Genomic DNA, 106,829 nt, shown 5'->3' on the forward strand with positions numbered 1-106,829 from the left:
GGGAAACCGGTGCAGCGGCGATGTCGCCCGCGCGCCGCTGCCGGTGATGCCGCGCGGCTCGCGGTTGCGGCGGGAAGCGCGAGGCCACCTGCGCCCGGGCGGAGGGCAGCGGCTGGGCGGGAGCGGCACCGCGCGCGAGGGCGGCTCCTCAAGCCGCGCGCACGCCTCGCGCTGTAACGGTCGCTCGGGGCCGTTTTGGCGCCTGACCGCCTCACGCGGGACCCGGCGGGATCGCGCCCCGCAAGCCGAGGGGGAGGCCCGGGGCAGAGCCCTCAGGCTGGCCGGGGTTCCTCGCCTCCTTTCCCCTCCTGCCCCGCGGAAGGCGCCCGTGAGCGCGGTGCGTGGGACCCGCAGCGCGGCATCGCCCTTTCTCCCGCGGGCGGCAGACGGGGCTGAGGGAGCAGCTCGGGGCAGCTCCGCTTTCTCTCCCGCCCCGGCGCACTGCATTTCAAGAGGATGCACTGGAAGTGACACACACCCAGAAGAGAAAAATGAGAATGTTTAGAAGTGCCTGGAAAACACGATCTCCAAGAAAATACTGAATACACTGGAAAATGGAAGACAGGATGAAACATTAATCTTCAATTATATAAGGGGGTTTCTGTGCAAATGAAGGGAATAACTTACTGGTCCCGGAGGACAGGATGGCAAGTAACAGGCTTAAATTACCGGTTACTTGTGAAGCGTAAACTTGTGGAGACTAAAACGTGTGTTGGGGTGGTTGTGCACTTTCAGCTACTGTTGAGGCTTCTGACAAATGCTTGCCAGGGATAATACAGGTATCGCTTATCATACCGTGGGCTGGGGAAAGAGCAAGTGACCTAGTGAACATATTGTTCTATGCAGACCTGAGCATGACTGCGAAGTCTGAAAAAACACCATTGGGCACTGTTAGTGCTAGCTCTTTGCATTTTGTTTAGTGTTCTGACCATTGTGATTTCTAAACCTAATGTGAGGAACGCTCTTACTTTGTTAGGGATGACACCTTGATGATGATGTTTTCCTGTTCTGAAACAACAAGATATATTTAAAATAGGATTTAATAAACTGCCATAGTAAATGTTTTATAAAATACTGTGCATTTGCAAAACTATAAAAAATAAAGACTTCAGATAAGAGTTACTCCAGGTATTTTGTCTTAAAATCTGGTTGTTTGTTGTAGGGCAGGAAGGATGGAGCATTCGCATCAATGCTGAGACCAAAAAAAATCCATGGCTAAGTAATCAAAAGCAAGTAGAAAAACAGAATAAAATAAAGAATGCTTCAACAGAGGAGGAGATTTTATATGGCTTTCAAACCAAAGATCATTCTGTTCAGCCAAGTACCGTAGATACAAGCAGCAAAAGTAAGGATTGTGTCAATAATGTAGAAAAGTTGAGCGAGTACAATGCAAAAAGAACTACGAAGAACTGGCTAATGCATTGCTAGTAAATTTCTTTGCATAACTGTGTGAATATTTTGCATGTATATCACATATTACTATTATGCTACCTTAGAGAAAGATGCCAAAAGTATGCAATCTTTTCATTTTGTGTGACATAAAGATAAGTTAATAATAGTTTTACTTTTAGCCTTTGTTCTTTGCAATTGTTTCACTGTGTACTCTTCATATGATAATAATATATAACTTCCTTATTTCCAATGAACTCTAAGTGGTTCTTAACCCATGCTGTTTCTTTTCTGTTGCAGAAGAAAGTATAAAAACTTGAGAGACATATTAGTACTGTGACAGCATTTCGTAAGAAATCATTCTCAAAAATGGTTGTTCATCAGGTATGATGCAGATGCATGTGCTAATATAGGCATTAATGCCTGCTTGTAAACTAATATGTGACTGTTTAGTCACATATTTCAGTTTACACTGAAACCTGGTGACTTTGTCAGCTATGCTGCTGTCGCTTGCTTTAAGAACAGAAAAAATATCTATGTAGGACTCTTAAATTGGTTATCTTTTGAGAATTTCTTTTCAGTTTTAGACTACAACATAGTTCTTTTCAGTCCTCGTGATTAAACAAACTCAAAACAGGGCTTAGACACTACATGTGTTGGCAACGTTTACTTTGATGCTGTCCTGTTGGAGAGCTGTTGGAATTTTTCTAGTGAAGGGTCAGAGCTCTTTATTAGAAAGTTAAAGCTTCTTACAGCATACTCGCCTCTTTGAGCCATTGACAAACAGAATTCAAAGCCACTATGCCTTAATTAAGGGTTCCTAAAGCTGAGAGAAGAAACATCAAATGACGTACTCTTTTAATTCAACTTGTGTACAATATTAATTTTTAAATTGTGGATTTGCATTTTGCAGGATGGTGTAGAACTTGATGGAAAGTTAGACTTTTTAAAGACCTTTTCAAATGGGAAAGGAACAGTGTTTAAACAGCTGGGATTTGAAGGAGTAGGCTTCTCCTTCGCCACGAGGCGGCTCTATTGTCACAGTGTTGGAACAGTAAAACATTCTTCTATAGAAGTAAGCAAATAAGTAATGCCAGGAGATACCATCGTTAAAAATAAACACACAAAAAACCATAACCCCAAAACCTGTTCCTATCATCCTTTCTCCTTTATCTTCTTTTTCCTCTACTTTGTCTTTTCCCTTCCTTTCCCTCCCTCCCCTGGCAAATTTGTCATATCTGCAAATGTGTGAAAATATTATTTGCTAACAGGATTTAAACTTTTACCCTACGAGCTTTTAGGCTCTAAAACAGTTTTAATTCTTCAATACAGATACTTTAAGCATAAGTACGATTTTTCTGCTGAAAATAATTTACTAAAAAGTAAATAAAAACATCTACAGTAATATTAAAAAACCCTCTCAAGAAAAAGAGAATATGGCACCTTTTTTACTTCAAGTCTATGAAGCAGTGCACACGTGTTATGTTCCCACCCTCTCCTTTGTATCAGTGTCTGCATATTTGGTTTAAACAGTTTTCTGAACTTTAGCATTTATGACAGCAACACAACTGTCTTTTTTTAGAAATACAGTTTCACTTTTTTTTGTTTGGTTGGGTTTTTTTAAGAGAAATAGAACATGAGCTTTCTTCTCCAAGAAGCAGCAGTAAAATAGACCAAAATCTGCACCATGTGATACAGTTCGGGTATCAAGAAGATTGTTTCATATCTGTTGAAAGTTATCATAGTAGTTGAATTTAATAAAGGCACCTGCAGTTTTACTCATCTGTGCAATGTACACTGGTTTTAAAACTAAGTAACTAAGTACATGCATAGGTTTGTGGCTTTTTGCCTAAATTTAGTAAGGGGAAAAAAAAAAAAAGAACACAAAAAGACCCCACATCTAGAAATTTAGTTGGTGCAGTATTTATCCAAAGTAAACAAATATCCCTCTAGATGTAGTGGGTAACCTCTTCAGCACTCCTGTTGATAGCACACAAGTTGTTCTTCCAAGTTGTTATTACTAGTGTGTAAGGAGTATTTTGTCCTTTGGGGAAAATCTTACTGGACAGATAGAAGCCATTCATACATGATCATCAGGTAATGTGACACTTCTGTTAGTTTCGAAACTATACAGACAGTAACAATTCAGAAGTTTGTATATTTACATGAAGCTAAGTTAGTATTAATAAAAAGTAGTGTAACTAGTTTATTTGTTATTGTTGCTTAAGTAACAACTGCTCTTGTCTTGGTGCCCAGACTTTCACGCAATTTCCACATCTGCTTTCACTGCCAAGGATCCTCTTTGTCCTGAGCTCGCTGAAGAGTTCAAAGACCCTCCTCACAATCCTGAAACTAAAAGTGGCTTATGTGCAAAATCTGTCAGAGACAGAAATTGACCCAAAGTGTGCTTCTCTACATATTTATCACTTCAATCTGTTCCATGAAAACTCTAGTAACAATTCTGCATCACATTGGGAGAAAATGGGCAGAATAAGAGCTTTGCCACTTTCAGTGGCTTGCTCTTTATCACAGGTTATCAGCCCAAAGAAGTACTACTTTGTCATTCAATGAAAAGATCTACGTGGATGTTACAGACCGTTTTGTGATATACAATCTCTAACTCCTTAAACAACTCTTTACAAGAGTGGAACTCTGTTCCACTATTAAGTACTATATTGTTACTTTCAGTGAGTTCCGAGTCAAAGCGTTATTCGTACTGCAGACATTATTAACTTCCTTATGTTTCCTAATTGTTATAGTCCGTTATTAACTTTACTCTGTTAATTTTGTAAGGTTGTTTCTGCAGCTTTGCAAATGAAGTCTTGTTTTTAAAACTAACTCACTTCCACATTTCACTTTCTTTCCTCTTTCTACTTCAGAGGGGATTATTTCACACATGGAAGAAACTAAAATATAATAAAATTTTCAACTTCATTATTTTCTTTATTTCAGTGACACTGATGAACCATGATTTTAGGGATCTTATCTCTCTTTAGTATTTGGAAAGGTGGTGGTTCATCTCACTCCTATTTTTAGAAATTATAGGAAGGATTCTTTTGTTTTGTCTGTTTAGGTAAATGGCACAAGCTTCCACAGTGCTCAAGGTAAGACAAGACTGCTGTAGTCCTTCCAGTATTTTGAAGCTATTAAGAACCATGTAAAATGATTTGTTGAGGTAGCTGGGGTAATCAAATAGTTAATGCCTAAGCAGCACAGTTCTATCACCTACAATGTGGGAGTTTTATAAAGACAGCTCATAGCAAAGTAATGGAGAACTTCATTTTCTCTTGTCCTGGATGGAATACATTAAAAAAAAACCAAAAAATCTCAAACTTCTTTTTTTTTTTAAAGTATATTGACATAAATATTCTAGATTTGTTTTCCAAGATTGTTTCCTATACTTCCTTTCAGATGCTTACTTGCCAGGTAAGAAAAAAAGTCCAGGTAGTTTCACAGACACTAGTGAATATTTTAATATTTTGGACTTTTCCATTTGTTCACTATGATTAGAAGGCAGAAGTTTTATGGGGTTTGGGAAATTGTTTCTGGGGAATTGAGGTGGGGTCATTTTGGATCAACCTGCGCAAACCCATCACGATTTATATCATCTCAGTAAAAACCTGAAGCTTGGACCAGAGCAGATACAGAAGTCACTGGCCTGTTTCTAACATCGTTTTCTCACATGGTCAAGGCATTCAACTTAACCTTAAATACACAGCTGCTTCTGCAAATGATGAAAAAAAAATCTTAGAAGTAAATTACTTATTAGAGCATCTGTGGATCTTGAATTACTCTGTACCTATTCTTTAAACATAATACACTCAAATGTTCAATACACTCATATTTTCTCTGCTTACCCTGGAAAGTCTTCAACAAAGGACAAAAATAACCAGCTTGTGGTTCTGGTAGAGGCAGGAAAAATTTAATTTTACCTGTTCACACAAATACCCAGCTATTTCTCACCCAACATTGTGTAAATATATCCCAAGCTTAAAGACAAGGTCAGATTGCTAAGTGTATTGAGCTTGCTATTACATTACAAGAATTTGTTTTAACTTTATTTTCATGTACAGTTTCAGAATATATAGAGCATAGAAAATGGTATATTTTAAAGGCATATCAGGTAAAAAGAATATCCTAAAATTTGTCCTATTAAAATTCTAGTTCAAACTGTTTTGGCATTTGTTTTCTTCGTATGCAGAACATTCCCATCTGTTCTATGTGGCATCATGTATATGCTGCTGTTTGTACACCATGGTGTGCCTGTTTTTCACTTTTAATTAAGGGGACAGAACTTTTACTGTGGAATTAAGCTGTATGCTCATGTATTTATTTTAAATATCTGCTCTATAAATGAATCAAAGCAAGAAACTGAAGAAGCCTGTCTTCAAGTCAGTAGCATAACAGCTTAACTTAGAATTTTACAGGACTGTCTTCTAGATGTAAGATAGTTTTAATGCATATTTGCATAAGAATTTCCCTTACTATTTCATGTTTGAATAACACTAGCAAAACGCCTAGCTAATAGTCTATCTACTTTCAGCCTTAAACTTGCATTTGCTTATTTAGGACAAATTCTGCTTGCTAGCAAAATTCAGGTTTTGAATCTGAAATGTATTCAACAAACTGTAGAAACACTTTTTTAAAAAGTAGGGTAATAATTCTTGAAATTCAGAGCATTCCCACTAAGAGAAAAAAAAACCTGACAAAATAGTAACATCATGCTAGACTTGTGAGAATGCATTTTGTTCAGACTCTTTTGGCTTTTTTACTATTATTATTACTTTTGATGTGTTGTCCTGCTTATTGGTCTAATTTCTTAAGTCTTACTGGGTTTTCTTTGCTCCCAAAAGACAAGTAGTACATGCCAAAGCATCTGAGGATGTTCAAGGAATAGAGATGGAACTATACAACCTATTACTCATGTTAGAGACGGTTCCTATACAGTTAGGCACCTAAACTTTTGCTTTGTGTGAAATCAAGGATGAATTATCTGAAGGAATGAGTCAGACCATCATCTGATGTGTAATGCAGTAAGTGTCAACTTCAGTAGAGCTTGACTACTTTGTAATAACAAATTTGTTCTACATTAAGTGTATAACCTCATTCAAAACCTATTTACTTTTTTATTGCCTGTGTATTGGGCCAGCTGTAGTGAATATAATGAAATAAATACTTAGTGCTTTTACAAAGTCAAATCTATATTCAAGCATCAAAGCTACGACTAACCAGAAAAAGCGACTTCATTCATTCTCCACACCGATCTCCCAACTCCAAAATCACCATCAGCCAAAGCCAGTATTATACTGCTGAGCAATTAAGCTTGGTATTACAGTACTGATTTATCTCACAAAATTAATGAAAAATCATCAAATCATTTTATATTGAAAAACTATCCTGCAATTCATAAGCACAGTGATTTATTTAGTGGGAGCGTTTAGTTCAGGCCAAATCACAAAGGACTTTAGAATGCATTTTTTTAAAGGCCAATTTCCTAGTAGACAGACTTAGGGAATGCTTTTGTAAATGACATATTAGCCATGAAATCACTATATTATAAGAGCCTGGTGCAATAAACATGCTGAGTTTGGCTGTAAAAACCTGTATCTGGCATGGCTTCATCACTAATTTGCTTAGAAATTTGCAGACGTAGGCAAGGTAATGCTTTTTGGGTTTTTCTCCTCCTCTTCCTTCCAGAAAGACTACGCACAATGCAAAAATAAAGGGATATAGGACTTGAGTAGGGTATTTCTTAGTGCTCAAACTATTCCAGTCCCCAGTTGTGCAGTGAATTTGCTGGTAAATTCTCCCACCAAAGGCTCTGTATGCTTAAATTAAATGTGAAAGAGAATCGAGAATCATTTGCTGAAGTACAAAAAGGAGTTGTTTACTTTTGCAAAGCAAGTGCAGTCTATGATTCTATGATTCTAAGTGGTTTTAATAAAAGCTTGATGACACTTACTGCCCATTATAGATAATAGAACAGTAATCCTCTGCCAGAACAGACGCACTGAATGCAGCTTTGGGCTTTTATAATTGTTTGCTTTTTCACTGTGATCTAGGCCTCATTTTAACTCCCCCTATATTTAACCCATTCCAAAGGGATACATCTGGTCCAGGAATATAGTTAGTATATTGCTTACAAATTAATTTGCATGGGCTTTATTTGTAATCTACTAAAGGCCAGGAAGAAATTGTTACTGTCTAGTAAAGGGAAAACTATTTACAATGATGAAATATGTAAAAGAAACAACTTGGCTCTGCACTGCTGAGACCCCTGACCTGTACGTGCCAGGTATTCCCTTAAACCTGCCTTTTTTTTTAATTCTCTTTTGTATCAAGAACACAGTACATTTTTAGAGAAACAATACCTTTACTACAAAACCATGTAAATGACTATATACAAAATGGTTACTGGAATTTGGTTTTGTACTGTAGTGACAGAAATAACTAGTTGTTGACCTTTATTTACGCTTCCTTAGTACTAGGTACATAACACCACTGATCAGAGTAAAGGCAAATGCAATCCAGGCTAAGACGAAGGAATAGCCATAATGGCCTTCAGAAACTTCAAAGCTATATTCATGGCTCTTGTGTAGTTCTTCATGCCTATCTGTATAAATGGAAGCTGCAATCATAACACACAGACCTGGAGAAGGAAGAAAATAGTAAAGTTTAGCATCTCAAAATATTATCAATATGCATAAGAACCATTTACTGTCTCTCTTCTGTCAGCTGCTTCCACCAATGTCCTTTTTTTGTAGACAGTCATTTTCCATCCTCAAACTAAAGTCAGAGCATTTCAGGACACGTTTTCAGTTTCTTTGGCATGGATTAAATTTGAAGTCCTGTTGTGTACTTACATGATTTGCAAGGAACACAAAATGACTCTAAATACCTGGATGGTTTTAAAGACAAACAAAAAATTGAGGAAGTACCTGCCTGTAACTACTACAGTTATTTGATTTGTTCAAGCAGTTCAGAATCTCAGATTCTTTCCCTTCAAAGTTCAAATTACTTTATTCTGAGCAGTGATATCATCCATGTTTTAACTACCTAAATAGTACAGAATGGAGCAGTTCACTGTTTAAACAAATATGAAGGATAAGCTATGACCTCAAGAGCCCTACAAATTTCTCGTGAACCCTTTTTCCCCTTCCCTTTCCTACTTTCATGTAAACATCATTAAAGTTCACAAGTGTTGAAAAATCACTCACATGACAAGAGCTGGATAATAGAGGTTAACACAAATCTTTCTCCTTGCTTTAGGCGGAAGAGTTGAAGAATGAAAACCAGAAATGCCACACAACAGAAAATAGTAGATAGGATCATGGTGGCCTGAACAGCCTGAATTGATTGATATTCTGCAAAAACAAAAGCAGACTTGATTAAAAATACAGTTTCTCTCTTTGCGGACTCCTGCAATGAGTAGAGAAGCAGAGGAATAGAGCAGATACAGCAAACCAGTTGTGCATCCATTGCCTAGGGTGGCTCTTCTCTGTCTCCTTGGTATTAATACAGCCAGTGGTTTAAGGACTTTTAAAAGCTTTTCATAAAACTTAATACTGAGGAGACTATTTCTCCCACACTACATCCTCTGCTACCACCTACGTACTAAAAGCACAGTGAAACTGCCAGGTGTCCCAAACAGCTCACAAATGCAGATCTGAGCCTCTCACCAGACCTGGAGACAGCTCTGACAAGATGTAACCAGACAGGATATCCGCGCTTGGCACAGAAGATTCCTTTGATTCTGGTTTTTCATCCTGTCAATTACTTCCCTGTAACTGGGAGCTAAAGTAAAGACAAAATTTGTAACTACACGTGGCTGCATTGTGGAACTTCGCTGCAATGATACGGTCAAGCTAAGCTACGTAGGTAAGCTCCTTATGGCACCTCTCCTCTCGCAGAGCTACTGCAGTTAGTAGGTCTGTGAACAGCAGGCATACCTGAGCTACTCATAATCCATCTAATTTCAATGAATGCATAGCAACACAGACATCAAATGCAAATTCATTAAATTCATGTGAGCTTAGATATGCCTCTGCATAATAATCTTCTCACTGCAGCACAGATATGCTTTAAACCAACCTGATGCTTGGAAAGCAGTTACTTCACAGGTACGTAGCTCTTCATATCATCTACCTCTTTAATACACACAAAGATTGAAAATACAGAAATAAAGCAAATGTAACATTTGAGATTTTTTTTTTTTTTTGTAAAGCAGGATGTTAGGTTGTGCTGTATATTAAGTCCTCTTTGTTAAAAGTTCAGCTTGTGTTCTGACTGTCTGCCACTTTTTTCCCCCATCCCTGTACACAGCTAGTATTTGTAGGTTCTTCTTTGGAAGTTAAAGTTCAATTCCGAGGCAAATTCTATCACTTCAGCCACACTTTCAGATTACTTCACTGTTTTTACCTGATGTAATTTTTAAAGAACTTTTTAGCATTTGTCGTTATTTGTTTGTGTTTACTCTCTTGCACTGAGCTTTCCAGTGCACCTGAGAGTTCCCTCTGTTTTCCTCTTACAGAAACTGTTGGGACAGTTTACTCCTCCAAAATGGAAAGCTAGTATTAACGTTTTTAGAAGACCTGAGTAGTCAGAGCACGTTATAACAAAGATATTATTTGTCCCTGCAAATTTTGTAGCTATTTCACCACATCTCCCGCTAAAGGAACTGAGACACGAGCGTGGAGACACACTCACCTCTGAATTGGTCAGTAATAGCCATACAGGTGCTAGTATTCATGGAACACATTCTCCAGACATCTGTATAAAAATTATCTCCTACCCACCAGGCCTGCAAAAGAAAAGCAAAGGGCTCTTACAGGAAAAAAAAAAAACAACAAACAAACAAAAAACAAAACAACAAAACTCCTTAGTTGCCCAAATGATGGGGCAGTGGCAGTGATCACGTGCCATTTTCATTTTAGACCACTGTGAAGTAGAAAAGGGAATAGATGACAGTCTTAAACATCTTAAACATCCCAAAGCACAAGGGATTTTCCACTGTTCAGGCAGAAATTTTGGATAGTCAGTGATTGCTCGCTCCTTAAGATACCCAGACAAGATCTGCTCTGTTCATCCAGACCCTGTTGAGGATGTGTGGCTCTTTAAAGGCATAGCATTTTTTAATTCGCATGAAATAGCAGGATATCCATCTATGAAACAGAAGCCATTTTAAAGTTTTCTGGTTCCTGACACTGAACTGAATTAATCTCAACCTGATGAAGCTGTGCTGTCAATGTGCAAATGCAGTACGTAACTATGGCCTCTGACTGGAAGTGGCTATCAACAAATTAAGATCCTCCTGTGGTATTCTTATTTTGATGTTTTAATATTTAACGCAGAATAGTACTACAATGACTGAACAGATTTTTACAGTAGCCTGGGAAATGCTGCAATCACTCCACACAAGTGGCATTTCCTCAGGAAAGCCATTCCTGTCTCGATAGCTCCCAGGCCTTTGTTCTGACTAGAGTTGGAAAAATACGACTTTTAAATATGACTCCTGGTAGCATCTGCTGCTTAAACAGACATTCCAGAAACCTCATAGCATACTGTGCAGCTTTACAAACAATACTGCAATAAAAACTGGAATATATTATGATAATGGCCTTATGTGTAATAGTAATGCTGCATTTAAAGAAAAAACATTACTTTCTCAGGATGCTGTTCATTTGGATTTTGCAGTCCAAGTTCAATATATTATTTTTCAGCTCTGAGCACTCTATAATCCTTTCAGAGTTATTTTCATGACTGTAAAAAGCCTCTGAAGATCATAAAATCTAATAGAAGTCGGTTACACAGTTTAAGTTCATAATTGTTTAACAGTAGCTAATGACACAAAGCAGAGTGCACGGGTTTTTATTTCTATAATAATTTGATTTGTACATAGCAGATATGAACTAAGAATAAGTTGCTTTGTCCACTGTCCTAGCTTTCTAACTATTCAAAGGAGCAGGGTAAGACAACCTGCTTTTAGTACTAAATTAAGGACCTAGTTCAATGGAACAAATCAAGCAGCTGACTGAAAGATAACATCTGAGATCATACAATTTTGCAATAAAAAGTTGTGGGTAACACGTCATTTCACTGGGAGCATAATCTTGGAAAAGGCTATGGGATTAAACCAACTTCACTGAGTACAGTAAAGTATTTTCAGTGGACAATTTTTTTAATCCTAAAAGTCTATACATACACTGAACTTCTTAGAGAAAGAAAGACTCCAGTGCACAGTTAAGAGTACCAGTTGGGACAGTGGGCTGTTTTGAAGAGAGGAAAATTCAAATTTAGAGCTACATGTAAATATTAGGAGGCAAATTCTTACTGATCACAAAAATGAAAAGGAAATTTGAAAAGAATGCAACATAAATTATTCTAAAACTTTTTGCTGAAACTGCTTAACTGAATGGTCTCTCTTTATTAAATTGGGTTTCTTGGACAATCAATTCTGATGCAAAGCACACCTTGACTGAAATTATCCCCACACATTAAACATGAGCTATTTGACTTCATGTACTTGACACAAAATGATGGCAGATTTCCACCACCTCTTTCCCTCATATCTATTTGAACCAAGTCCCACAGCTCCACCCTGCAAGCATGGTAGTATTTCTAAATGTACTCCCTGGCCAAGTATCTCACAGGAAAGAAGATCAGCGCAAACACGGCCTTCCCACGTGAGGCCATGCAAATGCACGGCAGGTACTTGTAGTCTTATCCGTGCATACCAGCAACATGCGTACTCAAGGCATTTTTGTTACAAAAAGGTATAAGCAGTCTAGTGTGCCTGACAAAGTCACATGCTTTCAATAAGCAAGTTGAAGACAACTAGAGAAGAATAACTTCATTTTTATGAAGCACAGAAATACCTGTCTGTTTGAGAGAACAAGAGAAGAAATGACACTTACATTGTCAATAGTTGAGATGAACAGCAGTGCCGCTGATATTATGTGAAACACAATAATGAAAGCCAGAAGAATCAACATCCTTGATCTGTGGAAGCTTTAGTCTGAGATAAATCTGTTAAAAATAAGAGCATATATGAACAGTCTTTAAAAGTTGTCAACTGACCAACCTGTCATTATACCATTTCACTGTGGCTGTGAGCAGTCTGGGTCAGTGGGAGTGCTCTTCAGAGTGAGGGGCTTTTAGAGTCAGGAACATGGTGCGCAGTTTGAGTCCACAGCACGTGTTCTTTCTCCAGAGAGAAAAGATTTCACTTAATCAGACTTTGCATCAGCATAACAGCTTTCTGTTTCTTATACGTGATACGTAACTAGCACCACTGGCGTTAAAATGAATCACAACCTGAAATGAAGCCAAGAGGTGCATTTTGCAACCTGCCAGTGGGATGGCTGTGGTGAGTAAACACACAGAGAGGTTTCTTGCTGTGTGCCTCTCCAGCAAGGATATAAAACACTCCTTCATGTTGACTTTTAGAGGAGTACCTTGCAAATTACAGCCTCATTTGCATGTGATGCTAGAATTTCTACTGGCTATGATAAGGGCTTGTTTCAACCATGCTTTCAAAGTAGGAAGAAACGCAGATTTCAAAAGCATGCTTGTAGAACAAAATTAAGTGCATCAAGAACTACCTCCTAGATTTAGTAACAGGTATGTTGTACCCTAGGTCTTATATAGGTTGTCCTTTGTTCATATAGTTACAAGTTTTATCCATTGATGAATGACCTAAGGCTACCATTTCCTCCAATATATTACTCTGACTGGTCAGTTTGAATAAACCCATTAGTCACGTAATAATCCCATTATGTTATGTTCAGTCACTCAGTACTCTCTCTAGTCTACTTATTATCTTCATACCTTATCTAACCCATTTATTACCATTTCATATATCAAATGAAAAAAAAATTCTTATGTACAAAGGAACCACAAACTTTATTTGAACAGGAATCCCCAGGAAATCTACGGGCATATAACAAAAAGGGTAGGGAAAACTACTGTTAGCAATACATAGAAATGTACAATTACTTCGTATATCTATTATCTTTTTCTTCTTGTGTAAAAATGCTTGCCAATTAACATGTACTATGTTCTATGGGAAATCTGCAGTCTTGCCTATCTTGTCTTTGCATTTGATGTGCACCATTCTGTAGCGTTAGCTACATGCTATCACCCATCAGTACATTAATGCCTATTTTCCCACTTCCTTTGCTTTGGACACATTCTCTTGTGTCAAATTATCCTGTTCACGTAACACAGCAAACATCTAGAAGAAAAGGCAGTTGTGATTTTTTTTAAGACTCCCATGATTTTTTTCACATATAACCCTCTCTCCCCTACTGCCATTTCCTAGAATCAGGAACCACATGGAGAATTTAACCTAATAAAAGGACTACTTTGACAGCATTTTTAAAGCAGTTCCACCGGCATTCTCATCAGGCCAAAATACAACTACTCTGCAAAACTTGTACAAAAAGATACAGACAGCATATGAACATGCTGAATAGAGACTAGAAGTTCCAGACTAATCATTTACATCTACACTTGCAGTATAGCGTTTCACTGCACTACAGCGTTCCAACAAGCACAAAGCTTTTGAGAAAATGAAAATTGATTGGATAACCTTATATCCGTATCTAATTGGAATGATTGTATGGGAAAGCTAAGTCAAATCTGAAAATAAGGAAAGCAGCTACTCAAGGTTTTATTCCTTCCCATTTTCTCACTGTTAAACTTTTCCTTCTCAGCCACAGCAAAGAACAGAAGTGGTAATTTCCTCCAAAGAGCTGATTCTGCTATATGACTCATGATGCTCTGAATCTAGTCCTGCTTCTAGAAATGTCATTCATGCCTCTCTATCGAGCCTTTCTTGAATGAAAGGAAAGAAGAAGGAAAAGAAGATATTTTGTGGTTTTGTATAATGCCACATCAAAATATTTTCATTGTAAAATGTACCAGTCTTCATACAGCACTCTCTTGTCTTGTGGTTGGGTTTTTTTCTGAGTTTCATTTGTTGCACAGATGGTATCTAAGCAGCCAATAATGCAACAGTCATCTGCCATAGAAGGAGACAGAATCAAATTATACTCAGTATTATTTTAAGACTAACAATACAATTTCATCTCATTACATGAAGCACCATAAAGTAAGAGAGACAGAAAAATGTAACCTAATTAAAACAACTCTTGCAAAATCAAGACTTGCCAGCACAGAAAAATCCACTTCATCTTCAATCAAGTGAATGTTTTTTGTTTCAGCCATAAACAGAAGTGTTTCAAACAGGATGGATAAACACGTATGGGTGATGAGGAGACAACATTTTAGATCTTACCCAAATAAAGCCAAGATTTAATGAAAGAGCTTTTTCTTCCATCTTTATGAAAAAATAAAAGACAGTAAGAATAGTCTGATATTTCTGTACTGAAGAACCTTCATTACAGCCATTGTTGGATACTTTCTCCTGACTTGCTGGCAATGGCTTCTTTCCTGAGCTGCTACAACTTCTGTGCACGTAGAGCTACAACAACTATACACAGATATGGGAATTAAATACGCTGGGGGAAAGGAAGGAGACAGACCAAGTCCAAGTAGTTAATACCAGGAAAAGACAACTTGTCATCCAATCTGGCATGCCTGAACAGGGATTCCAGAAGTGCACAGAAAGATCTGTGGACTTCAATCACTCATAGCAACTTTCTCTTTCTCCCATGGAGACCAAGAAGGAGTGTCTCTGGTTTATCACGGCCTGTGCAAGGAGTAATGGGGGCGGAGGGTCTTCCAGCTAAGAATTATGTAATAATCTGTGTACAGGAAGCAAAGAGCAGCTCCCTTCTTCTAAGATGCCACAAGCAACGACACAGTATCAGCATCCCTCTCAAGGCAGAAATTCTGGACTTCATCTCTCAGGGGCGATTATTGGCAACCAGTCCTCCTCCACTCCAGTCAATAGTGGAATTTGAAAGTTTGTTTTGGAGACTCAAGACCCTTTCACTCCCTCAGCAAGAAGTTCTTCCTCCCCTGATCCTCTGAGGACAGCCTGCCTGGGTACCTCTCTGAGCAGCAGGCAGCTCCTTTCTTCTCTCTGTGAGCAAGGGAAGGATACAGTTGTGTTTTCACATGGAGAATTTCTGAGAACACTGTTTGCATTAATATTCAGAATTCTTACTTCAGTATTTTTTCACTATCCAAACACTTCGGTAACATCCTATTCTGCATACTAGCTGTGGTACTCTTTGTTTCTTATTCACCATTCACTGTTTCTCAGGGGCTCTCTCCAGGTTCACATTTGTTCCTGTTTTTTTTATCAGAGCTGAAGCCCCTGACAAAGCTTGCCAAAGCAACAGCGTGCCACCCAGCAGCGGCTTTTGCCTTGCTCTTTCAGAATGGAGGGTACCTGCAAGAACAAATAAGCTAGCACTACTGTTTAACCTGGCTAATTCTGCTCAACAGAACAAGAAGCAATTTGGCTTAGATCAAAACCCTATAATCTCTTAGATTTAATTTATGCAGCCACAAGAAAATATTGCTTAAAAAGGGTTGTTAATAAGAACAGAAATTTTTGGGGACTTCAGTCCTTCATACTACTGTGCTGAACAAGAACCTGCAAACTATATTAAGAAGGTGCATAGATATTATCAGACTCTTCAAGTGAAACTTTGGCATCAATACGTGATGTGATAGGGCATTCCGTTGTATTTGTTCTGTTGCTGTTTTGCAGCTGTGGAAGCACTGCCCTGTTATCAGTGCTAACACATGCTGCTATGGGAAGGTTTCTTGCTCTTAAATGAACCATTGCTCAACTCTTCTGGTTTAGTCTCTTGACTATAGGTAAGAATATTTGCATTGATCAAAAAAATGCTTCCTGGTTAGAGTAAGTTTTTACTTTCTATCATTTGAAGTAATGTGCACCATACTCTCAAGTCAAGGTGCTTACGATTTTTAAGTACACTGCCTTTAGGCATGGATGAAGACTGGGATGATATAACAGATATTGTTCATCATTCCCCAAAGTGGTTTGAATTCTTTTAATAGTTTTTACACACACACACAAAAAGAGCTTTTTGGACACACTATAGTTATCTTTTAACAGAGACGATGGAGTCACTCTTCTCAGAAGTACATGATGAAAAGACTAGAGGCAACAGTCACAAGTTACAACAAGGAACATTCCAACTGTGAGAAATGTATTAATTATATTCAATGAGCATGATTAAGCACTGGAACAGGGCCCAAGAGGCTGTGGGATCTCCATTCTTGCACCTTTTTGTAACTGGAATGAAGCAAGGCCCAGAGCATCCTGAACTAACTCCCTGCTTGGAGCAGGAGTCTGGACTGGAGACCTCCAGAGGCCCCTTCCAGCTCTGCTCTCCTGTCAATCTGTAGCTATTGCAGGAACCTTCCTGTACTAATGCCCAGCTAAGCTCCAACAAAAGGAGACATAAAATTTGACTTAGCTCATCAAATGTGACATTAAAAACAGATATGGGCGTTATAGTAAGAATGACACTGGATGTCAACATGAGTTCTTCAATTGCAAGCCTCACCACTTAATAACACTTTGCAAAGTATGTTGTAAGGCAGAAATGTACAGGTACAGCTCAGCCAGAAGTCCAGACTGCCACTGAATACAGAAAGAGTAAGTCCAGAGAGTCCTCCTGAACACATCCAGATCTGTTGTGGTAATAAGGTTTACCATAAACGCTGTTAAGTTGCAGGGCACTTACACAAAACATTGAAAACAGAAGGCCAGTTATATTAACAAGAAAGATTTTTTCAGTTAGTGCAGAAGAACTGTTTCTGGGTAATACTCCAGTGCTACCTTAGTTTGTACAGGGAGGATAAATACAGTAGTCTCACTTTTCTTTAATCTTTTCAATAATACAGACTATTGGAAGCAGTAATTTGCACGTTCGTTATGTGCTTTACAAGCAGTGGCGAAGAAGGGCCTCTGCTATAATCTTCTAAACATGCAGAGGCAAGTACCTTTTACAAGATAAAACAGTACAACAATCACAGAACTGCACAGTAAAAAAAAGTACTCAGTCCAGGGTTCCCTACATTTCTGTATCAGAGTAAGAAAAAACATTACAAAACTGGATTGCCTCCCTATGTCAAACTCCTCATCTTCCTCAGCTAAAAAAGCCTCAGTTTCTCTTTACCATAACATTTACCTTTAATGTCCAGCAGTACGAACACACACGCCTATATGATTTTTTTCTCCTGTTTAGTACAGCAGGCAAGCAGAAAGGGAAACTCTTTGACAATTGTTAGCAGGTTTATCACTGCTTTCCAGTCCAGATGTCATCTCCACAACCCATGCTCTCATTTCTTCCTGTGCAGTTAAATTCTGCTGCCAAGCGATTTCTCATGTTTGTGCATGCTTGATTTTTGCAACCTGAGAAACGCATACATAGTACAGTATGTTCATCCCCTGCTTATTTGCATTGAGAAGGCTAAAGCTTATCACACAACACTGTCTGCTGCCCTCACTTCTAAGATCAAGTCAGTTTTTTGTACCATCTTCATCTGAGTCCACATATGAAGAAAATCTTAGCACAGACAATCCTGGTTTATACTCCTAGAAACACAGTGAAAACACCACAGAACAGCTCCTGCTCTGCACAAACCAAGGCTGGAGATGTGCAGACTGCTCGTCACCCACGTGTAGTGTGCACAAAAGACACACCCAAAAGAAGGGGCAGAGGATCCTGCTAAACAAGCTACCATACCTGTAGCTTTCTGCACCGAGATTTTTCATTGCAACCAGAACAGCAGGTCTTTGGGCCATCAATAAACATTCAATTCAGCTGAACTTTCTCGAGGTCACTGGTATAAAACTGAATCAAAGCAAGCCTTCTTAATTATCAATTCTTCTGCTCCTCGGTGCTATAATTAAGTCTGCATATGTGAAGTCAGAAGAAAAAGTTTGTATACTGGTGGCATGAGAAGTCTGTCGTCTTGTGATGCATCATAAGATGTTTGGATTTACATGATAATCACTTCGTTCTGCTCAGTGTTCTTGTGCCACGTCTCATGGTCTCTCATGACACAGAACTCGGGAGTTGGCTCATGTTTTGCCTGTACCATTGTCTCTAAACTTGCATAAAATTTCCTAGTTTGTAAGGAACAGAGTGATACTGTTAATATATCTACATCTTTTTTTTTTTTTACCAGATATGAAGGGTTCTGTTTTTCTTGTGCGATTCTCAGAACTGGAACTAAAGGTGAAGTAAGTTCAGACAGCAAAAGCTTTGAGGATTTCAACAATCCTCTAATGCCTAAATATCAAACAACATAAAGGACAAGAAAATCAGGAAATTTAACACCAAGGGAATAATTATACCAGTTGAAACAACTCACTCCAATTTCATTATTCCCTCTGCCTGAGTTAATGTAACAATTGGGACACCAACATTACGAGCTATAATTTACTGAGTGATATCCCTTAAAACAAGGCAGATAATACCCAAACTCTTGTACTTTCTTTCTACACTTTGTTCTCTCAGTGTTCTCCAGGCTGACTACTGCTCTGAGCCTATTCAGTCTGTGGTATCGTACATTAATCCATCCTTTGAGTCATTTCCATTGGATCACCTGTCTGTCACTTCTTGTTGCTGCAGGGTTCACCTGGCCGCATGCCTGAGCTGCAAGGCTGGCCTGACACAGGTGCCCAGCGCAGCAGCCCGTCCTCACTGTCCTCAGTGTTTCTGTGCACCCATGTGTGCTGCTATGCACATACCCCAGCTATGACACACTTGGATCCTTTCCATGTCAGCTACAGAAGAATCCTTCTATCATGCAAGGAGAAGACTGGAAAGGCAACATGCTTGCACCTTTTTTTCTTATTTTTTCCTGTGTCATCAATGCATATTGAAAAATAAAAGAAAATACAATTAAAGCAATCTAGTTCTATTTTAGATTACGACTTGGGAGACTTTAAGGAACCAGCCTTTAAACGTTCCATAGGACAGGAGTGCTAATCTTGAAGCTAAAGTTGCATGCAGATTTACAAACAGCATGCAAAGGTTTTGTTGCCTGAAAAACGTATTGATAGTTCTGTGGTGCATGAAGCAAGCTGCTACTGTTAGAGCTCACAGGTGTACAAACTACATAGAAAACGAGTTTTCTCTTTTATTAAAGTCTTATTTATAAGTGTAATTCAGTAATTAAAAATATAGGTCTACCAACAGATGTGGAAGTCTCTGTATTTGTGCTCACATATTCTCTGTTTTCAAGGAAAAGAATATATTGTAGAACTGGACTCTAGCCGACCTATTTTTTTAACTCAATGGCAGAAAATGAAAGTAGGGTCATTCTGCCAGATCTAGATTTGTTGGTGACCTTACAAGCAGGCTGTGTTAAGACCCAGCAATGAACAGCACAATTAAAGCAGTCGGCTTGTTGTATTTTGATAGTGAAATACATGGGCGTGGAGACAAACTGGCAAGATATGCCTAGTTTGTATCCAGCCTCTTTCAGAAAATCTTACCTTGCAACCAAAGCTCTGAGTTCTGCTTTTTGTGTGCACCAAGATTAATATAAATGTGCACCTACAGCTTAATAAAGCCTTTTGTTGTTACGGCGGTTGCATGTTTGTCCATCCTATTGGTACTGTGTGGGACTGCCTGAACAATAGCAAACTTCAAGTGAATAAGCTCATGTTCTTGGCCTACCTATCACCTGTGTGTGAGGGAATACTGAAGCACCCTTCCAGGTCTTTCTGAATCTATTTCATAAACACTAAATCTTAGCTCCTCAGAAACCCTACCTAGCTACCAGAAAACAGACCGTGCTGACAGTGAGGCCTGGTAGATCTTCCCTGGACTTCTTCCATTCCTTCTCACCCTGTCCTCCTCATTAGATCTATGCTGTTAAGCCAGAACTCCAAAGTTTGGGAAATTATAAACCTGCTATCCCATACCTTTCCAAACAAAAACAGTTTTAAAATTGCAGCAAAAAAACCCCCACAAAGTGCTAGCTTTGAGTACTGAGACCCAAAGAAGCTGATGTTTCTCATTTCTTAGGAATGCTTTTAATAAAGTTTTGACCTAGGGATGCCAGCATTGCTGCCACTTCTGTAACTCTGTTGGTCATTTATTCGCAAACAAGTCTGGACGAGGTTTAGACTTGCCCTATCATTCCTTTCACCATGGTGCTACTGTGTGCGCTGCAGAGGGAAGTCACTCTGCCGTGAAGCCTTTGTGCGCACACAGAGCAGAAGGAAACAGGCAGGACTGCCGGGAAAACATGAACACAATGCCCTGTGCAAGGTGGGGAAGTGACGCTAACAGGTAAAATGACCCTTGTGATGTCTTGCTTGAAAACCCTAAAAAATAGCTTCAAGCTTAAAAGATTCAAGATAGATGTATTCAAACACTCCAGCAAAACCTGGAAGAGAAATCTAACAGCCACCATATGCTGAGAAGACAACTTAGCAGGTACAGAAGCCAGCTACCTCCACCGACAGACGCTCGACTACAGGCATACTGAACACTAGTCTTTAAGCCTTCAGCTTTTCAAAACTGCTCTTCAGAGGCTTTTGTGTGTTCAGCAGAAACACAACGTTTGTTCTCCTCTAGCAGCACAAAAAAGTATCTTCCTCAGAAGTAGATCTTTTTTTATATTCTTATTTTTCCCTAAAGCACTTTCATGTAACTGCACTTTTACACTAGACAATCCCAATCTCAGATTTAAGCTGTTCTAACCCAACACAACCCACAGTGGTGTAAGGTAGGCTGTCTTATCACTGAGTAGCACCTGACATGGTTACAATTCATCTCCAGTTCCCATCATGGCCATTGCTGCGTCCTCCACCGCCTGCCCGGCCACCTTCAGTGTATGCCGAGAGTCACATGCCTTTGGAAAAATGCTAACAAAAACTGCTCTTCAATGAAAGATACCCCATGAAAGCAATCTGTTCAAGAGATCAGTTCTCCAAGGGCACATACTGTTTGAGAAAACCCAGCAGTTTGAGAAAACTACAGTATACAAGAAGGAACTGCTTGTATACTGTAGTTCCTGGTTTGTTACAAAACATAAATGTAGTCTTCCATCTTTCACAGAGGCATCTTACATGCCATGTTACAAAATGTCTGCAACTTGAGGTATGTGTGGGTAGAGCTTAATTGTACACTTAAAAATTGGAAAAAAGGCCACACATCACTTCGGGTGTTCAATGCATCCTCTCTGCTTTAAGTTGTGCACCAGATACCACTTGAGTATAAACAAAGCTGTGGTATACATGAAAACCTTCTTGACAATCAAGCCAGTCGAACTTCTAATTCTGACTTGTTCATTTTCAAAGATGAAGACAGAATGGGGATATACCTGCTTGCAGGTCAAGGCAAACAGATGGAGGAAAATGAACTGTTTAACCTAAAGATGAAAATAAATGGCTATAAACCAGGTGTGAGCACATTTAGGATTGAAATTGTAACTCTTAGAGCTGTCAGGTTCTGGAACAACCTTACAATCACTACAGCACAGGAAGAAAAGACCCACCTCCACACAAAGGGATTATGTGATCCATGATTGTGCAAGCAGGGCAGCAGGCCTGGTGACCCAAGAGGTCCCTCCAGCCCTGCACTCCTGGTGAAGGCTATCCCAACAGTTTCTTTGAGGTCTCCGTATGTTTTGCAACATGCTTTTGCATGATACCCATGCCCTTGGCACTCTGCTGAATTCTCTCCTGTCTTTCAAAGATTTCAGGTAATGCTGGGAGCAATGACGACTGTTGAGCTGTGCAGTGGAGCAACACAAGCGGTGACCAGGGGACTCACGATACACAATCAGCTCTAAGGGAGGATTCATTTCTCAGGTGGGTGGTAAAGCTACAAAGAGTGAGGGAGGCCTGACCCCTTTTCTGAGGGTGACCCAAGGGCCACCATTGCCTCCCAATGCTCAAGTGCAGAGCTCTTTGTAGCCTGCTGGCACAGCCCGGCCTTGGGCTTGGGGAATCGACAGCCATTTCATGGAGCTGGGACAATGACACAGGGGTGTACCAGTAAGCTATTCAAGCTATGAGAAGCCTCCTGGGAGCCTGCTTCTGAAGCAAATAACTGAACCGAGGTGTGGCCTCGCCTCACCCCTGCTCAGGCACTGTGTCACCACATTTTGGTGTTGAGGTTGTCCCCGGTCAATATTTCAGCAGGGCAGGGAGGACAGACCAAATACAATAGCAGACCTTTTCATCAGGTTGACAGATCAAATGTGCCCATTCCTGATTCAATGCAAAGCAAAAGAAAAGCACACCTGCAGCATTAACTCTAGACATGAATATAGTTCTGAGAGCAAATCTCAGACCCTGACTCTACTGACTACAGACTGCTGCTTATCCAGAGATTATTCTAGATACAACAGAACAGCTCCAGTGATTTATGTTGTTCCACCTAATTAACCAACAAACAAAGGCAGAAAAGGTCTGTCTTTTCAGACTGAAAGCAATGCGTTTAATTCAGTAGAAATGAAAGCTGATATTGTTTTAACTTTGGCAGATGCTCTATGGAAATTGCTAGCAATTAAATGCGTTACATTCACAATTTTCAAACTACTTGTTTTGATTTGACTTTGACTAGCTCTGTATTGAGAAATTTTGGTTTTAGTTATTTCTGAGTTTACACATCATCTGTCAAGAGTGTGAAAATACATCTTTATTCACAGTACAATAGCTGACTATAAAACAGAAAGAGCAAACCCTTCCACAACTACTACTATTTCACAGCAATACTGTAGCATGTGATTGGGTTTAATACTCAGCCTACCTTCAGAATGTCATTTTTACATTCTGATCTGTAATTGGTGCAAATAAAGTAAAGCTTAAAGGTTGCCCTGTGAACTTTACCAGTACAGGTAGGATTTCTAATACTTGTTTCATTGCACAGTTGAGCACAGTAGTTACACTGCTCTTCTACTCTCTGGCTGCTCTGTGGAAATAGAGCCCAGCCACCTCCCGCTACTACCTGCGCCAACTTTGCTCGACCCTACGGCTCCACCTCAACCAGGCTGGCTGCCCATACAGTGTTTGGGTCACTGCAGAGCCACATCTCTTTCTAGTAGCCACAGTGCCAGGTAAAGGCCCCAGCAAGCATGCTGGCACGTGACAAATGGGCAGGCTCAGCCAGCTCTCTTCAGCTCTACATTAGACTCTTCTTGCAGCCTCTAGATCTCAGTGTGTTTCTGCGTTTGAATTAAGTGGCTGGTTTATTGCTTCCATGGATTGAGAACTGTCAGCCTTAGAGACTAGATGGGTCTGCAGACTGACTGCAGAGACCACCATCAGCACATGCACCTCAACACGGGTATCTGGGGACTTCGGAAGGTCACCTTCTGCCTGGAAGAAGGCCATAATTTTTATGTATTTCAGGACACTTAACATCTGTGGGAGTGTTCATACTGCCCACCTTGGCTGTTTGTGGCCCGTGCAATTCCAAACACAGCATAACGTTTAACAATCAGTGAGGTAAACCATAAATATATATCCCATAGCCATCTCTAAGGGTTGTTTGAGTCAATCCACTTTCTGCCCCACCTACAGACTCCTGTGAACACCTCTACACAGCCAGAGGGATGTATTTTAAGGTCACACCCAAATTATGAGGCTTCACCTGGCATGCACACACCATCATTAAACCTGCCCATGAAACTTCATAGGCAAAATAAAAAGGCGTAATTACATTTTCCCCATTCAGTGAAGAAATAATAATCCCTTTGATGGATGAATTCAGGCCATCAGGCTTTCTCTTGAATCCCACTCAGCAAGATCTATTTTCTAAAAATCAAGATGCTTATCTTCCTAATGAAGTCATGAGCATCACCTGACATATTGATACGTATTTTACAAAATTATCTTCTCTTTAAAACAGTAAAGCTTTCAACAAAAATAGTGAAGACTGAGACCCCACTGGAAAGACCACTGGTTTGCTTTTAGCATCCAAAAAACAAACAAACCCTAACAAACACTGAACAGCTCCATGAATGGAACTCCTTAGTGCTGTGCTTTTGTTTCCCCTGCTTTCCCTCTGAGACCAATCTGATTTCAATAAAAGCTGTGTGCATTCCTTTCTACTTTCGAATTTGGCTGTGCTGAAACATCGCACAGGTTTTATATAGAGTGTTTGGTACATTTCAGAGTACATTTCTTTCTGACTAGTTTCTGTATAACACAGTGCCTCATTCTGCTGGGTCTTCTTCCAACAGGAACATGGCAGTGGGACCTGGAAAGTACATCTTCTGCCAGCTAGCAATATAAAAGATCTTGTCCCCAGACACCTACTTATCTATTTAATTAAACACATCCTTGTTCTGATTTATGTGGTGGTGTCATGTCTTACATGATGTTCAAGACAGAAATAGAATATGAAGTGTAAGTGGAAAACCAAAATATACACAAACCCCTGAGGTAAAAAGTGAAGAGTCATCTTGTGCTGCCATTCATCTCATTTTTAAATGGACACGGAAACAGCATTGTGAAAGGAGACAGATTATGACTAACATACTTAGCAAAAGTCAAGGAAGGTCTTGCTCCTCTAAATATCCACTTGGGACTCATCAGTACAACATTCTTCTAATCATTGTAGGAAAGTCAAACTCAAGATGGGAAACAACCTTGAGAGAAACAAGACAGCAAAAGAAAAGCCATGACAATGGAAGTAAGAGAAAGGTACCAGGCACCTGTGAAGCGAGAGATGCTAGTAAATCAAGGGGTGAAGAGTGCATTAACTGAAAGTGGGTATAAGATGAACATAGAGATCTTCATTTCTTTTAAGCAATATTGGCCAGAAACAACAACTACAGCATCTAAGAATTGAGACAGAACCCTTGTCTAAGAGAATGATGTTGCAGCAGCCTTCAGTCTTGACCTGCTTAGTCTGCTGAACAACCCTTTATTAACAAGGTTTTAAATCTATGTAAGCAAATAGAATACAGTTTTTCCTCACTGGTAGATCCACAGCATAATCAACACTGTTTGGGTGCTTATGATAGAAGTCTTTCCAGAGACCACAAATAAGGAATACACCACTGCACAGGTAGCGTCTTGTCTACTGATAGTATGTGGTTTTTATCTTAAATGATACTAACAGACCGTGTTCCTTCCCGAATGAGCATACTAACAAGAAATTGATCACCCCCTAAGAGTTTTCATGGTATTACTGTGTTTCACCTTGAGTTAATGTTGATGGCTATCAGCAGAATAATTCCTGGTTTCCTGGCTGGGCAGACAGCTGACCTGGTAACATCCATGTCAGCTGACATGATAAAATCTGTACACATCTTTATTCAGCATAGAGGATGAATCTTCCCCCAGGTATCCCAACAGTCTATTCTCCAACTTTATTCTACAAGTTCACAAAGGGATGCAGAGAATAGCAAGAGTTCTTTCTTTCAGTGTCTTTGAAGGCAAGGTCAAGTCCCTACATCTTACACTGAATAAACCCACATCAGCTTCTGGTGCACATATTTTCCATATACCTTTGTTTCCACTCCCACTTTGATTTTACCAGCTGTAGCAAGTACCTATACCTCAGCTGCACTCCTTAGCATGGCATTTAATTTGTCACACACTCCCTTACAAAAAAAAGTAGCCGGACTCTCTCTCCAGTAAACTGCAATTCACGGTTCGCCCCTCACTGAAACTCACGCCCAGCACTCCCCCACCATTTGCGTGCCTATCCATCCCTGCAGCCACCTGCCATCTCAGGCCTGGCAGTCCAGCCTCACAGCCATTTTCCTGAACTACCCTACCCTGCCTGGACAGTAAAGCCTTCAAAATCAACACCAGAGAGCAGGTCTGGATGGAAGAATCACTACAGACTACTTTATTTGACAGAAAAAACATCTGCTCAGGTAGGCAAGAAGGCTTATTTTACATAGTTAACATACCAGCACTGTACATACAGAGTCTGAAAGTAAGTGAAAAGAAAGTGCTACTTTTTCTTTTTTCATGGAGATTAGCCAACTATAGCTGTTTACTTCCAAAGTTCCTAAAGAAAACTCTAAGAAAATCTAGTGTGTATTTTACAGCTATTAGGGGGTTTCTTCACAGCCCTGTATAAAGTCAGAAGATACTTCTAAGATTCTCTGCTGCAATAATTACTGATCATTTACATCTTATTCCCAAGTGTCAGGAAAAAACAGACCTTCCTGCACCATGTGAGCAAAGTATTTCTGCCAAGAAATTAACAGAGAAGTTGAACTGCAGGTTTCTCGGTGGCAGCATTCTGTGCGTAGGAGCAAGCCCTGGGTACGTCTGCTGAGGAAAGGACAGCGGTGCAATATTCTTCCTAGAGATGTCCAAATAAGGAGCTGACCTCTGAAATCCAATACTCAATACTACAGGCAACCCATGGTACTGAAAGCTGTCTGATAGCTGGCACATAACCTCCCGGGTATAAGCTGAACCGTACAGAGAGAAAAAAAACCACCCGTGAGAAGGACAGCCTGGCTTATTAAAACTCTAGTTTGACTCAAGCGGAAAAACGTTTAACGCTGGCGAAAACTTCACAAACCAAAATCTGCACTGCATTATATGTAAGTGTATTTTCCTTCCACTGGGGGGGGTCAGCTGCCAAAACCAATCAAACGTTACTATAGTATACGCAAACTCCCCTTAGAGTACATTAAAAAAAACAAAACAGTTCTCTGTGGAGACAGCGAACTTTCTGCTGGGTTGGCCCAGCCTCCCAGTCCCTCAGGCCGAGCCCCGTTCTCCCGCCCCGTCCCGCTCCCCCGCTGCCAGGCGCAGTGCCCGGGCCCCGCGGCCGGAGCGTCCCGGGCCGGCGGGGGCGAGGGAGCGGGGCCGGGCCCGCGGCTGCCCGGGGAGAGCGGCAGCCGGCGAGGGAGCCAGCCCGCCAGCCCCGAGAGCTTGTTTAGTAGTAAACAAACCCCTCGATTTTCATTTTTTCCCCTCTTTTTCCGCGGTTTGTCCCTCCCCTGACTGGCGCGGCCACCCCCTTCCCCCGCGGCAGCCCCGGCCCCCGCCCCGCTCCCCCCCGCGCCCCGGGCCCGGCCGGGGCTACTCACGGGCGCGGGGCCGGCGGGCAGCGCTCCGCGCGGGCTGCGACCTTCTGGCGGCGGCGGCTGCCTCTCGCCCTCCTGCAGAAATGATGTCAGAAGCGAACGGGGTGTGGAAAGACAGTAATTTTTCAAAAGTGCCCCTCCACCGCCTGCGAAGGCAGAGAGGTGTGTGTGTGTGTGTGAGTGTGTGCGCGGGGAGGGAGGGACGTGGCGAGCACGGGAGCAGCTTTTCCCCGCCCGTTCCCACTTGGCGGCGGGCGGGCATCCAGGCGCGCCGCCGCCCGGCCCTCCCCGGGGGCGCTCGGCCCGCCGCCCCCCTGCCGCCGGGGCCGCTGCCGCCAGCGCTGGGCCCGGCGGCGGCTCCGGGCTGCGGCGCCTGGGCGGGGCGGGCTGAGCCCCGGCCGCACGGGATGCCCGCGGGCGGGCGCCGGTCCCACTCCCCGGGCGGCCCCCGCCCTCCGTCCCGCCGGCGGGAACGGGCCGGGAGCGAGCCCTGCCAGAGAGTGACCGCTCCCTGCTCCGCAGGAGCCGCGAGGGGCGAGGTGCCCCGCCAGCCTCCTGTCACCCCGGGCGCGGGAAGGGGCTGGAGCGACCGTGCCCACCCGGCGACAGGGCGAGGGCTTTACCCGCGGGTGGGATTTCAGGGCGGAGCCCCAACGGGAGCCGTCTGTGGGGAAGGGAGCCCTGGTCCCTAGCGCGGCCGGCGGCCGAGCCCCGCGGGGACCCTGTCCCGGCATCGCAGGCCCGGAAAGGCCGGGCGGGATGACGGCGGCGCGTTGTGCCGTGCGGGCGGGGGGCGGCGGAGGAACTGCGCCATTTCGGGCCGGCGGTCCGGCTCCCGCCGCCGGAGATTGAGCAACCCCGCCCGCCGCGGGCGACAACGCGCCTCTCCGCGCCGCCTCCCGCGCCTCAGCGCCGGTGGTCGGCGGGGCAGCGGCGGGTTCCTACCGCCTCGGCGGGACGGTGCGGGCTGCTCCCGCCCCGGCGGCGACGCTGAGGGACGAGCCCGGGGGTGCCATGTTGAGGCAGAGCCTCCTTGGCGGGGAGCGTGGCGCCGCTGGGGCTGGGCTCACAAGGCTCTTGTCTTTCTCGTCAGGGGGAGAAACCTGCGTGTGGAGAGCTGAGGAAATCCGTGTTTATAGAGCCAGCTCCGGGCGGCTGAGGTGAGCCTCGGGGTACTTGCTCGCACCTCACGGACCCCTTCTCCTGGGGAGGTTCGCCAGCCACCATCACTGCTACCAGGCATCAGTAATAAGCTGTGTCCATTTTTCGCATAGTTTTCACAAAATACATGACAAAATAGTTGAAATAATGACCATCACCAACGGGGCGATGCTCTTTACTCCTACTCACAAGCAGAATGAAGACTGTAATTCAGCTTTTTGGCTGCCTTGCAGGTTTTGTGTTGGTGTAGCCTCTTTGCTTGCTCAGAGGGCCAAAAGGTCTCACCTGCTGTGCAGGATTTGCTCTTCCCACTGTGTGAAGTTGGCAAGGAACTCTGGCTATTCTGGTGTGACTGTCAAGCTGTCTGTTTTATGTTTTTTGTTTTCTTTTGTGTCTTACCTTCTGTTACAGTTCTGCACAAGATGCTGTTAACATTTGTTTTGGATGTTACTGAGAAATCAACCAGATTGGATTTGGACCATGCATGCAAGTTTATGGCAGTGTTTCCCAATCCCAGAGATTACCTTCATTCTAAGACCTGTAGTGAATTCCAGCAACACCCTATTCATAAAGTCTTTACACAAATAGCAACTATTATGTTGAGCAAAACACTGTATTGGTTACTGCTCAAAAACTAGTTGCATGACCTCCCTTAATTGCACCTTCACCCCTTTGGAAATGCAGCATTAGTGGCCATGTACAGCTGTTGGGAATCTCAAGCATTGCTAAAAAGCAAAATTATAGAAACACTGAAAGAGTTGCTTTGGAAGTCTAAGCATCACCAAACACTACAAACAATTCAACTGGAGTAACTGGCATTTGGTGGCAGGGTAGGATTACCATGACACTCTTACAGTGTCATGTTCACTCTGCTTGATATTAGCTTTAGCTCTGCTACAACTGCCAAATGTAAAAAAAATCCTATGTTCATAAATCACTTTGGAATCATACACAAGACTATCCAGTGGCATTAACAGTACCCACTGCTCACTAAAACTTTAGGTTTCTATATATTCATATATCCCAGGTTTCTGGGTAGGAGGGACTGGCAAAGACCTTGAGTGGCTGCTTCCTTTGTACATCAGCTATTTTCTGGTAATTGCCTTGTGGTTAGGCTGGAATAGGAATTCAAAGTGGCTTTCAGGGGAGATGCTTATAGCTTTGGGGCTGAAGGAGCAGAAGCGAGAAGCTTGGGAGTATCGGTGGAGGAGGCAGCCGTGCTTGGCAATTCCCAGGGATTTCAGGAAAGAAAGTGGTACCTCAAGCTGAGGCAGCCTCTTTAAGGGTAAGCAGCCTGACTTCTACTCGGCTGAAGCATTAGAGCTGAAGTCACTTAAAACATTCCCCTCAGAAGGAGCCACGTTTGCCAGTGGAATTGTGGTATGAAACAGAACACTTGATTTTTAAACAAAAGATGTTGCTGCTTACAACTTAAGTGACTAGAAAGAGGAAAATTGACTGTTCTGCTTTATCATTTACAGCATTAAAGGCACTGCTTGCTAATAAGTGTATAATATTGTCCCTGTAAGAAAACATTTACTGGTAAAAATAGTCTCCTTTCTTCTCCCTCAATTTCTCTTACTTGTGTTTTTACTTGTTGTATAGTTGTCATCCTTATTTTTTCTTAGCTAGAAGCTAAGAATAAATATTTTTAAAGCAATATCAACATGCTGCCAGATGACTTCAGGCTTTTCCTGGAAACAAATTATCCAGGTTCTCCTTTTCAGACTTGAGTTGCATTGATGTGCTTTGAGTGAGTTGTTTGGTTTTTTTTTTTTTTTTTTTAATGCCGTGCTAAGTGTCTGGTGTTGACTTTTTTTCCTGCCTCCATGTTCACTCATTTGCATGAAGGATGACAGTGTGGAGGAAAAGGTGGCATATCCAAGTAACTCCTTCTACCCTGACAAGCTTATCTTGAGAGATAAGCAAAGTTACCAAGTTACTGTCAACAGAATTCGTAGTGGGCAAACACAAGATAACCGTTCCATGCCAGTTCCTCCTTCTCGTTTTGCCGTATCCTAGACTGAAACCAGACAGAATTCATGAATGAACAGATGTTATACAGTGGACACTATTTGCCTGTAAATTAAAGCCTTTGTCCAGCAGTTATAATTCCCTTTTATAGATGAGGAGCTTTCAGAGCAAGGTCTGAAAGTGCAGGCCAAGTAGCCATCATGATCAAGAGTGACTGTAGTGTGGAAATACAGGCTCAAATGTTGATCTTAACTTACACATGTGTGTGCATTGAGTGCTGAAGGTTCCATGTGAAACAGCCTACAGACAATCTGCAGATACATAAAATGAGACAGTGGTATAAGTGTTGGTCTCATTAATTTGTAATATAAGGAGTGGAATAATAAGTTATTTCTGTTACATTTAGTGATTACATAGCTACATTTTATGCCTTATCATGTCTATCAACATTAGCAAGTTCAGTATTTACACAGCTAGAAGGGGTCAGGGCATGCTTTCTGCTGTGCAACAAGAGGTTGAAGTTAAAAACACAGGCTAACAAGATCTTTGGATTTATCTGAACAGGAATAGGAGGGAACCTGCAAGAAAGGAACCTCAGGATTGCTGGTGACTCCAAGAAGGCTATTGCTTAACGGTAAGAGGTTTCATCAATGAGTTCAAATGTATAGCAGTGCTGCCATTTTTATTCTTTAATAAATTGTATGTATGCTGTAAGCAAGACTGAAAGTTGGAGCCTTGATTTTGCTCTTTGCCACTGATCAGGAAATTAGGCTTGCAAGCTGAAAGCCCCAAAACTATGTACTTATGAAAAAAAACCAGGACTACTTGTAGACACAACTGATTTCAGTCTAGGGATCTGAACAAGGGTACAGAAGCCTTAATTTAATGTTCAGATAGGAAGTTGAAGACTTAACTTCCAAAAGGCCTTTCAGATACAATATATCATTAGGAAAATAAGTGTGACTAGAAGTGTAAATTGCTCAGTTTTCCATTGTAATGCAATACCAGTGTTATTTTTGCTTTAAAAATAGCTTATCTTTTTCATTGGTTTATGGAGAAGTTTCCTTAATGATTTAAGTGCAGTATGAAAGACAAATAATATACTTTCCATCATACGTATGAACAGTATTATTTTTTTCATTTTCACCCGTTAGGGTTTTTTTAAGTGTTTGCTCATACAGAATGATAGAAAAGTCTACGTTGGAAGATACCTCTGGAGATTACCTGGGCCAACCTTCTATTGAAAGCAGGGCCTTAGATTAGGTTATCCAAGAGCCTTGAGTAAGGTAGACTCCACCACTTCTTTCGGTAACCCCACAGTTGTTTGTCATAGTGAAGATTTTTTTTTAATATTCAGATGGTATTTCCCATGAAGCAACTTGTGTCTGTCGCTTCTTGTCCTGTCACCATGCATCCTTGTGAAGGGAGTGCCTCTGTCTTCTCTGTCACTATCTTTTAGGTATTGGAAGACTGTGATTAGGTGCTCCCTGAAACTCCTATTCCCTAGGCTGAACAAACCAAATTATTTCAAGCTTTCGTCAGAAGTCGTGTTCTCTTGTTGACGCGGAAGTAACGGACACTGCTGACGACCAATATGATCAAGCAAATGCCAATTTATTGTTGATACATCCCGGTTAACATAGCCCTTCTAATTCCGTATCATGCGCAAGCTCTCTACTAATTGGTTAACTATATCATGCACGCGCTCCTAGCTAAAATATGATTCGTTAAGTCTCTATGTTCACGCGCACGGCTCTCTCCACCTGCACCCTGCTTCACGTTCAGCCCCCAGTCACGTATGCCAGCTGTTTTCCTTCTTCTCAAGGTTGCTTTGTTTACTTTCTCACAGGAAGCTTCATTACTTTCTCACAGGCAGCCTCATTATTTTCTCACAGGTGGCTTCAGTACTTTCTTACAGGCAGCTTCAGTACTTTCTCACAAGCGGCTTCAGTGATGTCCTTGAGGCCTGCTGCTCACAAACATAACAATTCCATTCGGTCTGGATTGTTCACTAAGTGCCCCTGGTACTCCAGGTATCCAACAAATCCCCCTTTTTGTTTTGAACAATCCAGACCCACTTTCATCATACGTTCCATAGCTTTCACAAAGCATTTTAAAATATACCCCAAAATCATCAGTGTCAACAGCAAACCTGTCAATAATACCAACCCATAAACTATCAAATCTTTTAGCCAGCCTGTGACCCCCAAGGATTTCAACCAGTCTGTTAACCTGCTTTCCACTTGTATTGCATGCATGTTGAATCATAACTCTGCCAACTGATAGCGTATCGACTTAGAGTGATCAGAAACATTCATGCAGCACATACCTTCAAAATCTTCACATCCATGTCCATGCGCTAATAACAAAAAATCAATGGCTGCTAGATTCTGCAAAAATATCATGACGCATGCTATCCATGTCTTCTAATAATCCTGATAACATGCTAGAAGTTAAATTCATTTGCTTTTGTGCCCAACAAGCTAATTTATTTAAGTTAGCTAAAGTTTTTGCAGTTGCTGCCCAAGGAACAAATAAAGATAATGCTATCCGCTCAGCTGCCCCCAACAGGGTTAAATTGCTGTCACAATGGGGAGTCAATACTTTTAGCGATCTTCTTGCTCGCGTATGATACCATAATGTTCTCATAGGTGGAGCAAACACTATCAATTTTCCAAAATAACATGGTCCTCCTATGGCTCTTTTTGGTACTCCTGACCTTATTTTACTACAATATCAACTAGGTTCATGTAGGCCTCTACTGAATCTCCCCTTTTTTTTTTTTTTTCTTTTTTTCTTTTTTCTTTTTTTTTTTCTTTTTTTGATTAGCCAGATTGTCTGTATTGAGTTGTTAATCATTTTTTGCAAGCATGGTATGTTATGCCTAGTATGATGCCTAGTATCACAATTCCGATTTTAACCAAGGACAGCAACCACCCAGTTATGCCACACACAAGCTTAGTTAATAAAATTACTGATCACACGTTATACATATTCATGATTACGAAGCAAAGCTAAGTTTCACTACCTTCTAGTAATTTTCTACTATAACATTCTTCTACTATTATGGATATAACAACTCCAGTAACTTTCTTATCTATAAGAGCAATTACTAGTTTTCTGCAGGCCTCTGTTGAAACAAGCCATAAATTCTGCTAACAATGTTTTGTATCTTAAAGCTTCCCTTCTCATTCCATGGCTTTCTTCCTGAGAGCATGATTGCATTCCTCCCCCAAGGTCGGTGTGCTTTCACTGATACCGTACTGGCTCAGCAAAATACCACATCTCCCCCTTCTTTGTTTATGAGAAGAGGCTTGTTCCAACGCTTTATCTATTAAAGTCTGCACACATTTTAAGACACAGAATATAGATCAAAATACATATATAAAAGGAATGAATAAGCATCCTACAGCTATTAGTAACAAGCTTATATCAAGTCACCAAAAGATTTCTGAATATATCAAAACCATCACTTTGTTGCTGTTTTTGTACTCCTTTTTGCAAGTTTTGAATACTTTTGTGAATGGATTCCGAATGATCAGACAGATTCATGCAGCAAAGCCCATCAAAATCCTGACAATCATGATTTTGTGCTAATAATAAAAAAAAAATCTATTGCTGATCTATTCTGTTACTAACCCAACTATGCGAAAGACACCGCTGAGCAAGAGGATGTTTATCAGCCGGGTCAGAGCAGAGAAGGGAGACAGGCGCAGCACCTTCAGGGCGTCCCCTGTTGTAAATAAAGTGTGCTCTGGGTCCTCTCCCCTTCCCCGCCCCGACTCACCCCCGTTTTATCCTCAGCAGATTCAGTGAAAGAGTAGCCACTAGACGTTGCTGCACGCGTGGCCAACGCATACAACGAGGCCTGACCAGACGTTGCTGCATGTGTGGCCAGCACATGCAACAAAGCCTGTCAAAATATGTGCTCTGCAGGCTAACAGCAGTTCTGTTTTGTAAAGTAGCATAGTATATAGAATCTACACCAGTTAACAGCGTTGATAGTGCTGATGCAGTTGTATTTATTTGCTTAGCAAGCCAACAGTCCGATTTATTTAGCGTAGTTAACACCTAGGCACTTGCCACACCAGGTGTAAAGACTGAAGCAGCAGTAATTTTACTTAGTTTCCAAAACTCTGTATTGTCTTGGCAATCAGATTCAATGCTATGTATGCTTCGTTTAGGTCTTTTATGCTGTCTGGATTTTGATATGTGCTCGCATGATTACGTCAAGCTGTGTCGTTGCAATGTATAGATCTTAAAGCATTTACAATCATTACCCCTCTAGAAACATTAGCCCTTGAATAGTTAAAAAAAAATAGACAGATGGACTTTACTGATCTCAAAAAGTTCCATCTTTTGTAGTTTTAGCACTCAGCACTCGTGGTTGCTGCTGTTTTACACAGAGTTGCCGTCCTACCGGTATCTGGCAGGTCAACCAAACATGTTCTGAAATACCCGCAGACGATACAGACAGGGATCCACTTGTTTACTGCTCCTGTAAAGACATGAGCATATCCCTTCCCCCATGTTATAAGAGGGAACGGTCCTTCCACTTATACAAAGCTCGACTCAGACAGGAGTATCTGTTAACCATGTCAGGGGCGGGGGGGTGGGGGCGCCTGGCGGCGGCTGTGGCCCCGGGCATATAGGAGGAAAGAAAACTAAAACCCGAGGTTTAAGACAAGAATAGGGAGGGATCCTTAAAGCCACCGCTACAAGCAAAACAGACCATCACTAAAACCAAAGCAGGATAATGAAAAAAGGAACAAGACAACCTCCCCCCACCCCTCCCTCTTTCCTGGCTTAACACCATCTCCACCTCCCTCCCCTGCCCCCAGAGTGGGACAGGGATGGGGGGCGGGAAGAGGGAGTTAATCACGCACCGCTTTATTGATATCAACAGTTTAACTGCTGCACCTACAGCAGCAGCCATGACTGTAGCCTTTTCTTGTTCTAACATTCGCTCGGCAGCTTCCAGCAGTTGCCCTGTACTAGATCCTTTTGGCAGCACACTAAGGGCTCTCTTAGTTTTTTCATTAGCATTATTAAAGGCAAGCATGTCTAAAAACTTTGCTTTCATGTCATCATCCAGATCAGGGTGAGCCATAATTGTGGTGTGCAACCGATCGATAAATTTCCCATATGGTTCTGTGGGACCTTGCCTTACTGACGTAAAGGCAGGTCCGGACTTTTCATTGTACACCCTAGCAAGCGCTCTATAAGCCAAATCTTGGCCCAGTTGTAACACTTCAGTAGCAAATTACGCTTGCCAATCAGATCTTGTGTAGGGTCCCGCTCCCATCAGCATTTGAGTTTGCACCCCAAATAATGGATCACCCTGTTGTCGAGGCGTTGCAGGTGCCCTATCACAAGCAGTCTGCCAGTGCTGAAAAAACTGCAGCTGCTGTGACGGTAGCAAAAGCATCTGGACAATCATTCTAATATCATAAGGAGTTAAAAACTGTGACAAAAAAAATATGCTGCAACACAGATTGAGTATATGATGATTTTAGCCCATACTGAGTAACTGCATTTTTAGCTTCCTTCAATATTTTCCAGTCTAATGCTTGCCACACACTTCTCCCAGTATTATTGGTCACAACTGGAAATGCCATGGGAAAAGGCTCTCCTTCTATCAAAGCATCTTGAATCACCTCTTTCCACCGCACTATTGGATTCAAATCCCCAGCCCCTCCCGCCAGCGTCCCTTGGAAAGGTGCAAAAAGACTGATCTCACCCGATGTTCCATTTGGAACGAATAGGTTGGACGCTGGCAGGTCTCGATGTGGCACAGGCGAAGGAGTTTACAAGTTTCCCAGCGACGCTTCTAGGCGAATCTCTAGGGCTTCTAGCCTTTTTAGTGTCTCTTGCAGCTGTGCATCCTTCAAGCCGGATGAATGTTCATCCCCCTCTTCCTCATGCCGTGGTGGCAGGGAAGAAGGTGGTAACGGGGGATAAACCGGAGCTGTTGGCGCCAGTGAAAAGACTCGTGACTCTGAGCCTGCACTGGCGCAGCGTGGCGGGGTGCCTGGCGGTGGTACGTCTGATGGTGGTGAAAAGCCTTTGGCAGTTTTTCCCTCTGGTGCCCGCATATCTATAGTTATAGGGGCTGTGGCTGCATTTCCTGGAGTCCTTGCTGGGGCTCGAGCCCCCCCACCCTCAGCACGGGCTGGGGCGGCGGCAGGGCTCGTTAAACCCGAGAACAGCATGCTAGCAGCGGAGGTGGACCCTTTGGCTGGAGTTAAGGCCGCAAGAGCAGATGCAGCAACTGAACGCTCGGCTTTCATGCTTATCAATGTTTCGTTAATTAGCCTCCACACGGTGGAGAGTTTGCTCGCCTCCTTTGATCCTTTACTTTTTTCATCCCACAGCTCTTTTCCTATCTTTTCCAATGTCGGGAGTTCAAAAGCAGCATCAACTGTGGAGATTAATTCCCTTTTCTTTGTCCACTGCAGCAAAGCTTCTAGGATGGCCTAGTCATAAATCAGTCCTCTCATAGAGAGCATATGTTGGAGGAGCTTAACCACTGCTGACTCCTCTTTGGTCAGTGTGGACCCCATCTCCTCCCCGGCCGCTCGCCTGGCCAAGACGAGATTCCCTCCGTACCTTTTGTACCTTTTTGCGCTATAGCGACTTCCCGAGTGCCGGGGCAGCACTCGCCTTCGACCGGCTTCCGCCCCCTCTTCTTTTCCTATTTCGGTTCCGTCGGGATGTCCAACGCCGATCTGAGGGTCCCTGTTCGGGCGCCACCTGCTGACGCGGAAGTAACGGACACTGCTGACGACCAATATGATCAAGCAAATGCCAATTTATTGTTGATACATCCCGGTTAATATAGCCCTTCTAATTCCGTATCATGCGCAAGCTGTCTACTAATTGGTTAACTATATCATGCACGCGCTCCTAGCTAAAATATGATTCGTTAAGTCTCTATGTTCACGCGCACGGCTCTCTCCACCTGCACCCTGCTTCACGTTCAGCCCCCAGTCACGTATGCCAGCTGTTTTCCTTCTTCTCAAGGTTGCTTCGTTTACTTTCTCACAGGAAGCTTCATTACTTTCTCACAGGCGGCCTCATTATTTTCTCACAGGTGGCTTCAGTACTTTCTTACAGGCAGCTTCAGTACTTTCTCACAAGCGGCTTCAGTGATGTCCTTGAGGCCTGCTGCTCACAAACAACAATTCCATTCGGTCTGGATTGTTCACTAAGTGCCCCTGGTACTCCAGGTATCCAACATTCTCTGACCATTTAGTCACCTTAGTGGCCCTCTGCTTGACCCTCTCCAATTTTTTCAATGTTTCTTTTGAACTGGGAGGAGCAAAACTGGACACAGCATTCCCTAGGTGAGGTAAAAAGTGCCAAGTAGAGTGGAATGACTATATCTTTTAGTCTACTGACAAGTCTTGATAACACAGGCCATCACATGATAAACCTTCTTTGCTGCAAGGGCACACTGCTGGCTCATGTTCAACTTGCCCATCACAACCCCCAGGTCCTTTTCTGCAAAGCTACTTGCCAGTCAGTTGGTGCCCAGCCTATATTGTTTCTTGTGATGATTCAGTCCACATTGCAGGATTTTGCACTTTTTGAACTTTTTTGAACTTTATACAGTTGCTGTAAGTCCATTTCTGCATTCTGTCAAGGTCCTTCTGATTAGCAGCCCTTCCACCTCACTTATCAACCATGCCTCCCAGTTTACTGTAGTCTGTGAGCTTCTTAAGTGTGCACTCCATGCTATCATCTAAGTCGTTAATAAAGACATTAAACAGCAATGCTCTCAATATTGTCCCCTGAAAAATTCCACAGGTCACCAGCTGCCGGCTGGACATTGCAGCACACGTCACAAACCTTTGCGCCTGGCAATTCAGCCAATTTTCCAACCACTGTATTGGCTGCTTCTCCAGTGTGTGTCTCACCACTGTGGTGATAATATCATTACAATATCATCAACCCATTTGGACAAAGCATTTGGGGGTTCTCATGGTGAAGAAGCCTTTCTCTTCCAGTAGTTGTTTCTTTCATTCCTGGTTAGTTTTATTTTACCTCCTATTTGCTCCATTTCTTGTGTTTGAGTACAGGATGGTTAGCACTATTAGACCTGGCGACTTGGGCATTGTCCCTGTAAATGGTGGCAGATGGGTTTATTTAAGGGGTTTGTATCAGAGGTTTCTATAAGGTGGCCTAACAAACTCGGTCTCTTTTCGGGTTGATTTTATAATACAAAGTTTTTAGTAAGACAATTCTAGTTTTGCATCTGAATTTGAAAAATGAAAGTCTGACTATAATGGCTTTATTTATCAATCTTAGACCTGTTTTTTCAGCACCAGCAGATGGCTTATATGCTCCTTAAGACATGAGGTGAGTTAAAGTCCAATAAGACAGTGAACTCTCACTCAGTTGTTCTTCACTAATGTAAAAATGAGACCTGTTTCAAACCTCTGATATTTTCCTTAGGATTTTTTTTTGGTGATTGTTGTGTATAGATGAGTGAGAGAATAACCCTTTCACTGCAATTTGCCCATTAATTTTTTTGGAAGTGGTTATCTAAAAAGTAGATTGTAGCCTGTTAGATTTCTCTTAGTTTCCATCTTCCAGCAGGATGGATGCTGAATAATCCCAGTCATTGCTTCCTCTGGCTGCAAAAACCCCACTCTTTGAGAGTGGATGTGCTCCTGTTTGAGCTGTGTTTTTTCCATATTATTTTTTCACATGAAGAAGCAGTAGTTGCCAAATACTTAGGGAGGAGTAGAATGGACTTCAAAGCATTCTTGAAAGAACACTGATGGAAGAAATCTCGTATGTTTCTTCCATCAGTACCTACCAGGTACAGTAGCATGTGGAAAAATTTTATGCAGCTTTAGGTAATTGAAAGGTCAACTTATAAATGTGTCTGTTTTTTTAAAAAAAAATCATTTGTAATACTTTGTCTAGCAGTTCCTGTGAACAGTAAAATGGTGCCCACAATTCACAGAGCCCTCATCCACAGAGCTTCCCATGCTGCAGCTTTTATCCTTCCATTGTTTGTCACCTTTTCTTAACATAAGGTCTGACGAGCAAAAAAGCTTTCCAGAAATACTAAAGTGAGATTTATATTTTGTTTATTTAGACTTAAAAATTCTTACAGGAAATTCTCTAAAATAGAGCCTGGGGAGTTCAAAAGTAATGTGAAACACAACAGTAAATGCTCAACATTGGAAATCTTGGAAATCTGGAGCAGAGATTCCTAAAGTGCTTGCTTGGGAAGCATCCATGCCTTATCATGTGATACACATAGTGTTAGGGACAGAGAAATACAAATATCATTAAATTTACCAGAAATATGTATTATGTCTTTTGGAGCAAAATCACACTCTGCTAACGCTCAAAATCCAGATGAATATGATTTCTTCCCCCCTGTGGACCTTAGGAAGTATGTTGTAGAATGATTCCACTGTTGGACAGCTCTATGAAGGGAGGAATGGAGAAAACAGTGAGAAAGTAAAGAGTGAAATGGACTTTTCCTCTCTCATGGTTCTTTAAAAGGGAGCTGCTATGCCCAATGTAGAACATAATGTCATTAGTCACCGTAAAAACCACTGAGGCACACCAAGGTTCTCACAGCTGTGTCCCCCTTCTCCTTCCCCTCTGCAGGTGTCAGAGGGTTCTTTGCTTTCATCCCTGAGAACCTTGGTAAACTCATAAAAAGTGTCTCAGATCTTTACAAACCTTAGTGTGTCCTTGGTAAACAAGCTTACTCATGTACTCCTTCCCACTCCAGCTTTGGGAACATTTCCTCCTTCCCCTCAAAGGAACAGATGAGATTAAGTAAGAGCGGCAGCTTCCCAGCAAGCCTTAACTGTTTCAGAACTGAAGGCCTTGTTTAGGCTTGCTGAGCCTAGAACAAGGAGGTTGGAAGTTCTGACAAACATAAGAAATCTTGAGGGATCTGAAGGTATTTCCTTTTTGTCATTCCCTGCCTCCATCTCAGTTAGCATACTTATCCACTGCCTCTTACCCTGCTGTCATCCTCCAAACCCAGAGATGCACGAGTCAAAAAATATTCCTGAAAATGAAAGCCTTCAGTTAGCTGCAGTAAGGCTTTGCTGGAACAAGTGAAAGACTTGGGCATAAACAGCACAACATGTCAGGGAGCTGTGCTCCATGGTTTATACAGCAAGCATCTCTAGGATGTATTAATTCAAATTTTTATTACCATGCTGATCTGCAGGACCTGCAAATCTGTGGAGATGACAATAAATGAAAAGGAGGAGCTTATCCTTCCTTTCTTTCCCACTCTTTGTCTTCCCCACTTTTGTGTGTTCTCTTGGAAAATGCTTTTTCTGTTGTAATTATTTAAGAAAACCAATAAAAATTTCTGGCAAAAACTAGCCAAGACAAACTCTAGTGCTGCCCCTGGAAATGTTATTACTGGATCAGACAAAGCTGTTGGCCAGTGCACTGATCTCATTATGAGAACTTCTTAAAAGCAGTATTTCAGAAAATGGTTATGGATGATGGTAGCAAAAGCATTAAGCCTGGGAGTCAGGAGGGTATTTTGATGCTGTTGGCTAGCGGGTCAGGTCTCTTTAGCCCATCTACAGAGCTCTTCTACTCAGTCAAAAGTTGTATGGACAACTGTAAATTAAAAATTAGCTCCATAACTGGATCTAGCTATTAAAATTCTTTAATGTTAGGATTTGACAACCCTAGCTTTGTTTGGAAAAGGAAAGGAAATAAATTGGCAAGGACTAAAGGCAAGCTGCAACAAAAAATAAATTGTGGAGCCTCTAAAGTACAGTACAGTATGTCAAGGACTTAATACATTACAAATAAACCTGTACGTTGCTTACCATCCTGCAAAAACAATTGCAATAGCAACCCAACCAAACACATAAGAAAATAACTTTGAACCAGTCACTCTGCTAGAGATATGAACACAGGAAACTAAATCTTGTTGTTAAAGAGGGGAAATAAGGGCTTGGCCACAGAAAACTTACCGGTGTTTGAAGTCTGCAGGAGTGTGTGGTTAAAATGGCAGGACTAGGATTTCACTGTAGAAACAAAACCCAAAACAAGGTCAAAGTGCCCTACAAGGAAACACTATTTTGAAAAATAACCACTTGTACTGCTTAGCGGAATAATATATTTTGTCACTTGTCATCCAAAAAAGCAGAAATTTTTAATCACTCACAAATCATTGAGAGGTAATTTGAAAATATGCCTGTTTGCTTCCCCAAGAGAACTGCTCACTGTCAGCACATTTCAAGTAATGTGAACTATTTAGAAGGTAAGGAATGAATAAATCACATTTTCATCTGCTCTGTAAAGTAAAATTAGCTACCTAGCATTTTTATTTCTTACCAGTGTCCAAACACACAAGCAGATTTACCCATTTGCAGCCAAAGATGAGTGACAAACAGCTCCAGCAGTGAGTACGCTATCTTCCTGTACGAATCTGTTCTGCAAAACACACATGTAGGTAAACGGCTCTAGACTCTGACCCATCTATAAGATGGTTCTGCTGCACTCCCTGTGGAGAAAACCACAGCGTTCCTGCAGCTTTCTCACCCTGCTGTGCAGATACTCTTCTCTCCATCTAAATTTGTGCACACGTACACATGTACGCTTCCAAACGTGAACACATAGAAATTCAAACCCAGGAACTGGCACATCTGAGAAGAATTTTTGGATTAGCGTATTTTCTGAGGACTGGCACACACTACAAAGGCTCTTATTCTATACACCATTTGGAAATTCATCATCTCTGTTTATTACTATGTTGTGTCTCCATACATCTAAGTGTTAGCTTTTTTGACGGCTGTCTATTAGAAGAACACAATATTGTTATTCATACTGAATTCTTATGTAAGTTTAAATATTTTAGTGATCGCTTAACTAAATCTCACAGGAAAAGCATTACAGAAAACTGAGAAAACTCAGCCTCTACAGATTTTAGTACTTGCTGAAGTCAGAGGAATAGACATTTAACTCTTCATGGGAGAACTGGGGTGCTGCATGAGACACAGACGTGGCAATCTATCAGATTCTGCCTGCAGATAAGCATTTTTTAGTTTCATTGAATTGAGAGGATGTTGCCGCAGGCAGGATCTGGACCTGTGTACTCTTAAAGTGGAAACTGTTTTCACAGTGATTGCAAGTGTTAATACTACATGGGCACAGCATAGCCCTATTATTAATAAGAGGGGTTTTTTAGTGAATTACAGGCAATTTAATAAAAACCCCAAAAATTAGAAGTATTAACAAGTCTTACAAATTTTACTTTTTAACTCCTACATGAACAGTTCATAAGGGTATCAGGAAACTACAGTGTGTTGTAACTCTTGCAACATTATTAGGAGTCTCCAGGCATTTAGTGTTTTTTCAAACACAGTCATAGAAATATGAGAAAGCCTTTTACTCTCCTATTTTTAAAAAAGGAAGAAAATATATTTGTCATCTATAGGAAGCCTAAAATTCATTTTTTGAAACCTGACATTTTTTAAGCCAATCATAAAATATATTGTGACCTGACTTACAGTCTCTGAATGTAGGTACTTGCTGATACTAAGATGTTTTCATGCAGATCTTTGTCCAGATAAAAAAGTATTAATAATTCCACAAGGCAGGTGAATATGTATTCTAATTTTAAGTAAGCTTTGGGAAGGAAGTAAATGTTGCAGCAGTGCAACAGACTGTAAAAATCAGGTTGACATAAAGGGAATGAAAAAGAGATACTGATTAGTTCAAACAAAAAGACAGTTAAGGAGTGGAAGAAGATTTGAAGCTGAGAAGGAAAGTACTAATGAGAGAGGTAGGGCTGTCTGTACCGGGCTTGCAGATCTGGGTGCGTACAGCCCTCCTCCCTTTCCCACTGACCCACTCCCTATTTCCACAGGAAGGAAACACACATGTGTCAGTCAAAAGGAAATCGAAGTGTGCTCCACGAGGCTGGGCAGTTGTCCAGGACTGGCATCTGCCCTTCTTTGTAGGTAATGAATTAGTTGGGCAAATTTGAACAGCACCATTGGGAGTAAACTGGGCACTGTCAGGATTTAGATCAAGGAGCAGGACTTTGTTGAAGGCAGGAGCAGCATTATAAATTTTAAGTAGAAATTACTAAAGCTTAATTCTTATTTTGAAGAGACAGTGTCATTAGGATGTTCAGGAGATGAGATGAGGCAGAGTATGGGATCTATGCAAATAAGTTTTAGATAACTGAAGGGGTGTCAAGTATGTGCCTACAAAATATGAGGAGAGCAACAGCATAATCTCGTGTTTTGAGTAGAAGCAGAAAGGTCTGAGTGAGATTGATTTGCATGACTTGTGCAGTAGTTGTGTTCAGGACTTGGCTTTTCAACCTGATCTGCACATACTTGAGTTAAGAAAGAGGGAGATGTATTTGTCTAACAAAGAGGAGAGCAAACTTAGCTAAGCTGAATTTCCGCACTGATGGGAGGTGAATTCTTCTCGGGAACCAAGTGCACTTCTGGCAAAATTGTTTCTTTCTCCCTCCCGCCTGGTTCCAAGACTTGAACACTTGTAACTGTGCCCTTGCCAGGCAAATGTCATCTACCACACAGTTGGATCCACTTCTTTGCTTTTTGCATTTCTCCTGCGATCAGTCTAGACTTGTCTAGCATTGCCTTGCATTCCTGGCAGTTTTAAGGAAACATATGTCTTGCTGGCTGCATGTGGGCTGCTCGGACTGAACGAGCTGTGTGTGGCTGCAGTGCCTAAAGGCTGGCCTGTTTTCAGAAAACCACAGCAGCTTTCTCTCTCTTCCTTCTAAATTGTCTTGTGTTCTTTTCTCTGTGGTTAAAACATCATGTAGGATGCTGTTTACGGTCTTATGTGTGGAAAAGCATATTCTCATATAATATTTGGCCTTGCAGTGCTTCCTCTTTCACTTAAGCCAAGTGGCTAATAGCTACTAAGATTCAAGGAAGGGAACTAAGTATTGAGACAATCTGTATCTCATTTTTGTTCAGTACAAAACTGTTTCGTAGGTGTGTATTCATAAAGATTTAATGGCAGATAAAATCTAAAATATTTCAGAAGGAAAGGAATAACAGGAGTTCACATGAGGTTTTGCAAGTTATTTCCACATGAATCACATAAATCACTTGGTCTCTTTAGCATATAGAGTAACCAAAGGGGTCAGATGCATCTCTTGAATCTGTGTTGAAGGTAAAAAGCTTGGTAAAATGGCACTTGCAGCAATGATTAGAAGCCTCAAAATCAGATGATGATGAAGATTATTATAATTATTGTTATACTTTGAGATGGGGTGGGTAACCAACCGCCCCTTTTGGGGAGCTCATTGAACACTGCAGAGGGGTTTGGAGACTGCTTCTCTTCTGTGGTAAATTATTCTGTTGGCTAGGACACAAGTTTAAGACTGCAGAGCCTTCGCTTGCTTTACTCTTCTCGTAATGGTTAGCTGGTGACTTTGCTTCTTACCTATGAAACAGACTTTATATTTACTTGCCATCCAGACTTATTACACAGCTTAATCAGCACGTGTACAAAGAATTCTATGAACCTTTCAAGACAGTGGTTATGATTATTTCCATAGATCTGATATGCTTCTTGTTGTAGTACTTTTGCATTACTTTCACGGTGCTCTGAGATTCACTTGCATCTGAAGAACGACAGAGTCAGAAAAATGTTGGTAGGAAGACTGTGAGAAGATTGCCGAGCTAAGTATTTAAATCCTCCAAGGACAGAAATCCCACCACCTGCCTGACAACTTATCTTAGCGCTGCACTACCCTCCTGGCAAAAAAAAAGGTTTTCTTAATGTCCAGTCTGCACCCTCAGAGCTGCAATTTGTGGTCATCGCCCTTGCTATATTGTTTAGCACTACGTGGGAGAGTTTGGCTCTTAATGTCTTCACAAATCCCTTTCAAATAGTTGTAGGCAGTTGTTAGAATTCCTCTTAGCCTTCTTTTCACCGGCCTAAACAAATACTCTCTTTGTAGGACGTGCAAAATTTCCTGCACAGTACAGAATGGAACCAGCAGGGAGAGAAAAAGCAGAAAGCCAGATGAGAGCCTGGTGCCACCGCAGCTGCGCCTGGTGAGTAGCACTGCACCACCTGCAAGGGAGAGGAGTGTGATGCTTTCCTGTGTCCACATCAGGTAGTGAGCCTGCCAACAAGTTTCTTAGCAATGACTTTTTTTAATAATCAAAGAGTATATTTATGTCATTAGTTCCCTGTTTAGCCAGGTTTTAGACACAGATAAGTGAGTGATTATATACATATCAGGAAGCTGAAAATGCTAAAAATGACAGCTATTCATAAAATGTGAATAGTATGTGTCTAACCATTCCCTACTATTTCTACTTGAATGCATTCACGTGTGCACAGATTACTCTAGGACTAAAGATCTGTGAGCCTGCAAGATACCTCCATGTTAAGAGTATCCAATATAAAATTTTTCAGTCAGGACATAAAATAATTTGGATTTTTGTATAACCTACAGTTTATCTGAGGAATGAAGAAACTATGTCCCTCAATATCACAAGAGCAACAAGATTATCTTGCTCCCAGTTATGATAAGTTCATCCTTTAAAGTTCTGTGTTTCTTTATGTATGGAATAGTACACATTTGGAAATTGTTCAGTGTGGCACAGGGCCATATGTTAGCATGAACGCCGTAAAAGAAAGTTACACAAGTTGTTTGGCTTGGTCTTTTTTTTTACCGAAGCTATCACTGCATCAGGGTGAGAGAATATTTCAGTTTTAGTAAAGTTCACAGGTTTTAATTGCTCTTATTTTGTCACTATGCCAGTATGGTTGGCAATATACATAATTCAGTAAATGAAAGTGTCTACCCTAATCTAAGAGGGTTTTGAAAGAAGAGCGAACTGATTTGTTCAAACACAGGACAAAGCAAGGGGGAGCTAAGCATATAGGTGCAATAGTATACTGGAATAGACCTGATGTCAGGGGATATATAAATAATATAAACTAATATAAATTGATTAATAATATCAACTAAGCTAATATAAACTGTATGTTATGTTTCCAGTATGTTCTAGTGATAAATTTACATAAACAGAAAGACCTTTAATGATGATTTGGTGTAGAACTGTCTTATTCAATCTTGCAACATTCAATGTGAAAAAGTGCAGTGGGAAAAGTACCACCTGTTTTTGTTGGCAAACATTGACAAATCTTTTCCTCTATGCTCTAATAAACTTTCTTTTACCAAGAGCATAGTCCTAAATATCATTCAGTAGTTTTGCTTCCTGTATCTCCATCATTTTTGACTGAGAACTATCCATCTGCCATTTTGTCTGAAGAGCAAACAGTGGAACAGTCTGCAATGCACTATGTGTTTAGCTTAAATTCCCAGGAAAGGTGCTGAACTTCTTTAGGATCTCTCGTAGTCAGCCTTTGGTTGGTAACAGTAATCCCTCTCTGAGGAGATTTACTGCTTAACAAACACATTTCAGTACATTAATGATCTACAAAGTATGAAGTCACTGAATGCATAGACAAGATCTCTAGCCACTTGCAGTAGGGCTTGTAAGAACTTTAGATCAGTATAAAAGTAAAAATGCCTTTTGTGAAGAAACGCGTACAAGTTTATGTTAAGTTTTTAATTGCTTGCAGTGCACTTCCATAGTAACCCTTGTCCACCAAGAGGTCTGTTCAAGAAGCTCTTTAATTATTTATCTGGTGCATCTACTATATTCATAGATTTTTCCCTTCTTCATGCTGGAGGGATACAAGGAGAGAAGTGCACCAAGATCCCATCACAGAGCAGAGTTTCTGTCTGTAGCAAGACTGCATACTGCCCAGTCTGCTGTTGTGCCTGCCAGTTGCTGTCAGACAGACTGCATTGTTGAACAGAAGTTGGAAGAGATTAGACAATACAAGGAATAAATAACAAAGTGTGACATGGAATAGTTTCTTTTTTTTTTCCCCAGTAATTTCCACTTTCTGCCCTTGTACTAGAGAAGTGAACATAGAGTATGTTTTAGACATCTCACATTGTCCATCTCCTCCGTGATCTCATTCAAGGAGATAAGGCTGGTCTGTGTACACAGACTGAAAGGAAAAGTACTGCTGGAAAATCAGACTGTATTGGTATTCAATCTGGTCTTTAATAGTGCAATAAATATAAACATTTCAAATATGTAGGTATCATATGGTAAAATGCTTGATTTTAGCAATGCTATTAATGTACTATTAGTAATACTATGGTTACTACTGTGACAGTTCATTTAACCTTCAAAAGGCCAAAGTTCTTCCCATTCCAAAGCTGAAGAGGTTACATCACTTTCAAAGCTCTGGCTATTTTGTAATGCTTATTTTAGAACTGTGGATATTGCTATTAATAGAATCATCTCAGACATTTCTGCGTCCAATGAAGCAATAAACATCAGTGACGTTTTGTGACAGCCAGCTATGCACTGCTGTAAGGTGTTACTTTTTCCAGCTCTTTGTCACCATTTCTAAAGTGAATATTCAGTACTCGTAATGCAAGAAATGTTTCTGAAATACATTAACTATGTAATTCACTAATTTCTTTACTTTTATTCTGTACTGTCTTACTCATCTTTCAGTGAGCTAGAGACTCATTCTTTTCAAGTGTCCTCATTCCAGATGTTTCCTGTGCCTTGATTTGTGTTACCTAGCTCCACATTTCTTCTTTCTAAGAGCTCTTACTAGTCAAGTGATTGTGTGGAGTCTTTCAGTTTAAAAAAAACAAATAACCTTAAAAAGGGATGAGCTTGGGTTTTTAACTCTCTCCTGATCCAGCAGCAGATTTTTCTAGCAGCAGATAACTGTATATCTGATTGAGAGACAGGCACTTAATTCAAATAGAGTTTTTTTTCTTTTAAAGTCTTTTAACTGTTACTTAACTATTCTCTTCCTTCTAGTTTCCTCCTTAAAAAAAATAAAAATGTTTTGCTTGGAAACTCTACATAGTAATGACCACTTTATACATACCTCTGCCAGTCAGTGCTGTCTGTGAATCTGCATCTTCACCATGAACCTACAAGTTACTAACCTTAGTCAAAACCTTTGACCACTTTGAGCAGACACACTGTAGGTAATCAGTACTGAGTCATCCTTTGATTCCAGATTTTCTGTCACTTGTAGACCATCTCCATGTCCATAGCAGATCCTTGGCTTTTCTTCAAGTCTTATTCTCCATTTTTTCCTAATGGCTTCTCTTTGTAGTTTAAAAGAATACTTTTCAGTAGTGTTATGTACAAACTGTGGGTGAATATAACCATAAACTCATTTGCCAGTCTCCACTGCTATTCAGGAGTATCATCATGTATTTCCCTTTCTTTGTGAATTTAAATTGAATCTTATCATCAAGGTCTGGATAAGCCGGCTTTTATCATCTCCTTGGAAATAGGTGAAGACTTTTTAAGTGGTGTTTTGTGAAAGAGCTAGAAATGTTAATTGTAACAGTTTCAAAAGATTAGGGTTGTGATAAAACACTTTTCTCCAATCTAGAGTACTATTTAACTGCTTTGGGTTTTTGGTAATATTAGTTTTGTTGAGCTGAGGCAGTATCTATCTTTCTGATTCTTTTTTTCCTTTTTTCTTTCCAACAAGTGGCTCTGCAACAAAAGTAGGGATTTCTAGATCTTTTATCAGTATTGTCTGAAAAGGTAAATCTTCTGTAGCTTAGAGATGGAGCTGTAACTTATATATCTGTGTCTAGGGTAACTGAAGCAGTTAATTGGGGTACAGCAATTGATAATCATGACAGCTTACCAGAGAGGCTACTTAAGTCAGCTCTGGATCTTGGGTATTGAGTACTTGGTGTGTGAAATTGGAGCAGGTGCTGTTCCTATGCTATCAGGGTACCCCGCCTGCAGAGTATAAATCTATCAGGGCACATGCAGGTGAGTTGCAAGCTGAGGTGGGAGAGGAAGAGAATTTCTGTGTCTGTAGTCTGAGTTGATCAGAGGAATTTTGGTGAAGTGAGTAAATGTGCTGGGTTTTTTGTTGGGTTTTTTTTTTTTTTCTCCTCTCTCTTTGTCTTATATGGTGAAGGCAGGGATGTGGTGGTAATGTTCTATTAGATATGAAGCTTGTGTGATGTGTGCTTGCTTTTAGATTCAGAAGTAGACATTTCATTTTCTCTGATTAGGAAAAAGATCATTCCAAACATGATGGATGCTTTCCAAACAAGTGGTGAAAGAGCCAGACTCAAGCTTTTTCATCCATGAAGCCAGTCATCTTCAATTTAGTGGTAGCTTTGCCATTTGTTTTTTTACTATTCTACTCATCAGGTAACTTGCCGAAGTCAAGTTGGAAGCTTGGCATGTATCATTTTCTCTCAACATTGGTGATGCAGTATGGTGTGAAAAAAACAGTGGTTTTTAATTGTTGGGGCAAGTACCCCAGCTTCCCCCTGAAATAATGTAATTAACAACACAATTAGGATATTTAAAATATAATCTCTTTTCCCCTAGAACAGTTAGACGTAAATAAATTCACACTTGCATAGGAATAAGAGGGTGGAGAAAGCTACACCTTGGACAAATGCATGTCATATACTGTAAATTTCTGGGGAGCTTTGTTTGGCTTGAAGCAGTAGAGAACAGTGTTTGAACATGTCTAGAGTCCATGGCATCATTAAGAAGTATCAGGTATTTGGAAGGATGGTGACAGACAATCCTCAAAAATACTGTACTTGGGAAAATTCCCCTTTAAAAGAGGAAAATAGACAGGAAATAGTCTATCTGTAACTTCTTTAAGGTTGTGGTCCCTGAAATCCTGCTTTTTCCAGGATTAGGTGGTAGCTGAAAGGAAGGGAAGGAATATTCTTTTTCTTATCATTCTATTTAGTTGAAAGGTAGAAGCTCTTCCCATATTTTCTTAATCCCTCTGGTTTTTTTTCCTGTTCACAAACAGGACAAATCAGCTTGTTTCCTTACTGTCCCACGTCTTGATAGGATTGCTGTAGTCTCAGTGCAGTACTGTTTTGCACAAGGTAGGTCTTGGAAGTTAAAGGTCTTGTCCTTAGCAGCCTTTTATGTATGTGGAAGCTACCGTAGTCAGTAGATCAAACCAGACGTTAGTTGTTGTGAAAATATATATATAACAACACTTAGTAGGTGCAAATGTTTGTGGGTTTGGTGGGATGCAGCAACATTCTGTCATCAGCATCAAAATTGCTTGAGTTCAAAAGCTGTATGGGATTTCTGAATTGTTCCTGAAAGAATATATGAAGTCTATTGGGATGAGTAATTTATCCAGTGTGTTCTCATCTGAGTTTTCCCATTAGTCTCACCCATTGATGTTATTTGTCTTAGGTTTCTTCATTCAGTTCAGGATGGTGTTACAGAAGCTTTTTACCACATCTTAAGAAAATGTTGTGTTGGCTCTCTGTTCGCAAACTTCTGTTTCTAGGTGCATTTCTCTGTTCTCCTTTAACAAGCTTTGTCTAGTTTGAACACAGCATTAATTAAATGGAGACTGGATTTTTGTGTGCCAGTTCTTCCCAGTGGGTCCCTGGTCAGAGCTGCTCACATCTGTTCTTGGGCATATGTGTCTAACGCTGCAGTACCTGTTCTGCCTGAGAGGCTGCTGTCACAGAGAGGTACCTCCCATCATCATCCCAAAGGGGATCAGTTCCTCTCCCTCTTCACCCGAAGGTCCTGTTTTGTTAGCCACATGACCAACTTCTATTCAAGTTCTGTTGATTTGGCTTAGGAGGAAGCAAGTCCTGCCCATTCAATAAAGAAAACTTGCTGATATCATTTTTATAATCTAATTAGAACTGAATGCAACTGGTATTCTGCCTTCGCTATGAACAGGTTTGACTCAAACCAGTAAGAGCAGCTTTCTATTTAAGTCCCAGAAGGGCACAAATATGAAATCCTAGAACAGCATTAAGTTTCTTCTTTTTATATTCTCTTTCCTTACATGTTCTAGCTTTCTTTTGAGACAGGCTATTTCCCTTACATGAGAAGAGCAGAATTCATTCTAGTCAATGTATTGGGAAGACAGTCCTGAAGTTCAAAAAGATCTGGAGTCTGAGAACTTTAGGCCTCTTATGTTACTGAAATTTTCTGAATGAACCATATTGAGCAGATTATTCTTTCATTGGGAGTCTATTTCATAGTCTTTTAAATTATAATCAAACACAGAATGTTTCTGTATCTTTTCTCGTTATTTCTTTATTAATGATGCACAAACTTGCTGCCACCATATTAACTTATTGCCCCAATTTATCAATACAGTCCCAATAATAATCTATAGCCATCCTAATTTAATGGCAATAATATGTATTTAGTTCCTCTTGTGTTTAATCTGGAACATTTGCCTAACTTCCTTTCCTCTCAGGTTTGCATATGTTACTTGCTGACAGCTTGTCCCACTAGTTACAGCAGAGCAAAGCGCCGATCACGGCTGCAGAGACAGCCTGGATGCACGCCCTGAGACTGGCTCTGTGGACAGCCCAAGCATCTCCCTGCCTTGCTCAACCAGGTGCTGAGCTGGCCCTGGCAGCAGCCTCACGGTAAACAAGGGGTGAAAAAGAACCTGCAGCCCTGAGGCAGATATGAAAGAACAGGAGATAGTGAGTCCACTGCGGTACACAACACTGATTTTCTCCAAGGAGCTTCTACTTGCTAGAACTGCTCTCAGCACTTTAAAAATCAGCTTCACCTTTGGAGTCAGCTGCACTTACTGCTTGCTTTGGGCACCAGCTTAATCAAAACATGCAAAGCAAGAGCTCTTACTCTTTTTTTGCAAGCCACAAGATATTGTACAGTGTCAGTTTAACTTCTTCAGCCTAAAGCAAGGTGCGCTTGCAAATCATTGGTTACACCTGAGAACAAAAATTACTTCAGTTACCTCAGTAAGGCAAAAGTACAATACTTATTAAAAGGGTGGGGACAAAAAAAAAGCTTTAAAGAAAACATTTTATTCCCATAAATAAGTCTAGCTGTGAGTGAGGGCTGTTGTGAAATTCTGAATTCATGTGCATTTTAAATGCCATAAACTGCTCATCGCATTCTGTACAAGATGATTCACTTTTTCCAAGCACTCCAATGTTGTGCACACATATGGAGCCTGTTATATATTGTGAGCCAGTATTGCACTGTGTTTCATCCACTTGTATAAACCATGCTGAGTCTTTCAGCTGTTCCTGTAATATCCTTACTTTTGCAGTGTTCTCTCAGGAGAAAGAAGGCAAAGCTCTCTGATACTTTATTTTGTAATCCAAATATGGGATCTAATAATACATTGAGCTTTCCTGCAAGGACACAGAAGATTAATTGATGCTGTGTTGTCTTGGACAGTTTGACTTCAGAGTGCTTAGCTTGTGATCCTAAAATCGTGTTCACTTTTGAGATTGTAGGTTCTGGGATGGTTTTTTTTTTTTTAATCCTAACAAGACTATATTTAAGCTTTTTAATCCCCTGCAAGTTTTGGCAGTCACTTGTAGAAGATATAAAAACTTCTTCCTGTGCTGTTAAGGCCTTCTCATCTGCCTTAACCTTTCAGTGTTTGGCAAATAGGATTAAAGCTTTTACTTGCATCAAAACAAAAGTTTAAAGTAATCAACTGTCAATGAACCTGTTGGCAGCTGTTCTGAAATATTCATGATAGTTTATAGATGGCTATGGCTGATTGGCAGTGCTTGCTGAATTCCTCAGGAGGGTGGAATTGGAGCCAGATCTAGTGGGTGTGTTGTGAGGAACGAGGGGGCTGCAGGGATGTGCATCTTCTCATTTCTCCTGACATCCGACCAGTAACTACAGCAGGCTCTTTTTTTTTTTTTTATTCAAACCTTTGGATGTTAGACTTCTTAAGCTTCTTTTTGGTCTATACTCTAAGTGGTAGCAGCATCAGCTTTCAGATTAAGCCTGTCTTTAAAATTTTCTGTCTGACTAGCTGTTGCAATCTCCTTCTGGCTTATGTTTGTGACTAATTAGGCATTCCAAACTTCTTGTAGCTTTGCCCAAATGGGGAATTAAAAAATATATGCTGTAAATTAAGGCATAGCATAATGAAACAACTCTTAAAATGTTGAATTGTGTTGAAAACATATTGACTGATTGAACTCATTGAAAAGCCAGGGCTGGAGAGTCATTCCCTCACCCTCCTCCTTCACATGCACCTAAAACCAGCCTGACAGGTGAGAAGCAGGCTTTCTGGTGTGGTTTTTTTTTTTTGACTGCTTTGATAGTGCCTGCAGCTCTGCCAGGTGCAAGGTGTGGCTGTATGGGAGCTGAACTGCCTTGTGCTGAGTTGTTTATCTTTGCTGGGAAACCTATGTTTACCAACCTGTGGTAGGAAACTTTGAGCTTAGACGTTGTGCTTAAAGACCCCCACCTGCAGTGAGAGCAGCCCTGTCTGCTGCAGTGGAGGGATATCGGTTAATACTAATTAATTAAACTAGTAGTGGAAAAAATAAAAACTTGTCTCTTTGGAATATAACCTTTTTGCTTTCTCCTAATGGCTAAGTGTAAAGTTTAAGTACCATTAGAATCTGAGGGAACAACACTCCACCTTTCCAAAAGCAGAATTGGTTTTTTTTGTGAACTTCCTAGATGTGCACTGTTTTCTGCATATTCAGAATACATAGTGATGTGGTGTTTTGGGGTTTTTTGGTTTTTTTTTCCTTCAAAATAATCTGCTTTGAAGGCCTCATTTCACAAGCCCATAACCAGTAGTACAGCCAGCTGAAAAGCAATTCCAGTGTTAAACCCTGTTACTGAAGTGCTGCAGCAGCTTTACTGTTGAGTGGGATATTTGCATGTACCAGTAGATATTGGAACGCAAGCTCTTATTTCATAAACAAATTCAGTTTTAGTATAAACAGATTTCCATGTTTTGTTGTGTTTGCTGTCCTCAAGCAGATTAACACTCTAATTTGTTTTTCTTTTTTGTCATCTCTGAGTTATTTGGGTCCAGTCTTCCTCCCCAGTCTCTCCTTTCTTCTCTTATGGAAAGACAGGATTACATGAAAATTAAAGTTTTTGTTTAAGAAAAGCGAAAGGAAGGCAATCTCATCTGGCTTTTCAGAAACATGAGGAAACCAGCCTTATAGGTTCATCCAGTAGGTAAAGGCATATAAAACAGTTTTAATAAAAGACTCCATATAACGTGAAGAAATGCAGGAGCCTGTTTCTTTTAAAATCTTGCAAAAGGCAGTATTGCCTTTCAGATGTTGAACTTGCAGGGGAACACTAATATGAGCTTTTCTGGGGCATTTTCCTAATGGCTTTACCTAAAATGACTGCTTTACATAAAATACATAAGGGAAAATACTGACTTGTTAAAATTCAAATTATTTTGTGGGAACAAATAATTTTCTTGCAGTTTTTGAAAGAGAAGGCTTCTCAGCTGAATGAGAGATCTTCCACTGCTTATTTTCGCCCCTCCATTGAATCTGGCTGTCCTTAAGTCTCTGCTAGCAGTTCTGCTGGCAGCCTTGCCTGGTAACTTGTGTCAGGTTTTTATTCTCTCCTGCTGAACTTGTTTCATTTCTTATCTGTATTAAAGATCCTTCAGGACAGAACTGGGACTGATTGTATATTGTCTGCTTAGGCAACTCCCCTGGTTGAAATTCCTGCACTGTCATTCCTAGCACATGCCAGGTATCTGCCCTGGGAAGTGTTTTGCTGATCATCTGATGGTTGAGTAGAGACAGGCTGAGGATAAAGCTCCTGTTCTGAACTGATCAGTCCAACTCATGTTTTATCCTTGCCTTGGAGCCAGGCTGCTCAGAGGTTATTTACCCTTATAGACTGGATCAACATATGCATGTTTATTGTCTCTTCTGTCCTCCATATTAACAATAAAAAAAAAACTTAGTACATCTGCACAGAGAACAGGGCACTCAAATCATGTGGCATCGTGGGGTGTAATACCATTTCCCTCTCTGCAATGAGCATGATTCCCACCCTAGTGTTACAGAATTCAGTTGAATACTATCAGAGTCTGGTTCTGTGCTTTTGGGCTCCCTCACAGGATCAGAGGCCTCAATATGCAAATGTTTTTTTACAGTGCTAGTTTGCAGGTTCATAAAGGTAATAGCAGTACTGTTTTTCTCTTAATTGAAGTCATGTGGTAGTGTATGTTCAATAATTTAGGACTACCTGATACTCTCTGGCCTTCCAAGAAAGATGCAATCTGTTGGAATAGTTTGATTTCCTGTCAGGAGGACCTGCCAATGAGCTGTTTTATATATTTCAACATTTCTTTTTTGCAGTTTTACATAAGACACCAAATGTTTTTCTCTACTTTCTTGGATAAAGGCAAGTCACTCACTTGACATGAAACCAAAGCTAAGGAATATTAAAAGCTGACTGGAGCAGGAATGTCTGCTTTCAGTTTGTTGCTTCCTGTTCTGATAGTGAAATTTGAGTCAAACTTGGTTTAAAGATAACAGCAATCCCACAAATCAGATTTTGGTGTAGTAATGTCTGCTAACACTTCTCTGAAGAAGGGACAGCTAAAAACTGTCTTTCAGGGTTTTTTTTTTTTTAGTACAGTGAAGACATTTTCATTGCCAAGATCATAGCTCTTGTTCTACTTTTTTTTTTTCTTGTTTTGAATCAAGCAAAGAATGAAAATTCTACGTAGTCCTCGCTGAATTTCACAGACTAAGTGTTTTCTTTTTCTGGGGAAAAGATGGTTAAGACATTAGTCTGAAATAAAAAAAAAGTATATTCTCCCACACGGAGACGGACTTTTTGATTATAATGAGAAAATAGCTCTAAGTAAAAAGACCTATTTTGTGATTATTTGATATTAAAAGTCTATTCATTTGCTCTAGCAAGGTGGTTCTACTGCACTGTAAAACATTTGTAATTGGGGAAGACCTGGGAGGAGATTCTAAAGGAATGTTGATTTTTATCACAGAAGAGTGAGAATCCTACAAAATGTGTTTGAGAGTTTCCAACCTGAAGTTACAGGAATAGAATCATAGAATCATAGAATGGTTAGGGTTGGAAGGGACCTTCAACGGTCATCTAGTCCAACCCCCCTGCAAGGAGCAGGGACATTCCTGACTAGATCAGGTTGCTCAGAGCCTCATCCAGCCTGGCCTTGAACATTTCCAGGGATGGGGCTTCCACCACCTTTCTGGGCAACCTGTTCCAGTGTTCTATAACTCGCATAGTAAAAAATTTTTTCCTAATTTCCAATCTAAATCTACCCCCCTCTATTTTAAAACCATTACCTCTCATATTTGTATCCTATTTGTAGGATCTTTTGGGGGATGGAGGGAAGTGACTTTAAGTTCTGTGATGCTCAGTAAGACAGGAGTATAACTTTCTAAAGGCACATAAATAGGACTAAACTCAACATATAGCCCTCTGTAGGAGTATGAGAAGACCTTGACTTGCTAATTCTTCTGCTTCAGTACTTTCTTTGGCAATGGATGTAAGAATTGTGAAACTTAGAATGAAATATGAATTTGGCCATAATAAATTCTATTTTGAGCAACTTTGTACTTCTGCAGGGTAAACTCGTGCTTCTGTCTAAAAATCAGTCTGTCCTGCTTTTGGACAAATCCTTACAGCTCTGCTCCCCTTCAATCACTGAACTCTTGAATTGTTGCATTTGAACACCTACTGGCTGCAAATCAAGTTTAGTAGTGATAACTACAACCAACTTTATCAAGCCTTTGTGCATATAGTGAAACACCAAGGTGCTTTTTTTTTTTGTTTTGAAGTGGAAGGCAGGAACAGAACTTGGCTCCTTTTCATTGTACAGCAATACAGAGTAAGTTTTCCTAAGTGGATCTATGTTTAAAAATTATCTAAGCCAAAGCCTGCTGACTCTCAGCTTCTGAAGAACATCCACAAATGTTAGCTTGCAGGATTGCCAGAAATCCTTTCTGTTTACATTCCAGGTGGCTTTCTTACTTAGATGGTACATCCTCATATTTGAAATATGAGTGGGTGTGGCAAAGTGACTTTCTTTTCTTTTCACACAACAATCTCCAAGAATGAGTTAATGAAGCTTTAGCATAGCTTGTGGTACATTCTCAGTTAGTACAGAATACAGTATGACAGTGTTTTCTGAGCAGCATGAGCTTTTTTACTCTGATCTCCATGAGATTAAGTAGGATTTTGAGGAGTGAGCATCCTCTCATGTAGGGATGGAAGCAGAAGAATAAGTAGTGCTCTTGCCAGGTGTATCACAAAAAATAAAATTATGTAGACCAGGACTCCTGCTTCTCCTTCTTACCTGTATGTTTTTTTAATTTATTTGAGTTTTCTGTAATGGCATGTGTGTCTTGGTAGTTATTTTGCAATAACAGTTAGACTTCATAATTTCCAGAACCTCAGCTTTTGCTTAAATATGTGATAGAAGATTTATCACTGCTTTGTTCTGGTATTATAAAGCAGAAGAGAATGAATATGGTTTCTTCAGTCCAGTGAGAGGACACTGAGCTGTTGACTAAGACATGATAACTTTTTTGTGTGTGTGTTTGGTTTTTTTGTTTTGTTTTTTTTTTCTGTTGAGGAAACTGCTTCAAGTGTTTTTATCTTTGGGTGAAACTGATTCAGTGTTGAAAACTCACTCTGGTGGAAAGTTTTGACATGCCACTAATTTAAACAATCTCTAGTGTCAAGACTTGATGTGTTTGAAAAGGAAGCTGTGCCAGTTTCAGCTGTGATAATTTTAGTACCACTGTCTTCCTTTTTACCCAAGAAGAACCAGGGAAGATGAAATAATAAAATATAGTGTTTGAGTTCTGGATCTGTAAGTTTTTGTCGAGCAGGTGGTACAGCCAGACTCTTCCACTCTTCTCATTTTCTAAGAACAAAAGGTTGTTGGAATTCCTGCTTCTATTTAACTACTGTAAAAAAGAAAACTTGAAGGTTGAGTTGGTTCAGTTAAATGGGTGGCCCACTGGCCATGTGGCCCACACCCACCCATGGGGTTGCAATGCCAACAGGCTTTCAGGTGATTCCAGCTGCTAGTATGAAGGAATTGGATTTAAAAAACAAGTGAAATTACAGCCATTTAACAGTAAGTATCCTGCTGTGCAATGCACAGGGCTATGAATTAATATGAACAACACTTGGATGCTTGTAACTATCCATTTTACCAGCTCTTTTGTCCTATTTGTTAGTAACTATTAAGTGTCCTATTAAGTTGTAACAGTAAACAAAAGGTAAAAGGGTAATGCATGTCTAAATACAAACTGTAGAGCACCATTAATGCAGCAATAATATTTGAATAATGTTGAAAGAAGACATCTAAATTAATTCATTATTTAGTATCATATAAATATAACTTTGTCTATCTCTCTAACCCCATTGGCTTATGAAGTACTGTAATCCTTCTGCCACTTGTACTTTTGGTAGTGTCCAGCTCTTCCAGGTCAAGTTCTGAATCTTGCTGAAGTCTGACTGGGCTCCTGCCTGTGTTGCAAAGGTGATGTTTGATTTTAATTGTGTGTGTGACTGAAGGACTAGCTTAAAGAGCAGGTATGTGATTTCTGAGGGAGGGAACGGCATTATCATCTAGACTGCTACTGGTTGGTTTCTAGGTGATAACTTCATAGCAAATTATCTGTAATGACAAGAAAGCAAAGAGCCTTCCTTTCTGCTTGCCAAAGCTCCCTCAAACTTAATACAGATTTGTTCTAAAATTAAATTTAATTTGAACCCACGGTAAAGAAACATAAGCCATGTGTAGCAGTGCCACCTAGTGTGGTCTGTTAGTCCTTGGTTTTCAGGGTTAACAGAATTTTACTTCTGTTGTACCTTGAGCCTATAATGGTTCAGGAAAACAAATATTACTACTTTGGTGTAGAAAGTGTTTTAAAGGTAATTCTCTTGAAATCTGTGCCAGAATATCTGCTTACATGAAACAAGTTCTTACCTGTGGCTTGTTTCATTCTTCTTGGCTGAATTAATGACAAAATATTTTGAAGTCATCCATGCACAACAGGTTATTTCTCTTTTGTCATGTTTAGCTTTTAAAATGAAATGGACAGGTAGGATGGAGCAGTGATTGGATACTGCTCTTGCTTAAGAAATATCAGCTTGATATTGTGGATATTAATTGAGGATCAATAATATTTTTGTGAAATTACTCATGGAATAAAGTAGCATTTATTATAAACAAAGCTGGTAGAATTTTTGCCTGCCAATCTACATAAAACTTGATTTGGGAAGTGGAGGAGTAGAAATAAGGATTAGATTGCAGGCTTCAAACAGTAAATAGTTTATCTGGGTTTAAACTTGCTGTGGCTCTTAGCAAAGTGTTTGTAATTTGTAACTCTTAGCGTAAGAGCTGTTACTGCTGTTAAATTTTAGCTTCTAACTGGTGAAGAATAGCCATCACAAGTCTGAATAAATCCATGGAGTAGATTTTTATTTTCATTATAACAGTGAAGAAACTTCTAAAGATTGACTAATGAACTCTAGAGAAGTTTATCTGGATTTTTACTAGTTTTAAGGAAACTGATTTAGTTCTTTCTGCCTCTAACCAAGAGGAAGTTCATCACCGCAGCTGGAGCTGCTGGGAATTGCATGTGTTTTTCTAGATTCCCAAAGGAAACGCTGTCAGCCAAAGTCAGAAATGGCATGAGGACAGAAAGCAAAAGGCACAACTGCTGGATTTACACTTACGTAGGATTTGTGCTGCTTCGCCTTCTGACTTAGCTGCTGAAACTCTCCTGCAGTTAAGAATGGTTTATCTAGTGCTGTCTAGCTCAATACACAGCAACACTTCTGAGGCCACCTGTGGAACACCAGAAGTCCTGTCTTGATGTCACCTGTGCAGATATGCCCTCTTTGGTTCCAGACATGAGAAGGGGAGAACTCTGCCAACAGGATCTCTGAGGGAAAGATTTATATGAAGGGATACTGCTGAGTGGAGAACTTACAGCTTATTGATCTCCAGAGTCTTGGGATGTTGTGCTGTATGAACAGCAAATTGCTCAGTTGTCTCAGATAATACTGCCTTTGAGTCCTTTTTCTGAAAGGAAAATGAGATTGTGACTACTCCAGTGCCAAGGCCCAACATTGCTGATTCAGGCATGGTGAAAACTGAGGGTGGGTATAACCAACGCTGTCTTGTACATGGAGATAAATGCTGCTTACGTAAATTAGATTTCTGTGGGGTACTTACATTTTTCTTTTAGATCCAGGGTAGACTTGTGGATGCCAGACTGACATATTCAGTAAGAAGTATGTGTTTTGGCCCAGAGAGAATGAAAACAAAGCTAAACAGCAAGCACAAGTTAAGCAGTCTTCCAAGAGAGTCCAAAGTCATGACTGGTGCTTGCATCTTACTAGCCTTGCATCACCAATGGCAGGATGTTGTACAAGTTGCTGTGAGGTGGCATTGCGCTGAGGGCTGCAATGAAGATTTCACCTGGTGGAGTATAACTAAAATGTTTTAGTTTAATATTTTGAAATACTAAAAAATCTCCATGGGAACCTAGCAGGAATCCTGTGATTTGAAAAGTTACTCTGTTCTACTTTGTTCTAGTTCAAATATTAAAGGAAGCAGTGAGAAAACCAGTAGATCACACTAAGCAGGAAAGTGACTGTGAAACATAATCTCTAATTCCCTATTTGAAATCCTTGTGATTTCTTGTATGAAACTGAGAAGGGGGATTTTCTGGAAGAAAATTGCTTCCTATTCAAAAGTCATTCTACAAACAGCACTTTTCTTCTTATCTTAAAGATGCTGTGAGCTCTACTGCATTTTGATGATGACAGAGTAAGTGGCAACGTTGTTCAGTCCATGCCGTATGTTATTCTATTGTAGTATAAAATTCCAGTGCTTCATAGACACAATATCCCTTGTACTCTGTGAAGAAGTTAAGGTTTCACACCAAATAAGGCTGGAAAATGTTTAAAGCTGAAGAGCAGATTTTGTTCTCACACTTGTAAGCAGCACAAATGCAATTACTAGACTAATATGTACAGCAAAAGACACATACCGTCTGCCTAGCTACAGGAGAAATGGGCATAAACAAAAAGAGGCAGTGCCAGTACCTCGAATGCACCTCTTTCCTCTGGCCACATTTGTTTTTTCCTCTGGCTGATGCTTTGATAAGAAATGGTTATAATAAAACCTCATGCTGACTTCAGAGGGAGCTGCCACAATCCATGTCCTTGGCTGATCTGTTGCCCCAGCTGGGCTGTGATCTGAACAATTTGACTGTTTGGGGTTTTGTGTGTGTTTTAGGTTTTTGTTTCAGGGTTTGTTTTTTCTTTTTGTGGATAGACTTAGCTGTGTATTGGCTTGAGCATCAGTACTGCCTAGACACACAAATAAGAGCAGAATAAGGTGAAGCTGGATAATTCCTCCCTCTGAGTTGGCTTTACTTGCTTTCTATGGTACCAGGGTATGCTTTAAACCCACCCAACTTGACAATGGCTATGCTTTGAATTTTTTTGGGGGGGAGCAGGCAGCATTACTATACCCTTTGTCACAGCATCTTACTTTGAGATGCTGCTATGCATTCCAATTGGGTGTAATTTAACACTTAGATTTTTAGCTAAACTTAATAGCCCTAGAGGCTTTAGAGTTTGAAGGCTTTTTTTAATTAAAGAATTACGATGCTGGTCAAGCAGTATTTTCCCAGACTGTCTGCTGCTAATGTAAAGTGGCACGTTCAGTTTGCACATAGCACAGAGGAATGCCATACTTGAAGGAATTGCACAATTCAATGGCAGAGACTGAGGAGCACCTTGATTATTAGCCATCAATGTAATGGGAACTACTTGAAATCATGGCTGCTAGTCCAAGGAAATACACTAAAGAAAAAAAAAAACCACAAACCACTCCCACACAGAGAAAGCCAGTTATGATATTGATAGAGTAGACAGGGTGAAAGTATTTTGACTGCTTTATTGTGAATGGGTAACAGAACTGCGTTTCCACTTTGTTTAGACAAGCACAGTTGTGTTTATTATGAGTACAGAAGTCAACACACTTCAGGCTTCTGGAAGACATTCAAGGATTTGTATTCTGTGCAAAAGGGTTTAAAAAGAAATCTGCTGCTTGTTAAAAGCCGCCTATCCCAGTTCCCTCTACAGCCGACAGTCCAGAGCAGTGTTACTGACAGTTTGACTGTTACTGACAGTCCAAGCCAGTATTACTCAGAGGGGAAAAGAGAGGGAGAAATTGCAGTAACAGAAATGCCTGTGCAGGATTGTCTCATGATACCAGTGAGAAACATCTGTGAATAAAACAGAGTTCAATGTGGGGTCTTAATCATTAAGAAATGATGCACAATCCTGCTGTGAAGGAGGTGTTACCTTCCTGGAAAACAGATACAGAGTCCAGTCACTGAATAGTACAGCAGGGATGCAAAGTAACTCCCGCTACTTATTCTGATATTTTAACTGTAAGTTAAACTGTAATTTTTTTTGTTTGAACCATAATTTTTCTGAAAGTGTATCTTTGTCAAAGTGTGTGTACGATGTACAGTAAAAGGAGAAAAATGGAAAACAATGGGAGAAATACATAATAGCACACAAGTATTTGGCTTGTTTCATGTGGCTTGACAGTGTGTTTATGCTACTGGAGGTGGGTAAATGTAGCTGAATCTTATGAGACCATCTGTGGGCAGTCCAAAGTTGTAGCAGTTCTCACATCTGCACTTGGTCACTTATTTGCCTCTCCTCTTATTGGAGATAGCTTCCAACAGAAATTCTCACTAATTTTAATTTTTGTTAAAGAAAAAATAAATCAGGATTTGGACTCAAACTTTCTGTCACAGTGCCAGAAATCAATTTTGTGAGTATTTACAGGAAACATGAGCAAGTGCAGTGATGCTCAAGCATTGATGAAGTTGGAGATTGTCATACCTTTTGGTTTTTATTTGGCATCATTAAAAACACTTGTAAGTTATATTGGAGGAGGGAGTCCTCTTTCTGTGTGTAACATGTCTAATCTTCCTATGGGTGAAGTTATCTGCATTTTAAAAAGCAAACAAGCCTATACAGAAATGTATGTTATAATTGAAATTTCCCTAGATCACAAAGAGGACGCATATGTTTCTTAATGCTAGACATTAATCCAGTAAAGCTGAGTAATCCTGTATAGTGCTTTCCCAAGGTGGTGAATGGCCTCATTTGCCTTTTTGAGTAAGTTGGAGAAGCAGCAGGAAGATCTTCTGAATGTTAGATAAATCTACAATTGTCTAGAGCAGAAAAATAAGGTGTTTTTATCCTTTTGCCTTGCAGTACTTCTGGACAATGTGACTAGGTAAGTTTGGGAACTTTCATAACTCTTTTGTTCCAAATGGGTTTTTTAGCTGGTAAAATTCCTCTAATGTGATTTTTCATTATGCTCTGCAGTTTGAAATGAAAGTAGTTTGTGGCTTTTAAGAACACATGTAATGCAATAATAAAATGCTTCTGTCTTCATATGTACTTGAAGTAACAGCAAGGTGTAATCCTGAGGTTTTGAACTTGGATTCCTGTTTCTGTTTGTTGTTGTAAGTTGAGCAGGCAGGGAATAGTTTAAGTTCATTATACTGATATATGGGATGTGTTGGGAAACTGCTGTTTTCGAAACCAGGGCCTGAGTACTTCTCAAATTTCATCATTACTTTCCAGGAGAGAGCAGGGGCAAAAAATTATACAGAAAACTACTGTTAGCCTATTGTTCAACCTGAATGCGTTCAAGTTCCAGCAGCACTGATGCTGCTGGATCTCAAGCCACGTTTCTGTTCTATGGCAATGCTGTGACCTGTGCTGGCTATTCTGAGAGCGTTCAGTTTGGGCCACTTGAGATCTTTAACAGATTTTAATAAGCTAACATGAAAACAATATTCAGTGTTCAAATGATCCAGGAGATAGAAGGAAATAAAATATAAAGTAGCAGTAACCACTCAGCAGTCTTGAAAATCAAACTAGATTTTGATTGAGAGGGAGTTGACTTTGCTTACATCTTAGAGTTAAATCTACAGCTAATCAGAAGAAGCAGATGGCTAGTATTATAGTATTAAGTCTTTTTTGCAGATCGTTATTAAGGACTGCACTTGAAATGAGATTTGGATGTGTGGGAAAAGAGAAGATGTAGGAACTGCGGTACAACTGCAGCTTTACAGTCTTGGTTCCACTCTTACACCTTCACAAGTCTGTGTGATGGGGCTCAGTTCCAAAGCCTCAAGCTAAAAGGTTGTTCCACTTCTGTGTGGGTGCAGAAGGACCTTGACTGCCAAGGAAAGCATCTAAGACTTACTAATGGTGGTTTACGGGGGATCACTGGTGGAACTGGAGATGGTGCCAATTAGATTAATGCACTCAGGACTGTTTTGCAATCAAATAATTGCCTGAGCCTTCTGATTTAGGCTAGAAGAGTTTGGCTGGATTTTATGAAAAATCAGAAGTTGTCCCTGTTGCCTTGCAAACCTTCAGGAAGATTCTGCTTAAAGACAGATGCAATTGGAAGTGAGCCAGCTAAAGAAAGGAAGGACAATCTGAAATGGAAATGGGGAGCCTACTGTGTATGTGCTCCTATCCAGCACTCTTGTTACCAGACATACCCATTACCGGAGTTTCTGACTAGTCTTGCCTGCTTTACAGCCTAATGTGAGAAGCTTGTCTCTTAACAAGTATCTCATGTTTAGACATCCCCCACTTTCCTACGTAAGTAGGAAGATGGAAGCTTATAGTACTCCCCATGGGAAATGTCACCAGAAGTGCAACAATTGCTACCAGAGCATTTAAATGTTTTCTTTGACTTAAAGAGGATATTTAAATACAAATAATGATATATTCTTCAGCAGAAAGAAGCTGTGATGGAACTAATAGTTGAAAATAAATCCAGCTGCTCACAGTAATTACCCAGGTAGTACATTGTCTGTGCAAATGCACAGTCCAGGGCCTGCAGCAATATCTTAGAATATATTACTTCTGTCACCCTGCTGTGCTCTCTTCTCTGATTAAAAAAAAAAAATTAATTCTAAAAAACCTAATTCTAACTTTGGCAAACTGCTTCCATGTCTTATTTTTAGCTTTAAACACTCGATTAAAGGTGCATTTTTAACACATTTAAATTCAGGAGCTCAAAGGAATGGGTGGTTTTGCTTTCATCAGCATAGTCAATTACTTTGTCATTTCTGTATTTCTTTACTTATCTTTCAGATTTAATAGTTCAAGTAGAATTTTATTATTCAATTAATGGAATCAAAGCAGTATACTTGGCATACAGTAGCTTCTTCCAGACAATACATGCATTAATGAACTAGTTCGTGGTGACTTGTTCCACTGCTGGATTCCTTTGCCACTGGTTCTCTGTTGCTGTTGTTGAGCAATAAAAATAAGGCAGTGGTTTGGATACCAGAGTCCTCAGAGAATAGCAAATGACAGATGTGCAAGAGTGTCCAAGTAGGAACTGAGGGTAGAGGCCAGAGAAAAAGCTCCAAAAGCAACTGAACTAGTAATTGGGAACACAATAAGCCCTTAAATAAATCACTGTTGGCTTGGTACCTAAACAGGACTCTAAACTGCAGTTTTAAAAACCATAGTACTTAAAACACAGATGTATCAATTTTTGTGATTGCATTGTCAAAATAAATGAGATGTTCATAACCTGCATGTCGTAAAGGAAAAGTCAACAAGTTGCCAGTGAAAACAAATTGCAGTGCAGTGATATAACCCCTAAACTCAACACTCCCTCTTATTAAGACTAATTAGTTGCCATAAAAAACATCAGAGAACAATGTGCATAGGCTCACAGAGGTCTCCAGGGCACATGGGAAGATTAGTGGTATATATTCGGTATAATAGTTTAGACTAAGCACAAAAGAACGTTCTTTTCTTTATCAGAATGGTGATCTACCCTTTTTTTTTTTAATATTATCTCTCTCCATTGCCTCTTAAACAGTTTCTTCCATCAGTCCTGTTCCACCTCCACTAAGGAAACTGAGTCATGTTCTTGTGTCTCTCCTAGCATGTAACTGTAGCAGGTAATTCTCATATTACAGCCAGTAGCTAGATCACAGTTTTCCAATATAACTTTAAAATCCATCCAGTAGTGTGTGTCCAGTGCTTTAGGACGATCAAAGGTGGAAGCTGCTGTGTACCAACAAGAATCAAGTTAATTTATTAGTATGTAACTAAAGATTTTTTTTTAATGATTATAAGATCAATAGATCAAATGATTGCTTATACTGAACAAACCTGTCAAGAGACAAAGAATAAAACTACTCTATTGAACCTGTTCATCCAAACATTCAGTTACAGGAACAGAAATGCTAAAAATTTTAAAACTTTAGATTTATGTTCTTCACTAACAAACTAGTAAATAGCTTTAGATGTACTCTTCTATCAAGTGATATGACTCATACCAAGGATATATGTTCTTCTGCAACCTACATGCTTACAAAAATAAATGTTCATTATCAAATGGAAGCACTAGGAAATCTTAGTCAACACTTGGCTTCCATGAGTAGATGACTCCAAGGAACACTTGGTTTCTGTGTACTGTTCTCTGTATTGGCTCCCTTTGAATACAAATCCATACCAGGCCAAAGACCTGTGTGATAACCTTCCACAGGGTGAGTCAAAGTGCCAATGGTGGCTGCGCTCCGCTGGAACTATGGAACTGACAGCTGTCATGGGGAAGGGACTTTTCCAAGAACGGACTTACCTGTGAAAAATGGGAAAGCAACTAGTTGTGTAGCTTTCAGTGAGAGATCAAAATTTATTTTTATCACTTTCAAACAGAAGCTTTTTTTGTAGATGCTAATTAAACACAGCAGAATTGTCATCAACATTTAAGAAAAGTTGATAGCGCTACCTTAGGTGACTGAAATATACTGGCTTAATTTCTATTCATGTAATACAAGCTGTACTGTGAAGAGTAGTATAGTAGGGAATAATACACTTAAATATCATGGCTGTGTATATAGTTGAATTCTAAGTGGCTTTATTTCCTTTTGCAATTTTAATTTGTTCATGTTGTTGACCTAGCTACTGTATCTTTGTTCAGTAAAACAATTCTTTATTATGCTAACATTAGTAATGGCTTTTAGATGAATGGGGAAAAAGCATACAAAATATTACCAGAAAGCTGTAAATATTTAATGAAAGGAAGACAAGGCTTAACTAGAGTTGGTAAGGAACCAAGCCATCATAGCATTAAAAATCCATAGCTGTATATGGTCTAGTAAGACAGCACCTGAAATATTCAGTTTGTAGGGAGTTGTCTGCTTGCCAGTAGTGGATGCAGAACTGCAGTATGGGAATGAAATCGGATGGGATAAGGCATGGTGACTGAAGTGATCTCTGACTTGCTGGATTGGGGTACTCTCTGGCCAAGAAAATAAGAAAAATCTTTCAGGTGAATGAAGCATGTTGATATTTATGTGTTTAGAGACATGGATGGAAAGTACCTCTGGCTTAACCTGTTATGAGAAGCAGAGATATGGCTGTCTTCAGTTCAGCTGTAGCACAGTCTTGAAAGCTCAAAAGATGGAGATGTTCCTCCTTTCCCTCCAGAGGAAAAAAGATGGCCCTGCCTAAAGTGCTGTGTGAGCCTTGAAAAATGTTATCCCTCCTTGAAGATCCCTTAAACTAAAAGAATGTACAAAGACTGACTGCAAAGTCAGAAAATCACCCAGGCAGAGAAAAGGTTAGTGTCGTCCAAGCTGGGAACAAAAATGAGAGGGAGTATTGCATGAAGTGAAGAGAGCGGTAGCTTCAGGTCTGAGCAACGTTAGCAGAGCCAATGTGAGGTTATTTTTGAAGGTTAAAACTCAGCATCTGGCACAACTATGCTACATCTTCTCCCATATCTGCTCCTGGGACGTGACTCGGAAAAGTCTTGAGACAGTTAGGAGAATTGGGCCGTTTCAAGTATGTTCTGTGTCATCTTGTTTTGGTAACTTTTTAGTTCCTATTTTGTAATCAAGAATGTAATCCTCTGCTTTCCTAGACTGAACTTATTTGCCTTTTTGTATTTGTCCAATGTTAATGATAGCCTCACGTAATTGTGCCAAGCTTGTCTTTTTTCCCCAAAATAGCTGTATTTGTTGTAGTGTAATACAGAACTTGAAATCCAGAAAACATTCAGGAAGCTAGTTCAGGGTGACTTCCCACCAAGCTGCAGAGGTTGATTTGCTAGCTAATATAAAGAAGCATTGAATGTTTACTGGCTGGTATTAATCTGTCATATTCTCTGACAAGGACCAGGCACAATACAACACCTCTGACTACACTTTGTGTATTTCATACAGTCCAATTTCTGTGACTTTTTTTTTTTAAACCCCAGGACTGGCAAGGGTGTGCAGAAGGGGAGTAATTGCTTCTGTTTCTTATTTCCAAAGATGTTTCAGGAGATGATGCAATATCTTTGCCTGATCTTCTAAAATATGGTAGACAGGTGAATTTCACCCATTTAAGACTAAATAAAAGAGAATTGTCAGGAAAGGCCTTGTTGGAAGGTCTGGAGGAGTAAGAGGTGTGGGATGATCCCATCACTGAGTGAATCAGCCCAGCAAGTAATCCTGTTCTTCCCTCAGAACTGTATCTGTGTGGACAAGCGTTTATACCCTGGTACGGTGTATTTCAGTGTGATGTCTGTTAATGATACCCCAAGCCAAGATTAAACAGGCACAATCTGGACAGTGGCAAAGAGGGTTGTTTTCATCTTCCTTCTCTTCCCTTCTCTCTCATTAAGCTTTTTGCTTATCCCTTAATTTCAAGGCATGTCTCAGTGGATAAAACCTGCTGTGGGAAATAAGCGAACACCAAGCTTGCTATTTGCCTGCAGTTGTGCACTCAATGGTGCTTATCCTATCAGTCTAGGCACCTGGTTTCACATTTTCCTCATCAGATTGAGTGTATACTTTCAAATTTAATGTAGGCACTCAGCAGGAATGCAGATCTCTGCGATGTGTTGGGGCTGTGGGCAGGATCCCTGTGGAGGGAGCCACTGTGGGTAAGTCTGCACTGAGCTTCAAAGCATGGAGGAAACACACGAGTCTGAGATGCAGTTAGATGCAATGAATCTTAATTCTTTTTTCTGAGGCCTAACTCCTCTATAAGCAGAGGTGATTGAGCAAAATATATCAACAGATCTAGGAGTCTGTTTCTAGCTTTCTAGATAAGACTTTGTATTGCTCCTTGCAAGCAAACCTGATGTGAAATGTGGCAAGCTTCTCAGTGTAAAAGGAAATCCCACGGGCTGCAGATTGTCATTTTGGTAGGCTGGTTTTCAGGATTTCAATGTAAAAAAAAAAAGTCATTTCTGAGAACAGCACCCTTCCAGCATGGTAGTAAGAGGCACAATGGGACAATGCACAGGATAAATGACATGAGGAATACCATGTGTAGGCAGCTGAATCCTGATCTTTGTGTTTATTAGTTTGGATATTATCTTAGCTTGTGTTACTCCTTGGAGTTTATGAAGACAGTAGTGTCTGGTAATAAAGAAACATGTATTTCAAATTTGCTCTTTATCACTGGGTGCCTTGGGTGGCATGTCTGCTTGCCATTTGATAGATTCTCCTGTAACTGTTGCTTTTGTGATCTATTAAGTGCTTTTGGTTTAGGTGAGTAGAGTTTGTGATCAGAAAGATAAAGTAGGCAGCCTGGAGCTGGGTTCTGCTCTTGTAGGTTCCACTTTAGATGTCTGTTCTGATCCTGGCTTGATGCTTATGTGTTTGGCTTTTCTATTAAAACCAGTTGTCCCTGCACTTCCTCTACCAACACAAATCCTAATGTACAGAGAGCAGCAGTCAGTAATTTAGGGGATCCAAAGGGAGAAGTTAAGATTGCAGAAGCATTAGGTTGTAGAATTTGTCAATAAAAAGAGGAAGGCCAGTCATCATAGCCTGTCAGTACAGAATACCAAAGAGGCTTTATTTGGTTATCTAATGTGTATGCATAATTGCACCACTGACAGTGCTATCTAGAGGCTAATTTTGATGCAAGGTTCTTCCAGTGGAAAAATAAAAGATCTAAGAGGTTGGTTTGCTTGACAGACTATGGTTAAGTGACGTGCTGTTAGGACTTGCATAGGAGTATATAGGTAATATACTGATGGAGACTGCCTTGCCTGAAACTTTCTAGTGGTACGTACTGACTCACGGTCTCACCATGCTGTTAGCAGGCCTGGCGGAATTTTAAGGGTATGCAATGTTTCTCACCCAACTATTGCATATCTAGCAAGGGTCAGCTTGTGAGCAGCTTCTATCAAAGAGAATATAGGTAAGAGTAAGTTTACTTATGATGGGTGGGTGAACAGGAAGAGTGAGAACCTTTGCTGAAGAAAGGGTAATTTCAAGCATGCCACGCTCTGTGAGGCTTCAGATCTGGAAGATGCTTGTAGACCTCAAATAGTACAAGGGGATGGATTTGTTATGTGGTTGTTGCATAAGAATTGGTTTTAAGCACAATCTAGGGATTATCTATAATACTGCTTTGACTAACTTGAACTTCATTTTAGGGCTGGATGTGTTAGCAAAAGCAACTCCACTTAAAATATATCTAGATTCAGTCTCACTGCTGCTTCTCTAGGATGATGACATCCCAAGGGCACAGATACCCACTGCCACTTGGCAGAAAGTCAGTGCTGACATCTGGGAGAGGGGGCAGTGCTACCAGCAAAAGCAGATGGTGCTGTGTTCAGCAGCTGGCTGGCTTGACGTGGCTGCTGCTGTGGGTGTGCAGACCTGGCAGGTTCCCAGCCAGGCTCCCCACGGAAGCACAAACCTGTTGTTAGCCAGGACTCTCATTGCATGTGTAAGCATGACCTAGAAGCGGTCCTGTGGGCAGAGCTGGAGGGGAGGCGGAGGACATCACAAGCCCAGTCCTCAGGAGCTGTGGAAAGCTGCCAGGTTCTGTCTGCTGCTTGCTCTCCTGGTGAGCCACAGCTGGATGCTGTCCTCATTGCTGCAAGCTCTTCCAGTTTGGTCTGAGCCCTAAGCAGATATTTACTTTAAGGGCAATGACTACTGATACTCTTTTTTTTTTTTTTTTTTCTCCTTTTTGTAGGCTTTTAATCCTCTGTGTACTTAGGATTTCCATCTTATTTTCAGTTCTAGTTTTCTTGGTTGAAGTAAAATATTTCTCCTCTTTCTGCTTTCCATCTCATGAATTAAGCATCACTTTTGTAACAAAATTAATGTCCAGTTATAAATTATTATATTTGGATAACAACAGAAAGAGCACTCCTCTTTCTGAAATGAGTGAAGCCTTAGAAGTTTCTTGTTTGGGCAGGGTATAGAACAAGGTCCTAGTTAGTGGAAGGTGTGAAAAGAACAGCACTTGGTTTAACTCATTTTAGTTGTGAGTGTCTTTCCTATTAACAATGAGTTATTTCTAGGAAATATCTTACAAAATAATAATCATATACATTGTATATAGTCATACACTTGAGTGTAAACTCAAGATCCTGTAGGAGTGAGAATTAAGTTTTGGGCTGTTTTAATCTTAGCTTTTAATACAGCTTTGTGGGTTAATATCAACAGAGTCAAAGCAGACTTAGGACCTACAAAGACATTCTGAAATAAGCAGAATTTGGACAGATATGAACCAGGAAGAGGGAGGAGAAGCTGCAGTTCTTTATGAAATGCTGAGTTGTATGAACTGCTGCAAGGTATATGGCTCCGTGATCTCTAATAAAACTCACACAGGTAGTAACCAATTAGATATGTAGCTGCTGCAGAGGAATGCACGTATAGTAAGCTTAAGTAGAATGGACCTTTTTACTTGTATTTCTTCAGAGGACTGCAAACTTAAAAGAAAAAAAGAAAGTGTTAAATAGAAAAAAAAATCTAGGTTTAATTTTTCCTTTTGCTGAAAGCCTTTAGCAAAAGACTGGAAAATTTTTGCCTCATGAAGCTGTGATCCATGCTCTAGGCTGACTAATGCTGCTTGTGTTTGCTTGTTGTCCTCTAAATTAATAGTATGAAATGTCTCTTGTTCAGAAGACTGTAATACACTTTATAGATGGAACCTTAGCCAGTGCTGCAAAGGGAAAGGCAGAGCAGAAGCTTCCTGGGATATCAAGCATGTTTATAGGCACTAAATGGTCAGCATGCAATCTGAGCATGCCATTCCAGGACATTCAAGATATTAAAACTGAGGCTTACCTCTCCCTTTATGTTGTTGAAGGCAAGATATAATTAACCTACGTGCACCTGCTGCGTTGTTAGCAGAGTTGGCTTGTATGGCTGTGCTTTTCACTACCAGAGCAGAGAAGTTTTTCTCCTATGTTCATGGCAGTGTGAAAAAACTGTAAGTACCTAGTCACCTCCTGTCACTCTCTAACCCTGTGACATTCATTGTTTTGCATTAAATGAAGCTTGCATTAAGCTTGTGCTCGTTCTTTGTGCCTGTCTGTATTAATTCATGGCAGTGCCATTGAGTTTGGGAGGACAGCCTGACCACAGAAATAGACAGGCATGTGCACACGTATAGCTGAAGACATAGCATAGGAGGAGCGTATTTTTTTTGAAACAGTGCATTCATATTTTCTTTATATTCATCTTTTGAATGTAGAGTAAAGCATATGGTAAAATCACCTTTGTGGCTTAAAACTAGAAATTCTGGAAGAGTGCTATAGAAATCAAATGGGATGACATGATTTTACTGGTGTATATGTAGTGGAATATCTTCTGTCTCTCTAGTCTAAGACAGAATTAAGTGGCTGAAATAATAAAAACTTTAAAATCCTCAATAAAACACACGTTATACAATGCTTCATGAGAGAAGTGGGATGGTATAATTATTATTTAAAAGTAACAATGAGTGGGGATTGGCAGGTGTAATATTCCATTGTATGTTAGCTCAGTCTAAATCCTATAAATCTTGGTTTTAATTTACTGAAAGATTTTTTTTAATCTGTCTGGAGGCTGTCTCTTTCCCTAGCCAACAGATGACAGGCAGCTCTTGGAATTTCTCTTGTGCAGTGCTAGATGTTTTTCTATTAATTTTTTTTGTCTAGTTTACTTAACCCAAAGAAGAACACAAATCTTGCTGTATAAAAGTAATCTAGTAGCATAGCTGTTGTCCATTTGCAGTTAGACTCCAATAATAATTGAATGCAAAGATGGGGAGTTAAAATATGTAGTGAGTAAAAGGAAATCAAGCAAAGAAAGTAAAAGAACACGGCAGAGAACCTGTTGCACCCTTCGCATGTAAACCAGATTATTGGGGAGGCAGTGAGACCTCTCCCTGGTCTGTGTCAGTCAATTAGAAATTGGTAGGTGATAACATGGTATTAGAATGGTAACCACTCAGTCTCAGGTAACTGCTCTCTCTAGGAAGGGAAGAGTGGTCATCCATTCAGAAAAAGGAAACTTGATTTTTTTTTATTGCTTTAGCTTTTAACTAATGGTAGCTGTTAACATCAGTGTCATCAGGCTCTGATAGTCATAGAATCACAGAATGGTTTGGGTTAGAAGGGATCTTAAAGATCATCAAGTTCCAACTCCCCTGCCCTGGACAGGGACACCTTCTGCTGGCCCAGATAGCTCAAAGTGCCATCCAACCTAGTCTTGAACACTTCCAGGGACTGGGGCATCAACCACCTCTCTGGGCAACCTGTTCCAGTGCCTCCCCACCCTTACAGTAAATAATTTATTTCTTATGCCTAATTTAAATCTACTGAGTTTAAAACCCTTGTCCTGTCACTACAGGCCCTTGTCGAAAGTCCCTCTCCAGCTTTCTTGCAGGTCCCCTTTAGGTACTGGAAGGCTGCTATAAGGTCTCCCCAAAGCCTTAAAGATTGCTCAGTGGCAGGGCTAAAATGGAATTGCAGCTGAGAGGAGCATGTGGGGAGACAGTGAGTACTGCCAAACATCATGTAATATCATTAGTGTGGCAGCTTCCACAGATCTGCAATGCATTCTGAAATAGACTCTTCAAAACAAATTTTAGCCCTTATCATAAATTAGAAGTTGAAATGTGGACAAATGAGAGCTTTTGTTTTGCTTTCCAGCTGAAACTATCATCCCAGAAATTCAGTGGCTCATAATATTTAGGAGATGTCATCATACTCTTCAGTAATGCAACACTCTTTCCTCCTACTGCGTGCTGTACAGCTGAGCTACGCAAGTCTCCAAGACATGTGAAGTCTTAAAGACAGCCATGAAATCCAGGTGGTAGTGCTAAAAACATGAAGCTACCTGGAGAGAAAAAAAACTACAAAAAAAAACACCCAAACCCCTAATTCTTCCTTCCTCATCTCTTTTCAGTTCTGGAATGCAAGATAGCCAAGAAAGCATTCCCAAGAGTTCTCCTCAAAGTCTGAGTCATTTGCAACCTGTTTTAACTTTTTTAACATATTTTAAATAACTTCTGGGAGTATGCATCTGCCAAATAATATATTGCAATGGTTCATATAATATGGTTTGTTTGGTTGTTTGTTTTTTTTAATTTATTTTATTTTTTTAATCTTGCATGTACACCTCAAATATTTGAGGAAGGAGCGAGAAAGCAATACTGTAGCCACTTTATACGGGGAATGACATTGGAGTAATTGTCTTTATCATTGCAGGAAGCCAAATACAAAGAAAACTACAAACAGATAATTGGGATTTTATTATATACAGGATACTAATAAGGCATTTTATGCAGTTTTAGGGTTAAGTTTTCACTCTGAGGAGCATCTGATTCCTGAGGGTACCTGTAAGCACAGAAAGGAATTAGGTCCCCCAAAGGTCTGATGAATGCTTGAATGCTAATAAACAGTCAGCTTTCAGCTTTACAGCAATTATCTATTTGAAAAATAATCTTTTCCTAGTGAAAAACAATCCTAAATGTTTCTCACTTAAACTGTTGTATAAATATTTGCATTTCTTTGATGCATGTTCAGATTTACATTCTGCTGTTTTGATTACTTAATATAATCACAAAATTTACATAAATGTGCATGAAAGGCAGTGCAACTCATAATTTCCTCCTCTCAGTGTCTTATGTGCTTTAAATTTATTTGAATTACTTATTGTTAACCAGCTCTTTGTGACCTGCTTACCAGCTTTGTCTAGGCAGTGGTCAGATTTTGCAGTGAACTTTAAAAATTAAGAGAGTTAAACCTTTTTCCCTCTCTGGTGCAAAGCCCTGCTTTGCATTTGAATATGGCACGTTTTAAAGGGAACTGCCCTCCACTGTTCGCTATTTGGGCCGTTAGTAACAAGTATGTGGGAGCTGGGGAGGGTGGATCAAGGGGGAGAGCCCAGCAAATACATACATAAATAGTTTGGACCCATTTCTGCTGCTTTTCTTTAGGTTCAGCAGCAGTCCAGCCACTTGCTTATCTCAAAGACCTGGACAGCGTGGTGTAAAGTCAGAATAAGGCAGTAAAATGAGGATGAGGTGATGCGTGTAGTACATAAGCAAGTAATGAGCAGTGAGTCCAACTGGACTCAAGTAGGCTCTGTATGTTGGTGTCGTTTTGTTGTTCTGGTGTTGTGGGGTGTGGTATTGAGTTGACGTAGCTGGTGCTCTATCCTGCAAGTTTTATTAACCCAGGTTTCATGCAGCCATCCAGGAAAGGTTGGTTGTTTTTGTTTATTTGTTGGGGTTTTTTTGTGAGCATGGTAGATGTTACGCTGTACTCATGTTTTCAAAATTACAATAATATAAAGGGACCGTACAATTTGTCCGTGGAATGTGTATGCTATCCACTTTCCTGAAGCCTGGGAGGACAGATAAAAGGCTTTTCTAAACTATCAATGGATTTGTTTGCCAGATGCTTTCCAGATGAGTACAGTGAGGGTGGAGAAAGAGGACTTTTGGCTCAGCACAACTCCTCTGATTCCTTTCATACTTATTTCAAAACAAGCTTTTGTTTATTTTTTAAGGAACAGAGAAAAAAAAATCTTGGCAAGTAGAAGACTTTTCAAGGGGAAGATTAGTTTGAGTAGTACTGTATAGAAACACTGGCCATCTTTAGTCCTAGAGAGATGTAGGAAATTCCTCAAGGGTTTTCTTGAATCTCAGAGGGATTTTATTTCAAAATAAATGGCTGCTAACTTTACTAGTGTTGAGGAATGTTCTGTATGTGAGAAGTCTGAAAATAATAAAATTGGAATTTTAATTGCTTGAATCAGTCTTTTTCTACTGATGTACTGTCCAGTATGTAAGAGGCCACTTGTTCAGTGCACTCTGGGAAGCAAAAATGGAAACAAGCTACTACTTTGTTTTCTGTTTACATGCTGACATTTCTAAACAAGAGAAGAATCCAGAACACTCAGATTTTCTCCTAGTTTTGCAAGAAATAACAAATGAGAACTTACTATGATTTTGATTTGGTAATGATATGGTTTATGAGAAATATTCAGAACAATTAGAAATACCTTGAGTCAGACACTGTAAACCTCTCTACCCAGTACAAATCCCAGACTGTTTCTTTCTGAAGAAAGAAATGTCATTCCGATTTTGTCTGACGAACTCCTTCAGCATTTGGACTGTTGATGAACTATAGCACATAACTCATAAAGGTTCAAGGATCCAATGGATAAAAGGAATTAAAGAAGCAATTGATTGTTCATTACTGTCATTACTAGAAGTGGAGCACACTTAAACCAACCTAACAAAAAACCTACCTTAATCTTATGTAAGCTTGTTCAGGGCTTGTTCACAGGTGCGGTGCTGGAGGCCTTTTACAGGAATAGAATAGGGCTTTCCCTCAAAAAGTATGCAGCCATAGCGATGGTACCGAGCCCATTGCACCCAGAATCGATAGTCAGCACTCGGGACAGACTTTTCTAAGCAACGGCTGGCTGGTTGGTAACTAACATCAGCAAAAGTTTCTTGTGATTCTCACTGAGTTATCAGTGTAGTTTTCTTCTGCTCACAAGGGAAGGATACGTGTTTCTTTTTACAAATTGTACTTTGTGGTTGGCCGATATTATCCAGATTTTCAGCTTTAACATGCTTATGGGAGTGTTTTAAAATCGGCATTCAGCTGGAACTGTGAACTTAAAAGTTTGGTGCAGTCTGATTGTTCTGCTCTAAGGAAGCCAGCAAAAATAATGCAAATGTTGGTTCCCCTTCAACATACTCTCCTTAAGTCTTTCCAAATGACAGACTAGTACTTCTATAGTGGCCTGGGAAAGAACTGTAAAACACCTCAACACAATCAATCGTGGGTGAAGACCATGATTTGCTGTTTACTGTACAGAAGCAGGCAAGTGAGGAAACCAGGTGGACATAATAAAGTGCATACAGTTTTGCAATGAGGATGCTTAGCATAACTGTATACCACAGACTGAACTGCAGGTCTGGAATATCTCAGTGCCTAAGACTGAAAAAAATCAGTGTATTTACACTGTAGCTAACACTGTTCATTGCAATTCTTTCACCTCATTATTGAGACAAGCTGAAAAGCAAAGGTCACAAGTTGCTGAAGCTGCCATTGCTGAATTCATCAGGCAGGAAGGAAATGCCTTCTGCAAGAAAGAATTTGTATGGTAACTATTACATACTCTACTTCACTTGTGTAAATGGTAAAACTATGCCAACTCTTGTAACTCCTCCTCTGAACATCTTTCCCTGTATTGTCAGTACACCTTTCCCCCCATCCCTTTACAACTTGTTCCAAGTTACTCTTCCCACTTGGTGAGATGCGTTCATTTCCCACCACTTATCCTTCAAAGGTAGCAGTGTACCCATTTCCTTCTCTTTTAAAAGCTTTCTCAGTGCTTCCTGTGCTCTGGGTGGCAGTCACTGCTTGTTTGGCCAGGACCATATGCCAGGGTGCAGCAATGTCAATGCATGGGTGTAAGTTAGTGATGGAGGAAAAAGTGTGTTTTCCTTGAATAGTGAAACAATTTGATTCATGACCCCAAATATATTAGCCTACTGTTAATGAGTAGGTCTCAGTCTTAGCACCTGAGATAGTGAGCGTGCAGGAAGAGCTTGTGAAAAGCTGTGGATAAGCAGTTCAGATTTTGAGTCCATTTCCATGTTAGTAAGAAAATTGCAACTGCTGTTCTTTAGAATAGTAAAATGACTGGAGGCTAGAAAAAAAAATCCATGCACTTCATATGTGTAACTTAACAGCATTCTCCTGTAAGTCAAAAAGAAAACAGCGAGTTAGTGCTACTCTTGTAGTTGTATCTGTTGATTACTGCTTTTGAACTGGAAAGAGACTGATTCTAGTGAAAGGCATCTTAGAGGAAGAAGGCTGTGCAGTTTAAAGTAGAAGCTGTCTTGGCCAACACTAGTAGTCTGTCTGCATTGGTGTGTTAAGCTCTGTGCATATCTGCTGCTATTGAATCATAACAAGAGAGAACTTTACAGTTTTAGAGGTATCTAATGTGTGAAAACTTAATCAGTGAACAAGGAATACTGGTAACTCGACCTCTAATAGGGACACAATAACCTGGATTGTGATCTCTTGGGAAATCAGTTTCACCTCTTTTGGGACAGTTTTCAGTCCTGCTATAAGCAGGACTGCCCAGGACTGGGCAGAAGTCAGTCAGTGTCTGGTTTATTGGAAATTATTTGTGGCTTAGTCTTTCTCCTTGCAGTACTGACCTCAACTACCTCATCTAGCTCTGTGAATGTGTTCCTGATAGAGTTTGGTTTCAGAAACTCCAGTGTGTTTGTCTTTCAAATGAAATCTTAAGATTTCCATTCTAAGATTAGCATTGAAAAAAAAGAAAGTAATCTGAACTTGAAATGAAAAGAAAAAAAAAACAAAGCAACTCATTTTAGAGCTCTAATTTTTGGTTCATTCTTGGAAAACAGTTTTGCAGAAACACAGTGCTACTGATGCAGGGTTTCATTTGTTTCAGTTTGCTGCATATTTTACTTGTTGGGTTGGTTTTTTTAATTAGAAATTAATCTGGAGGGTCTCTTTGTGGTTACTTACAGAGCTGTGAGTAGCTTTTCCAAACACCCCAAGAGGAATGGCAAGAATAGGTGCTTTTCCTGATGCCTGCTAGGATCACAGCATGCTTGTTAGCTCGAGCTAGACCTACAGTATCTTCTTGGCTTCTCTACAGTATCTGCAGCTTGGTCAGGAATCACATTGTGGAATAAAGTCTTCTCCCTCACAGTAACAACTAGCAGAGTCTTCCTCTGAGCAGAAGTACCACCTGATGTAAAAGGAGAAGAAACTCTGAGAAACACCACAAGCTCCATTTCAGGCTTTTTAGTGCCCACAACATAAAGCAGGAATGCAGAAAAGCAAAGACAGCCTAACCCATCAAAACTGATAAAAGCAGATACAAAGGCAGGCTTGGACTCCTCTTGGGCTACTCTAGTCCTCATGCTTCTTAATTTATGGAAAATTACCAGGAAAATGATTGTTCACTGCAGTCCTTCCAGATTTTTTTTTTCTAGAGTTCTCCTAAATCAAGCGGTCTTACCTCAGAAACAAAGAAGCTGTAAGGATAAAATGCAGAGCAGTTCTAAAAAAGTTCCAGCACATACTGGGGAGGCTGCTGGTGGTATGGGGAAGAGCATACAGACATAGCATGATTCTCATTAGGTGACTTTAGGCTGGCACCCAAGCCTGAAGGAAAGAATTCATTCCAGAGAATGTGTTCAGGCAACTCAGCACTCAGTTATTTGACCAGTTGTTACCAGTATGCCATGGCTGGTTGATCATATGCATTTCTTGTGGGTCAGGGAGAAGTCAGACTGGTCCTTGCACAGCAGCCCAACCAAGGCACGAGCAGGAGGAGGAAACAAGCAGAGATGAGGGAAGGAGAGTGGCATCCAAGTGTAAAACTCTTCGTGTTAGCCAGCTCCTTACCTAACAGTTCTCGTATTTTTCAGCACTACCTTCAGCAGAGAGTTCATTCCCCATGAGTTACAAAGTGTTATACCAAAAATCCAGATAGGCTACATCTGTTACATTTCCCTAGTTTAAAAGAAAGAGGGAAAAAAAAGTCCTCTGAGGACTGTAAATCTGTATCATTCTGTTCTCGTTTCCGTTGCACTCATATCTGTAGCTGTTCTTTTTTTGGGGTCTTGATCTAAACTCCTGCATATTGCTCAGCTCAGCAAAACAAATCTGTCACTGTCTCATCAGTTGTTTCCCCCCTTCCCCTCAGCTGTACCTTGATCCCAGTCAGAGAGCCCTGTCTCTGCTTTGCTCAAGGTATTCAAACATCTTCAGTGCCGTGTGCTGGGCAATCTGCAAGGCTACGACAGGTCTGAATATAAAGCAATGGGCTTAAGTAGGTAAATCTGATTGCATAAACTCAGTTGTAAATGTTGTCATACAGAAAATAGTGCTGCTGCTGCTCTTGGAATATGAAAGATAAATGAACGTTAACGTGCTGGAGCTATCTATTAGTAATAAATCAGTGCTTAAATGTTTATGTATAGAATCTGTGGAGCTCTCCAAAGCATAGCTGTAATTTAACTGCTCCTGGGGAAAACCTGGTGGCAGTTCTTTAGCATGAATGCTTTCAGCTGGGGAACAAAAAATGATGTATCATCTAGGGCTGTCTGCTTTGCAAGTCTGAGTTTCCTGCACGAACTGCAGATGATGATATTAGTTTTTCCACCCACCCTCGGATGACCTGTTTAGCAGCAAAGCCTTGTACATCACTTGCAAGTTAACAAACAAGCCAAGCGTGCTCAGCAGTCTCCCCCTAACACTTAACATCTCTGCTAGGCCATGTTATTCCAGAGCTTTTTCCTTTGTGTAGATTTGTGACTTTAGTAAAGTGCCATTGTTTGCTTAAGCACTTGTTGTCTGTTCAGTGTACAGGACACAGGAAACCTTGGCTATGCCAGAAAAAGCAGCTTTTTTCCTGCGTCTTAGATGCATATTTTCCTGCATGAAATGGAGGCATGGTGGTGCCTCTCCTTTTCAGTATTGGCTAGCAGGAGGGAGGGGCCTGGCAAGGGCTGTGCTCTCCTGTGTATGAGAAGGGTGATGTGGGGACACAACCTGAGCAAGCAGAAAGCATTAACAGCGGGAAGAGGAGAGCTTGTGTGTTATAGTTCCCAAGGAGAGGGGTAGGGCAGGATGCACAGGTAAGGAGCAGCAGCGGCACAGGCCAGGGCTTGCTAGAGGCAGGTTAGAACAAGCAACTGCAATTTCAGCAGCCAGGTCAACCAAACCAGGCTGAACCAGCAGGAGCACAGCCCCAGTTCTGTAGAGGCTACATGCATAACTGAGCTTTCTCAGTGGCTCCTCACTGTTCAGGCGCAGCTCTGTGAAACTTTAACAAGACGGTGTGCACAGGGATCTCCATGCCCCTCCAATCCTGAAGAGAAAGCAGTTTCTTCTTCCTTTCTTCAAAGGGTCAGAGGTAGGAGGTGGAGCAGTCATCACTAATTCAATTCTTGTTTGAAAAGCCTGAGAGGTGGGTGTTTGTTTTGGGTGCATCACTGATGCTGGCAATTCAGAGGCAAACAACATTCATAAGTCTCCACCATGGCTGGAATGGTTGACCTACCAACGCTAATGGACTTGTTGTGATATCTGAAGTAGGTAATCTGTTAAGCCGGCTTCCTGATAACGAAAGTTGTCCCTTTCAGTACTGTCATGGTTCATTCAAATATGTACCCCGCTACAGGAGGATGAAGAGAGGTTTCTTGCTTAAGTGTGTGCAGATCTGATGCATGATGCAGAAGCTTGAGCACATGTCTCCAGACATCAGTAATACCACTGTTCCTGCCTGGGGCTGTCAGCAGTAGTGAAGCAAAAATTGCTGTGCTCTTCCAAATGAGGTTTTTCTGGTGTCTCTTCACCAGAAACCTGTACCTTTGCATAATTCCACAACAGTGGTTACAGAAGATCTTGGCATAGCTGAATTGTAAAAACTTTGTGATGACCAATGGGGAACTGTCAGCCACTGCAGGTCCCTGAAGTGCTCTGCATAGCGCTTGTGCAATGCTACACAATGTTAATGTTGATAGACTGCTGAAAACAAGAGACCTGTAGGTCAGCTTAGCAGTATCTATAGATTGCTCATAAGACAGCTAAGCTCCAAAAGCAGCAAAAACCACATGCCAAGAAAATGATTTGTGTATGCAAATATGTTTTTAGGCAGTGAGTCAACATATCCTGCAATCTAGTAGAATGCGTGTAACACACAAAGAATGCTTGTGGGTAGTTCAGTTTTAATTCCACCTGTTGGGTTTGGCCAACCAACCATCATTCAGCCATCAGCAGACCAGCCTTCTGCTTGCTGCCTCTCGTGCTCTTGTAACATGGGAAGCCTGGCTAAGCTCTGCAGCTGGCCCTTCCTGCACCTCAAAGGAGTGGGATTTGGAATGGATCCTGGAACAAGGGATCTGAGGCAAGTGCCAAACAGCAGGACTGCTAGTGTCAGTTATGGGTTAGGATGCTCAGGGTCTAGAAGATGCTGATGCTGGAGGAGAGAGTGGCCAACAGGACAGACTGCAACAAAAGCATCCAGCAGTACTGCAACTGATGGAGGTAATGCAGCAACCACAGCATGGAGCTCAGTTTCAGCTGTAGAACACATACAAAATCCTTATTTAATATTTAATCAGCTCAGTCCATGGGCTGAAGTCACAGCAGCATCTGCAGTGCGGAGGTATCACAAACAGCCTGGACACAGGGCTGGATTAGAGCTCCCTTGGGACTGAGCAGCAGCACAGCTTTTCCCCAAGAGATTCGGGAGCAGCAGGGTGTTTAGATCACTGTGCTGCTCTGCATTGTACGCAAATGAACCCAATAGATGTAAATAAAGCTCCTGAGCCCATTTTCATTTCATCTTGCTTTCCTGTATGATGTGTTTGTAAATGCTTGCCAGTGAAACACAGCTCATACTGCGTAGGAACATGAGGGGATCACGTAGGCATTCCTGGCACCGTGTCAGGCACTGGGGGAGCCAGAGCTGGGGCAACATAGGTGGAGCTCGGAGATGTCTGTGGAACTTGTACTTGCAGCTTTCTGTCAGAACATTGCCCGCAGGGCACAGATGTTATATGAGAGGGATGAATACACTCCTCTCTTTGTTGCATGTTTGTAATAACGTGACTGTTTTTGTTTTTGAAGCTGAGCTTTTAAAACAATGCTGCTCTTCCTCATACAGTGCCTTAACTACACCGTAGCACACAAAGTGCCTCCGTGTTTGGCCTGAGCCCTGCTCTAACAGATGCCTGTTCCATTAATACTTTTCTTTCTTGCATGCTGAAGCAAAGGACCAAACCAGGATGCACAAGCCGCAAGGAGCTTTGTGCAGGGGTTTTTGCAGGATGCCTGTGATCTGGGCTATCACAGCGTGCTGGATGGCTCTCACGACTGTAACTGGGAAGCGCAGTTCAGAGAACTGTGTGTGCTCTTGGTACGCCGCAGCGTCACTGTAGCTGCCGGCTCTGCTTGGTGAAATAACTGTGGTGGGCTTTTGGACCCTGCAGAGTAGGGACCCACTGACACTCGCCCCACCACCTTCCTGACCATGCTTTGCTTCTTGCCCTCTGACCTGGAGATTATTTTCACTACTGCCTGTTTGTATAAAGCCTGGTTTTCTTGTGCTGAATTTTCTTATAAATGTTTGTTTCACAACATTAAACTTCCCACTAGAAGACAACCTCTGCCTTGTTTATTTAGACATATTTCCCTTCAATTTTTTCCACTTGAAAAATTCCATTAAATATTGGAGGCTTTAGTAATAGTCATACAACCCAAAAAAAAAAACACACTGCAAAAAAAAAAAAAAACCCAAACAATTGATCAAGAGTCTCATTGGTATGACATAGGTCTACCTCATATTAATTAGACCAGATCAGCATGGGTATTTTATATAAGCTTGAATTTCTTTGTATTGGCAACCAATGAAGGAATGCCTTGGTGTTTATAAGTACTGAGAGAAAATCCAAACAAAAGTTCAAACTACTGTGTTGTCTCTCCTCTACTTATTTGTCTAATATGGGCATGGGAATGTTATTTGTGTCTTTAAAAATAAAAATGTAAGAGATCAAAGGATATCATAGGAAGGCTGGATAAACATTTGTGGGTTCCACCTGAAAAATAACAGGAGGTATACAGTCCAAATAGTTAGGAGGGTCTTTCCTTCACCAAATAATACCTAGACCAGTCCGACCTATATCTTATTCTCCTAGCTAAGTTTTAATAGAAGGTTTGCTTTATAGCTTGGTTTTCAGCAGGCCTGGGGCCAGAGAGGAGATCTGAACTGGTAATGCATAGAAAAAGGAGCCAGCGGTTATTTTATGACTTGAGGAAAGCAACGTGTTCTTACATGATGTGGGATCATAATTCAGTGATACTGAAATTTCTACCATTCTTTAATGCTTCAAAGCAATTTGTATTGGAAGAAAGATTTGCTGTTGTACATCCTCTGTAAATGTAAATTCTTTATTGCACAATAAAGCATTTGTTATTTATTTGTTTGTTATTGGTTATTTATTTTTCATTGTTGGAATTTACTTATGCCTTTACTGTAATAAATTAATCTCTTGGTTTTAAAAAGAAGCCTGCACTCTACTTGGGATGGGTTTCCTTCTTAAAATAATTTTGGGGGAAAAAATGCAGAAATAAGCTGAAAGTTTACGAACTATCATGAAATTACTGCTTTGGTGTCAGAATCCAGGTGAAAGCCATCTGCTTAGTAGAGGAGGATCAGGTGAAAATACAGGAAATTCTATTTAAACTTGAGGAAAAACTTTTTACTGTGGGTGTTCCAATGTCAGCGGTCCTGTGATTCTGTGAAATCAGTGTTGCGGAAGCACCTGCAGAGCAAAGACCTGAAGGTTTGACTCCACCTTCCTGTCTTCAGATTGAATATTGCAGAGGTCGGAGTCAGCATGTAATCCTTCCCAAGACAGTAGTTACTTACGAAACTGTTGGCACGTATTCTTCATTTGATTGGGGTTTTCTTGTTACATCAGTAGGCCTGCATGTGCTGTAAGTAAATACAGAACTGGACGTGGCTTGACTTTCGGTAAAAATGGAAATGCCAAAATACACCACTAAGAAAGCAGTGGGGGAAAAAAAGGCAGGTGTGGACAGTTTCCTGTGCTGTCCCCCTTAATAAAATTAAAAGACAGCAATGTCATGAAAAAGTGCAGTTGTGCAACTGTATTACCAAACTGTAATGGTACTTAAATGCCAGTTCCCAAACTCTGCACTCTTTTGTCTCCGTAGTTCATATTCCTTGTCTCCTGTTATTCACACTTTAATATCTTGTGCTGAAAGCACATGCCAGGCCTTCCCCAGGTGAGTAGCTATACTGAAAAGACTTGTCATATGAGCACCATGACATATACTGATGGGGAACACTGTCTGTAAATTCTGTGTGGCAAGGTGTTTAATCTGTATGTGACAAATTCTGCTTCCTTGCTGTGAGTTTGAATTTAAAAAAAAAAAAAAAGGGGGAATAAACTAATAGTAGATTTAGGTAAAATAAGCTACCTCCACTATAATGAGGAACCTTGTGCCACTGAACTGGGATTACTGTTAGTGAAGATACTTGGATCCGTTGTTTTCTTACTCTATTTGGAGGTTGAGTCTATAAACTTTTATGAGCTATAGTTTAGATAATGTTAGGAAATAGCTTGTCTGGAACTAAAATTATCTCATTGTTCGAAACAGGCAGGGACAGGTTTTGGTCTTTTCTGCATTAGTCTATTTGCTAGAAAATAGATCTTATCTTTCAAGTATTATGGGACTGCATGTTTAAATGTCTGGTTTTATATATGAAAATACAGTAGGTCTGGCTTCTTGATGCTTGTGGCTGCATGTGAGTACAATAACTAATGATCTAGTTCATAAGAAGAGAAATCTATGGGGAAAGAAGCTGAAAGAACGTTTATATTATGTTGGGCTTTCTTTTTTAAGAGATTTTTCAGGTTTATCTGGGTGAGTATCTTTATGGTTGTTAGAAATGTGTTTCCTTTGACGTATTCCCATCACAACTGCATTCTGGAGGCTGAGTGTAAATTCATTTACAGGATTGCCAACGTGACTCCCATTTACAAGAAAGGTTGTAAGGAGGATCCGGGGAACTACAGGCCTGTTAGCCTGACCTCGGTTACAGGGAAGGTTATGGAACAGATAGTCTTGAGGGAGATCATGCGGCATGTGCGGGATGGCCAGGGGATCAGGCCTAGCCAGCATGGGTTCATGAAGGGTAGGTCCTGTTTGACCAACCTGATCTCCTTTTATGATCAAGTGACCCATCTGCTGGATGAGGGAAAGGCTGTTGATGTGGTCTACCTAGACTTCAGCAAAGCCTTTGACACTGTCTCCCACGGTATTCTCCTGCAGAAGCTGGCAGCCCATGGCTTGGATGGGTACACTCTTGGCTGGGTAAGGAGCTGGCTGGAGGACCGGGCTCAGAGTGGTGGTGAATGGAGTTAAATCCAGCTGGCTACCGGTCACAAGTGGTGTTCCCCAGGGGTCGGTGCTGGGGCCTGTCCTCTTCAATATCTTTACTGATGATCTGGATGAGGGCATTGAGTGCACCCTCAGTAAGTTCGCAGATGACACCAAATTGGCTGGGAGTGTGGATCTGCCTGGGGGTAGCGAGGCCCTCCAGAGGGATCTGGACAGGCTGGAGAGCTGGGCTGAAGCCAATGGGATGAGGTTCAACAAGACCAAATGCCGAGTCCTGCACTTCAGCCACAACAACCCCAGGCAGCGCTATAGGCTTGGGGCAGAGTGGCTGGAGGACTGTGTGGAGGAAACGGACCTGGGGGTACTGATTGATGCTCGGCTGAGCATGAGCCGACAGTGTGCCCGGGTGGCCAAGAAGGCCAACGGCATCCTGGCTTGCATCAAAACCAGTGTTACTAGCAGGAACAGGGAGGTAATTGTCCCCCTGTACTCGGCACTGGTGAGGCCGCACCTCGAGTACTGTGTTCAGTTTTGGGCCCCTCACTGCAAGAAAGACATTGAGGCCCTGGAATGCGTTCAGAGGAGGGCTACGAAGCTGGTGAGGGGTCTGGAGCACAGGCCTTATGAGGAGCGGCTGAGGGAGCTGGGATTGTTCAGTCTGGAGAAGAGGAGGCTCAGGGGAGACCTTATAGCTCTCTATAACTTCCTGAAGGGAGGTTGTAGTGAGCTAGGGGTCGGCCTTTTCTCTCGTGTAGACAGTGATAGAACTAGAGGCAATGGTTTCAAGCTGCGCCAGGGGAGATTCAGGCTGGACATTAGGAAATATTACTTCTCGGAAAGGGTGGTCAGGCACTGGAATGCACTGCCCAGGGAGGTGGTGGAGTCACCGACCATGGGGGTGTTCAAGAAACGTTTGGATGTTGTGTTGAGGGATATGATTTAGCTGAGAAGTATTGGTGATGGTTGGACTGGATGATCTTTTAGGTCTTTTCCAATCTTGATAATTCTGTGATTCTGTGACTTATGCAGTACATCAGTGGCAGGACAAGACTACAATCCAGGTTTGCTGCATTATCCATCTACCTTGACTTCTAAGAAGCAAATGGTGACTTATTTCTAGCCTTTTTGGATTTATATAGGTTTATAGCCTGAGTCCATGGAAGTATCCTCCTTTTTGATAGTCTGAAGAAAACTGTTTGCTTCTAAAAAGAGGATGTGCACTGTCAGCCAACTGAATAGTGCTGCAAATACAGATACCACTAATGAAAGACAAGCACTTTCTTCACTGAGGTAGTTTGGTTTTTTTTTCCACTAGGATAATATACTTAATATCTTCTAGTCAGTTACAGTTAAGGAAGAAGATTATTTTTGTACAGTGTTGTTATTTTTTTGCAGTACTGAGTAAAAACTTATTCTTGCTGATGGTAGCTGAATTTCGGGGAATTACTGTTCTCATGCAAAATTATGCTCTCACAGAACAGTGCTAACTGTCATAGATCCATGGTTTTAGGCAGTTACTCCTGGTAGGAGTTCACACTGTGTTCAAACAAGTTCAGTGTTGTTTGTACTGACAATGTACCAAGTGAGTACTCCACCCAAAAGCAGAGCGGAGGTCTTGGAGACAACAGTGCTGAACAAAGGCACAGTCAGGACGGAGCTGGAATTTGTGATGTCCAGAACTATTGTTCAGCGCCACCATCTCCATCACAAAGCCCCCAGATTTTCAAATTCAGGGCTTTGATTCAGGCTGACTTGTCACTGATGTTGATTGTTTTCAGATAAAGATTTCTTTTTTCCCCTTCTTTTCTTCTTCTTCTGTCAAGAACTGCTAAAAGAATTCAGCTCTTAAAAGTGCCTCCCTTTTGCTATATATTTCTTAATTGAGTTCTTGGCATAAGGAAGGGAGAAACTATTTCTAGCTATTAGAGTAGCTGTGTGAACTGGGAAAACCTCCAGCTTCTAGAAATATATCTAAAGGCTTCAAGAAGATTCAAATTTCCAAATAACTTCTACTCCTTTGCTTGGTCAGCTGTCAGTATTTGATAAATAGGGTGGGACTACTGTCAATATTTAACAGCTTAACACAAATATTATTCCTCAGACATTGTAAAAATAGTATATGAAATGCAGATCAAGTGCTTTATTCTACAGTTTGGTAGTAAGAGAAGCAAGTGATAAAATCTCTCTTGCCTCCATACAAAGGCATAGAGAGGGAGGAAAATGTTACCAGTGGTAACAGTCTTCCCTGCTGGGAAACAAAACCGTGAGATTCTTCACTCCTCCCAACCAAAGTCATGTCTGAAGGAGGAATCTGTGATAGAAATTTGTTGTGAAGTGTTCTGAGTAAGAAATAGCAGGGTATGACTATTAATTCAGACCAGATTACCAGTGAAGTCTTCAGTGACAGAGCTCGTGCTGTGTCCAGTGGCACATCACCAGAACCCCTTGAACTGTTCTGCAGTCATATATTGCAATACAATCCCAAATTATTTCTAGAACTTTCCCTGTATTCAGGGAAATTCATCCCCAAAAGCCACCATTTAGCATTAGCTTGCTGGATGGAGCAGCCTGCCCTTCCCGTGATCATGTCCAGCATGACTATGGCATTATCCTCACTTGGAAAACGAAGATGCAGTGCAGTCACTGCGAGATGGGTTGGAGTATCGGAAGCAGGCCTGAATGCCACTTCCCAGTCCTGTGTTCCAAAGATTTAAAATCATGAGAAACCATTTTGGAAATGTATCGCTGTGTAAATGGTTTGACACAACAGCCAGAGGAGACCACTCTTCTAACTGAAGGGGAGAAGCCGAGCGTAAGATGTCTGAGCCCCAGCTGTGCGCGGTGACAGTGGAGGTCAGCTCCTAGGGAGGTACCAGCCCTGCCCACCTTGGCCTGCCCCGGCAATGTTACTGTTATTGATAGCTAGATTAAGCCACCACCCACACAAAACAAAGGATAGGGAACAGAGCCAGTTTCTTCAGGAGACTTTCAAATCTAGCATTGTTTTGGATTTGCCTTTGGCCCTGTGTAAAATGCGGTTTGTGTTCCTAGAGCCGCTCTGTAAGGGCAACTCGGAGGCAGCAGGAAACACCTCTGTAGCTCTGTTGTTAGAAGTGTAGTTTGCTCATTGCTCTGTAAGTGCACGTAAGTAAATCCAGGAAAGAAATACAAATAATAGTAAAACGTTATTACTCCATTTTGTCCAAAACTGACTGCTCTACCATTAGTTAAAACTAGTTCTTCCTCAAATCCTTTACTAGGATTATTGAGCTGTTAATGTGCTTCAACTGTCATGAAAAGCAAGATCTCAAAGCCCATTCCATCCTTCTCTGCTCTACCACACAGACCAGTGCTCCACTGAGAACCAGAAACCTGGACAATCTTGACTTACAGACTGAAGGACAACTTCAGGGCACTTTAAGCATATCGTGTTCCTGTACTCCATTCCCACTTTGTCTTAACTTTCTCATTAGTTACACTAGAGCAATGGTACTGTCTTTGCTCATGAAGTCCTCTGACATCTAATGATAGTACGTATTTCTAAATACTTAAGGCCTAGGCAAATATCACATCAGTCACAAATAGTTCATATAAATAGATAAATTTTCTTTGTACTTAGTTGCATGAAAAAATCAAATTTAAAAAAAAATGGTAAAGATGGAAAGATTCCCTCTCAATGAATACAGGCTGCACGTGTATCTGATGTGGTTGTGCTGAAGTTGCCCTTCAGCTTCTGGAATTGTTTGTTCAACTCCCTCTAACTTCAAACACCAAATCTAGCATTGCTAGACAGGAGGAGAGTGTAAGGATGGAGTAAGCATTTAAACTGGACTTTTCCAGACAAGGATTGAAACACAGATAGCACATTATTCTGAACAATTAAATCCTGTATTGTACTATTTCTGTTGAGAAGTTTGTCTAATGTTTTCTGTAGCTAGTGACCCGCATATGTTTTGCAATATTTCTCTACTTATTTTAGTGTGGTCTGATTCTGTTAGAATAAGTCTACTAATTTTATTTGAAATAGTAGCAGCTACAGCTGAGAATGTGACCTTGTTCAAAAGAAACGGGCATTATATTCATTTTCATTAGTTTATTTCTATAGGACTTCATTATTTGAGAAAACAGAAAAATTATTTCCTTCAGGAAATATTTGCAGCCTTTGCAACTTTTACATTTGTGTGCTAAGGTATCAAAGGTTATTGTTCAAGTGTAGCCAATGAGCCATGGGGTGCTGGGGAAGACTTTGCACATCCGTACACTTCTTGTCAAGGAAGGAGTTTTTCTTCACAGAAATTCCATATTCTAGCTTTGATTTCTTGGGGATCAGGATATGTAGAGTATCACGGGCTTCTTGAAGATGTCGCTTTAAGGTCTGTAAGGTGTCATCTATAGTGTAAATGTCAGTGACAAGCCTGAAAAAAGGGAAGGGGAAAGGTTGTTCACATAACTGTAGCAGTCCCTCACCACATTCCTTTTTTGACAGTGGACAGGTCATGCTTTCAGGCAGGGTTTGAACAGCTGTCTTGGACTGAATCAATATGAAACCTATTTGCCAAACTGGTTTGCGTAGCACCTTGAAGAAGTGATGGTTTCTTGGCTGCGTTGACCTTTAACAGCAGATTAAGCCACTCAGATATATCTTTCTAATTGCTATCTTCCCTTGCAACCTCTCACTTGTGTGGTCTCTCTAGGGCTAGCATGGCTGCGTTGAGCACTTGCACGTGGTCCTGTAGAATACGTTTGGATGGATGTTGCTGGCGAGTATTGGTGTACTTCATGATAGCTTAAAGTTGTGCAGCAGGATGTGCTAAATGGTCTAGATTTGGTGCAGAAGCATGTTCATCAGAACAAGAATCACTTGCCAGAATAACCATTGAATGTGGAGCTCTGAAACCAAGATTTTCTGTGAGCTGATATCAGCCACAATTCTTCCAGTGGCTTATCAATGGAGATGTGGCAAACCTCCTATAGTCACTGAGCTGGTAAACTCTTTAATACTGTCAACTTTGTGTTTTGTCTGATGTGCTTTTAATTGCTCAGTGCACTATAGAATATAAGAGATGGATTTTTACAGAACCCACTTTACCTTGTTTTGAGATATTCCCAGTTGTTCCAGCACAGAAAAACTAGACTTTATTTGTTCTGTCTAATCTGTTCAACTACAAAGTTGGCAGCACACACAGAGAACAAGTGCCAACATTAGCACTTCCTTTTAAATAATCAGTAAACTCAGATAACATTTACATGTTACAAAGAAGCAGTTCATTTGATATTTTCTTTCCCTGTTAGAGTTGAGCTATTGGGCTGAATTCCTTCTTGCTTTAAACTGCATTTGAGAAATACACTTAAATTATACGAAAGCAAAAAATCCTTACAAAGTGAATTAGCAAACAGTTTTACTTTCTCAAGAACATACATTTTATTTGAGATGTAAGCTCAGTGAAAAACTGTGATAGAAGAAAGTGCCTGAATTTCAAACACTGTCAGAATTTCTATTTCTAATTGCAGTTGTGATGAACATAACATTCAATGAATTTATTACAAGCAGAAGAGAAGCATTGAATTATCGTGATGGGGGAGATTTCAACTGTGTGATTAAGCCATTTTCATAGAGGCACTGTTTGTAGCTCTATAGGGACTTATTTCCATTTTGCTATGTTATCTAATGTTTCTTCTAAATGAAAAAAAAAAAAAATCTGGTGCTTGATCTCTGAACATTTTGCAAAGGTAAGCTTCCAATAAACCGCCATTTTCATTTAAACCTTCATTCAATTCTTACTTCCTTTTGCCTGATAAAAACTTAAAAGCAATCATGTATGTCCCCTCTAAGATTGTTTCATACTCTAAGTATTTTGGGGACATTTGCTGCAAGAACATAACAATACAAGTCATATTTTCATATTGAAACTACATTCTCAAAGTTTTGAAAACTTCACTGGGAGCTGCAGAGGGAAGACCAACTTCCTTTAAAGGCTTATTTTCTGTAAATGGAGAAGAAATATCACCAAAAAGGAGAGACCCATGGGATTAGTACAGCGTACTTCTTAGTTGCAGCGTATGTTATCATATAACCATATTTTCCCTCAGAATCCTGTAAGTGCTTTTTAGATGAGAGAAATTGCTAGGGAAAAGTTTTGTTCAGTCTTAAGAAGCAAGAAGGGAGAAAATATTTCCCAGCTAATTGATTATTATGTTACTTTGTTATCAGAATTCATTATAGCCAATGTGATGAACCTGTTGAAGCTTTTCCTTTAGGCAGCTTTAAAATGGAAGAGAACCAGTTAAACTAATGTAGTTTCTCAGCCAGCCTACTAAAATCAATGCAACTTGAATTCCAACAACCACTAAAAATGCTGTAATGTGATTTAAATTATACTGCTATTATGATCTTGCCTACACACTAAGTTGTACTAGGTTTGCTAATGATGTCTGTGGTTTGAAAATTAAATTAGCTCCTGCTGCTGAAAGGTTAGTTGTAGGCAAAACCCAAAGAGTTAAAGATGCCAGGAACCTGCAGCCCAGTCCAGATCTTTAAGGGCTTGTTGATGTTATATAGTAGAGCAATGGGGAAGATCTCCTGGCTAGCACTGTCCAAACCAGTTCAAACCTTACAGCAATGCAATTTTTCAATAGATTAATCATCTTGGACCCTGAAGCAGCAGCATATGAACATGACTGCACTGATTTGAGCTCGGGTCTCCACACCGTACTGAGCCCTGTGGGTCCAAGGTTGGCTCTCACAGAGCTCGCCTGCGAGCATCACCCAAAAATAAGCTTTAATTGCTGATAGACTGCAGGGAAAAAAAATCTGGTTTGTTATGAAGTGAATGCCGTACGGAAGAAAGTGAAGCTAACAGTAGTAAATGTCTCCCTATAATTTTATTCTGTGGTGGTTCCTGTGACTTCCTGACAGTAGATAGTCACTGTAAGCTAGCTGCATTTTGCAGTGAATATTTATACAGGTACTCCAGTGCACTTTGGGAGCTATTTGTTTTGCAGAGGGACTACTTTTATTATGAGTGCCTTGTTAGTTACATCATTTTACACCTTATCTACAATTTCATCAGTTACATGTACTTATAGATAAAAACCAAGAGAAGGAGACTTAATGGAGTTAAATGTCTTCATTATGCATCAAGGCCACATCCTTCTTTTTCCCGATAACACCTAGGATTTGGGTCTTCTGCTGCTCAGAAACAGAATTCAAGTAGTTGTTGCTATTTATAATTTTCCTGAGAGAATCCAGCGTGTGTTATCTGCACACGACAAAGTTGAGGTCCAGCTTCTCAGTGGGCCGCTGGTGACTAGGCGGATGTACGTCAGGGAGCGTTTTACAAGCCTGTCACTCCTATCCCTTGCTCCCACTGCCCACCTTCATTGCCAACCACCCCATGGGGACGTACCAAGGCTGTGTGGCAAGGAATACAGAGTGCTTTTAGAGGTCACCCTCTGCTTAGCAGGGTCCTCCTTTCCTGTGTTTATGTTACAGCTCCTGCCACCGCAGCGGTGTTTCCCCTGCTAGGCCTCGCTGCATGCGAGGGAGCCAAATCCCCTGTGGCGCAGCTGTTACCTGCAGTGGGGTATGGTGAAGATGTTGGCCTCGTACATCAATTCTACTTGCAATTTGGAGCAAATACTAAGCAGACATTTCTTTTTAATAAAAATTGGAATTCAAAGTAAAAACAATGAAACAAAGCAGCACGTATTTCAGCCCAGTAAGAATTGGGCAAAATTATGTCTCAGCTTCAGAAAGGATTGAGTGGGTTGTTTGTTTTCTACTTACGGTGGAACAGAGGACTTGCGTTCCCAGTTTAGATTCTGGGTAGGACCTTTGTGGTTCAGACTTTGAGCTTCATTGGTAGTAACGTTTTCTCTCTTGGGCAGCAGGTGGAAATGATTCACCTTTAGCGGGCAAGTCTATCAGTGAAGCAGTGCAGTTAGTGCAGCCCAGAGCACTTGGTTAGAAATGAACCATGACTGTTTTTATTCATATTATCACAGGACTGAAAGTGGCAGCTCAGTGACTACATTACACGAGCGTAACACGAGCACATTCATAACTGCAGCGTCGCTCTGCGGAACTGGTTTCACAATCTCACTTAATCAGTGAGTGAAGTTAGGTTACAAGCTCTCTTATACTTAATTAGTACTAGTGGTTCTAATCAGGTTAGAAAAGAGAATGAAATTAGTGTTTTCTGTGAGAATTTTTTCCCTGCCCTGTTTTTCTTGAAAGCAGTATAGGTACCTCGGGTTTATTCCACACATGGAAGGAAAGCAGGAAGCCATCAAAGGGGCGGCAGCAGGGGCATGGAAACAGACTGCAGCAGACTCTGGAAATGTTGTTACACAAGTTTGTAAGAGAACCAGGGAAGACATTTAGTAGTCTTTAGTACTTCAGATAACAGTGCTACTCCTTATTATATAAGGATTGCCTGAAGCAAACTATGGCCATTCCAGTACTATGTGACAATGCTTCTGTAATAGTTGACCACCCTTAACTCTTTCATTCTGCTTGCGTGAAAAAATAAATGACATATCATATGATTTTTTTTTTTTTAAGATGTAGAAGGAACAAGCTGATTCTAGCACGGACAGTATTGAGCAGATTGCCCATGTACAAACTGTCCTCAGTCTCCTGGAAAGGCCATTTTCTTCAAGCTCAGCCAGCAGAGAACTTTGGAAGAGTACTTTTATTTCTTTTTCTTTTCTCAAATCCTCTTCTGATGCACTTTGTATGTTGCCACAGTGCAAGTACAACAGCCAGACCACAAACCCATGCATTACAAATTCAGTAGTGAAGTTTTCAGTGTATGAATGTTGGTAATCATAAAACCTGAGGTTTATTTCCATTCCTTTACAGCACTTATTGTGCTGTGCTGTCAGACAGCACCTGGCTGGGCTTTGTTGCCTGCTGTTTGAATATGAAACTATCCATCTGTAAGCCCTGCTTGGTTGTATGTAAGTGGATGTGATTTAGGTTCTTTGTGTGTTCTCAAATTTTTTCTGGCTTTTTTTTTTTTTTTTTTTTAAAGAAAGTGCTGTCATTTAAGACATTCAAAGAAAAACGTCCTCAAGGGAACCACCTCCAACGCATCACAGAAGCTTTGTACAAACAGTTTTTGATTATTCATTCTGGCCACACATTGGATAAAATGATTTAGATAATCTGCTAGACATAAACGGATTGGTGGGGAGGATCACCAGATAGTGTTGTACCAGTCTACGTCATTTCTGGATGACCTCCAAAGGCAGGAAGCAAGAACAACAAAGGCTGAGCAGCACGTTCCTAGGAGAGCATGGTGAGGGATTGGCTCAGGGAGCTGCCCATCCGGAAACGTTCCCTTCCAGAACAAGTGAAGTTTTGTGCTGCAGCATTCTTGAGAGCTTGTAGACAGCTGCGCTCCCACTGTTCTCTCACTTCACCAAGGCCACGACTTTTATAGGCTGGATACAGTGAGACCCAGAGAAAGAGCTGTTGAAGTCACGCGTTTCATCCTGTAATCAGTGTAGTTTTATGTACAACATAAGCATTTTTAAAATGCCTCAATCTGACAGCTATCCTTGTTTCTTTGTTGTTTCTGAGAGGTTTTTTTCCAGTGTTTAGTGTCTGAATGCAAAAAGCAGCAGCTGGGTAATATGGTGGGAGGAACATTTTTGTGCCTCCTCATTTTGTAGATTTCTTTATATTCAATATTTTGCCTCTCAGCCAGTTCTTTAAACTTTTTTTCCCCATCTATGTTTCTATATTTCATAAAAATTCTTTTGTAAAAGTTACATTTGTTGAGATTAGCATATTTCATTGAATGAATAGTGTAACTGTGACAGATTTCACAATTAATTTTAGTGTATATGACCACATTATTCCAAGGTAAAACTATGATATCTTGCAATCTTTGGATTACAAGCATAACCCAGATCTTGAATCTGAAATGAACTTGGACCTGACAGTTTTTACTGTCATGTCGTAGACAAATTCTTGATAGAGATTATAATGTCCCTTGCTCTTGTTGGTTTTAGGGTTTGTTTCTTTTGAAGTTTAATTCCAGGTCACTATTTTACGACTTACCGAGTTTTGTTTTGTTTTCAATCAGATGGTGATGGGAAACGGTCCAGGAATCTCTTACAAAAAGAAAAGCATTTTAAAGGGAAAAAAAAAACCCCACTCAACAGAATGTGGCATCAGCAGGTAATGCATTCAGATATTTAGCTGTGTTGAAGCAGAGTAGAATCATTCTGAGCAGTAACTTCTGTGTATTTGTTGTGTATACTCAGATGGAATGACTGAGTTTCATAGTTGAGAGAAGCAACGGTTTAGTTTGTGCCCAGGGAAAATACCTTCAAACCAATGCATTGCACAATTTTCATCAAGCATATTAGGAGTGGAGAGATTGATCTGGATTTGGGAATATTGCAAGCTTTTATTTATAAAGCTTCATAACAATGTGAATAGGGCTGGCATAAATAGTCAACAGATCTGAAAGCTAAAGTGTATTGTAAGTTCTATATGTGCCAAAGGATACCTATAAAATCCCCAGAGTTTTCTTTGTAACTGTCTTAAACATGACATTTTCAACAGAAAAAAGGAAACTATCAAAATGTAAATACCATACTTCTAAAACAAAGAAGGCTTTAAATATACATCTGGACATTTAATCTATATCCTTACACAGATCGGTCTAGTCAGCATAGATTGAAACAGGACTTAAGAACCTGGGGCCTTTCATTTGGTTGTGGTAACAATTTACAATCCTACAAAAATCTTCCTCCTACTGAATTCCAGTGTGCATTTTAGTTTAATCTCTGAAAATAATCTAATCAATTTCACATTTATATGCAATCAGTTTCTATTTAACTTTTCCACAGGTCCTAAAAATGTACAAGATGTTTATTTTAAAAGAGCTTTATTAAAATTAAAGGGGGAGAAAAACATGAGATCATTTAACTTGGCCTGGATTTTCTAAAATATTTGCAAAATAACAGAGGAAGGAAGGAAAGGAAATTCTTAACTCTTTGCATGCCTCAAGGCAGTTTGGGCCTTATGCATGCTCTGTTTTGTCTCAAGTTACCTCACCTGAGAGAAGGGTGTACATCCCTTCAATAGAGAGATGTCTCTAGAAAGAGATGGTGCCAGAGAGGAACCGCTGTGGCTCATACAGCTGCTCGATTAATTCTGATTCTTGTCACAAATGAGTCTGTCTAGTCATTCATGAAATTTCAACCTTGTCACACTAAGCTAAATTTGCTCTGACTTTAGAGTCAATGCAATGCATTTATCTCATGATCCTTTGGAGCCTGAAAATCTTTTTTTTTCCCCTAGAAAAGCTACTACATATGTCCATGTCTGTTTCCTGCAAGACAGCCCTTTCTGAGAATAAGGAACAGTTTTATAAATACGTGAGCACTGCTGCCTTGAACGAATTCCTGTTTCCTTTGCCAAGCTTATCCGAGTTGCCTGAGTGCAGACGGGCTGCAGGGGAGGGAGCGGTAATAGTAGCAACCACCTGAGTTTCTCACACGTAAATGCAGCAGAGAAGTCTAACATACATCCAGCCCAGGCTGCCTTTACTGCGCAGCTGTGTGTCCCACAATGTAAGAAGAGATTTCTGTTATTTTGCAAGTAAAGACACTTGGAGTCATGACAACCTGAAAACGTCCTGATGTGCAAGGGCTGCCACTTGATGTGATAACTCTAGCCCTCCCCATTTCACGTTCCCCTTGGGCTAATCCATGAGGTGCAGCGTTGCTGCACGGCATGCTGGGGAGCCAGGCTTCTCCTACGTGGTTTCTCTGCTTACCCGTAGCTCATACTCTGATGTAGCCTACACAAGCCTTTATGATTTCATGAGATTAAGAAACAATTTTAGGAGAGAGAAATCTATTTTTTTCTTCGAGTACCTTAGCTTTCATCTCTAATTTTGCTTGGTTTTTTGATAAAAGTCTATTCCTAGCTTAAATAACTATTTCCTCCTTCAAACAGGTTTTTCCAGGCAAGTTTGTGGCACGTACACCAAACAGCACACACCTTCCCAACCGCTTCTGAGTCACTGTTCATTAATCATCTGAAAACTTTATTCTCAAACAGGTTCTAGTATTAAATGATAAGATTAACTCTACACACAGCTACCATGAACAGGCATGAAAAACTGTAAATAACAGATTTTAAGGCATAAAAAGAAGAAGGGAAAAAAAGCTATCAACAAAAATATATTAAAACAGTTATGTGAGGATACACTGGGGTCTGAGATGAAAGCCTTTATGGGGCAAGTGCCACAGGGAAGGTACTTCCTCTGCTATACGCGTACTCCTTCCCACAGCTCACAACACTGCTGCACCTTCTGCTGCTCCTTGCGTGGGCACCTCCCATTGTATTTTAGTATTTTTTTAGGTTCCTGTTCACAGGAGTAGGCTGTGTCCTTTTCAGCAGCCACAGGAGGGCTCCTTTCAGGATTTCAGATAAGCAGTTTGAAAACTGTATTTCAGTGGCTGGTAGGCAGTTTATGGTTTTATTGCTACTGAGGTTTTCCTGGCTTTCATTCTATATTTTATGCTAGTTATAAAATGAAGTAGGTTCATCCCTTGAATTAGAAGAAAGTTGTGTAAATATAAAATGTATTCAGTAATACCTTCTAGCCACCATATAAACATACTCAATAGTTACTAAGACAGGAAAGGGGCTTCAGGGAGAACAGTGATCTTGATTTTGAGCTCCTGGTGCTAAGGAAGCCATCTATCTGTGGTAAGCTGTTGCAGCAATGAATTCCTTTGCTCTGAACAGTAAGCACTTACGGTTTCCAGCTAGATTTGTCTGGCTTTTATCTGGCCACTGATTCCTCTTTTGTTTTTATCTGCTCAAGCAAGAAGACTTCCATTCTGATTCTTTTTTCTTCTGTATAGATACTTGTGGATTTAGCAAGTTCTCTGCCCCTACCCCAACTGTTATTTGGATAAGCTAAATAAAGCAGTGTCATCTAGTGCTACTAACATCACCCTTTTCAGCTTGCTAAAGAGAAAGCTGAGGAACTTATTCTATCAATTGCTTGATTTCCAGTCCTTTAGTCATTCTTGCAGCCGTAATGACTTCTGGCTTTGGAGTTGCAGTAGGAAATGCTTTATATCACACCCTCACTCCCACGTACTCCATTTGATTGCTGCTGTAAAGATCGCAAATTGTCTTAGTTGTCTAGAAGAAAATCAAGCAAAAGTGGACAGGGAATATTTTACATAAAGCTCTGCAGTGAACTGGAAAGGGAGACATATAAAACGAGTTTTTAAGGACAGTATTTCCCTTCTGCATTCGATAGTTTCCTGTTCCAAATTATACAAAAGCAATTTAATCCTTTTTTACTGTTCCCCTATGCAAATCCTTTCCCAGACTTCTGACAGACTTGAGGTTGGCAGCCTCACCAGCTAGCTTCCCCAAAAGAAATAGCAGCAGGAAGAGCCAAATAGCAGACAATGAAAATCTGGAGTGCACGCAGACAACTTCCTGAATACATCAATAAAGTAACAGTGAGAGCAGACAGCAGCTGGACTGAGAACGCAGAAAAGTAAGCAGGAATCACTGACAACCAGTGCTCCTTGGAGACTTCTCCTGTGCTAACTTGGGTACTTGATCTGAATTTGGAGCCTATTCAGTATTGGGATTGAGACCAAACTCCAGGTAGAATAAAGGGTAAAAACACATCTGATCTGTCCCAAGGCAAGACATTTATGGGGTGCTAAACCATCCCTCTAACTAAATGCAAATATTTGTAGGTTTATAGTAAAAAAAATGTGGTGGGACAGGTGAATACATATTATAAAATGATAATGTATTCATGTTTTCATCATGTGTTGTCTGATTGACTAGAAATTGAAGGCATTTCGTCTCGTTGAAAAAGAAGCAAAGGCTGTGTGCCAAGCAGCTTGCGTGTTGGAGTTTGAGAAAGTTGTTTAAGGAGCAGAAATCTGATTTTTCAAATGCCTACCAGGAAATCTTCTTAGGTGCATCAGTTTTTTCACCTGGATTGAAAAGTGTGTATAGTTAAGGCAAACTAGATGAAGTCCTTTTCTGAAGACTGTATTTTGTTTATGTGCTTCTAAATATGTGTGAACATCCTAAAGTGTGATCCTAGGTTAAATTCTGTGATAGAACTTCAGTCAGTTAAACAGGAAAATTGTTGGCGTCTATTATTCAATTGTATTTCAGTAACTCAAGGTAAATGGTACAGGAACACGTTAGAAACTGAGGTAAAAGTCCACCAGCAGTACTAGAAGCAGACAAAATGGTTTTAAAAACAGATGGACTGCTGTGCAGTTATTACTCTAAAACTTGTACAGTTTGTAACCTGAAATTGAGACATTATGTCATTGATGGAGAAGGTCTTGGCAAAACTTCTGGTGTCATGTTTGATAGAAGTAAAAACAGGACACCTTCGTCACATAAATACATTCTGTGTATCTTGTGGTAGAACACACTTGTCTAGACATCAAGGAAGACAATATTCTAGAATAATAATGGATCACTTTTTCTTTACATTTTGTTTATATGGGAAATACAAATTGGGTGGTACTTAGGAGGAGAAGGAAGCACTGGAAGGACTGCTGTAGGTTGTTCATACAGAGCCTTCAATAACATAACTGTTATCAGCTATTGTTGAACTAGAATGTCAATCCAGCAACCTTGTCCTGAACAGCAGTCCTGTGAGGGGATGCTGCAGACATCAGCACCCAGGAGAGGAGGTCTGTGATGCCATATGCGCAAATGCCTAAGGGGAGAATCCTGGCTTTTTGGAAGTAACTGGTATAGCAAACTGCACATGGAATTCCTCAGCTTGCCTGAGTAAAATCAGAACTAAATCTTGTTCATTCCTGTATTTTTATGCCTGTTTATTGTTTTCCAGGCGATAAATGAATAGCACTCTGCTCACATAATCTCACATGTGACATAAGACTATCATCAAGCCTGGGAAAGAAAGGCAGGAAGAGAAAGGCCCTTTGCCATTTGATTACAGCACTGCAAGAATGTTCCAAATAGATCATCACAGGGCACTGCCCGTGTTCCTTTTCGTAGTGGATTTCCCTAAACAAGTTTGAAGCAATGATATTCTTGCACAGAATGTCAGGACTGAAAATGTGGCCATAAAGCCACTTAAAAGTATTAGAAAAGGTCAATGGAAAAAGTGAAGCAAATGGTAATAGATTTAAATCCATGAGAAACTTGGATGGATGGCCAATTCAGGGATAAAGTGCTGTAGCTGGCTAGATCATATACAATCTAAAACACACAAAATCTACAGTCAACATCTTTCATGCTTTATACACAGGGAAGAAAAAAAAAAGAAAACATTAAGTTATATGCTGTGACTTACACATTTAGCTGATCAGTTTGCACTTTCCTAAGAGTCCCTAAAAATAAACTGAAAATGTCTTAAACTACTTAAGGGAAACAGAATGGCAGGAAAACTCTATTGTTTCCAAATGTGCATTGAAGAAAATGGGTGAACGTGAGTCTCCTCCGTAAGAGTGCTAATGGAAGAACATACTGAACTCTAACTGAAGTTATGAAAGTAACACAGTGACTCTTGCTAGCTTAACAAGATCTTATCTGTCAGTACAAAGGCAGTGTGTTAAGTTCAGAATATTGTTCAAAACTCAACTAACACACTTCCAACACATCATTTTTTTCAGTGAAAACTTACTGAAAAGATAATACAGATAGAGAAAAATACAGATGTGTCTCTTTCTGTGCCATCTCTGCTTTGTATAATATGAAGACAAAGGCAGAACAAATGTTTGAAAAGTTTTGTGTCTGATCCACTCCCAAATATCAGGCTGTTTCTGACCACAACCAGGCCAAAATTCAGGTTAAAGATGTGGAAATACATGTATCAAAAAGGAAGGAAAACTCAGAACTTACATATCAAAGGTTGTCGTAGTTCAGCCCCAACGGGGACCAGACTACGCAGTCTCTCTCTCACTCCCCCCACTCTCCGAGAGAACAGGAGGAGATTTGACAAACAAAAGAAAACCAGGGAAAAAAAAACAAACACACGGGTTGAGATTGAACAAAAAGTAAATTTAACAGTAATGACAGAAGAAAACAATAGAGTGATGGAACACAAATACAGTATAATAGCTCACAACAGATCTCCACATCCAGTCTCTTCCAAGTAGCAGGGGGCCTCCCTTCAGCACCCTCCTCACTTATATACTGAGCATGATGGCAGATGGGATGGAATAGCCCTTTGGCTAATTTGGGTAAATTAACCCCAGCTGTTAGCTAATTAGTTAACTATCCCAGCCATAGGGGCTACCAGCTTCAGTTCTCCACCCAGCTCAGGTAAATATTAACTCTATCCTGGCCAGAACCAGGACAAAGGTAGACTAATGACATTCTGTATGTAAATACTTTTACTTTTAAATTTTAGTTAATTTAGAGCTCTTCCCTTGCTGATGCAAAATGAAAGTGCAAAAACTTAATCTTCTCCTTTCTCTAAAACAGATAAATGCTGCTGTTTGAGGGCTTTTTTATTTGCATGCTTTGCAAAATTAGTTCACTGTTCAAAAAAAGAAAAAAGTAATTAATGTACTATTTCTCTATCAAGAAATGGCCAGGGAATAACATCAATAAATGTAAAATAGAAAAAAAAAAAGCATCTAAGTAAAATAGAAAAAAAAATACCATCTAAGATACATGTTTAAAGTGGGGAAAGGTAAGTTGCAAATGAACATAATCAGTGTGTGATGATGGGCAGATGTTGCATGGTTCCTTGTAAAACCTTGCCATCCTGTCAGTCTGCCCGTCTTCCAGCAAGCTCTTCTCAGACTGGCTGTGAACCAAATGCAGTTTGAGGAAAGGTAATACAGATTTCTCTTTTGAGGAAGTGCTCATTCAGGCGGTATGTAAACTCTGGAGATTTCTATGCCTTTTGGGTGCAACAAAGATAATACCCAGCTGCCAATTCTTAGTGAATCCTACCTTGGCCAGTTGTGCTTGGAGTTTGTTCTTTGCATCAGGTCCTTCAGCAATGTGATTATTAAAGGCCAAGCTGGTACTGATGGAAATGATTCCACATCTCAGATGTGCTCTCCAGTCCAACTCCTGCATCCTCTCAGAGCTTGACAGAGTTGGCCCTTGCATGTTAAAAGCACCTGATACTGGCTTCACTGAATTTACCCATGTTGCAGGAACACTAATAAGAAATTTAAAATAAGAGGAAAATAAAAGCTTAAGTGCGCTATTTTCTTTCAGAAATAATTCCGTCTAATCTAAGTGTTCATTCATTGAACTGTGCAAACTGTAATCACGAACCTGAGGTGATTCTATGGGTTTCATACTCACTTTTTTTTTTTCACTTTTTTTTTTCCTCTAAAAACCAAAGATTTGGCAGCAACAAGTGAAGATTTCTGGAGAGCTGTTGTTTTGACAGTGTTTCTACAGCTTGCTTGAATGTCGTAGCTGCTAACTAAAGGTCTTAGTGGCCCTGGCATCAACTCCAACGTAAGTAGGTTTGTTTTGTTGCATAAAGAATGACTTTTTCTTGTACACTTTTTGTTTATTTAATGCTTAAAAGTATTTTTTCAGAGTCAGGTATGAACGTCAACAATGCAGCTTCTTCCTGTCTTTAGCAGGCTAGGTAATCGTTCATACCTGCTGCCGGATCTCTGCTGAAATTTGACTCACTTCTGTGTCACATTTCAGAGTGCTTATGGTTTTGATGGATTATTAGATTATTTAGTGTGATCTTCTGTACATTGCATACCATCAAATTAGATTCAAATACCATCTACTTTTGTGAACCCAAACATTCATCCTGAGGAAACTGAGTTTCCAACCACTAGAGAACATGAGAGTCCAACCTAGTTTAGGGAAAATGAGCAAGAAATCAAAGGAGGAGAATTGTTAGACAGCTCTTCAGACAGCTCTGGTCTGCTGTTAGAGCAGATATGAGCTCATGAGACATGTATGACTTAGATAATAAAGCATGTGGCTCTGACCTCCTAATAGCCTTCATCATCAGAAGGAATGATAGCAGGAAAATGGATAAGGCGCTGTCTTAGGAGTAAGGAGAACTGGACTTTTCTGCCAGCCCCGAACTGTCCTGCTGTGTCACCTGGATAAGTATCTCCATCCTCTTACTTCTCCATATATTAAAATGAACACCTCTCTTTAACTTACAAGTCTATTACAGTTAAATTTAATAGTACCTATGAGCAGAAATGGCTATACTATGGTAAAGCCTATGAATATACAGAGAAAAACTGGATATAGGGCTCCTGCACTGCACAATGCCACCCATGAACGTTCCTGCTGCAATGTCCTGTAATGTAAACCAGCTTTGAGATGCTTGGTTTCATGTCCGAGCTTCAAAGCTGGCCATCATTATCATAATTAGTTGAACATAAATCCCAGACTCAGATCTTTCCAAACCAGGAGTCCATGGGGCTCTAAACTTACAGCCTTAGCTCCTGTTTGAGTGCTGCTGGTGCAGCATAAGCTGCTCTCTTTGGAATTAAATTCACCACTTTCTTTAATACGTTGCTTAGCCAACGAGATAACTTCTCTCTTCATCCATAAATATTTAGTATATTTTATGAAAAGGTACAGATATCTTACTTGCCAAATTGAAAGGCAGAGACAAACTCCTGTCTGCGTTTAGACTTCTTTCTCAAGACAAAACTTTCTTCTAAGAATTATGCTTGTATTTTAAACTCTGCAGGGACAGGTCACTATTTTTTGAGTTTCACATTTACTCTAGATTTTAATTGAACACTGAGAGTAAATACTAAGGGATGGGAAAAGAAGAAGTTAATTTTGACAGTGCTTGTTTTCTCAGTGGTCTTTTTCTCAGTCTTTCGTAGGGTATTCCTCTCTCTCCAAACTAAAGTACTGTTCTTCCCAAATGATTTGAAATTCCTTAGTGCTACACGTTTAGTTAGGCAGTTGCCCTGAAAAGTTTCAGGTACCTGACCTGATGCCATAGTAGGGTGCAGAAATCAGTGTACTAAACCTGAGCTGACATTGCTTACGGCTACTGATCCAGACAGTCTTGGTGTGCTTCCTGCAAGGTATTTGGTTTGGGGTTTTTTTCCCTCTATGATCTGATAGATTGTATTAATTTTCTCATCAGAAAATTAAATTCCCAAGTAAGTTTTCCTCTTGACTGTCTGAAATACTTAGTACTTAATCTGTTCTTTAACATTGCTTTTTCAGACTGTAATTTATCCAGCTGGCTCTGCTGAGGCAGAAAACACCTGCTCTGCTCCTGAGTGCTTGCAGGTATGTCTCAGTCTGCCAAATGGTTTCAGGAAAATGTTAATGAGAAATGGCATTTTTTTGGATAATGGTTGGTGAGAAAGTAGAAGGGCTGTAAAACTTATCTGCGTGAATCTGCTTTTTTTTACTAGAGCTGACAAGAATAATTTTGTTCACTGCTAATCCTAAAAGTAGGTGGTGGTACTAGAGTCAGCAGAAAGCCTGCCAAGTTTCCTTCAGATATGCCCTCATTTCAGCAGTGAATGAGGTGATCTTTTAATGAAAAGCAGAACATAAGTAAACAAATAGCACTCTTTTTATTTATTTTTTATTTTATTTCCAACAAGACAGAGTCGTTATCATTTGAGATTGTGAAGTACATTCACCATTCAGATACTACTACGTTAAAGAGCAATAAGGGAGCTAGCAAGTCATTAGCACAAAAACACTGCCCTCTATTGCACACTGCATTTCTTCTGCTGTTGCTTTTGGATTGGATGCAGGTCTTGATGAGGCCACTACTAATAAACAGTTTTAAAACTGTGTACAACTGTATTTGAGTTCCATCTGTAATGCTAAAGCTATGACATCCTGTTGAACACATATCCGTATAGCTTGATGGCCTGATTTCCAAGCAACCCAAGCTATTTTACCAGAAAATCCATATAGTCCTTGGTGTACACCTGCATGTCTTTTACCACATTGCCCTTAACTGCACACCTTAGCTGAATTTTAATTTGACTGGATGTCATTTTGAAACCTGAAGGCCGCAGAACAGTATAAATGAAAATCAAAGAGAGACATCTGCAGAAGTGAGTTTGAGGGCAAGGAGTCAGCTGCAACGCAGTTGTGAAAGGTGGTCCCAGCTGAGAAACACAGCTCGCTGCACATCACTGCTGGGGTGCTGCAGGCTGCCAGCCGC

General features: G+C 40.5%; 1 protein-coding gene and 1 long non-coding RNA gene across 5 annotated transcripts; one reads left to right on the plus strand and one right to left on the minus strand.

Moving 5' to 3' along the window:
• Window positions 1–5,289: 5,289 nt before the first annotated feature.
• EMP2 (epithelial membrane protein 2) lies at window positions 5,290–27,725 on the minus strand. 3 transcript variants are annotated; one of them, XM_086760132.1, is made up of 5 exons: window positions 27,373–27,725; window positions 12,303–12,414; window positions 10,096–10,189; window positions 8,607–8,753; window positions 5,290–8,038 (listed from the first exon to the last, which is right to left on the minus strand). In XM_086760132.1, exons 2-5 carry the CDS (start codon window positions 12,378–12,380, stop codon window positions 7,854–7,856), a joined length of 504 nt encoding a protein of 167 aa, XP_086616258.1. In that variant the 5' UTR covers window positions 12,381–12,414; window positions 27,373–27,725; the 3' UTR covers window positions 5,290–7,853. The 3 variants fall into 3 exon arrangements, with proteins under 3 accessions (XP_086616258.1, XP_086616260.1, XP_086616259.1); XM_086760134.1 differs by lacking the exon at window positions 27,373–27,725 and adding an exon at window positions 26,775–26,793; XM_086760133.1 differs by lacking the exon at window positions 27,373–27,725 and adding an exon at window positions 18,084–18,393.
• A 778-nt stretch (window positions 27,726–28,503) lies between these two features.
• LOC147598911 (uncharacterized) lies at window positions 28,504–105,956 on the plus strand. 2 transcript variants are annotated; one of them, XR_015260242.1, is made up of 5 exons: window positions 28,504–28,529; window positions 31,069–31,138; window positions 45,467–45,563; window positions 104,034–104,152; window positions 105,866–105,956. It is a non-coding gene; the product is annotated as an uncharacterized LOC147598911 (long non-coding RNA). The 2 variants fall into 2 exon arrangements; XR_015260241.1 differs by lacking the exons at window positions 28,504–28,529; window positions 31,069–31,138 and adding an exon at window positions 37,744–37,850.
• Window positions 105,957–106,829: the final 873 nt, after the last annotated feature.

The sequence above is a fragment of the Chlamydotis macqueenii genome, chromosome 15 (genome assembly GCF_036417535.1).
Source record: "Chlamydotis macqueenii isolate bChlMac1 chromosome 15, bChlMac1.mat, whole genome shotgun sequence".
Lineage (NCBI taxonomy): Eukaryota > Metazoa > Chordata > Aves > Otidiformes > Otididae > Chlamydotis > Chlamydotis macqueenii.

What these genes read in the sequence shown, in the direction of transcription:
- EMP2 (XM_086760132.1), bottom strand. Translation starts at nt 12,380, where the DNA reads ATGTTGATTCTTCTGGCTTTCATTATTGTGTTTCACATAATATCAGCG. An exon ending in TCATCTCAACTATTGACAAT is followed by an intron (nt 10,190 to 12,302) that starts GTAAGTGTCATT and finishes TTTCTTTTGCAG; the next exon opens with GCCTGGTGGGTAGGAGATAA. An exon ending in TATTACTGACCAATTCAGAG is followed by an intron (nt 8,754 to 10,095) that starts GTGAGTGTGTCT and finishes TTGTTTTTGCAG; the next exon opens with AATATCAATCAATTCAGGCT.